At 38.7% G+C, this 144,179-nt stretch overlaps 3 protein-coding genes across 9 annotated transcripts in view; 1 reads left to right on the top strand and 2 right to left on the bottom strand.

The window, feature by feature from the left end:
• The first annotated feature begins 27,971 nt into the window (after nucleotides 1–27,971).
• Nucleotides 27,972–111,855, top strand: ap3d1 (adaptor related protein complex 3 subunit delta 1). 5 transcript variants are annotated; one of them, XM_048251676.1, is made up of 34 exons: nucleotides 27,972–28,353; nucleotides 49,842–49,937; nucleotides 50,169–50,249; nucleotides 53,921–54,001; nucleotides 54,382–54,489; nucleotides 56,093–56,222; nucleotides 61,521–61,660; nucleotides 63,932–64,005; nucleotides 64,108–64,157; nucleotides 76,933–76,982; nucleotides 77,357–77,429; nucleotides 88,108–88,253; nucleotides 88,371–88,519; nucleotides 91,212–91,442; nucleotides 93,274–93,505; nucleotides 93,648–93,793; nucleotides 93,900–94,041; nucleotides 94,150–94,221; nucleotides 94,420–94,495; nucleotides 97,352–97,548; nucleotides 98,598–98,671; nucleotides 99,144–99,167; nucleotides 99,522–99,687; nucleotides 100,170–100,313; nucleotides 100,824–100,877; nucleotides 101,416–101,493; nucleotides 102,007–102,162; nucleotides 102,384–102,431; nucleotides 104,542–104,731; nucleotides 104,846–104,934; nucleotides 105,079–105,164; nucleotides 110,621–110,742; nucleotides 110,876–110,955; nucleotides 111,260–111,855. In XM_048251676.1, the coding sequence occupies exons 1-34, from the start codon at nucleotides 28,258–28,260 to the stop codon at nucleotides 111,353–111,355; spliced, it is 3,777 nt and encodes a 1,258-aa protein (XP_048107633.1). In that variant the 5' UTR covers nucleotides 27,972–28,257; the 3' UTR covers nucleotides 111,356–111,855. The 5 variants fall into 5 exon arrangements, with proteins under 5 accessions (XP_048107633.1, XP_048107632.1, XP_048107634.1 ...); XM_048251675.1 differs by having other exon boundaries at nucleotides 101,413–101,493; XM_048251677.1 differs by having other exon boundaries at nucleotides 27,973–28,353; nucleotides 77,357–77,405; nucleotides 101,413–101,493.
• Nucleotides 111,856–116,863: 5,008 nt separating this feature from the next.
• si:ch73-100l22.3 lies at nucleotides 116,864–135,967 on the bottom strand. 2 transcript variants are annotated; one of them, XM_048253618.1, is made up of 5 exons: nucleotides 135,788–135,967; nucleotides 122,111–122,282; nucleotides 121,919–122,017; nucleotides 120,108–121,821; nucleotides 116,864–116,920 (listed from the first exon to the last, which is right to left on the bottom strand). In XM_048253618.1, the coding sequence occupies exons 2-5, from the start codon at nucleotides 122,264–122,266 to the stop codon at nucleotides 116,889–116,891; spliced, it is 2,001 nt and encodes a 666-aa protein (XP_048109575.1). In that variant the 5' UTR covers nucleotides 122,267–122,282; nucleotides 135,788–135,967; the 3' UTR covers nucleotides 116,864–116,888. The 2 variants fall into 2 exon arrangements, with proteins under 2 accessions (XP_048109575.1, XP_048109576.1); XM_048253619.1 differs by lacking the exon at nucleotides 122,111–122,282.
• A 4,399-nt stretch (nucleotides 135,968–140,366) lies between these two features.
• mafgb (v-maf avian musculoaponeurotic fibrosarcoma oncogene homolog Gb) overlaps nucleotides 140,367–144,179 on the bottom strand; it is a 23,619-nt gene continuing 19,806 nt past the window's right edge. For both annotated transcript variants that reach the window (XM_048252384.1, XM_048252385.1), the window contains exon 3: nucleotides 140,367–144,179. This exon is cut by the window's right edge and continues 922 nt beyond it. The gene's annotated coding sequence lies outside the window, so the exon portion shown is untranslated.

Genomic DNA, 144,179 nt, shown 5'->3' with positions numbered 1-144,179 from the left:
TACAGAACTCTGCTGCTAGACTTTTTTACTAAGACCAAGAAGAGAGAACACATCACTAGCTGAACTGCATTGACTCCCTGTTTCCTATTGAATTGATTTTAAGGTTATGTTAATTACTGACAAAGCTCTGAATGTCATAGCACCTTTATATATCTCTGAGCTTTTAATATCTTATCAACCACAAAGGAAACTTAGATCTTCTAATGCTAATCTTTTAATTGTACCCAAAGTGCTCCACAAGCAAAGTGGAAAAACTATTTTGTAAGATAGGATTCAGACCAGGAGAGAGCAGAGCCCGAGCCGAGTTTGTCCACGTCCATGTTTGAGAGTACAGAGAGACGAATGCGGTGATGAACCATGTCTAAGGCAGCCGATAAGTCAAACAGAATGAGTACTGATGACCGTGCGGTTGTCCTGGCTTCCTTTAAGCCTTCTGTCATGGACAACAGAGCTGTTTTGATTGAGTGGCCACTCTTGAACCCAGATTGGGATGGGATAGATAGATAGATAGATAGATAGATAGATAGATAGATAGATAGATTCAATTCATTTCAAGTTTATTTATATAGCACATTTCATACATGGCATACACAGACTCAATGCACATTTAGGAAAATATAAGAAAACACTACCAACCATGTGAAGGTGGTTTAAATAGACATCAATATCGGAGTGCAGGGCAGTGTTCACCAGTGGTTCACCTCCTATCTCTCTGGAAGGACACAGTATGTACAAGTGCTGAGTTGCATGTCTGAGAGTAGTGCTATGACAAGAGGTGTGCCCCAAGGGTCTGTGTTAGGCCCTCTGTTGTTTATTATCTACCTTCTCCCTTGACACTATCCTCAGGCAACATGGTGTTCAGTTTCACTGCTATGCTCACGACACCCAGCTCTACTTATCTACAAAACCCACTGCCACTCTTCCGTCAGCTGCAATTACTGCCTGCCTCCATGACATAAACTTGTGGATGATGCAAAACTACCTGAAGCTCAATAGCAGTAAGACTGAGCTGCTAGTGGTTGGCTCCAAATCAGCGCTTGCTAAGATGGAACCTTTCACCCTTTGTGTAGATGGCAGCACCATCCCTTGCTCCAACCAGGTCAAGAGCCTAGGTGTCATCCTGGACAATACACTTTCATTTAGTGGCACATAAACAATGTCTCGAAGTGCCTTTTTCCATCTAAGGAACATTGCACGACTTTGCCCAGTGCTTACTCAGCAAAGTGCAGTAGTCCTTGTAAATGAGTATGTGACATCCCGCCTTGACTACTGTAATTCCATCTTGTCTGGAATCCCTAATAAGCTACTCCATCGGCTCCAACTGATTCAGAATTCTGCAGCTAGGATTATAAGTATAAGTATATATACTTTTTTGATCCCGTGAAGGAAATTTGGTCTTTGCATTTAACCCAATCGTGAATTAGTGAAACACAAACAGCACACAGTGAACACACAGTGAGGTGAAGCACACACTAATCCCAGCGCAGTGAGCTGCCTGCTACAATGGCGGCGCTCGGGGAGCAGTGAGGGGTTAGGTGCCTTGCTCAAGGGCACTTCAGCCGCGGCCCACTGGTCGGGGCTCGAACCGGCAACCCTCCGGTTGCAAGTCCAGAGTGCTAACCACTGGGCCACGGCTGCTCTCTGGTTATAATAGAGTGTCCCAGTGACTTCCGTTTTACTTCCGCTACAAGGGACCTATCTTTCAAAAAAATATGAACGGGAGTTAATGGAGAGATAATTATTTTTTGGTCCAGTTTGAATTGTGCCACGAATTTCACATATGATGTGTGTGAATTTAAAAGATAATTTTTCACGTCAAGAAAGTACTGTTGTTCGATAGACTTCAAAAGTTATGTTGGTTTTGTACAAATCCGCTCAGTGGACTACATCTCTCGTCTCGAACGATGTACGTCACCAACGTAATGAAACGATAAGATTAGAAGCTAGCTGCTATGCTAGTTAACGGTTGCATCTTGCTGCCTGCTATGTCACTTAACAGTATCTAATGTACAGTCTATGGACGAATACAACTTACCTGATGTGTTTAATCCTCTGACTCATTCATTGGCAAGGAAAGCCCAATTAAGACCTGTTGCTGGTATGCTTGCACAATCTAGTGTGGCTGTAAATGAGCTAACATCACTAGCGCAACTGATGGGTTTGTAGTTTGTAGGTTTGTAGTTTGTATGTTTGTAGGAATTACGATCTTTCACAATGTTGTAATTCAATAGTTACAAAACAAACTGCAAATTTCTTTACATGAAAAATTGTCTTTAAAATTGACAAACATCATATGGGTAATTCAAGGCAAAAGTCAACCGGGACCAGAAAATAACTTTTTCGCCATAGACTGGCGTTCAAAATGTTTTGAAAGATAGGTCCCCTGGAGGCAAGTGGAAGTGGCGTCACTGGGACACTCTATAGGCTCCAAATCCACCAGCCATGTAACGCCATTGCTTATGCAACTGCACTGGCTTCCAGTTGCCTACAGAATATGTTTCAAAGTCCTGCTCCTGGCATTCAAGGCCCTACACAATTATACCCCCACCTACCTCACTGATCTCCTGGAAGTTTACACCCCTGCCCACTCACTGAGATTCTCCTCCTGCATGTCCCTAGTGTGAACCTCAGCACCCTGGGAGAGAGGGCTTTAAGCTACCTCGCCCCCAAGCTGTGGAATTCACTGCCAGACTACATCAGACACTGCGACTCAATTACTGACTTTAAAAAATCTCTTCAAGATGGCTTATGGACTGGACTGACTGACTGACTTTTACTTTTATTTTTTATTTTTCATGTTATGAGATGACTATAATTTTAACAACCTTTTGGTTTGTGAAGTGACTTTAGGTGTCATGAAAGGCACTTTAAATAAAATATATTATTAATATTAAAAGTAAACAACTAATGGACAACTAATGGACATGGAACTTTGCTATGCGGATATCCCTGAGGGCCCTCCTACTTATCGAGAGGGAGGCTTTTTACTCAAATCCACCTATTATCATCTGGTGTAGGGTCACAAGTGAGACCAATATCGTGGAGGACGTCTTTATGTTTTTATTTCTCTACTTTGTTAAATGTTCACAATTTGTTTACAGTTGTTCTACTGTATGCTATAAAGGGGAAGTTTTTCACTTAGATGCAGGACATGACAATTAATGTAAGCCTTAATGCAAAGCATAAGATTAGCCACATATAATGTTAATGGGATAAATAACCCAGTCTAAAGAAGGAACATTTTGTCAAAACTAAAGAAAGACAAGTTAAATAGCCTGTAATAAATGTGGGTTTTCTTTGTCTTGCAATTAAATACCAATTAAATTGGCATTTACTGCAATTTAATGTGTAAGCAAATATAACAATCTTTATTAATTCATATAAACATCAATTCTGACTTAAAATATGCAGGGGGTTTACGGAAGCAGAGGCAGTAAGTAGTAGCAGAGTAACCAGCTTCATTAAATTCTCTCACTCATTAAAGGTGCCATGTGTAAGAATTGAGATAAAAATATCCAAAAAATGAACTACACGCATCAAAAGAATGAGAAAAAATAAGGGCGATGATGTCAAAATGACAAGGTATAGTGCTGCAGAGATATCAACCTGAATTAGCATGCTAAATTACTAGCCACAGCCCGACAGGTGTCATAATACCAGTTTCGGCCATGGGAGGCGGTATGTGGGCAATATAACCGCCAGCCAAACTGCAATACACGTGTCTCGGTTGTTACTCTAGGGTAGACCAACTCACTTTCTGGAGGTACTGCCCCCATCTTTTATGGAATGTGGAGTATGAATTGATTTTTTGGCGGACATTACACATGGCACCTTTAAAGGTGGCCGATAAATCACACACTGAGTTCCACACCGCCACTGGTACACACATCACCCTATGAAGTCACTGCAGACTATTTGATCACTCCACACTGAAAATTACACACGCACTCGCAACCGCTTAAGAGAAGTTACGATCAATCTGCATACACAACTACCCCACTAACCCTGTTATCATCCCCCTCAATGCACTCCTAAGAAAACATACACACACACAGATTTAAAATATTCACTCAACTCGCCGACCGGCAACACCCCCTCCAGGGGTCTGAGTTTGTGGCTCTGATTTTCGAGTCCCAATGGAGCTGGACAGCGCAGACGTGGAGGGGGGAGGTATCAGCTCACCCCAAGCCACGGAACACCAGACAGCAAACAGACACTTCTCCCCACTCTACTAAGGCCCCGGCCCTGACTACATACAGGAGGCAGCAAACCTCCCCTCTTAACACAGGAAGCGAATAACCCGGCTAGGCTACCTGTCTTCGTCGCCGGCAATCCTATATGACTGCGAACGACACCCTCCAGCACCCAAGAGTGTCGAACCGCAGCCGTCAGGTGATCTCCCCTCTCACTTCCCCCCATTCCCCTTTTGTCAGTTCCGTTTCAGGTAACCACAATCAGCCACACCTGTTGCAGTCCATTCAATTAGTCCAAATTCATGATTAATAATCCCAACAGTCCCACAATTCACTCACATCACAAGCCTATCTTCAAGAAACACATTTCAATGCCACTTAACATGCACAATGTCACAAACATAACACAAACTAAACAGAATGGGTATTAAAAATGTATTTTCATCATCTGATAAATCTGGACATAAAAGAGGAGTAGCTATATTGCTAACAAGAGGAGTGAATCATGAACACTTACAGAAGGCAGATACGTGATGATAATGGGTAATCTAGAAGGGACCATTGTAAGTCTCCTTAATGTTTACGCACCTCCATGGCAGTGGATGGACGTTCTATAGGCAACAAAAACACAAGGGGTTGTAATCTGCAGTGGGGATTTCAATATCAGTGTTGGGGAAGTTACTTTTAAAAAGTAGTGTTTGCTTGTTACTCGTTACTTCTCAAAAAAGTAACCCCTTTACTCTACTTAGTTAACCTCTATGGAAAGTAACTTTTTACGTTACTTGTATGTTGCTTGACTTTGGGCAGAACCCAATATGCCCAAATGTGTAGGCCTACATAAAGTTCTACTATGGAGGACATAACAGGTATTTCTTTTGTGCTCTTTATTATAAAAAATGCCACAAACAGAGCAGTTGACAAGAAAACATTGGGCTTATAGGCTTCAACACCACACCACTAAAGCCCTATGAAACAATATCAAATAACATAGCCTCGATACATCTTGGGCATATAGGTGAACACAAAATATATGAGGGCTTATTTATAGCCTTATACTCTTTCATTAAACAGGCGCTCCTCCGAAATTTGGTGCGAAGCTAGTGCAAATCGTATCAGTAGGCTGGCAGTTGAGTTAACGGCAGTGGACAAAATCAGGGCACAGTGTAGGCTACAACTAACACTCACATTCATCCCCTTAGTTTCAACGAGTTCGAAGTAATGTGAATACCTCCATCCCTCAGAAGTTAGCGTTGGCTGCGTCTTGCTTGCTATGATTGCTCTTCATTGCCACCAGCCTCTGTCACGTACCGTGTGGAGCTATGATTGCACTTCATGCTACCAGCCTCTGTCATGCATAGACAGTAAACTGTCACGTAGGCTGCCGTGTGGAGCTCGTGCCTATTGAGCAAGCGCACAGCTGAGAAAGCAGCGTCGCTGTCAAATCTGTTCGTAACGTTGCGCCGATATGAAAAAGGAACTACGTTACGTTACCAAATTTTTAGTAGTTTAGGGGTATACTACGAAGCACGTTAGACATATCGAGGCTTCACAAAGCCTTGACTCGGGGGTATATTTTAAGTGATACTACGATAGCAGTTATGTGATATATTTGTCAAACTAGGCCTTCAGCTCAGATCTGTGCGCGTGGAGACGCACAAGACCGCCTATATTAAAAAAACAATTACTTCCACATTTATGAGCGATAGTGTAATCTACACTGCGGCCATTTTTAGTGTCTAGCCTATAACATCAAATAAATCGTCATCAGATGTTGTATGGTATGCACGTCCATAGTGGCATATTTGCACGCACAACACTACTAAAGCGCATTCGAGATCAAAAATGTTTGTAGAGGCGGAGCTCCACCTGTAAGATATATGACAGAATCCTACACGTGAGACAATTGATTGGTCAGTGGGCGGTAGATTAAACGATTTGAGCTATAACTTAGCACATAACCTCCTCCCGACCAGGTTTAGTTGCGAGCATAAGATACCATGGTGATATAGCGACGCTAAAACAGATCCACCTTCGTGTCACAGCATACCCTGGCTTTGAGCGCAACATACCTCACTAACCCACTTATCAAGATTCGTAGTATACCCCACAGATAAGTCAGAGACAAAGCTTATAAGTAGGAGGATGATTACTATGGAATCAAAACAACAGCATAAAGATTGTGTGCCCGTGAGAAGATATTCACATGTGTAATAGAGTTTTGTCTTCGAGGATATGATAACGTTTGCTACTTACCTAACTTGTAGGTTAACCTTTAAACACTGTTCGTTGCTACCCCCCTTAATTTACTGTTTGCAGTCAAATTTGACCAGACAGTTTTAACTGCTCTTAAAAGATGCATTAGAAGAATGCTTCGTTGATCTGATTGGTTGATTTGGCCTGTCTATCACCAACATAGGTTGTGATAAACAGATGGTTTATCCAATCAACTAACCAATATTTTCGCCCCTTCCCAAACGTTCTCCAACGGAAAGTTCCCAGATGGATATGCGGAGCAAATACGAAGCAATCCATCTGGCGGAGTCAGGTTAGGGAAAGACAAACTTGATAGCGGTAGTTTTTGGTAGTTAACCAGCGAGCATTGCAGGACAAAGTGACCGAAATGGAAGGCCACTCAAGACGGAATAGCATCTAAATAATGGAATTCCAGAGGAGGCAGAGGGTAGCCTGGCGGGCCATCCTATATCATTGAAATGTATAGTCTGGAATCGAACCATTCACCTCGCTTAATCCAAGGGGCGGGCAGAGAATTGTCTTTCAAACTGCCTAGGCATGCAATAGGCCAGCGCCTACGACCATATCCATTATCCGGGTCGGCAAAACGGCAAATACATCCTTCTTCGAAAGTAATGACTTAAGTGCATTGTGTTGCTCAACTTTCAAAGAAAAGCACAAGTCCAACTCCTCCAAAGTTGACGCCAACGCCGATTCAAACAACCGCTCTTCGTTCGCCATAGCCACCTTTCTTGTTGTTCACAGTCGCAGGACTGTCGTTATCCCGTTAAGCCCGCCTTAAGACTCTCTAACAAAATAGAGCGCTGTGATTGGATGAAGTCCACGGCGTCAGCCAATAGAAATCCCTATGGTTTGATACTAGACGTACAGGCTGAGCAAATTAATTTGCCGCCGCTAGGGTGCGTCTAGATTTCTAGGCTAGGCAGAGGGTACTTCTGCAACGGAATTTGTGGTGAACATGATTAAGACGTAGTTAAGGTAGTTTTTGCCCTATTAGTGTACTAAACATTGACTATAAATTATTTACATCAATACTGGCCCATAGAATAGACAAGATTCTACCTAAATTAATTCACACGGACCAGACTGGTTTTATAAGGCAGAAGAAGGATATAAGAAGCATGAAATTTGGTAGATATGTTCCTTGGGTGATCCTAAGGCATCCTAGAAGGGGTGCCCAAAAATATCTGAAACAAGAAGTGAAATTTTGAAGAAATTCAAAATGGCCGCCCATACAAATGACAGCTGATTCAAAAGCCACCTACACAACCTCCTAAAAGCTTGAAATGTTGTATACATGTTCCTTGGATGATCCTAAGACATCCTAGAAGGGGTGCCCAAAAATATCTCAAACAGGAAGTGAGTTTTTAAAGAAATTGGAAAATGCTGCGCTCCCCGCCACAAAATTGCCAGCTGATTCAAACACCACCGAAACAACCTCTTACAAGCTTGAAATTTGGTATATGTTCCTTGGGTGATTCTAAGACATCCTAGAAGGGGTGCCCCAAATTATCTCAAACAGGAAGTGAGTTTTTAAAGAAATTGAAAAATGTCACACTTCCCATCACAAAATTGGCAGCTAATTCTAATTTCTAAAATTCAGTGCATTGTCAGATGCAGAAAATTCAATGCTAACGAGTTATCTTCTTTTTATGAATGCCTCTTGGATCCACGAGCCCTATATACCTTGTTATGAATACTTTCATGTGATGGAAACACACATGGTCATCTTCATCAAGTGAAATACCTGATCTCAACTGAAGTAGCGCTTCAATCTGACAATGCATTGAATTTTAGAAACCCCTTTTCTCTTGAATATGTTTCTTTATGACATTCATTTTCCAACTTCTTTTCCAGATCACATGGAGACAAAGCACTGATCTCCATCTTGATGTTCTTTGTCTGGGACTGCATACATGCATATATAGACTTTGCCTAACCAGCTGGCTAGTCATTATTAAAGTACTCACATAGGCATTGATAGGTTGAAGCTGGTGTAGAAAACTTGTTACAAAGATGGCACTATGCTAAATTCTGCTAAATTCTCTTGCTCCATGTATATTGACCAGTCATTTATGTGTGTATAATTTACTTGATCAGTTTATTTCTGTACACAATATTTAATTATGTGTAGTATGTTATGTTGTTCATGTTCCAATATTTGGAGCAATTCAACTATGAACCATAAACTGTGTGTTTAGATTGGATATTTGCAGCAAACAAGTGACTATCTTACTCTTACTGTACATTGACTTCCATTGTATTAAAAGAGCACCACATGTGGTGCAAAGTGGTACTGCAGATCCAGTACAAATTCAGTGGATTTATAGACAATATTTCTCAAAAATCTTATCTCAGTGAAGAAAATCAGATGACAGGTGATCCTCACATACAGAATGATATATAGTCAAATTTAAAAAAAAATCCTGTTAACTGTCCACATGTTGAAATGAGAAGATGAAAACGGGCTTTTTAAAAATCAAGCCCAATTTTAAAAAAATGCTCTGAAAATATGATAATGATACCAACCAAAGTTAATGCATAGACATGACCTCATAATCCATATATGAGTGGGGAAAAAATCTGATGAATTTGTGTGACATACCTTTTGAATGAGTAGCCCTGAAAGGTGATGATGTCTTTTCATATAATGAATTTATGGCCATTTTCAGAGCTTTGCAGAGGGGAAAGTACACAAAATACGTCTGATCTGATTGGATTTTTTAATTCAACAGGAAAATGTACTTCTATTCACATAGTTTCGCTAATGTGTGTGAAATACCAAAAGAGCCAATAATGTTGGAAGTTGAACAAAAAGGATTGTTCACTATGATGCTTAAAATGAATTGAAGTTTCGGACTTCCGGTGGCGCGAGAGTTGACATGACAGCATAATTTCTGAGCTCCGGTATCAGCTTAACTTTTCCCACTCAATATTATATTATTCATATATTTTGTTACAAATACGTAAGAATGAGTGCAGACAATCTTAAGAAAGCAAGGACGACTATGAGAGGGCGAGAAACTGAGGTAAAGTCGGGAGAAAGAGATGGAGAAAAGCAAGGTGGAGCACATGGTGAAAACGAAACCTTGGACACAATTCGGGAAGCAGTGAGCGAAGTCTTAGCTAAAGGAATGGAAACCCTCAGAGCCGAGCTGAAACGTGACCTTCAGGAATTTAGTAAGTGCTTTAGAGATGATATTAAAAAACAAATGGACGAATTCACTTCAGAAATACACAGAAAACTTCAAGATATGTCATGCCAGATTGAAGAGGTAGCCAAGCGGGTTGGAGAGATAGAACATAATATGGCAGATGCAGAGCTGTGGGACATTGGGGTTAAGGGTACGCTCACCCAGTTGCTAACTAACCAGCGAGCATTGCAGGACAAAGTGACCGAAATTGAAGGCCACTCAAGACGGAATAGCATCTGAATAATGGAATTCAAGAGGAGGCAGAGGGTACTTCTGCAACAGAATTTGTGGTGAACATGATTAAGACGCAACTAAGTGAGGATATTGACCCGAACTGGAGCAGTGATCTGGGGATAGAACGAGCACACCGTGCCCTTGCAGCGAAACCATCCGCAAATGCTCCACCACGCTCAATGGTGGTTCGTTTCCTCCAGTTCACTATCAAAAAAAGATTTCTCTACGCTGCTTGAAAGAAAGGGCTTAGCCACAATAACCAGCGAGTTTACTTCAACCACGACTATGCTGAGGCGGTCCAGAAGAAGTTACTCTTCACAGCTTCCGCCTGCAATGCAAGGTCTGGTTACACTGCAAAAAATGAATTCTAACCAAGTGTTATTGATCTTATATTAAGATTAAAAAATCTATTTGGTATTGTTTTTAGTATGAAAAGACTTACCTAGCGCCCTCTCAAAAGATCATTTTGACTTAATTTAAGAAGACTTATTTTAAGGAGTCTTATCAAGACAAATTTGCTTGTTTTTAGGACAAATTTGCTTAACGCACTGGCAGACAAATTTGCTTGTTTTCAAGATGAGATGTCTTAAAATAAGTCAAATTTCTTTTAAATTAAGTCAAATGATTTCATAAAAAAAGCGCTAGGTAAGTCTCTTTATACTGAAAACAATACCAACTAGTTTTTTTTATCTTGATATAAGATTAATAACACTTGGTTAGATTTTGTTAGATAAGCAGATTTTGCAGTGTGTTTACCTGAAGCTCCTACATACTATCTCGTAATATGTCTTACAGGCAGCTGGAAAACAATTAAATGAGAGTGGAGATTTCCGGGCGTTCACGGGTACGGAAATCCCACTTTTCATGCAGTGTGGAGGACTGAAGGCTTTCTTAACTGTAAGCTATTTAAGACGCAGACCAAGAACACACTGACACACACACTACACTGCAAAAAATGAAATCTAACCAAGTGTTGATAATCTTATATTAAGATCAAAAAATCTATTTGGTATTGTTTTTAGTATGAAAAGACTTACCTAGCGCTCTCTCGAAAGATCATTTTGACTTAATTTAAGAAGACTTTGACTTAGTTTAAGGAGTCTTATCAAGACAAATTTGCTCAACGCACTGGCAGACAAATTTGCTTGTTTTCAGGACAAATTTGCTTAACGCACTGGCAGACAAATTTGCTTGTTTTCAGGATGAGATGTCTTAATTTAAGAAAAGTTTGACTTATTTTAAGTCAAATGGTTTCATGAGAAAGTGCTAGGTAAGTGTCTTTATACTAAAAACAATACCAACTAGTTTTTTTTATTTTGATATAAGATTAATAACACTTGGTTAGATTTTGTTAGATAAGCAGTTTTTGCAGTGTAACACACACATGCTCGCAAACTCACACAGAGAGCACAGCACAGTTCTATGCAAAGTGGGGAATGACAGTGAGAACCACTGATGTGGATTGACACTGGGTTAGCTCTGTTATTTTGACTTGGGTTAAGATGAGTTGCTGCTAGGGATGGGCGATATGGTCCAAAAATAATATCTTGATATTTTTTGTGATTTTGACAATAATGATAATAAGTTGATATCCTTTAAAAAACAAGTCACTTTATTAAAAGTCACTTTACAGCAAGTTATGTTAGGCTACAGCTCATTATTTATGAATAACATCATTACAATAATGACCAAATAATATATTCAACCCTGGTGTCTATTATCAGTTGTTCTCAATATTTATACGTTCCTCACACTATTCTCAACCAAATGTCTTTTTTAATTTTTTTTTTTGCAAAATGCCCTGACTTTTCAGAATTGTCTTTAGGCTATTTACAATTAATCGAAGATAGACTTTTGTAGTGTCTTATTCTTCCCCCTGTTGCTTTATTTCTTTTGTTCAGGTGCTGTGTTAAGAAATCCAGTCCATCCAAATTCCACTGAGACTGAAATTGAGATGACAGTGAGAAACAGGCTCTTGTGAGCAGGGCAGGAATGGGGGCAAATCGGGCGTGCAAGAGTCGTAAAAGTAAACTAATTGATCTGACTGATTTTTCTTTTAATTTTTTTTGACTGACTATTTTCTTTTAAACTGACTGACTTTTTTGGGGGTAATTTATTTTTTTTGTTGTTGTTTTCTGTGTGATTCACAATCCTTGTGGAGTGTTAAAATTCACTTGAAGAGCCTAACCTAACTCTGATTTCTAGTGTTTAAATATCATTAATACTATATCACTATACAGGTTATTGTGAAGCGCAAAATAGTTTAGGCTACAGCACAAATATTTCCATCCATATATAACAATAATCAGGTCTAACCTCTGAATTTACTTTTAAAGTGCACCAGATTGATACATTTAAACGTTAAAATATACAAAATTTTATTCCATAGGACCATGTCCACGGACCCAATCACCCCCAGCCTTCATACTGACTTTTGGTGATAATTTGCAAATGTAGCCTAATCAGATTATTATAGGCTACATTTGCAAATACAGCAAACTTATTTAAGTTTGCCATTAAACCATTGATCAAATCACAGCACATGTTAATGTTACCGTAAATGTGGGCAATTATCATACCTCCGTCGTCCTCCTCATCTCTCCTCACTGTTCCTCTCCCTCTGCTCAGGAAAATGTTTTGGATGTCCATCTCTGAATAGTTTATCAGAAGGTTATGTTTAGTTTTACAGTAGGGCAGCTTCACAAACAGTATAGGCTACTTTTACAGGACTCTCTCTACATATATACGTATAAATCATTATTAACTGTCCGCATGTGTGCATGCAGCCTACGGCGGTGTGAGTGTGTGTGTGAGGGAGAGAGCACAAGCTGGTAAACTTGCTAAATTTACGCTACAATGATGCTAAGCATTGAAAAACAGATGCTAATTATGTGGGCAACATTCTCTAACAGCGATCAACTTGTCATTTTTTCTGTCAAACAAGTTGTGAATTTGTTGTCACATTAAAATAGGGGACGACTTACTCTGTGCTCAAAGTGATGTGATGAGCTCCAGCGGTTTCCACTGTAGGCTACTGTGTGTGTACAACGAAACACTTGGAAGAATCATGTGAACGATTTTCATTGGTTGTTGCCTTCAATCTTACCCAGCTACAGAGGTGCTATTTCCTGATTGGCTATTATGGCCCCTTTCTTTTTTTCCTTGTTTTTTTTTTAATGGCTGGTAAGTGACAGGCTCGAGTCATGATTAAAGCAGGCACGGAAATGCACTCATGAATGCCGTTTCCAGTGATAGCAGCGCTACAATTTTACTGGGGCACTGGAGACTTTTACTATGGCACGTGCCCCAGTGAATAAGGTCTAGTGACGCCCCTGCAAATTCCCAAGTTCACATTAAAATTGTTGGACATGAAAGTCCACATGGACTAGGATGAACTACAACGTGACAAGCCCACAACTGGGCAACTCCGTCAGCAAAATCTTCCCAGAGTTTCCCACCTTATTCCCACATGAGGTGACGTGAACGATAATGTTTTCAATGGGGAAAATGTTGTCCCATGCGCATGACACCGTAAGATCTGCTTCATTAGACCCATGTTTCACGCAGGGTTTCTGATTCTCCAACAAGCCTGCGGTGAGTATAGCTGCGTGTAATTTCGCTGTCAGCTGACTTGGACGCCATTTTGTTCAAGCTTCCTTAGGTATGGAGGGGCGGGCTGATATAGGACAGGACTATAACTCCGCCTGTAACGTTTTCATGACACTGACACAAGACCGCACTAACACTGCCATCGAGAAGAGTGCTGCACAATGTTAATGTGCGCCGTCCGTCGGGCGCTCGGAAAGAATGTGCACCAGCCCGTCGGCAAGGGCAGCAGAGGTGGACAGTAGCTAAGGTTGCCAACTGTCCCGAATTGTCCGGGGCATCCCGTAGGCTATTATGGGTGATTTTGACAGCTCCAGTCCCGAATTTCAATCACAGCCTCGTTGGCCTTGTCAAATTGTCAATGGCCAATAGGCTACTGTAAACGCACCTGGAACAAGTGGCCAGTGCCGCCGCTACCACCACGCGCATCTCGCACTGTGCGTAATGCACCAAGGGACAGAGGGGCACCACAATTTAGCCAGATAGCTGTACTGCCAAATGCTTTTCACTCTTCTTAGAGAACGTTTTCAATGTCAAAATGCACCAACAGCATCTTATTTAAGGATGAGGACTGAGAGGTCCTCTCTCAGTCTCCATTATGGAGCACATCTCACTTGAACGTTATAACGCTACTTATTTTAATTAGGAACGCGTCTGAGCGCGCATAAGAGGAAGACAGGCTCTAGCATTGTTGCCTAATCGATATCTTCTTTTTTAATATAAGAAACTTTAAAAAGTAAATCACGATGACAACAAAAACAACGCTAGAGGAGATTGCGGAGTTATTCGGTTCCCACTGACCATTTATAAAATGTGAGAGGGCACTTAGGCTGCACACACTGTGATTTGGAATGTCATAGAATAATCTTTGCCTTTGTGTAATGGAATTGGTGAGCCTTGAGGGCCTAAATAATTTACATGAAGCACATGATATGCCAACTGAAGCACATTCCACTCAGATAGTTAGGTGGCTACCAGGTTCATTAAAGCACATTCTACTCAGATAGCTAGGTGGCTACCAGGTTCATAATTCACTTTTAATTGCAAACAGAAAATATCTATCATCATCATCATTACATGCTTTTATTTCCAAAGAAATGAAGGTTGTTTATAATGATGCTTGTTGTTGAATGTTGGTTAAATGATGCTTATCATTTTTAATATTGTGCTATAAATGTGGCACAAACAATGTTAAGAGGGTAAGAATGGAGATGGCAAAGTATTATACCGTGAAGACAATCAAATCGGTAGTATTTCTTAAGAAATTAATATTTTAAAACAAAATTACTTTGTCATTAATATCATTTGAATAATATAAAACAGTCTTGTCTTGAATAATATAAAACAGTCTTGAAGTCTGAAGTCTGCAAGGGTCCCTCATTTGGGGTTGAGGAAGGTGGCAACCCTACTTGTAGTACTAAAGTACTATTAAAAGAAATCTACTTTTATACTTCAACTAAAGTAACATTTGTGACTTTCACTTGTATTGGAGTAATATTTGAGAATGTGTTGTCTGTACTTTGACTTAAAGGAGATTTATCATAGAGCTTGGTTTCTCAAGTAGCCTACTGTCACCACATACTGTCGTTATCCCGTAAATCCCGAAAACAATCAGTTCTAGCTCAAGTTGCTGCAATCAATGGCTAGAGCTGCAGGTGTAACCTGCGTTGTGTTGAACCTGCGTGATTCAGCCCTGCACACGCCCGGACTCGAACCCGCGAACAGCAGCACCTCGGATCGGGAGGCGAGCGCACTAACAATTGAGCCAATAGCCCAGGCTACTGGCTCGCATGCCAGCAGCACTCTTGAGGCGTCGGGGAGTGAGGTTTACCAACGTTCCATAAGCACAGCTAAGCTAGCTGGCATCCGTTACACTCACCCCCCTAAACCTCACTCCCGATCCGGGTCACTGCACCAATGTAACCTGCGTTGTGTTGAACCTGCGCGATTCAGCCTTGAACACGCCCGGACTCGAACCCGCGAACAGCAGCACCTCGGATCGGGAGGCGAGCGCGCTAACAATTGAGCCAATAGCCCAGGCTACTGGCTCGCGTGCCAGCAGCACTCTTGAGGCGTCGGGGAGTGAAGTTTGAACGTTCCACAGGCACAGCTAAGCTAGCTGGCATCCGTTACACAGGCATCTATAGTTCTACACTCTGGGGGTATGTTCATGACTGTTCAAACCGACAGTATTTGGTGACCTCAAGAAACAGATCTCTGTGAAAAGTTGCTGGAATTCTCCTATACATAAAGAAATTGTGTAGGCTTACTTGTCCACCCCTGCAGTAGGCTATTTGCAACCTGTGTGTCTTTTTTATGACAATGTGAAAGCAGACATTCCACCTACCAATAGCCTAGAGCAGGAATAACAGTTGTCCATGTGTAGGCCTACGTACATAATTTTAACATTTAATTCAGGGCATTCCATGCAAAACTGTCACGTCCATAACACCAACTAAATGCCATGGTATTTGTATGATGCAAATGATTATGTGAAAAGTAATTTATGTAAGTACAACCAAGAAGAGTGAATGCTCAAATTTCAAGTAATCATCATTTACATCATACCATACCATGGCATTTTGTTGGCATTATGGACGTGACAGTTTTGCTTGGAATTGCCCCTCACACATTCAAATAAATTGTAGGAAATGAATAGCATACAAGCTTGCCAATTATGTAGAGGGGATAATATTGGTGTAATTCTGGGGTAAAACCGCTCTGATCTTTCCTTAAACTTTATCTGTGTCAAGACTAAGCTACGCACATACAGGTCCCCTCTAGTGGCTGATACAAAAACCTTTGAAGACACAGCAACTGAGATCAAGTTAAAACGCAGAAGCAGATTAAACCAGAGGTGCTTATGACACAGCACTGGGGAGTAAGAAGTCACATGACATATTCGTCTTAACGCAAGTTTAAAACCGCGTTTATGATTTTGCAGATTGAGCATGGGGTTAAGGTGTTTGAGTGAAAGGTTTCAAAAATTGTATGGCAATGATTTTGCAGAACCTTGAAAAAAACTGTATTTACTCCCTCATAGACCTCTGAAGTTCGCTTACAAAAAAGCTGCCATCTTTGACATCCAGTATCTGGCAATTTTTCCTATGGGAAAATAACATGAGGATTTTGAATTATCGCACCTGTTAAAGTCTCGCGGGGATGAAAAAGTCTGAAATGCAGACGTTTTCCTGAACACACTTTTGCCCTCTGCCTTCGAGTGGATACTGTGATCTCCGGTACATGAAGGCGGCACACTTAGATTTTGCCATAGGTAGTTAGCTTCAATTAACAACCGGATCTCCTTATATTGGCAAAGATGGCCGTTTTGATTATTTTTTGTAGGCAAACTTCAGAGGTCTATTCTCCACCTTAAGCTGGTGTGTGGTGAGCGTTTTGCTGCATAATGGCTGCCATGCATTAAAAAAAATGCAGTCAGAAGAATGTAAATGTATGTAGCCTACAGCAAAGGTAGGCCTGATAGTGACAGTGTCAGTTTGTAAAGTAGCCTGACGTAGCCATACTCAAAATTCTATTCAGAATTTCAGTCTGGAAAAGGAGCATTGGGACGTGATTATGGGGCGTGTTTCAACCGATACAGGGGGAAAGTTCTAGTTAGAACGGCCAACACATCCTTCTTCTCGACAAATGCTGTTTTCTGTTCGTTTTTAAAGTTATTGGGCTGTTAATAGGCTAGGCTATCTTGTGCAACAGCCACGATAGCGACATAGACGTCTAGTGACAAGCTTTTTGCTGTAAACAAAATCAACCGTTGCTCATCTGTCCATCATTGTAGAAAGCACGCCCGGTTGATTGGATTGGTCCGCACAATTCTCAAGTTTTCATGGAGGAAGTCCAGGCCATGGAGGTATTATAAGTCCCGCCCCCATTCATTTCAATGGCCCATGCTAGGCTAGCTACTTCAGCCATTCAATTTATGAAAATGCCATTTCATGGGTTCTTTTATGACCACCTACACCTAGACAATAATTTGGAGTGAACCCTTTTGATCTAAGAATGTAGGCTACAGCCTATCACAGTGTTTCCGCTAGTGGCGGCTGTTACAGACAGACAGGCCCATCTTCTGTCTGACTCACGTCACATTAACCCATGCATTAAACCACATGTCACTTGAACGCTTGAACATACCGGTAGTTCATGTTGACAATGGAGAAACACTTAGCTTACTTCGTTTATGACAGAAATTAAGTTCTGTGCCAACATGTAGAAACACAACCCACAACACTGCCTTTATTTGGTGCAAATCTCCTTTACTTTATAGTCCGCGATTCACATTAGGCCTTTAATCTAATTTACCTTTGTTACTACCAAGGAGGCTAAATAGTAGACCAGTTCCACCTAGCCATCCCATTGAACCCCAATTTGGCGCCACTTTGACATCAAATAACGTTACTGCTGAAGCGTTTTAAGCCTTTATATGAACTTTTTTTTATTTTCGGAGTAATACAACACTGTGTAATTGGCGTCATAACCTCGTAACTGACTTACTGGCTGAGTAATAAACTTTTATCCGAAATCAATGCTAACGTGACGTAATTTACGTAATGAGCATGCGACCAGAGCGGGTGAAAGCGTCGCACAGAAGCAAAATAACCGTATTCTCTGGATAAGAACGAAAACATCGGACCACAACATTTCAGCGAAGTTTTGATGGATTGACAGTAGGCTATGAATGTGGCGAGTGCTGTTTATATGAAATCACATTTATCTACAAACAATTAGACATTTAAGAAAAGTAAATGCAGACGTGGTGGTAACAAAGTAAGGGGCTACATACCCAATCTCTCGGTGCAGCTTTCACAATAGTTACAGACTATGTTACATCTACATCCCCTGAGCCTGCGCAGAAAGCCTCGTCGACCAATAGGACCAATACCAGTCGTTGCTTTCGCGATTGAGACATCCACTCTCCAGTTTCATTTTTGCTGTTGTTGCGAGCGAGCTAATAGGCTACGATATGGGAAATACTTTCAATACGATCAGCTTCAGAAATGAATGGGTTTTTCTTAGTCTGTGCTAGGCTACACCTTCCCACCAAGTTGTGCGAAAATTGTAGTTTTTGCGATGTTGACAAACATGCATAGCATATGGAAGCTCTTGATAGCCCATGGCACTAACGTCTATAAAAACAATTTATGGAATAAAACTAGACATGTACCTCGAATTAGCATTGCTGTTTATTGTTAAACTGCAATGTTCAGCAGCCAGCTGAGGGCATTTAGTCTACTACGCTTCAGGACAATATTTTGCATCGCCCCTAATTCTGAAGCAGTGGCACCGCTAAATGAAGAGGAAACACTGTGAAGAAAGTTAATGTTTTAAATAGGCTACATCAATACAATATACAGTATAATATGTGAATTAAAACTGGACGGGCCATAATAACCTCTGACTAGTTTTAGTCAAGTCAAGTCAAGTCATATTTATTTATATAGCTCACTTAAACGCAATGTAATTGACCCAAGGTGCTCAGAAAATAATAATAATAATAATAATAATAATAATAAGATTATGATTGTAGATAAAAAAACATATGGTTACTGAAACTACTACTACTGTACTGTAAGCCTAGAGAAAGATGTACTACAGTAAAGTTAAAGATGCCAGTTAATATAATGCAGAAAAGAAATAGAAATAAGATAAAAAAAAATAAAATAAAAAAACAAACAAGGGGAGAAATTAATGGACATTATAGGCCAAAGAAAATAGATGGGTCTTTAAGTTTGATTTAAAACTACTGATGGTGTGACAGGACATCATTTCTATAGGGAGATTAGATTAGATATCTAGGGGCAGCAACGGAAAAAGCCCTATCACCTTTAGTTTTTAGGGTTGCATTTCGGACTGATAGAAGAAGTTGTGAGGAAGACCTCAGTGGCCTAGAAGGACAGTAGGGACTTAAAAGGCCACAGATATACTGTGGTGCCATTCCATTTAGGGCTTTGAAAACAAAAAGTAAAACTTTAAAATGAATTCTGTATTTGACAGGTAACCAATGGAGTTGGGCCAGCACAGAACTTATTTGCATATGTTTCTTTTCCAGTAAGAAGCCTAGCTGCTGCATTTTGGACTAATTGAAGTCTAGCAAGGGTAGATTGTTTCAGACCTAAATACAGAGAGTTACAATAGTCCAGCCTAGATGTAACAAAAGCATGGATTACAGTTTCTAAGTCAGTATATGAGATAAGACACCACATTTGATAGGAGCAATGGACGAAGAGCAATTACCTAATCTTACAGAGAATGTTCTATCATTCAGATATGATATGAACCATTTCAACACCACCCCTTGCAGACCAACTTCAACCTCCAGACGTTTTAACAGGATGCTATGGTCAATGGTATCAAAAGCAGCACTAAGGTCAAGAAGTGCTAAGAGGGCACAAGACCCATTATCTACTGAGCAAAGAATATCATTTTGCACCTTAAGTAGAACATATTCGGTGCTATGAAGTTTTCTAAAACCTGACTGAAATTTATTTAGGATGTTGAAAGCATTCAAATAAGAAGTTTAGGCTACTTATTGTTAAATTGCAATGTGAGCGGCAGCAAGCAGGGGAGGATACGTCGGCAGGATTATTTAAAAAGCAACTGCAACTACATTGTGCGTCTGCTCTGATTCTGATACCGTAGGGGTATTAATTAAACCGTGGCAGGCCGCCATGCTGAAATAAACGTAGAGGAAACACTGCTATCATTTTGAATTATTATTTTGAGTTTATAGGCTACTATTTATTCATTCACTCGTTTTGTTGAAGAGTGAAGACAATCAAACTTTTTTGTTAAAAAATAACTTGAATGAAATCATTCTTGGATCATAGAAGACGTAAATGTCTTGCAATGTTATTCATTTATATGATTTTGGTAGCACTACACAAACTAAGCCCACAAGCTAGCAAACATGACACGAGCTAAAAGGACATTTCCAGATGTAAACGTTTGCCAATGGGTTGCATAGCCTACTCAAATGTCAGTAAACCAAGTCTGCCTTAATTAACTTACTTTCATAGCCTCGGTAGGTTAGCAACACTAGGTCGAGAGATGCAAGTAAGCAGATCATTAACGTTAGCCTTCTATTTATTGTCATCAAAACTGCAGAGGAACAAACAAGGGCAGTTTCTGGGGTAAGCAGAAGTGAGTGCGGCATCTGGCTTAATATTCTGCGCGAGTGACTGTTGTAGTAGGTGAAATTTCACAGGGAAACTATGATGTTTGGTGAAATTTGCAAAAAAGTTGCGGTGTTTGGACAAAATTGCGAGGTCTCCCAGAATTTGTGGGGATTTGCTGAATTTGCGTTAATTGTTGCGATCGCAACATCGCGAATTCCTGGACTGACACTGAGAGGCTCTGATGTCTTAATTCTCTTAATTCCACAGTTGTGAATGTAATTGCCCGGATTCAACGACTGGCAAAGTCGTTGAATCCGGGCAATTACATTCACAACTGTGGACCATTTTGAGAACCGTGACAATTGTTTTTGAAAATCCTCTTGTATCGTGACCTCAGTTGTCAATGCATCGACCACCTTGACCTCATACAATACAATAATACATTTTTAGTGAAGATATGCTGCTTGATGCCTTAACAATGGCAAAACTCTGTCATTTATAAACATTTATCTAAAAATGGAACAAAATCAATCGGGTATTCTTATAGACTTTCATTAGCCTGGCTAGCGCCACCACTTCTCAATGAGACGTGGTCTGGGAACCAAACTTTCATTTTCTCGTATTTGAAAAAAATGCCCAGATCCGTTTATTGGGTGCCACGGATGTCTATCAAATGCGTCTGTGCATAGCTCATCATCGTCTTGCTTTCCCCCCTGTTCTGTGATTGGTTCCCTATCTCAGGCGAAAATTTGCTCCATGGTCTCCAGGCTGCCTTAGCGTGAATCAAATCGCGCGCAAGGCAGCATGGGAACACCCAGGCTAGACTTTCATGTCAATCAATACTGCATTGCTGCACACCAAAACCTAACCTTTGCACAGTGCTGCTTATATTTGTCAAAGTATATGTTAATTACTTTTTGTAAAATCTGACTGACTATTTTGAATATGATACTTTCACTGGCATTTAATATTGTGAGACTGTATCATGATAGACACCTAATGTGTGTGTGAGTGTGAATGGTAGTGTGCCTTTTTAGAAGAAAGCCCAGGGTCTTTTTTAGTCCCAGTCTGTCCCTGTGCACACATACACACACACACACACACACACACACACACACACACACACACACACAGCCTATTAGAGTAAGGGCAAGTGAAACCAAGGCAGAATGCAGTAAAGGCAAGTGAAATCAAGGCAGTAAGGGCAGATACTGCACTCTGCCTTGGTTTCACTCTACTTTTCTATACAAACTGCAAACTAAAAATGTAAATTTAGCTAAGAAGTTTATTAGGTAGCCATATGAAATTGACGAGACAGATTGAAGAGCAGATCATGTACTTCTTATTTGTGCAAATGTTTTTTTTGTAAAAGTGCAGATACTGCTATTAGCCTTTGTAGGGCAGAAATAAGGAAAGGTCACGTGAAACACACCTTCCCGCCCAAGAACAAAATTAAACATGATCAATTTACATGAATTGCATAATCCAAATACAATGACTCAATTTTTACAATACAATATACAATATTACATTCACATAAAATATCTTATTTCCTCCTATGCTTCAACTGACCTTCCAGCGTCAGCTACAGTCATATTCTAATTAAGAAAGTGAGAAATAAACAATATGGCACAATTATAGCACTGCTGAAACAAAACATGCCTGAGACTTTTGCAGAGTACAGTACTGTATAATATATAAGGGATAATGTAACGCCGGCAGGGCGACCCAGACCCCGACGCGCAGCGGAGGGGTCTTGTTCCACCCTGAAGGAACTTATTTTCCCAATAATGACCGGCGTTCTATACATTATCCCGCTTATTACACGGCTCCTTGCCAAAATGAAATAATAAACTCCCCACGATATGACTTTAGCCTACATAGCCTAGCCTATTTGTTACCATTCATCGTGGCATTTGCTGAGAAACAAATAGTTCGCAACAGCACACGCTGAACTTGAATCAAACATTCTTTAGAACACAGCTGATCAACCGTCTGCTTTCACTTTTGAATGAAGTTCCAGTCCTTGCGTAGTGATATGAAATACCTGAATTAGAAGCACAAACTCCGTTGCCATTGACAGTGGTCATTATTTTTTTCAGAGGTCCTTTCCTCAGAAATAATGACCACTAGAACTTGGGAAATCCCATTCAAGTCAATGGAGCGTTCTACTTGCCTTGTGAAGAGCCGTGTAATGTGTAATATATATATATATATATATATATATGGGTCATTCTATAATTTAGGGTACATTTCCCGTCTCCATGATAAAGATTTAGTTATTTTAAAAAAATAAATCTTTATGGAATCAATTTTGAACAATTATGCTAATAAAACTGTCAAGCTTGGGACAAGGAGGACCCAAATGCAGAAAAGTGAAGTTCCAGAGATTTATTAGAGTGGCAACCAGCACAAGCACACAAGTTCAAGTCCATCCCAAAATAAGGCAGTATTAAAAACATCCAAAAGAGAGTGTCAAAAACCAGAGTTCAGTCCAGTTGAGTAATCCAAAAAATAAAAGGTAAACATTAAAAACTGAGATTCAAGGAGAAAGTTCAAAAACTGCAAAAAATTCAATAATCACGAGCTATCAAAGTCAGGGCTCAGTAAATGTCCATAAACTGAAAAAAAAAAAACAACCTCAAAGGTTTACAGTAGTAGAGTTCAGAAAAAGGTCCAGACACAAAAAATCCAAAATCAAGAGTTCCAGAATCAGAGTTCAGTTAAATGTCCAAAAAACAAGAATCTCAGAATCAAACTTACAGAGTCAAAGTGCAGGCCCAGGACAACCAGATGAAGAAACACAAAATGAGTAAGGTATAAGTAGGGGAGGTAAATCAGAAGAATACAATGAGCAGCACGGTAAACAATAATTGAATCAAACAGAACAGGTGGCAAGAATGGGGCGGGGAGAGCCGTCAAGGCAAGAGCACATGGCACATTCAAACAAACACAGAGTAAAGCACGATCAGGCCAGCAGGGGGGGGTAACGTAAACAATGAGTCCAGAGGCAGTCCTGACTAAAACACCCTTTCACCAATAACAATGCTTTATATTTATTTTAGACCCAATTTATCCACAAAATATTAACTAAATTACTTCTACACCAAATATTATTGACTACAGAGTCATGCATTCAACTTGACTAATGATGTTATCAAGTCTAATGATCTATTTTTTGGAGATTCATTTACTAACTGTTATAAGTAAGGGATAACGGCCGCCGAGGTGTCCTGTTATACGGAATTAATGGACGAGGGTGAGAGGCAAAGAACTCCCCATCGTGCAGAGGATTTAATTCTGTATAACAGGATACTTCAAAGGCTGTTATCCCGCTTATCACCCGGTTGCCACTATAGGCAATAGTCATGCCTTTAACACGCAAAGGAAACAAGCGGTTCCGTTTAAAAAGAAGCCGACTTGTACAACTCTCTTTGGCCGTATAACAGCGATAGCATGGACAGTTACCTTTCTTACAGTTGTTTCCATTGTTGCGAAGCCTGCTTTCAGACTCAACCATCGTCTTACTATGGTTGTTATAGTTATCTTAAGCATTGATATGGAACGGTGATTAAACTTTTTTTTACCAGATCTACTTCATAGGTGTCCTGTTATTCAGAATTAATAGCCACCCCACCAGCCAATCAGAAAACAGTATTTCTTCTCTCCGGGTGATAACATCAGTTATAGGCTATATAATGCCTATTTTCTGTATTATGCAAGATTTAAGTTTTAAAAAATATAATTTTGGTCTGTCTCAAAGTTCTTGTCAAACTTCTTAAAATCTACACAGACTTTGAATATGAAGCATGATGCCTACACAGAGATATGTCAATTCCTCTGACAGGAAACTTTGGAAAGGCAGTGAGATATGTTAAACTTCTTCTCTCATTAATTTGAACAAAATGTTGATGATACACCAACAGTATTAATTATCTGTCAACTCTGTTATTGTGTTATTGGAGTGAAACTCTCACTCAATTTTTTAAAAAACAATAATATGATTAAAAGTCATTAAATTCTGGTTTTATACATATCATTTAGTAACTAGTTTGAGGTTAGGATGTGGAGCCAAGCCACAAAATGATGGGAAATGTCACTCTGTTAATTCTGTGTTAATTCTGCATAGATTAATGATAACAGAGTTGACAATGATGTGCTGTCAACTCTGTTTTCAATAGCATTTAATGAGTGTTAACTCTGTTAATTTAAGATTTTGCTCTTAAAATGATGGCTAAATAGGGTTTTTTTGTTTCAAATGTATATCAGATAGATAGATAGATAATACTTTATTGATCCCCAAGGGGAAATTCAAGGGTCTCAGTAGCATACAGACATCACACACAACATGCACTTACAGCAGAAATGGTAAACATAAGTATAAGTATTTATATAACTAAACTCCACTGTACAATAAAGACAGTAGAAGATAAGAAAACTAACAAAACTAAATACTAAATACACTATATAAATTAAATTTAAAAAGTCCAATGTGCTTGAGGGTGATCAAGCATAAGACGCTTGTAGTGACAGGGACGGGACTGGTAAGGTGCTCAAGGGAGTGAGTGTCATGGTGAAGGTGCAAAAAGTAGTCCAACCATAGTCCTTTAGTTATGTGTGCATGGCAAGGTGCTCAAGAGAGTGAGTGTCATGGTGAAGGTGCAAAAAGTAGTCCAACATTAGTCCAACAGTGCAACAGTGCAAGAATAAGGTCTAGAGACCAGCATAATTAATATGGACAAATTAGAGAGTAAAGTATAATGTAGACAAGGTAATATAAAAAACTATGTCAGTGCAAGAAGAGATTGAGGTAATAGGGTTATAGCCATTCATTCATTCAGTATTGTAGCAGAAGCCTGACCGCAGCTATTGATCATGTGTGCTAATATAGCATAAAAAACAGTGTAGCAGTAAAACAGTAGTGAAAACATTAGGCTGTGGACATTAGTAAAACAGTAGTAAAACAGTAGTAAAGCAGTAGTGGGCAGTCAGTACTCAAACATGGAGAGGGTGGAGAGGCAGACAGACTAAGCAGAGAAGTCTATCTCTCCTTTTCCCTTTAGTGAGCAGTGTTTCCCACAGAATTGGATTCAATTTGTGACGGTAGCTGATAGTTAAAATAAAGGTTCACATACTTCTCCTTGGGACAAGCACTTTTGAATTTTGGAAAACACTTTTCCATTTACATCGGGATTTTGCAAACATTCAGTGTCAGAGTCAATAAAATGCCCTTCAACGAAATTGACAAGCAGCTGTAAGTAGGCTAAGCATGCTAAATTCGACATCCAAACAGTATTCTAACGTTAGCTTTGAGATACTGCTTGATTTCATAACTTAACTTAGTTTAGTCTCTTCAATGTAGCCTACTATGTTGTGATAAGACCTTAGCAGAGTTCACTTCAATGCAACAGTTTTGAACAAATTTGCGCAGCATGGTCACGATGCTAAGCGGATTTAATAGCAATTTAGCCAGACGTCTTCTATGCAATGCTTATGTGGCAACAACAATCTTTCAACAATCGTGAATATTTTGTTAAATGCACGCAGTGGAGTGTCAGCGGGCTACGAGAGAGCGGGGCGGGGCAAGGAAAGGCTGCGTGCGTAAAAAGCGCAGCTCAATGGCAATGCAAGGATTTGACCTTATATTTAATTTAACAGAATATTAATCTGTGGCGGCCGATTTTTATTTTGTGGCGCCCCGCCACAGATTAGTCAATGTATGGGAAACACTGGTGAGGCATTGAACAGTTCAATGGCCCTGGGGACAAATGACTTCCTCAGCCTTTCAGTTGTGCATGGCAGTGAGCGAAGTCTCCAGCTGATCAAGCTCTTTTCCTTTTTAATAGTGCTGTAGAGTGGATGACATTCATTGTCCAAGATGTTGATCAGTTTGTTCAGGGTCCTTTTGTCAGATATTGAAGTGATGCACTCCAGTTCAGCTCCCACTACAGAGCCAGCCTTCCTTACCAGCCTGTCAAGTCGCCCAGCATCCTTCTTCTTTGTGCTTCCTCCCCAGCATACCACTGCATAGAAGAGGACACTGGCCACAACAGACTGGTAGAACATCCTGAGGAGCTTGCTGCACACATTGAAGGACCGCAGCCTCCTCAGGAAGTACAGCCTGCTCTGTCCTTTCTTGTAGAGTGCATCAGTGTTGGCTGACCAGTCCAGTTTATTGTCCAGGTGGAGACCCAGATATAGGTGCTTACCACCTCCACATTGACCCCCTCAATGGAGACTGGTAGCAGAGCAGGCTTAGACCTGCGTAAATCCACCACCATCTCCTTGGTTTTTGAAGCGTTGAGTTGAAGGTGATTGAGTTTGCACCAATGCACAAAGTCCTCCACCAGGCTCCTGTACTCCTCCTCTTGCTCGTCCCTGATACACCCCACAATTGCAGTATCGTCAGAAAACTTATGCATGTGGCATGACTCGGTGTTGTAGCAGAAGTCAGATGTGTACAGGGTGAACAGGACTGGAGAGAGCACAATTCCCTGTGGCGCTCCGGTGCTGCTGATCACAGTGTCAGAGAGACAGTTCTTCAGTCTGACGAACTGTGGTCGCTCGGTCAGGTAATCTGTAATCCAGGTTACCAGGTGAGTGTCCACACCCATCTGCAAGAGCTTGTCTCCCAGTCTGAGGGGTTGGATGGTGTTAAAAGCACTTGAGAAATCAAAGAACATGATTCTTACAGCACTTTTCCCCTTGTCTAGGTGAGAATGTGTCCTGTGTAAAAGATAAGTGATGGCATCGTCCACGCCCACTTTCTCATGCAAACTGTAACAGGTCTAGTGCATAGAAGATGTGTTACAACTAATATTTTTACCACATGATTTTTTTTTTTTTTTAATTATATATGTAAAAGCTACCTTTTTTTAGAAAATATACACCTCTTGGAAATTTGCCAGTAGAATGTGTTTTACAGGTTTAAGCTCAGCAAATACTTGTCATGTTAACTTTGTGTGTTAAGTGTGTTCTATGACTATAAAAAAGTTTAATGATAAAAAAAATATTTTCTTTTGGTTTCTCTCTACACTTGGTTTCTCTCTACACACATGTAGACCTACCCTTAAATATAATGACCCATAATGTTGCAAAGGCAATATAACCCTTTTGCAATTATGTAGGCCTAAGCACATAATGTAATCTGAAAACTGCTGCCCTGATTAAAAATCAATGCAACTGATCTCAGCTGGTATTCTGTCTATAATGGAGGAGTGAAATGGAAATTTCTAAGTGACCCCAAACTTTTGACCGGTTGTGTGTCTTTATTTGTGTTTCCTGCATTCACTGGCGGACCTGCATACATGGGCCGGACTGCATGTGTCGCCCCACCCAAGATGTATCCCCGCCCTTCCCTTCTTACCGCAGTGATGTGTTCTCGTTTTGTCAGCCATTTCCTATCGGACCGCTGGCTATTGCTCCACTAGAACGGCTTATTCGTTCTCTCATATATTGGGCTTGTAATACCGAGCAAAGGCAAGCCATCAAGGACGCTGATCGGTTTATGAAACGCGGTCCTGTGGGTCGTTTAGTACCCCACCCACGCATTTCGGAGTTCCTTTGGACAGAGCTGACAAAAACAAAAACAAAACAAACAAAAATAACAAAGTTACAGGCCAACGTTAATGTGGGAAATCCGCAGTAATGGCTCTGAAGATTGTTAAAGGGAGCATCGATCGGATGTTTGACAAAAACCTTCAGGATCTAGTGCGTGGCATTAGAAATCACAAGGAGGACGAGGTAAGTTCTTATTAATGCAATAGCTTGCATTTGTTTTCCCCCTGAATATTTAGTTAGCGATATCCTGTTCTCATTCAGTTGGCTGGCGTCAGGTAACGGTAACATTAACGTTAGGCTGCGTGACAAAGCAACTAACGTTAGCAAACTAACCTTTGCCGAAAACCACATTCTCGTTATGAAGCTTAACGTCAGCGACCAGGCAAGCTTACCAGCACATTGACCGATATACTGAACGTGAACATTTGCTTTGCTCGGCTGGTTAGCTAAGTCCTAACGTTACCTGAACAGTTAGCTGGGGTCACAAATGCTAACGTTAGCGCTACGCGAAATATTCCACCTTATGACACCTCGTCGGTCTCTGTACCGATGGACAGCAAGTGAATGCTTGCTCTGACAGTCACTACTTGTTGGTGTTGGAATTGTTTTGATTGGACTGATTAAATGAAATGAGAGGGATAAATATCTAGCAAAATGTAAAAACATTTTAGAACAATCATGGTTCATCAACCGTCTCTAGTAAAGATAATGTCAAGGGGCCACGTCATCTTGGAGCCGGAAGTAAATAATCCATATGTCAGGCCTGGAGATTTGCAGTAAACTGGATTCACATGATGTAGCCTATGACCAGAGAATGTCTAATAAGGGCTCTGCTATGACGGGCTCTGCTATGACCCACACAGTACTTTGCAGATTGCGAACAAATGATGCATGGCACAGCTGTTGTATTGACTGTTTTATCGAAACTGTTTCTGGTGATGGGTGCTTTTATTATTATTTTATAACTCACTTTCAGAACAGTTCAGAACAGTACATGCTATGCAGTGTACCGTGTACCGTGTACAGTGTCTCCTGCCACTAAAATAATTCTTGTTGGATTGTGACCAGCATTTTGCATCCATAGCATTGTGGTTAACTGTGGTATGTTATTGTGATATTCTGTTTTTTTTTTTTTGTTTTTTCAATTATCAGCTTGCTAATGAGTTTTGTACTGTCCAGGTTAAGATACAGTGATATTATTGGTCAGTTATGCTGTTGCAGCAAATGGGGATTCTATTAAAATATCCTGTGGAGACTTAAGACATATGTTTAATATAGTATTTTAGTCCTTTTGCTACATTGCTACCTAGATCATTTGTCTTAGGTCCTCTGGAGCCCTGCCGATAGGGTTTCAGGAGTTTTTGTGCAACCTGAAGCTGACTGCTTGGATAAAGTGTCTGTTGTTCAGTCCACTATGCACAGGTCACTAAATTATAAATGTTATTTGAATGAGTTGTGTGGATGTGGTTACCCCCCCCTTTGACTGCAACACAGATGGGTAGCACCCAATTCTACCAATGTGTAGTGTGTGTTAGTGTGTTATGATGGCATATAGTCAGAGATGTTACAGGTTGGTCATTCCGTATCACATCGGCTAAGGTTGTTGCTGCACCATCTCAGATTTTGTTCAAACCTTGTCTAGCCTGTATCATGTGTCCCAAACCCAAGGCCTGTAAAATATTTCTTTTTAAATCCTATGTCTTCATATTTTTACAGCCCTTCATATTAGTCTATTTCAGTTTTATAGCCTGAAAAACATGTTTTCTGGGAAGCAATGTTTAAGCATTAATATCATGAAAAGTATTATTCATAGCCAGCCCTAAACTTTCTAGGATGGAAGACAAACATGCTCTCAGTATGACCTGAATCATTAAAGGATTGTACGGCATGCTCATTGGTGTTCCACAAGGCCCTAGATTTGGAAGTGCAAAAAGAGTGACATTAAGGGTAGTATAAACTTGTTTTTGTACACATTTGGTATCGACAATTATTTTTTTCTTTAAATGCAACAGGCTAGTAAGCCAATGGAAGTATGTCAATGTGGCCCTTTAGTGGGTAATGTTGAAGTAGGTCAATGTATAGATCTTTAGTGATCAAAGTGGCAATGTTATACCATAGATTACTAGATGGCCTAGAGTAGTAATGGGAGAGAGAAATGTGAAAATTGGCCTATGATAGTGCAATAGAATTAGAATCTCTATCACGATTATGCATGTTGATGACACAATCGTGAAATTTAGAGCTACGAGTTGCAACCGGCTGCAACGCATCATCCTCATCTTGAGTGAACATGGCTGGAAGTGAAATGGAGGAGCTGGTGAAAAAGGCCGGTGCAACATCCATTATTTGGACTTGGTTCAGATTTAAGCCGTCCGATGAGCAGCATCAAACTATACCCTATAGAGCAGAGGTGGGCAAACTACGGCCTGCCACGCACTTTAATCTGGCCCGCCGATAATTTAATTAGGTTATCATAGGCTGCTCACTATTTTTTTTTCTGCAATTGTCAACGTTGTGCTTAGTTTTACTGCTAACTGCTTTTCACACTTCTTAGAGAACGTTTACAATGTTACAATGTATGTTACATAGAGATGATGCTCTAGTAATCTCCATTGCAGCAGATCTAACTTGAACACTATGCTACTCCATTAAATTGGGAACGCGTTTGAGCGCGCACAAGAGGGAAATAGTGGCAGATTCCAGCTGGCTTGTCATTGTTAATAATTGCTATCTCCTTTTGTATAAGAAACTTAGCAAAGATCATATGTTAAAGTTTCTGCATCTAGTGTACTTGAATTTCATTTATACAACATTAAGTTGTACTATAGTTTTGCACAATAAATCAAAACTACATGCTACATACTACAAAATCAATTGACAAAAATGCACCATGCACATAGCCTACAAAACCATGTTTATATTTACAGTGTAACGATAGTGCAGACAAACTGTCATTGGTATGCAAAACTATAAACTGACAATCAAGGTAGGCTAGTCTGCTGTTGTGGGAGACTTTGCTGGCTATCGTTAGTCAGCCAACATTAGGTAATGTAAAATGAACATGCAGCTAGCATATTTTGACAGTTTTAGATTAGGCAGCATATGCCTGCTGTATTATAACACAGACAGAAACCGCTTTCTTTTTGTAGGCCTACTTTATAGTTATTTGCTGTTGTGATAGAAACATCTTCACCAGCATTGATTAGCCTACTCACCAAGACTATGCCTACTCCGTTCATCATCATCATCATCATCATCATCATCATCAACCGTTTTTTATTCAGGGAGAAATTGACTGAGCATCAAGCTCTTTTACAGCAACAGGGCTTAAAATTCATTTTTCAAAATGGGGGGGAATTCCCCCCTTAGGTTATTCATGTAGGGGGGATTTACACAATTTGGGGGGGAGGGGGGTCGATTCTGATACCAAATCAAGAATTGCGATTTCGATACTTCTTCGAAACTTTTTTTAAAAATGTGTTTGATTTTGGGGCCCCACCACCCTGATGCCATCAGTAATATATATATATAAATATATATAATATATAATAAATATATATGTTTCTATTTCATATATTTTTAAATTCATATAGAGTGTATTTAGGTAATAATGTATTTTTTAATGTATCTTTCTGGGATCAAGTGTTGACGTGATTTGAGCTAGCAGGATAGTTACCAAGGAGCTCTTTCCAGATGTAAAAGTTTGCCATGGTTGCGTAGCCTATTTGCTTAAGTGCAAAGTGGTTCTCTCTCTCTCTCTCTCTCTCTCTCTCTCTCTCTCTCTCTCTCTCTCTCTCTCTCTCTGTGTGTGTCTGCGTCTGCATATTAACGTCATCAGACAGGCTGTAAAAGTGTATGCGGGAATTTCTCGCATTATGATGGCTAGAGTTGCGGGACTTTAACAAATTATGCGCAATACCTGCAATCCCGCAGTGAAATTTAAGCCCTGAGCAATGCCCTGAGTTACAAAATATACAACAACAATAATCAAAACAACAAAACACAAACAATATAAAGATACAAAAGGCCAATAATAATAATATTAAAATATTATTTTCCTTCAATGATAAATTAATTTCTTGCTGGGTGTTATTTCTCCAAATTCTCGAGAGTTTCATAATTAGGCTATAAGGCTGTTGTATGCATATGCCTATGCATTTACATTTTCAACCTGGCCAGTGTCAAAACTGTGGTATGATCCATTATTCTCTATGGATATTATTCACTGAACTCCCCCTTGCTATGTCAAATTCTATTTTGGAATGTTATTTAGTAATAAAAACAACTGTAGACTGTCTTAAATGTTAATGTTAGCGCATTTAAAGATGAACTATTTTTAGAATCAGGTGTGTTGTGGGAAATTTCATGTAATTGGTCCAAAAAAATGATTTTGTTGCAGCAAATAATAATATGCCATTGCTGAGCATTTGTGGCTGCAATGTAGTAGCTTGCTAAGTAATTAGTCTAAATACTCTTCCATGTGTTAATGTAAATTACATTTTAAAACAATAAAATTAAGTGATACGTGCAATAAGTGGTGGTGAAAAGAAGTAGGCTAGGCTACAACCAGCAATGGATAATTTCCTAAAAAGGAAAAATGCTGAACTGGGCCCTGGACAACATTCTAACCCAGAAGATGAAGGGCCTAGTATGAATAGTGGTCAAAGGAAAGCAAAAACAGTGAACTCGAGGCAATACAGCGAAAGTTATCTTTCATTTGGATTTGCTTTCAACGGGGATCAGACTGCACAGACACTGTAATGTTTGGTCTGTGGGGAAAAGCTATCCAACAGTGCCATGGTCCCAAGCAAGTTTAAACGTCATCTCCAAACTAAACACCCATCACTTCAAAACAATTTGACAAAACAACTTTAATGAGAAAAACCACAAAGATGTCTGAGAGAGCTCTCAAAGTTAGCTACTTGAAAGCTGAACTTGTAGCCAAATCAAAAAAGCAGCACACTATGGCAGAGACTTTAATACTACCTGCCTGCAAAGCCAAATCAAAAGCCACACCCTATGGTTAAAGAAGTCCCTCTCTCAGATAACACAATTGCCAAACGTATTGATAACATGTCTGAAGACATCGAAAGTCTTTTGAAAAAGATACACATTTGTGAGAAATTTGCATTGCAACTTGATGAGTCTAGACATTAGTGGACATGCTCAACTCTGCCAATGTGCGTTTTGTGGATGGAGACGGCATCAGAGAAAACTTCCTATTTTGCAAGGCATTGCCAGAAAAAACAACAGGAAAGGAAATTTTCGGGTCACATCAGAATATCTTGAACAAAGGACTTCTGTGGGAAAACTGCTCCAGGGTCTGTACCAACACAGCAGCAGCTATGGTTGGGTGCACCAAAGGCTTCATTAACAAAGTGAAAGAGAGACACCCAGATGTGATTGTTATGCACCACTTTCTGCACCGCGAGGCGCTCGTTGGCAAGACTTTACCAGCAGACCTAGCTCCATTGTCGGATGATGTTGTGCACATGGTAAACTTTGTAGAGACAAGACCTCTGAAAAGCTGCATATTTTCATCTTTATTTGAGGAAATGGGAGCGGAGCATAACGACTTATTGTTCCATATGGATGTCTGATGGTTGTCGCGCAGGGCAAAGTGCTGGCCCGTGTGTATGAGCTCCGGGGGGAACTAAAAGTGTTTCTGATTGATGAGAGTTGCTATAATGCAGAGCTGCTGGCAAGTGATGAGTGGTGTGCAAGGCTGGCATACTTGACAGATATATTACAGCATCTAAATGAACTGAACACACAAATGCAAGGCTGAATAGAAAACCTGCTCACAAGCACAGACAAAATAAATGGATTCTGTTCAAAGGTGCACCTCTGGCAACAACATCTGGAAAGTGCCAACCTTGACTGTTCCCCCTCACTCAGAAATGGCAAGGAGATGTCAACACTGCTGCACTGTGAGACATTAGGTAAAATTTGAAAACTTTTGAGGAGAAGTTTTCATTTCCCCTCAACCTCCACTGAATGCCTTGACTGGGTTAGGGAGGGACCCATATAGCTCAGCAGTTTTTGAAAAGGCCATGACTTTGCAGGAGCAGGAGGAACTAACTGGACTGAGGGGCCATACACACGACGCCGGTTTTTGTGAAACCGGTGAGGTTTTGTTAACGGTTACGCCTTGCATGTACACGACGCCGGCAGTTTAGGAGACTGAAACCGATAGCTTTTGAAACCGGCTTCCGAAGTGGGAACTTTTGAAATCGCCGGCTAACTTTCGCCGTGTAGACGCCTGTAGGTGCGAAGCCGGCAACTTTATGACGACATAGCCCCACCTCTCAACTCAGCCACGGCACTCGACCTGACATGTTGCTTGTCAAAACAAACCAAACCATTTATTTATCATATTAAAATGTTTTTCTTTCCCCTGTCATGATTTATGTGCACAATGTAGCCTATCAGCCTTTAGTGGTTAAGTTAGAAGCACACGTTAGCTTAACTTAGTTAAACATTAGCTTACTGCATGTTAGTGTTTTCTCCAGTGGTGCTCAGACCTAATGCAATGCGTAGGCTAAGTATTTGAAATTTCACATAGCAGTCACATACCTTGAAAATGAACTTTATTAGTTTAACAGTTGAATTGAAAACCGAATTGTCTGTAGTCTCCTTATTTCATGCGACGGCTTAACCAGAGCACTTATTAGACATTCTCTGGCTTAACAAACTGTTTCAACAATGTTTTCTTCTACGCGATTCACGCAAAATTGTCGTGAAGCTTCTGCACAGCGGCGCCATCGACTGGTCTGGCATATGCACTACAGCACATTTAGCTGGTTACACCTCTGTGTGTACATGCAAGGTACATGCAAGACTGTGTTTTTAAAGCTAAGCTTTTCTGATCTCCCTTTGGACAGTTTTTGGTTGACTGCTGTCAATTGACATTGTTTCCATTTTCCACAATCTATTTGAGCTGAGCTTTTCAAGGATGACTGCAAGAGCTGAGAGCTGTTGAGGAAGAGCTTTGTGTGTCTTTTTTCAGTCCCTTCCAGGATATCAGCGTTGTGTTCATCTAAACAGGCCCAGGTTTCACATTGAGTAAATAAAAACAAATTGAAAGACTAAATTGTTATTATTGTAATCGTAATTGTAATATGATCCAACGCAATTACCTAATCGCTAAAGCTACAAATTGTGCACAGTTAATTTTGTCATATTTCTGACTTTTATTTTCATTTCATCCTCCTTGTGCTTCTTGTGCACCATGCGTGCTCACCAATCAGGGGTTGCATAAATTAAAGACACTTTTAGAATATTGAACTGAATCAATGAATTGACATTCAAAAATCATATTGCAAATCGCAATTGCAATATCTGTCAGAAAAATCGCAATTAGATATTTTCCCCAAATCGTGCAGTTGGAGGTTTGCCATGGGATTTTCTTAATGTGAAAAATGTGCTGTGGCTCAAAGGTTGAAAAAACACTGTGCTAGCTGCCCATCCCATGAGTACACTGAAAAATCCAATCTCTGTAGGCAGCCCATGCTCCAAAAATGGGAAGCAAACTAAGTGGGGGCAGCCTGTTTACCCGGCTACCTCTCAGGTGTGTTTTGTTTTGTCCATTCAACATTGCATCAAACTGTAAAAAAAATTGTGAACTCCAGCCTTGTTTCCATAGCTTACAGGACCTATAGGACCTAACCATTCAGCCTTATATTTGCTGCACTATCGCAACACTATTTAGATGAACTAAAATGGCACAGCAGCTGCAGCACATACTCTCCCCACACTGATACACCATTGCTAAATCCTTTATTATAATTTTGCTTCCATGCAGTTACAGTAACCTAAACATTCTTATTACCTAAATGAGTCAATCCACCTTGGAGGCGAAAAATATCAGTGCAGGTTTTAAATATCAACATTTTTGCATCAGCTTAGTAGGGTTGGGCACCGAAACACGGTTCTGATATGGCACCGGTGCCGACGCAAACGGTAGTAACTACATCGAATAACAATGTGGATTTCGGTGCCACTTAAATCTCACGTTTTTTTTTTTTGTTTGTTTGTTTTTTTTTAAAATACGAGCTATCACTACACGTCATGCACCATCTCTAACGTCTTGCTCTGATAGCAACACATCCAGATACAGTTAGCTAACATAAACACTAGATGTATAAGCTGAAAGCAGAGGGGTGCACCAGGCTAGTGGACAGTGTTTGACAGCTTGCATGACCCCATGCCAAGTAGGCTAATCAATATTACGAGCTCCTGTCAAAATCTAGCAGTAAGCCTAACTACACACAAGCAAAAGGCTATGAAACAACATCAACAGTATACTTTACACAATAATCTTGCTAATGTGCTAACTGACATTTATTTGAAATTTTATCAGTAAAGTTGTAATGTGAACTTTATTTCACGGTGTGTTCCGAACAACATAATGACATGACATTCTTTCATGTATGTCATATGAAGATCATGCTAAAAGTTAGCTTGCAAAAACACAAATACCGTATGTAGGTTACATAGCTCTGCATTGATATCCCTAAGCTGTCAAAGAGGCTACAGAATCATCTCCGTACGTTATCGCTAATTAAGCTCCTCTGATGGGGTAGCCTGTTAGCGCAGTTGCTGTTAAAATGCCTAGCGCTGGGAATCTGAACAGTTCAACACCGGCATATTATGTAACATGTTTAAAATGATTGCGTGTTATTGGGGAAAACATCATTAAATGTCTTGAAGAATTTGGGAACACACTGAATGAACTAACCCTTGACGTTAGATTAGGTTGCTTGCAAATGCCGTTGTCAATGACCGGGCAGTTCCATGGCAAGCGGTTTTAACATACCTTATGGCAAGTCGCCTACACTGTATAAACTTGAAAGCAGAGCTTACCATTGTGTGTGCATCCATGGCAAGCTGCTTTAACATTTAAATGTATTGTAGAAGCAATGAGATATTGATAGTAAACTAGAAATGCAATTCCAAGGAATTACCAGTGCATGAAAATGCTAAAGTTGTGATGTAAAATATCATGTATAGTTAAAACAGATAATACAGAGATGGTTACTACGGTGATGCTAGGATAGACATGGTGGTTGCATAGCTTAATAAAAGTTGATAGTTTAAAAGTAGACTGTTTAAAAGCTGAACGTAGAGAGTTTAAAAGTTGTTGATAGACAGTAGATAGTTTTAAAGTTGTTGATAGACAGCTAGTTTAATAGATAGTTTAATGATAGTTTAAAAGTAGACCGTTTAAAAGTTTAAGGTAAATAGTTTAAAAGTTGTTGACAGACTGGAAGTTTAATGAATGTTGATATTCAAATAGTTTAATGGCTGTGTATAGGTAGATATTTGACGATAACTGAAAGTTGGAATGGCTCTAATGTTTGCTAGCAGTTATGCTAAGATTTTTAAATATGCTAACCATGCTACTTAGCTAACGTTTTCTAGCAGTTTTGCTAAACATGCTAACTATGTTAGCAAAGCTAACTATGCTAACCATGCTACTTAGTTAACTTAACTAACATTTTTTAGCAGTTTTGCTAAACATGTTAACTATGTTACCAATGTTAACATGCTAACTATGTTAACCATGTGACTTATCTAACCTAGCTTATCATTTTTAGTAGTTATGTTAACTATGTTAATTAACATGATAACAATGCTAACCATGTGACTTAGCTAACCTAGCTAATCATTTTTAGCAGTTTTACTAAAAATGCTAACAATGTTAGCAATGCTAACATGCTAACTATGCTAACCATGTTAACTAGCTCTTATCATTTTTAGTAGTTATGTTAACTATGTTAATTAACATGATAACAATGCTAACCATGTGACTTATCTAACCTAGCTTATCATTTTTAGTAGTTATGTTAACTATGTTAATTAACATGATAACAATGCTAACCATGTGACTTATCTAACCTAGCTTATCATTTTTAGTAGTTATGTTAACTATGTTAATTAACATGATAACAATGCTAACCATGTGACTTATCTAACCTAGCTTATCATTTTTAGTAGTTATGTTAACTATGTTAATTAACATGATAACAATGCTAACCATGTGACTTATCTAACCTAGCTTATCATTTTTAGTAGTTATGTTAACTATGTTAATTAACATGATAACAATGCTAACCATGTGACTTATCTAACCTAGCTTATCATTTTAGCAGTTTTGCTAAACATGTTAACTATGTTAGCAAAGCTAACTATGCTAACCATGCTACTTAGTTAACTTAACTAACATTTTTAGCAGTTTTGCTAAACATGTTAACTATGTTAATTAACATGATAACAATGCTAACCATGTGACTTATCTAACCTAGCTTATCATTTTTAGTAGTTATGTTAACTATGTTAATTAACATGATAACAATGCTAACCATGTGACTTATCTAACCTAGCTTATCATTTTTAGTAGTTATGTTAACTATGTTAATTAACATGATAACAATGCTAACCATGTGACTTATCTAACCTAGCTTATCATTTTTAGTAGTTATGTTAACTATGTTAATTAACATGATAACAATGCTAACCATGTGACTTATCTAACCTAGCTTATCATTTTTAGTAGTTATGTTAACTATGTTAATTAACATGATAACAATGCTAACCATGTGACTTATCTAACCTAGCTTATCATTTTTAGTAGTTATGTTAACTATGTTAATTAACATGATAACAATGCTAACCATGTGACTTATCTAACCTAGCTTATCATTTTTAGTAGTTATGTTAACTATGTTAATTAACATGATAACAATGCTAACCATGTGACTTATCTAACCTAGCTTATCATTTTTAGTAGTTATGTTAACTATGTTAATTAACATGATAACAATGCTAACCATGTGACTTATCTAACCTAGCTTATCATTTTTAGTAGTTATGTTAACTATGTTAATTAACATGATAACAATGCTAACCATGTGACTTATCTAACCTAGCTTATCATTTTTAGTAGTTATGTTAACTATGTTAATTAACATGATAACAATGCTAACCATGTGACTTATCTAACCTAGCTTATCATTTTTAGTAGTTATGTTAACTATGTTAATTAACATGATAACAATGCTAACCATGTGACTTATCTAACCTAGCTTATCATTTTTAGTAGTTATGTTAACTATGTTAATTAACATGATAACAATGCTAACCATGTGACTTATCTAACCTAGCTTATCATTTTTAGTAGTTATGTTAACTATGTTAATTAACATGATAACAATGCTAACCATGTGACTTATCTAACCTAGCTTATCATTTTAGCAGTTATGCTAAGATTTTTAAATATGCTAACCATGCTACTTAGCTAATGTTTTCTAGCAGTTTTGCTAAACATGTTAACTATGTTAGCAAAGCTAACTATGCTAACCATGCTACTTAGTTAACTTAACTAACATTTTTAGCAGTTTTGCTAAACATGTTAACTATGTTAATTAACATGATAACAATGCTAACCATGTGACTTATCTAACCTAGCTTATCATTTTTAGTAGTTATGTTAACTATGTTAATTAACATGATAACAATGCTAACCATGTGACTTATCTAACCTAGCTTATCATTTTTAGTAGTTATGTTAACTATGTTAATTAACATGATAACAATGCTAACCATGTGACTTATCTAACCTAGCTTATCATTTTTAGTAGTTATGTTAACTATGTTAATTAACATGATAACAATGCTAACCATGTGACTTATCTAACCTAGCTTATCATTTTTAGTAGTTATGTTAACTATGTTAATTAACATGATAACAATGCTAACCATGTGACTTATCTAACCTAGCTTATCATTTTTAGTAGTTATGTTAACTATGTTAATTAACATGATAACAATGCTAACCATGTGACTTATCTAACCTAGCTTATCATTTTTAGTAGTTATGTTAACTATGTTAATTAACATGATAACAATGCTAACCATGTGACTTATCTAACCTAGCTTATCATTTTTAGTAGTTATGTTAACTATGTTAATTAACATGATAACAATGCTAACCATGTGACTTATCTAACCTAGCTTATCATTTTTAGTAGTTATGTTAACTATGTTAATTAACATGATAACAATGCTAACCATGTGACTTATCTAACCTAGCTTATCATTTTTAGTAGTTATGTTAACTATGTTAATTAACATGATAACAATGCTAACCATGTGACTTATCTAACCTAGCTTATCATTTTTAGTAGTTATGTTAACTATGTTAATTAACATGATAACAATGCTAACCATGTGACTTATCTAACCTAGCTTATCATTTTTAGTAGTTATGTTAACTATGTTAATTAACATGATAACAATGCTAACCATGTGACTTATCTAACCTAGCTTATCATTTTTAGTAGTTATGTTAACTATGTTAATTAACATGATAACAATGCTAACCATGTGACTTATCTAACCTAGCTTATCATTTTTAGTAGTTATGTTAACTATGTTAATTAACATGATAACAATGCTAACCATGTGACTTATCTAACCTAGCTTATCATTTTTAGTAGTTATGTTAACTATGTTAATTAACATGATAACAATGCTAACCATGTGACTTATCTAACCTAGCTTATCATTTTTAGTAGTTATGTTAACTATGTTAATTAACATGATAACAATGCTAACCATGTGACTTATCTAACCTAGCTTATCATTTTTAGTAGTTATGTTAACTATGTTAATTAACATGATAACAATGCTAACCATGTGACTTATCTAACCTAGCTTATCATTTTTAGTAGTTATGTTAACTATGTTAATTAACATGATAACAATGCTAACCATGTGACTTATCTAACCTAGCTTATCATTTTTAGTAGTTATGTTAACTATGTTAATTAACATGATAACAATGCTAACCATGTGACTTATCTAACCTAGCTTATCATTTTTAGTAGTTATGTTAACTATGTTAATTAACATGATAACAATGCTAACCATGTGACTTATCTAACCTAGCTTATCATTTTTAGTAGTTATGTTAACTATGTTAATTAACATGATAACAATGCTAACCATGTGACTTATCTAACCTAGCTTATCATTTTTAGTAGTTATGTTAACTATGTTAATTAACATGATAACAATGCTAACCATGTGACTTATCTAACCTAGCTTATCATTTTTAGTAGTTATGTTAACTATGTTAATTAACATGATAACAATGCTAACCATGTGACTTATCTAACCTAGCTTATCATTTTAGCAGTTTTGCTAAACATGTTAACTATGTTAATTAACATGATAACAATGCTAACCATGTGACTTATCTAACCTAGCTTATCATTTTTAGTAGTTATGTTAACTATGTTAATTAACATGATAACAATGCTAACCATGTGACTTATCTAACCTAGCTTATCATTTTTAGTAGTTATGTTAACTATGTTAATTAACATGATAACAATGCTAACCATGTGACTTATCTAACCTAGCTTATCATTTTTAGTAGTTATGTTAACTATGTTAATTAACATGATAACAATGCTAACCATGTGACTTATCTAACCTAGCTTATCATTTTTAGTAGTTATGTTAACTATGTTAATTAACATGATAACAATGCTAACCATGTGACTTATCTAACCTAGCTTATCATTTTTAGTAGTTATGTTAACTATGTTAATTAACATGATAACAATGCTAACCATGTGACTTATCTAACCTAGCTTATCATTTTTAGTAGTTATGTTAACTATGTTAATTAACATGATAACAATGCTAACCATGTGACTTATCTAACCTAGCTTATCATTTTTAGTAGTTATGTTAACTATGTTAATTAACATGATAACAATGCTAACCATGTGACTTATCTAACCTAGCTTATCATTTTTAGTAGTTATGTTAACTATGTTAATTAACATGATAACAATGCTAACCATGTGACTTATCTAACCTAGCTTATCATTTTTAGTAGTTATGTTAACTATGTTAATTAACATGATAACAATGCTAACCATGTGACTTATCTAACCTAGCTTATCATTTTTAGTAGTTATGTTAACTATGTTAATTAACATGATAACAATGCTAACCATGTGACTTATCTAACCTAGCTTATCATTTTTAGTAGTTATGTTAACTATGTTAATTAACATGATAACAATGCTAACCATGTGACTTATCTAACCTAGCTTATCATTTTTAGTAGTTATGTTAACTATGTTAATTAACATGATAACAATGCTAACCATGTGACTTATCTAACCTAGCTTATCATTTTTAGTAGTTATGTTAACTATGTTAATTAACATGATAACAATGCTAACCATGTGACTTATCTAACCTAGCTTATCATTTTTAGTAGTTATGTTAACTATGTTAATTAACATGATAACAATGCTAACCATGTGACTTATCTAACCTAGCTTATCATTTTTAGTAGTTATGTTAACTATGTTAATTAACATGATAACAATGCTAACCATGTGACTTATCTAACCTAGCTTATCATTTTTAGTAGTTATGTTAACTATGTTAATTAACATGATAACAATGCTAACCATGTGACTTATCTAACCTAGCTTATCATTTTTAGTAGTTATGTTAACTATGTTAATTAACATGATAACAATGCTAACCATGTGACTTATCTAACCTAGCTTATCATTTTTAGTAGTTATGTTAACTATGTTAATTAACATGATAACAATGCTAACCATGTGACTTATCTAACCTAGCTTATCATTTTTAGTAGTTATGTTAACTATGTTAATTAACATGATAACAATGCTAACCATGTGACTTATCTAACCTAGCTTATCATTTTTAGTAGTTATGTTAACTATGTTAATTAACATGATAACAATGCTAACCATGTGACTTATCTAACCTAGCTTATCATTTTTAGTAGTTATGTTAACTATGTTAATTAACATGATAACAATGCTAACCATGTGACTTATCTAACCTAGCTTATCATTTTTAGTAGTTATGTTAACTATGTTAATTAACATGATAACAATGCTAACCATGTGACTTATCTAACCTAGCTTATCATTTTTAGTAGTTATGTTAACTATGTTAATTAACATGATAACAATGCTAACCATGTGACTTATCTAACCTAGCTTATCATTTTTAGTAGTTATGTTAACTATGTTAATTAACATGATAACAATGCTAACCATGTGACTTATCTAACCTAGCTTATCATTTTTAGTAGTTATGTTAACTATGTTAATTAACATGATAACAATGCTAACCATGTGACTTATCTAACCTAGCTTATCATTTTTAGTAGTTATGTTAACTTAACTATGTTAACCATGCTAACCAAAGTTCAGTAGATTAAAGGGTTAAATTGTTTAACAGTGAAATGTTGTAGTGAGGACTTTTATTTTGAAACAGTTTTTGGCAGAGGAAGCAGTTGAACAGGATGTGTAGTCTTAATAGGGCCAGTTTGTATGCTTACAGTCTGAGACTGGCAGTTGATCCAGGTGGCCTGAACACCTGCCATAGGATTCTAATTGCTTAACGGCCGTATTATGATGTCACAATCGGCAATGTTAAGTCTACGGGGATTTTTAAAACGTTTTTCTTTAATAGTTTAAAAAGTATAAAAGTTTCAAAGTTGAAAAGACATAGCAGCTTCGTCCGTTTGAATACCTACATTACAAAGTTTGAATGAAGTTTCTAAGTTAAACTGTTCAAGAGAAATAGCGTGGTAAGCAGAATAATAATAAGTTGTTGTTGCCTAGGAAGAACAGTACAGTGCATTTTCATGCACTGTAATTAAATATAACAGTTCAATTCCATGTTCCAATTTGTCTTATCAATAAAAAGCAATTCATGCTTTAGACCATTTTATTTTAAAGACAAAGTACCGGTTCAGGCACCGTTTTGGCACCGGCACCATTTTAAAAGTATCGATTTAGCACCGGTATCGGATAAAACCCAAACGATACCCAACCCTACAGCTAAGCCTATTTTACGCTTGTATGGAAAGAACAGAAGTCAATAGACCATAGACTACCTTTGGATAGCTTTTTTCAAAATAGTTTCTAAACGAGGCCTGAACAAAGTGTGAGTGGAAGACGACAGGCACATTTTTTAAAAATCTAGCTAGACAGATGTCTGTTACATCTAAATTAATTACAGGTTAGGGTATTAGCTAAGTTGAGAGCCTACACTGAATGAACAAATGTCTGCTAACAATAGACTTAAACTGATTAGGATTTTGATGTATATTCACTGATCAAGTAATTACAAATGAAACCTAGCCTACATAATGCAACATTTAATTAGTATGTGGAGTTAAAGTGGATTGTAATGAGAAAAAACAAAGCACAATGTCTTGCACATTCACAATCTCACATGAAATCACCTGAAATACCATAGATTTGTGTGCAGTGAATCCCATGTCTGCAGGGGGGAATTCAAAGCTACAAACTCTAACGCTTGCATGAAGATCTTATCAATCTGGTTGCCTATTTTGCTGTTTGTCGTTTTAATTTAGCTTTAAAAAGTGTTGTGCTACGTAGCCTACAAGGAAAGCTGTAGTGAAAATGGTATCCAATAATGTATTTAATTGTATATGCCATGAAAATGACATGTCCTCTACAGCTTATTTTTTCTCCCTCATCCCCTGCACTCTCCCTCTCCCCTGCATTTCACGGCAGTCTCATGACTGACCCATGACCAGCAAGATTGCATTTATACTGCTCTGTGTGTTGGAGAGAGGGGAGAAGTGAGAGAATGACACTGTTGAAAAAACAAGTAGGAGGAATTTTCATTACTGCTGTGAATTGATTGGAAACACACCCCAGCCATTTTGCTCCCTTAGTTCTCTGATTTTGTTTCACACACATCACATAACTTCCCATCCCAACCAATACTAGTTTGCCTCCTGTATATGCAGCTGTAACATTATAGAATGCAGAAACAGCTGTATAGGTAGTCATGGATACTTACACTGCTGATTTTTAAAATTGTTTTATCATTGTCTTATTGTCTTTGAGTCACTTGATAAGAGCATGGTGAATCGGAGAACTAAACAGGAAGAGAATGTGTGTATCATGTTAAAATGTTTGTAGTTCTGCGTGTCCACATTAAAATGCAAAATCGGAGTACATGTAGGCACACAAACTGACATATTGTTCTTCAATTTTGGTTCATTAATTGCTGATTGGCACCAAAGAATCTAGTGAGAGTGTAACTCTGTCACCGTGTGACTTTCCCCACAAGTATTAACCAAGGGTGTACTAGAAAATGAACTACACACTAATTTGTTACTGTAACTGTCCGTTTCTGCATCTGCAACTGATTTTGACACTGGCCAAACAAAGTGGGGATATCCATGTTACCTTGTCTTATGACTGCTACACCCCTACAGTATGTGTCTTTGTTTGCTAAATTCCTGACATTCCTTTGTTTGCTAAATTCCTTTTTTGTTCTATAAAGTTTTGTTTTCCTTTCCTGTTGGTCTTAACTCTGTCACTATGTAGTCATTCATTCTGTGTCCCGTGGTGATATCAGGCCAGAAAATCTTGGGGTTGCAAACAGTGGTTAAAGTGAGATTTGGCAGGTGGGGTAAATCCAGTGTCAGTGCAATGGGACAACATAGACCGTGGGACAACATAGAGTATCGTGGTGTAGCAGTACTTTTTGGGACAAGATAATGTCACTATGGCACACTTATTTACTTAATATTTGTTTTATTTTGGTCCTACTCTGATATGATGACAATACTATGGTAAAATTTCTGAAGACCACAATATGAAACACAACCTTGTTTTTCTTGTGTTATAACACTAAAAACCAAACTTATTTTAAAACACTTTAATATTTATTGTCCAATTCATTATCAAAACATCACATTATAATAACAATGCTTGGTCGATTACATAGGCTATCCATGGCCTGATTTTAAAAGAAAATCTAAAATGAATGACTTGGACTTCCTTCCTGTTCTGTTTAGGCTACATTTCCATAGGATGCATTTTGTATCCTCTCTTATTTTCATCCTCCTCTATCTTCAAGAATGAAGTTATGAACACTACATTACCAACGTGTTTTCCAATTAGGAAAGTATTCATAGACAATATTTTTTTTCTGTTAATATTGACAAGCTGGAGTGCTAGCCAGCTACCTTGCAGTTAACCTAATGTTCGTTACTGACCAGCAGATGAACATCTAGAGCCATACTACCCTGCATATAGTCTAAACTCAGAGCCTTGTTTCTTTTAGTTGTATTTGTTGTCCTGTTTAAATTGTGGAATTATAACATTACTTCACTTTCAACTTTAACTCCACTCCAACATCCACTTGCTCTGGCTAGAACAGCAACTACAAACACAGTGACTTTATCTGCATGCGAGAACTGGGATAGATGCACTCAAATCAGCCAGGAGAATCAGGAGATCATAACGTTGGGAATGGACAAGAGGGGGATAACGCTTGTTTGTGAAGGTGGGGTCAGGGGATATCACATTTTGATTTGTTGAACACTGTGAATGATCCTGAAAAAGAGCCAGTCTGCAATTTGACGGTGCACGTGAAAATTAATTCCCCATTTGTTTTTAACAATACCATCGCACTATCGTTGGTATGAATGAATCTATTTATTTATTTATTTATTAATTATTTCTGAGCTGCCAGAAAGCAGTTAACCCCTGGTTGCAAATATCTAACATGCTTAATGGAAACGGTGGCTTTTGTTTTCATTTGCAATTATTTTAGCCTATTTTCTACTTAATGCTGCTAATGAAAATGTAGTGGAGTGAAAGTATACATTTTAATTCTAAAAATGTATTGAAGTAAAAGTAGGAGGAAAAATAAAAACTCAATAAAATAAATAAAAAGTACAGATACTCCCCATTCATACTTATGTACTGTACTTAAGTATTTCTACTTACCGGTAGTTACTTTACATCTTTGAATGGAAATAAGGCAAGATGTGCAACAGAGCGATGTTTTTTTTGTGTGTGTGTGTATTGAATCTAGGCTGTAGTCTAGACAAATACCAAATGACACTATTAGATGTAAACCACATTATTGCATTCCAAAAATGCTTACGCTGTACCTACAGTCAGAGAACTAAAAAAGAAAAAGAAATATGAATGCACTTTCCAACACAGAGCTTCTTCTACAATTATTATCTAACAATGGGCAATTGCATGTTTTCTGAGGGCTATAAGTTAATACCAAATATAAAGCTTGGTTGGGTACAGATCCCTAATGGCAAAATGTGTGCAGCCATTTTCTTATTTATTAAATACATAAAATACATTAAATACAAACATTTAGAGCCCTAATTTGAATGATGGACAAAGGAGCAAGGTGTCTCATGCAAGATCTATATAGCTATTGTGTGGTGTGTGGGAGCGTTGAGCTGATTCACTGATGTTTGTGCTTAGGATCTTACTCATAGTATTAAATTAGCAAATAGATTTTGCCTCATCAGAAAATTTGCTTTGGTTAGACTTTGCACTATGTCTGAAATTTAAGAGTGCCCCGAAGGTTTTATTTATTTTTGTTCTGGTGTCAAATATAGTCAGTAAAATCTAATCAGATTGAATCAGTATTTTGTCTGCAAATTCAATACTTTATTAATGTTGTGTCATTTCATTTAGGCATTTAGCCGACACTTTTAACTAGGGCTGTCAAACGATTAATTTTTTTTTTAAATCTCTGAATGTCTATAGTTAATAGCGATTCTCACCAGTGTATCTTGATTAGGTATCAAATGGAAACAAAGAAAGTTACTTTATGAACTTACTTTTAGGACATATATGATTATTTCAAATCAAATTTCAAATGATGTGCAGCAGGCTCTAGATAACACACTGTATTCAGAAATATAGCCGATATAAACTGAAATAAATGCTACAGCAGAAGTGCATGCACAAAATTGCAAAACATGACAAAAGGCATAACAAACAAAAAATACTTAATATATCCTATATTCATTATCTTTGAGTTCAGTTGAAAATAAGGACTTTTCATATTGAGAAATATGCACATATGTAGCCTAGGCCTACAGCATTTTTCAATAAAGTGCATAACAAACAGAAATAGCCTATGTTCAGTTCACGTGTAACTGTGTAGGAGTGTAAACAATGCTTAAACTTGAAGTGCTTCGGCGATTGAGCCGACACAAGTGCCGACATAAGTGCACACTGTCACTTGCCACGCAAATCAGCGCCGAAGTTTTTAACTGGCAAACACTGGATGAACAATGGATTTTATGGAGCGACGCCGACAAAATAGTACTGAATCATACTTTACACGGTGGTGGCAGCAAAGTGCGATACTGGTGTGCAGAGTTGTATTGAGAACAATGGAATCTAATTTAACTGAATGTCGAAAGTGGAGTGCGCTGCACTCATGTCTGCACCGGTGTCCGCAGCGCTTTAAAGCGTCATTCAGCCGACTGGCAATTCAGAACTGCATTGGTGTTTATTATCTTCATGACTACATGACTACTGACTAGGCAGAAGCCTACTAGGAAGTGTTTGTGGCAGTTTGAGGACAAGAAACGGTGCAATAAAGGGTCAAAATAGTAGCATCCAAAGAGGGTCGTTGATAACAGAATAAGTGACAGTGTAAAATAAATCTTTTGGCGCCACGTGATTAATGCAATTAAAAAAAAATAATATGTTATGCTTGGTCCTTAATCTCATTGCGATTAATGTACTTAATAATACTTTTAACCAAAGCGACTTACAACAATCAAGTTACAGTAAAGGTGCAATAAAGAGACAGTGCCACTAGGATGTTGTTAGTGCAGCAACAAGTACTGTTCCCATAGAATAGAATAACAGTTCAAGGGAGGGAGAATAGGGATAGTCAGAATAGAAAAGAGGGTAGTGGTAAGTGCTAGATTAAGCATACCGGCTGTAGTAGTGCTAAGAGAGGAGGTACTGTGGGAAGAGTTTGGTCTTCAGGAGGTTTTTGAAGTTGTGTTGTGCCAATATTTGAGGCATCCACAGCATGTATGGAGAAATTAAGCATAAAACTAGGTGACACAAAACTCTTTCAGCCATTTGAATTATACACAAATTACATGTGGGGTAGCTAGTAGGAACCTGACAATCTATATGGGAATAGTTCAATGTTTAATCATTAAGTGTTCAAAGGCAAGGCAAGTTTATTTATATAGCGCCATTTCATACACAGGGGTAATTAATGTCAGTCCATTTAAAGTGTATCATGGTGAAGAATTAATGGTTGAACTTAATTATGAACTACTGTATCATGAAAACAACAAAAAAGTATTGCTCTGGCTAATTTGAATGACAACGTCCACACATAAACTGTAGCGATAACGACACAAAGAACAATATCATTGGGGATCACTTTCAGAGCGAGTTTGAGAACGAGTAAAAGCTGACAGCCAATCAGAATCTATCAAATTTTAAACATCACATTCTTTAATACAAGGAGAGACTTTCCCTATCGTTGGTCAGTATGGACACTAATGTCATAGTTATCATTATAGTTCTCATTCTTTTACTATCGTTCAAGATGCTGGAGAAGTTTGTTGCCATGGCGCCACAGTGTTCAAACTGTACCAAATAGTACACATACTGAGTATTGAATTGCATGATACAATTGGTATGGTTTTTGTACCCCTTGTGTTCTGTCATTGGTGGGTGCATTTGTGTTACCACTGATACTGTTGATTGTCTTTCAGTGCCTATTTATTTTTACAGACTTCTTTCCTCTTTTGGCAGGCTAAGTACATCTCTACTTGTATCGATGAGATCAAACAGGAGCTGAAACAAGACAACATTGCAGTGAAAGCCAATGCTGTCTGCAAACTTACCTACGTAAGACCATTTTCACACTTTCACACTAAATTAAGTATGTTAGACTGACGCCTGCAGACCAAATATTATATGATGTCTGTTATCAGAAGATGCACTTATAATAAACAAGTCACATAATTATCAAAAGGAGATGCCATTTTAGATGCACATTCTTAATTTACTTATGATGGCCTTGTATTCATAGATTCAATGTAATGTTTGCCATATTTACCCCCTGTTTTCTGTGAGCAGTTACAGATGTTAGGCTATGATGTCAGCTGGGCTGCCTTTAACATAGTTGAGGTGATGAGCTCCTCTAAATTCACATTTAAGGTAAGAACTTTGCATTCTTGACATGTGTTCTATGTTAGGCAAGATTGAACTCAATTTTACAACCTCTAGCAAAAATTACAGAATCACCACTCAGGATATTTATTCAGCTGTTTTATTTAGAAAAAGACAAATTACAGATGTGCCATAAATTAGCTTGCCATAGAGCAAAGAACGTTAAAACATTTCTTCAGGAAAGACATCAAGTCAATGACATGGTCAGCAAACAGTCTGGATCTCAATCCTATTGAAAATTTGTGGTGGAAACTGAAGAAAATTGTGCATGACAAGGCACCATCCTGTAAAGCTGATCTGTCAACTGCAAGTTGAAACCTGATTGACGAAAAGTACTGTTCTACATTAGTGAACTCTATACCTTAGAGGCATAAAAGCCTGAGGAGGTGCATCAAAGTACTAATTATGACCGCCGCGCAGCGAAGCGGCGGTCATATAGGTTTAGTCAGATTTTTTTTTTTTTTTTTTTTTTTTTTTTTTTTTTTTTTTTTTTTTTTAGCATGTCCAAATTTCCGTCAATGATTCCGGGACACTGAAAGACCGGGGTAGACAAAACTTGGTGGGCATGTAACCCCATATGGATAGCATGGAACCATCGTTTTCGCTTTGATCTGTAGCCCCCCGCTGGACTGCACCCCGAAAGGAGGGTAGGGCAGACACAGTTTTCTGTGAATATCTCGAGAACCGTAAGGTTTAGGAGGACCATTATTTTTTGTATGTTGATCTCAAGGGGCCATGTCAACGCATTCCATAACCACTCATTTCATGTATAGCGCCACCTAGTTAAACACAAAAAAGTAAAAATGAGGTGGTGTAATTGAAGGTATCTGTGACCTAACATAGTCAAAACTGCACAAAATTGGAAGTGTAGGATCATTATGACACCCTCTGTATGCACGCCAAGTTTTGTGGAATTCCGTTCATGGGGGGCCACACAATAAATTAATTTATGTTACTATACACCAACTGGCCTGTAGGTGGCCGGAGACAGTTTTCTGTGAATATCTCGAGAACCGTAGGGCCTAGGAGGTCCACTTTTTTTTTGTATGTTGGTCTTAAGGGGGCATGTCAACCCATCCCATTACCACTTATTTCATGTATAAGCCACCTAGTTAAAAATGAAAAAGCATAAAATTAGGTGTTTTCATCTCAATATCTCTGACTGACAAGGTCAAAACTGCACAAAATTAAAAGTGTAGGATCATTATGACACCCTCTGAATGCATGCCAAGTTTTGTGTACTTTCGTTCATGGGGGCCTTACAATAAAATAATTTATGTGTACATTTAGTGGATTACACCAACAAGGATTCCGGGACACTGAAAGACCGGGGTACACAAAACTTGGTGAGCATGTACCCCCATATGGATAGCATGGAACCGTCATTTTTCGTTTTCATCTGCAGCCCCCGGCTGGACTGGACCCCGAAAGGAGGGTAGGGCAGACACAGTTCTCTGTGAATCTTTTATGGTATGTTGGTCTCAAGGGCCCACATAAACCTGGCTCATAATCACTCATTTGTGATTCCCCTCCCCGGTAAAAATGAAAATCAGTAGGATTAAAAAGAAAGCCAAAATAAATATTCATCATCATCATCATGGCTGCATTTTCAGTATTGAAGTAGTCGTTTGTCCACTAGATGGCGCATCGTTGCAGTGAGGCGTAATTTTGTTGGAAGTTAAAAGGGTTGGAAAAACAATGGGACGCTTCATACAAGGACTGTAATTTACATAGCGAACATCTAATAAGGATGGGGCGATGTTCACATGAAGTGTAATTCCCATTTCTTCTTGAAGCGAAATAAATCTGAGGATGTTTATCGGACATGCTTGGTTTTACTGCGAATGCGTTAATCTTGTAATATCAATAAGGACCTAGGTAATGTTACGTTAAGCGTTGGTTGAGTGATGGAGGCATTTGATTTATTGCATTTGTAGAAAACTATAAATGCGGTTATACCAAGCAAATGTATAGCAGCACTGTTTGTATCTTTCGACTGTCATTTATTGCACGTGCTACAAAATCATTCTGTGCAATGGAAGATTTACCAACGTTACACGGTCTGATGCAGTTTTGCCTATACATCGTGAGACTGAGGCGCCTGTTTATTTTGTTTTAAGATGCGTGCAGGGTGTGAGAGGGGAATCGATGTGCTTTGATTACAGCTTGGTAGTTGTAGTCTGTGAAATTAAAAACGTATGTGTGAAGTATCCAAACAATGACACCTTCATTTCATTATGGCTGTTTTAGCAAAACACCTTAAGCTACTGTGTAGTAGGTCCCATTTAGAAGTGGCTACTTCATTTGCTTTCATTGACTCATGGAGCTCGCGTGAATGTTATTACAACTTTTAGCCCGCGATATGACAGTTTAAGTCCGCTTTGATACTGTAAGGTAAGCCATTGGTTTCAAAGGAGATTTTATTTGTGTGTAGCATAGCCTATTGACAATTTATGTTGTCAATAGGCCTACCTTATAATCCTACCTGTAGCTTAGGAAGCTAACAACTTTCTATTAGGATCTAGTTTGTTAGTTACCGTTTTGTCATAACTCCCTGATGCATTTTTGCATTTAGAATAGCCAGGCGTGTATATCTCAATCGGAAAATTAAACAATATCGGGTGCCTATGGACTAGGCTGGAGTGAACCCAGCCTGATCTACCAGCTATTTATTTTTGATTTCTTAAAAGATTGAGCTTGGTCTGATGAAAGCCAGACTAGCCATGGACCTCAGTTAAACAATGCAAGGGAACATGAATCAGCCTATATTTGCACTAACAATAACGGACAAAAGCTCTTCAACGTTGGCCCGTTAAAATGTGTATGAACAGTCTAGCGGCGCATTTCATCAAGGCCCATTTGGACATGTCAGTTATTTGCACCACTGGTTAGATGTAAAACAGCGCCGTTTCAGACTAGGCTACTGTTACTTAATTTGTGCATTAACAATAGCGTTTCAGACTACTGTTACTTAATTTGTGCATTGACAATAAAGTATTACATGAACTAAAGATGACTAAAATCTTATGTAGAAGAAGAAACATTCACAAAAATCCATCCATCCAAAATGACCTTTGTTTTGATAGCTGTTGAAAGCGGCATGGAACTGACAGAGATGTTTTTGTTTATAAATACATAAAAATAAATAAATAAATAACATTATGCTGATACCTTTTGCTTTTCCCAAATACAATGTAGCCTACAGGTGTAAGTGACCTTTCATCAATCCAGTTGCAATGGATGAACTGTGATGAACTGCCCTACTTGTGATTGTTTAGAGATTTTAAAGGTTTTATAACAATTCTACATCTTCTTTGGCTATTCTACAATCTATTCACCTTTTCAGCACCAGTAGGGTACTTTCTGTGCAGCCAGACACACACACTCAGGCATGCCAAACAAGCATACACAAAAGTTTCAAGAGTGGGGGATGGAGTAAAATATGGAGACAAATTGAAGTGTGATTTATTTTCGCGGAACGGATGTACAGGACTGAGCGGCGGTCATATTTTGTACCGCTATGCGGTACATCTAGTTATGATTGTTTTAGGTTTGTGATTCCATCATTTTTTCCTTAGGATTAAGTGATTCCATATTTTTTCCTCTACATGCAGAATTGATCACACTGACAACCCTGTAATATTTTTTTTCTTCCGCAGAGGATTGGTTATTTGGCAGCCTCCCAGTGTTTTCATGAGGGTACTGATGTCATCATGTTGACAACCAATCAGATTCGTAAGGTAAATAGTTCTCATTTGTTTGTTTCTCAGTTGTTTTGTGATGAAGACTTTTGCAGCCTTCTCAAGGCTTTTCAGGACTGGCTAGCCATAAACGTGATAGACCATTCAGCTTGAGGACCCTGGTCATATTTCAGTGTAGTTATTTTATTTGTACAATTAAAACTTTGTATATATAGAATATTTGTTATTTTCATTATGAGCTTTGTCAGTGGAAAATTATTTAAAAATACAATTAGACGATCCCTATATTGTATTGTCATCTCCAATGTTTTTTCAGTGTGACCTCTTGTAACACTAAAGGAGCAGAAAATGCTATGGGCTGTTTGACAAAATCTCATGATTTCTTTTCTTTTTCTCTCTTTGTCTCCTCTCTGACCCAGGATCTCAGTAGTCCTAATCAGTATGACACTGGTGTTGCCCTGACTGGCTTGTCCTGTTTTGTGACCCCAGATCTTGCTCGTGACTTGGCTAATGACATCATGACACTAGTGAGCACTTACTCATATATATATATTCATAATCTTACTTTGTATGTGTGTGATGTCCATAGTTTTGAGTAGTACTCCAGACTATGGGCATATCTCTCTCATATTCTTTGCTTTTTGTAGATGCTTTTCTACATTATAGATTAATGTAGACAAATGCCATGCTGAATATTTGTTTAATTTTAGATTCTCTAATATATGGGGGCAGCCGTGGCCTACTGTTTAGCGCTTCGGACTTGTAACCGGTTTGTTCACTGTGTGCTGAGTGTGTTTCCCTAATTCACGGATTGGGATAAATGCAGACCAAATTTCCCTCACGGGATCAAAAGAGTATACTTGTACTTATGTGTGATATATATACTTCATTGTTTCCCACAGAATTGGATTCAATTTGTGGCGGTAGCTGACTTGGACAACGGGCGGGAAGTCATTGTCACTTTAAGATTGTATTGGTAGTGTATAGGTCTAATTGAGTGCCTGTCACTTTAAGACGTTTGTGAGGGAACCCTTGCAATTTTAACACAGTTAAAAGTTAAAAGGCTGCTGATGTGTGGATGCAATTCATAATGTTTTCTACGTAGTTAAAATAAAGGTTCGTACTTCTCCTTGATAAAAGCACTTTTGAGTCTTGGAAAACACTTTTCTATTTACATCGGGATTTTGCAAATATCCATAAGACCTTTGCAGAGTTAACTTGGATGCAGCAGTTTTTAACAAATTTGTGCAGCACGGTCACGATGCTTAGCGGATTTAATAGCAATTTAGCCCGTCATCTTCTATGCAATGCATCTATGTGGCAACAACAATCGTTAATGTTTTGTTAAATGCACATGCAGAGGAGGGGCAGCGGGTTTGTTACGAGAGAGAGCGGGGCGGGGCAAGGAAAGGCTGTGTGCATAAAAAGCGCAGCTCAATGAAATGATTTTATCTTATCTTTAATTTAAATAGTACAGCATCCCAGATAGCAAGAGGCTGGCGGACCACTGTCGGTCCATTGGGGACATAGCTGGCGGTCTACTGGCATTTTGCTCATCGGTTCTCTGGCGGTCCGCTGGCGGGTTGCAGACAAATTGCCCAATATGTTGCCACTATTGGTCTAAAATCTTTTTCATTTGTTCAGTTATACTCCATATATCATTTTATTAACTTTTCTTAATATTCATGACAAGTTAAATTTAAAGAGATGGTGGTCCAACGGCGGACCACAAGTGGCACGCCACTGGTAGCATAGCACCAGCGGTCCGCTATCTGCCAATCTGATTTTGCTATCTGGGATAGGCCATTAATGTGTGGTGGCCACAATCATGGCGCACCGCCACAGATTAGTCAACGTATGGAAAACACTGTACTTATATAATATAGCCATCTTTTCAGCTTTGGATATTGCATTCTGCTAACCAAGCAGCATGCTATGTCATTTTTCCATCAGTCTTCCCACACTTCCAACCATGTGTGTGTGTGTGTGTGCGTGTGTGTGCGTGTGTGTGTGCGTGTGTGTGTGCGTGTGTTTGTCTGTCCTGATTCTTATCTGTTGTTTATATTGTTACTATTATGAGCAGTTTTTGAGTGAATATTTTTTTTTTTTGTTGCAATTTTTCCCAACAAGATGTCCCACACTAAGCCTTACATCCGGAAGAAAGCTGTGCTAATCATGTACAAGGTGTTCTTGAAGTACCCAGAGTCTTTGCGTCCAGCATTCCCCAGGCTCAAAGAAAAACTGGAGGACCCTGACCCTGGTAAATGAAGAAATATATGTTTCTGAGGCTGTATGTTAAAAATGATTTACTCCACTCACTTGATTTTCGCCCTGTTTTCTCCATTTGCACCATCACTTCACTATACTCTGGGACCTCTCTTAGACCCTAGTTTGACTACAAAAAAGCTGCCATGTTTGTGATATAAGGGGATCCGGTATCTTGCTATTTTTCCCATGAGAAAATAACATGGGGATTTTGAATAACTGCACCTGTTACACTCTCACAGGGACAAAGAACTCTAAAATTCAGAGGTTTTGCCCTAAATACTTTTGTCCTCTGCCTTCGAGTGGGTTCTGTGATCTATGTTAAGACGGCAAACTTAGCTCTAGAGTAGCAAAAATCAACCTTGCAGTGCAACTTGCAATAGGTAGTTAGCTCTGATTAGCACCTGAATCTCCTTATATGGGCAAAGATGGCAGCTTTGGGTCCTTTTTGTAGGCCAGTTTCAGAGGTCTGTTATCAACACCATAAGGTCATTTACCCGCTGTCTTTTGAAACCCTATGCAAGTGTTATTCTATCAGGTGAAGCCAGTGAGACAACCACAATGGTGTGATGTTGCCCAATGAACAAACCACAATCTTGAAATTTTAGTTGATGATTAAATGTCATACAAATGATTGGGATTAATAGTTTATTGAATTAATTTGTCTTGTTCCGTTCATTTTATGCCAATATTATAATACATGTTTAATCATAGTTTATAATACACATGGGTCTAGAATGCCTGGCTAACGTCAGACCTCATCTCATTGAGATGGGGTCTGGGAACTACACGTTTATTTTCTCGTATTTGAAACGTGGTTTACGAATGCCCAGAGCCGTTTATTGGGCACTACGAATGTCTATCAAATGCGTCTGTACGTAGCTCATAACCGCTTCGGTGTGTCGTCATCGTCTTGCTGTCCCCCCTTCCGTTCTGTGATTGGATCCTTCGTTGAGGTGAAAACGAAGTCCATGGAATCCAGGCTGCCTAGCAGCGTGAATAAAATTGCGCGCAAGGCAGCATGGGAAAACCCAGGCTAGGGTCATTCTATTATTCGGGGTACATTTCAAGTGTAGAGAAACCAAAAAAACTGAATGAGTTATTATCATTAAACTTTTTTATAGTCATAGAACCCACTTCAAAGTTAGCATGACAAGTATTTGCTGAGCTTAAACCTGTAAGACTTCAAGTATTTATTTGAAGAAATTATGTAATAACAGAAAAATGTTAGAGACAAACTCGGTAAATTATATATAGCAAATGTGATACATTTTTAAATTATGCCTTCCATAAGAGAACTTTTGTCTCTACAGTCACTGAACCAACTTTACATTTGATAAGATTGCTACTTTTTGTCATGAAATTAAAAAAACAACACATTACAGTAAGTTTTCGAGAGGTGCATTTTTTTTTAAAGAGAGCTTTAACATATATAATTTCTAAAAAGAAATCCTGTGGTAAAAATATTAGTTGTAACACATCTTCTGATATACATTTGAGACAAAAAAAAACATATTTAATCATCATTTTTAGAGAAACAAACAGAGTTGACACTCATTAAATGCTATTGAACACAGAGTTGACAGCACATCATTGTCAACTCTGTTCTCATTAATCTATGCAGAATTAACACTGAATTAACACAGAATTAACAGAATTGACAATAAGAGCTGACATTTTCCATCAGTTTATGGTTTAGCTCTAGCCTGGCAGGCCATCCTATATCATTGCTTATATCCAAGGGGCGGGCAGAGAATTGTCTTTCAAACTGCCTAGGCATGCAATAGGCCAGCGCTATGACCATATCCGTATCCGGTCGGCAAAACGGCAAATACATCCTTCTTCGAAAGGAATGACTTAAATGCATTGTGTTGCTCAACTTTCAAAGAAAAGCACAAGTCCAACTCCTCCAAAGTTGGCCTAACGCGCCGATTCAAACAACCGCTCTTCGTTCGCCATAGCCACCTTCCTTGTTGTTCACCATCGCAGGACTGTCGTCATCCTGTTAAGCCCGCCTTAAGACTCTCTAACAAAATAGAGCGCTGTGATTGGATGACGTCCACGGTGTCAGCCAATAGAAATCCCTATGGTTTGCTACTAGACGTACAGGCTGAGCAAATTAATTTGCCGCCGCTAGGGTGCGTCTAGATTTCTAGGCTAGTTCAGCTCCACATCCTAACCTCAAACTAGTTACCGCATGTTATGTATAAAACCAGAATTTCATAGATTTTAATCATATTATTGTTTTTTAAAAATTGAGCGAGAGTTTTACTCCAGTAAGGCAATAACAGAGTTGACGAATAATTAATCTACTGTTGGTGTATCCTCAACATTTTTTTAAAATTAATGAGAGCAGAAGCTTAACATATCTCACTGCCTTTCCAAAGTTTCCTGTCAGAGGAATTAACATCTGTGTAGGCGTCATGCTTCATATTCAAAGTCTTTTGTGGAAAAAGTGTATTATAAGCAGTTTTATAACAGAGTTGACAAGAACTTTGAGACGGACAAAAATGATATTTTTTTTTAAACTTAAATCTCACATAATACAGAAAATAGACATTGTATGTAACTGCTGTTATAACTGTTAGTAAATTAATCTCCAAAAATAGATTGTTAAACTTGACAACTTTATGTTTTGTCAAGTTGAATGCATGAATCTGTAGTCGGAGACAGTCAATAATATGGGGTTAGAAGTCATGTAGTTAATATTTTGTGGATAAATTGGGTCTAAAATAAATATTAAGCATTGTTATTGGTGAAAGGTTGTTTTATAAGCATAATTGTTCAAAATTGATTCCATAAAGATTTATTTATTTTTTGATAATAACTAAATCTTTATCATGGAGACGCAAAATCTATCCCGAATTATAGAATGACCAGTGTTGGGAATAATGTGTTAAAGTAACGCGTTACTGTAATTCCACTACTTTTAGTGGTAATGAGCATGTAACGAAGTATTTTTGTAAATTAAGAAACGCAATTACAATTACTGAAATTTCAAAGAGCTTGTTACTTGCGTTCTCTGTTGATCTTGAATGAACGACTGCAGACAAGATGACATATGCACATTTGCTGCTTCTGATCTAACGTCTCCCGACCTTAGCTGTGTTTCCAGCGATTGTGTTTCATGTTTAGATTGCAGATGCATTCTTTACAGTAAATAGGAGCCTCCTCACATTCCTCCTTATTTCGGATTTATGCTAAAACACACAAGAGTGCATTAGGCTACAATTTAAATGGGCATCTTAAAAGCCTTTTCCCTTTCGTTTCCATCTCGTAAGCTCCACTACAGTAAAAGCGCATTGTTGTTTATTTTATCTCTGCTCTTTTTCGCCTATTGCGCAAAAGCATCAAAAGCATCGTAATTTCTCATTATTACAACATAGCCACGCCACAACACCAATAGGCCTACATACAGTAGCCTATATATAGCCTTGGCACAAGCAAGCACACGTTTAACTCGAGAGGAAAATGCAGATTTCACTTACCAGATAAAGAAACCTCCAAATAGCCTTGAGTTATTTGCACAGTATGTTTACATCGGAATTGGCGTCCATGGTGTTATGGATTCATTTGTCTGTGACGGAACATGCAACTTCTCTCTGGAAAACCGTATTAGCTGAAGAGTAACCTTCTGCATAGTGCGCGACAACCCCAAATCCTCGGATGTGCATTAGAACTTATTTCGGTAGGTCAGCACTTGTGCAGCGCAGGCTTTTCCCAAACTGATGGTGCTTAAAATGCTATATAATACAACTGTGTTCAAAGCAGGAAGGTTGTATGTGTGTGTGTGAGCAGACAATAACCGCTTTGAAAATAGGCCATTTAACATTGTTTCACATTACATCCCATTGAACTCATTCCATGTAGCCTACAGAAGGATTGCAATAATAATAATGATAATAATAACTCATTATTATATTGCAGAATTCAGTGTCAGTGCACCACCATGCATACTACTACTAGTAGTAGTAGTAGAAGGCAAGCAGTTGGCAGTGTACTGTACATATCTATCAAACCACCTAGATGGTGAGGGTGGTGCAAAACAAGGTCAGGGAAGCCTTCATGCATTGTAGAATGTTTTGGGGTTGGAAAAAGTTTGAGAACTCATGCACAAGGCTATTGATTTGAAGGCCCGTTGAAACTACAATAAATAGGTCTAAAAATTAGATTTATTGTGTGTGTGACTGTTCAGTACTGTTCATATTGACATTTTAAAAGCAGACTTTAAAGTTACTTTCTCTAGTAACTAATTACTTTTGATATACAGTAATTGGTAAGGTAATTCAATTACTTTTGAAAGAAGTAACTGTAACTAATTACTAATTTTCAGTAACTTGCCCAACACTGAGAATGACCCACATACATCTTTATAAAGACAAATCAGTTATGGGCATTGAACTTTGGAATAGTTATTGTGAAGTATCAAGATACGGTGGACAAATTACATTTTTGTCTGTTCCTGCCAGGCCAAATAATTGAGATCAGGTGATAATGTTAATAATTGTGACAAACAATTTGTCGATTTATGTTTATGTATAGTTATTGTTGAATGTTCAGAGTAATCAAATGCATGACACATTTTTTTTTTTTACTCGAACAAAGAGTTTGTTACTTTACTTTCACATCTAGGGTGTAGGGCCATGCATAAATTGATAAATATAAAGTCTTTGTATTGGTAATCTCTGTTAACATTTGTTTGAAATAGATTAACATGAAAGTTTGTACTGTATTGAACCTGTATTGAATTAACACATGGAAGTAACAGGCAAATCATTTGTTACAAATATCAGTCACATCACCTTGTCTGGCTTATAGTCCAGTTGACAAGTGTCACTCAACAAGAAAATGTTCCCTCACCTGTGACACAATGTTGAATAGAACATTATCTAGTTTCTATGACTATGTGACAATGTGGCTAACATCTGTTTACATTTTCTAACATCTTTGTCTGAATTTTTTTAATGTAATAAGAAAAACAGACACATATCAATCGCGGCAACACTTCAGGATGTAGACATTTGAGTTACTATCCAATCAGTGCATGCAACAATGTGTGCAGCTTTTTTTTAAAAAAGGTCTGCGACACCTAAACAAACACCAATTTTGGTGCTTTTGCGTCAAGTGACTTGTTACCTGGACTATAAGTTGGTATGTACTGCTTTATGTTTTGGACGGTATCTGCCAGCTGTATATGAAGTGCAAAGTGCTTTGGCTTTTAGGTCTGGTATGATTACTGGATGATTACATTTGTGAGTTCAATCAAAGCGCTCAGTGCCTCTCTTGTTGCCAGGGGTCCAGTCAGCAGCAGTGAATGTCATCTGTGAGCTGGCCAGAAGAAATCCTAAGAATTACTTGTCTCTGGCTCCCCTCTTTTTCAAGCTGATGACCTCTTCCACCAATAACTGGGTACTGATTAAAATCATTAAACTGGTAAGTCCTGACTGAAGTGCATGTGATTTTTTTTATTCTGTGTTCATTCAGGCATTTTCATTCATGCTTCTCACCTGAAAGCACCTGACCTTGGTGCAATAATTTGACTTTGGCTGTCACACCCTTTTAGTCAGCATAATAAAAATGGGTTACACTTTACTTGACAGTATCGACATGAGTGACATGACACTGTCATGAACGTGTCATAAACAAGTCATAAACGTTTATGACATAACACTTCTGTTATTAAGTGACATTCGGTTTTTGTCATAACAAGTTAGGGTTAGGATTAGGGTTAGTGTTGGGATTAGGGTTACAGGTTAGGATTAGGGTTAGAGTCATGTGTTCATGACAGTCACTCACTTGCAAACTGATTATCATTGACAAAAAGGTATCATTAACCAAACAACGTTATTAAAAGAGGCACACTCAATATACACCCAGCTTCACGGCTTGGAGATAACCATTATAACTAGCCTGCTATCATTATTGTTAACTCGGGGGTGGGCAAACTACAGCCTGTGGGCCGGATCCGGTCCGCCACACACATTTAATTAGGTTATCATAGGCTGCTCGCTCTTTTTTTCTTGCGATAGGCGATGTTGTGGTTAGCTTTACTGCAAACTGCTTTTCACTCTTGTTAGAGAAAGTTTTGCAATGTCAGTGTGAAAACAGAATGCTACATAGAGAAGATACTCATTGCAGCAGATATAACTTGAACGTTCTGCTACTCCATTTAATTGGGAACGCGTTTGAGCGCGCACAAGAGGGAGAGAGAGAGCGGCAGGTTACAGCTGGCTTGTTATTGTTGATTATTGATATCTCATTTAAATCATCATTATTGTCATTTAAATGATAGAAAACATTGTTTTTCAAAACCAAATGTGGCCCTTGAGCCCATCCCTGTGTTAACTACCAGTCATTATGGGTTAACGTTAGCTATTTTCCAACAGAAGCAAACTACAATCGTGTCAGTAAACCTGTGACCTTAATATTGCCTTAAAGCCTTGGGAATTGGACAAGATTCCATCTGTAATTCAATGACTTTATTGAACAGCGCAAGACTACGATTCTCCCATAATGTTAAGTTAGTTGTGTTTTAGAACTAGTAGATGGGATTTCACAGGAAGTGTGCACTCTACCAGTTCAGTTGAAGTTGTTACAATAACCCCATTTGCTATGCCTGGTTTAATTTTAGAATGAACATATATTTCACAGAGTAGCATTGATTTCCTCAGGTAATCTACAACTTTTAGGGTGTTCTACATATTCTGATTCTGCAATGTTTGACAGACATACATGTATCAACAGTAACTAAGAGAGGCAGGATTTATGAACTGAAAGATCTGCCCTCCACAATTAGCATTTTCTTAAAAACTGGGCTCTAGTTGTCAAAGTCAAAGTCAAAGTCAAAGTCAGCTTTATTGTCAATTTCTTCACATGTTCCAGACATACAAAGAGATCGAAATTACGTTTCTCACTATCCCACGGTGAAGACAAGACATATTTTACCAATTTAAGTCCACAGACAAACATAACATTCAAGTAAACAAAAAAGTAAGTAAATAAGTCAATAAGAGGGCACATATAATAATGAAAAAATAAGAGCAGCAAAATTTGGTTGAAATTGTGCATAGACAGTCAATAAAATACTAGTGCAAAGTCAGGCCAATAAAAGGCTTGGGTAGTTCTGTTTGACCTAAGTAAGAAAGAAAGTGGCATAGTGGTGCAAGTTATGTAAGAGCAGCAGAAGTGTTGTGTTTTCAGGACAACAACACCAAGTTGTAAAGTGTACAAGTGTGCAAGTGTGCAAGTGGAGTAGTGCAGGCGGCCATTGTGGGTCCAATGTCCAGGATGTTATGTAGCTGAGGGTGGAGGGGGGAGAGGAGGGAGAGAGTTCAGCATCCTTACAGCTTGGTGTATGAAGCTGTTGGTGAGTCTGGTAGTGCGGGAGCGCAGGCTTCTGTACCTCTTCCCAGAGGGCAGTAGATCAAACAGATTGTGGCGGGGTGACTTGCATCACTCACAATTTTGGTGCCTTCTGCGGGTGAGGTGGGTGGTGTAAATGTCCTTCAGGGAGGGGAGTGAAGCACCAATGATCCTTCCAGCTGTGTTCACTATGCGCTGCAGGGCTTTCCTGTTGTATTCAGTGCAGCTTCCGCCCCACACAGTTGTTCTTTAAAGATGTGCTGAACATAATTTGTAGTTTTATAGCGTAAATAAGCAGACATACATTGACAAGATAATTATGAGAGGATATTTGTCTTTCAGTTCGGTGCCCTCACACCACTGGAACCACGGCTGGGGAAGAAGCTGATTGAGCCGCTCACCAACCTTATTCACAGGTACCTCAATTGACAGTGACATCCTATAGCCCATTTAACTATGAAAATGCCTTATGGATATGTAACACTACCTCTTTTTCTGATGTTTTTATGTTGTCACAGCACTTCTGCCATGTCCCTTTTATATGAATGTGTGAACACCGTTATTGCAGGTCAGTATGTGCAGAATTTTGGGGTGTAAAAATGGTTATGGCTATTATATTCAAGGGGCATAACTACAGCCTATAAAACATATAGTTAGCTCACCAAACTGCAACTTTCTGTGTCATCACACAACAACCCTTTACCAGTTGAAATGGTAACTACTTTATTTATAAAATAAACTAACAATAAAAACATGCAAATAATGAGCCAGTATGAGTAGACCCAATGCAACTGCTAGACTATTAGAAAGCACCTGATATGAGCTGGACATTGAGGTCAGTGATTTAATGTTAGGCCTATCTCTTGTCTCGTCACTAGACCCTTTTTACTGGGGCACGTGCCCCTGTATTGAACTGTTGTGTCCCAGACTGTCCTGAAAAAGGAAGATATAGCATGTATACTGTAGATGGCCAAGATAAATATATCTTATCTTAGATTAACTAGCTGAACAACACAAGTGACCACTACTGCATAATTTCATGGATTGTTGAAATGAACACTATTTTTGACCATTTCTGAACTGTGAAAGTCAGCAAATATGTTTGTGGTTGTAAAGTTATTGCAATCATCATAACTATTCCACCTGTGTCTGCATGGTTACAAATCTTAAGTGCAAAATAGTTTAGGATGCAGCACAAATATTTCTATCCATAAATAAAAATAATCAAGTCTAACCTCTGAATTTCTTTTCAAAGTGCACCAGATGATGCATTTAAATTAGGGCTGTCAAACGATTATTTTTTTTTAAAATCAAGATTAATCGCAGAATTACTATAGTTAATCGTGATTAATCACATATTTTATCACATGATTATAATTCTATTATTTTGCATTTCTAAACATTCCAGAAGTCCATCAATGTAAAGCCATTTTTAGCAGTGTATCTTGATTGGGAATCAAATGAAGGCAAACAAAGTTACTTCATGAACTTAACTTTAAGACATATTTGATTATTTCAAATATGATAACACCTATAGAGTAGCCTGTCATCTGTCATCAAGATCCAAAGCTCCAAAATTCGGAGGTATAATTTTTACAGACCTTATGTTGAGATGTTTGGGCACGATTCTGATTGGGTCAAATGGGAGGCACTGGTTGAAGTGACATGGAATAACCCAATAGCAGTTCAACTCATTGTCAGTTTTCACCAGTACTAAGTTGACAAATCATTGAAATACATACGTGCCATTTTTGAGGAAAATTTAGTGAAAGTGTAAAATTCTAGGATTGTGTGTACACATAGTCCCATTACAAGTTGTATGTAAAGACTAGGGGTGTCACGATTTAGATTTTGTAGTCGAAATCGATCAAAATTACATCTAGTTCTTGAACTTCGAACTCAAAGGTAGAATCGACGATGTAGCCAAACCCCCAATGTCACGTCCAGCATACATGCCAAGATGCAAAAACACACACGTGTTGAACTGCGGCGTAGGGGTGGGCGATATGGACAAAAAATAATATCTCTATTTTTTGTGATTTTGACGATAACGATAATCAGTCGATATCCTTTAAAACATTGTTTTTGTTTAAGTCTGAGTTACTTTACAGCTCATTATTTATGAATAGAATCATTACAATAATAACCAATAACCTAACCTGTGACTTTTTAACCAAATCAACCAATGCATTGTCACTCTGACACATTTCCAATTCTGCCCCCGCTTGTGTGTGTGGCAATGACATGGTCTCAGCTACATTAGAGAAGATGAATAGGCCTAACAGTTTCCCAAGAGAAAGTCTGAAGCTGATGTTCCTTTCAAACCTTTACATAGGATTCACTGTAAAACTAAGCAGACCAACAGAGTACATCTCAGTTATTTCCTTCTATGTTTTGTTTAAGAGCAATCATGTAGGCTAGCATTCCAAGTTACAGAATAGAAACTAATGCGTTAGCTTATGGCTAATGTATATGAGAAATCCCATAGAGAACTTCAGTCCATTTACAAAAGAGTTACATTAGAATAGTTCTTTGTTTACAACTGACTCAAAGGCTAATGTTTTCTCTCCATATAATACCGTGTAGGAAAAAACGTGACTGTCTCATCAATGCTACTTGAACAGAAGTAGCCACATAAAACCTCAAGTAGGCTAATCTCACTGCACAAAATAAACATTAGGCGTGCGTGTGACAACGTTGTGATCACGTGACACTTGCTCTGCTGCAGCCAGGGGCTTCTCCCGCATACACCTCCTGGGAATGTATGAGTCTTCAATGCGTGATTTCGAGTGTTTTTCCCCATAAATACTCGATAATGTCAATTTGCACATTGTTAAAACAACAATCACGATATTCTCGCAGACGATATATATCGCCCACCCCTACTGCGGCGTCAACACTTTAGGCTGCTCGCCAGTGACTGACTGGGCGGTCTTGCATTTGGGCAGATGCCAGAAGGGCCGCGGCCCCTTGTGGGCCGTTTGGGCCGGCCAATCACTAAGCGGCATGCTTGTCGGGTTTGCGCCGCCCATTTATCGTAAAGACGGGTTTACAATATCTCTTGGCCCACTATCAAGCATCAATAGTGTTACATGGCTTCGACTAAGCCATTTATCTCTAACTCCCTTTTCCTCCTTCATAGTAGGAAACTGATCAGTATTTATACCAGACATGAGTCTCTACACTACAGTCATGGTGACCCTCAATATTTACATCAGTCTACATTCTTTTGTAACCTTATTCAATCAAATGATTTAAAAGTGCATTGTTTGAAATTGGAATACAATAAATATGCTGCCTGTATCTTTTATTTTATTATTGGTTTACAAAAGTTAGGCTACATGAAGCAATGACTTCTGGGAATTTCAAAACCGAATGCGTCTACCTTCAGCACGGGGAATTGCCGATCTAGCATGCCTTGATCCTCGGAATTTTCCCTTTATAAAAGCTAATAAACTGCCCCCAAATGCACTTCAAAACATAAGAGAATGTCTGCTTAAATTCAGTGAAGGTGCTACGGTTGAAAATCTATAGTCGGAATTGACACATCTCGCCACGCACTGGGACAGCCTGAAAAAGTCTCCTCTATACAGTCAAAGCGTCGGACTTTGATGATGCCGCGGAGATATAGGAAGATACAGAAATAAACCTGGTGAGCAAGAAATGTGCTACCTGCAAGAATTGTGCAATCTGTTGCTATGTCCTTCTCCAGCAGTTAAACCTCTTTACCTGTGCCTAACTATATATGGTTAGCAAATGAATTCCTACTAACACTGTCATGTACTCAAGTGGCATGCAAACAGAGTTTTTCCACTCTTAAAGCAACACTAAAGAACTTTTCCTCTGTCAAACGCACTATTTGTTTATCCAGCACCGGCATTGCAAATAACAATGTCCACAGACAAGGTAGAATATGTTGCATGATTTTATGAAAGTACGATGTATTGCGACTTCAAATGCAAGTCAAATTTGTAGTTTCTTATGTCTCATTCCATCGAACTACAGATCCGCTACCCGATCTGGCAAACTTACGCAAACTTACATAGTGCGGTTATAGCCGATAGAGGGCCACGCTGGGTTTAATGCAGAAGTGCCGTTCACCCTGTTACGAGTTGATGAACCACTGAAACGATTTTGGAAACATTATTTTAAGGTGCAAAAAACTCTTTGGTGTTACTTTAAATTCATCAAGAATCGCCTAAGGACACGATTGTCACAGGATAATTTGGAGGCCTTTATGCTGATGGCGACAGTGAAAGAGGTCCTATAATGAACTTGGATGCTGATGACGTGATAGACAGGGTTGCGGAGAAGAGCAAGCTCCTTCGCACCTTGTTAACTGCATGACGTTAATTAAGACACGTTTGTGGAGCAGCTGCTCTGATGGGTTTCCTGTTTATCAACAAAACTACATTCGCGCGCAGCCGCGCTGCTGTAAGCTACAATCGTAATTTTTTATATACCCCTGGTCCCCTGTTGTCTCAATGATAATAACATCTCATTTCAGGCTATATTTCAGAGTTTGACGTTCATTTGCATTAACATCATATTTTGTAATTTTTCCCGAAGACATGCATTCCTTTAGGGATATTGAACATATTGAACATTCTCTAACCATCGTGATTTCGAATTGGTGCAGTTTTCAGCACAAAAAGCTCATTTTGTTCTTTTCATGGAGAGCACTGCTCTATGCTGTTCTATGGTGCTTTCTGCCTCTTGCGCGCGTATGTTTTCGTGACGTTACACAGAAATCCATGTATTCTAGGCTATTCTTTTTTCATTTTCATATTTCATATTGCATTCATTTTTTTGGAGTTGTGCATTGATATATCCATGATATATCCAAGGAAGTCAAAAATGAGACTGGAGTTGAAACTGGGTGTGAAAGTGTTTTGGGTGGACATGCGTCTCTGCACTTGTATGTGTGTGTGCGCGCGTGTGCGTGTTTGCATGAGAATGTGTGCGGGTGGGGTATGTGTATGAGCGTTGTCAGGGACGTTGTTAAGTTTACAGTATTTTGGGGGTGCTGAAACCACCCTAAGTTAATCAAAAGCCCCCCTAAAAAATATAGTAATAATATGGTTCAAATTTACATCCATTATTCTCTGTTGAATTGCTCACGGAGTACTTTTCTCACATAAATCACACAGATGTCGAAACCGGAGCTTTCAACTGATATTAGCGGCTACAGTGGGCATCGCTTTCAAATGACCACTTCATTCGCGCATTACGCGGCATGAAGCTGCGTGAAGCTTTAGTACCACTTTCAGCCAGAAAAGCGTCGGCTCTGCCACTGTACATCGCTCTGCCTGCCGCCCCCTTACATAATTGTTGCCGAGTAATCCCAGCCTACTTAATTCAATAACAAAATAAATCATGCATAATTAAACATTACCTCGATTTAGGCTACTTGGGTATGGCTTAAGGCTTGACTACGAAAATCGAAATTTGCTGTCTACATTATTGTCAGTGTTGGGGTTAACGTAACTCATAAAATCAAAACAGTGGTGTGATAATTGAGCCAGTAGAGAAATAACTGTTCAGAATTAATCTGTAGCCTTGGGTAGGCTTCTGCAGAAAACAATGTTGTTGCCGATTTAATACTATCTGGCAACATTTTTAACAGGCTACGCAATAGAGGCTTAGGCGACTGAGACCCACGTTTTGGTTTCAGTAAATTAATTTGCCCTACTTCTTGACTGCAATGTAGTCAATTGACTGTTTGACATGTCATTTTTATTTTCTGTAACGATAAACAATTACATCTGCTTTATGCCGCAGAATTACATTCATATTTGGCTGACTGCAGGCGCCACTTCCTCCCCCATATTCCAAGATTAAGATAGTATGAAGTGCTTTTTGTATAGGCTACTATCATAAAAAAAAAATAGTTAAAACGAATAGCTATTTGCAATTTGACAAAACACTGGTCCTCATTTTGCTAATGCGAGGACGATATGAGCCTGTTGCATTTAGTTAGATGTCGAGTCCGCGATAATGTTTGAAAACCACTGGCTCGTAATCACAATAATTTAACACACGACAGTTGGATAACCTACTTCATCATGTCCCCATGTCTAAATTTTTGTGAGTAGCATAGAGATCGTTAAAAACAATAAAGTAAGGCTCTCCGTTTGGGACATCGAAAACTTAAATTTTTAATAGACTACCGTCGAAGATGCCGACTTGCAAAAGCCTCGGGATAACACGTTATCTCCACTATCATCAGTCATGCCCCTTGATCAAAGTGGGGAATGAAATAAAAGTTTGATAACCACTGGTTTAACAAGTTACCTGCAGTCCAGAACACAGAATCTGTTGCAATATTCTGATGATCGGCGATGATATCGGCAAATGTTTGTTTTCCAAAGTAAGAATTTCACTTCACCATGCACCTTCGACAATACCTGGCCTACCTGGTATCATTACAAACATTATTCTGTGTCCTAAAACTGGCATATTTTATGGCATTGTGTCATGTAAGTTCGTTGCAAAATCTAGAGAAATGTGTGAGGTGGTCGGGGGGACAATTGAGACACACATTGGATTGTGTTATTACTTGAACATTCCACACTATCCACAGCTGTGGTAGGCCTATCAGGGGCAGGAGGATTACTGTCAGCGCAGGCTTTATATACAATTCTTCAACAGAAGGCCTCGAATGTTGTCTTGTTTGTGGAGCGCTTTGCTTCGCTTCTGTAATTTCGGCTTCATTGAAAATGAGGGCTTCCCTCAATGACCCTCGAGAATAAAGGTTGAATGAATGAATGAATGCAGGCTTGCCCAAAATAAAAGGCATGTGGTTTCGCGAGCCTACAGTAAATAACAGACCCGCCAGAATATGCGTTATGATGCTTTTTTTACGAGCAAGATGTTTTGGTACCTACGCTACACTGCATGTTCTTAAATAACAATGATCATCAGTAATTTTCGACCATTAATTTCGTAAATGGGCAAGCGTGACCACCTTGATTGGATGATTGGCTGATGATTGTAACGCTGGCATGATTCCAAACACCTCCCTTACGATGATGAGTGACAGGTCTCAGAATGCGTCGCTACACAAAAACGGAAGATGATGAATAACTGGGGCCGTAGGCTATTCACAAAGGCTTTTATCTTACTACTAGGAGTAGGCTACTCCTAAATCGCACTTAAAGATTTTAGATTGAGTTTTTCTCTAAAAAAGTTATTCACAAAGCCTTTCAGACAACTCCTAAACTAGGAGTGAGTCTTCCGTGGCTCCTGTTAGCATAGGCTATTTCAAAACATCGCATAGCGTAAAATGCCACAAAAAAAGCTGTTTATGAATAGGTCTTAGTGAGTTAGGAGTCCTCTCGACTTAAGCTGTCCCAGACTTAGGTGCTACTTTTAGGTCTAAAATGCTTCATTGAATGACTTTTTGTGAAAAAATTAGGAGTCCTAAAGTTAGGAGTGACACGCCCATTATTTTTAGGAGTTGCTCCTAAATTAAGCCAGTTAGGAGCTACTTTTAGCCTTAAAATTCTTTGTGAATATGGCCCTGAATAAAAAAGGCCTAGCCTAAATGAATCAAGGCAAAACAAATAGCCTAGTAGCCCAATGAAGCATAATGGATTGATGTAGTATCTTGTAACATTATTAAATTATTCTGTTACTATGCCTCACGTTTGCAAAAAGAGAACATTTTAATTTGATTCACAATAATGTTACATTTAATTTACATGTTGACAATGATTAGCCTAGTTTTGGTTGTTGTTGGCGCAAGGTCATTGCATGTTAGTTATGCCTACAATGCAAAATTGCTTCCTCGCGATTGGAAGCTCCTGTAGCTGCATAGGATTTCAAAACCGCAGGTTTGTGAATAGGTCTGTGAGTAAGGAGTCCTCTTGACTTCTTTTAAGCTGTCAGAGGTGGGAAGGTGTGATTTTTGGGGGGAAGGGCCGGATTAACTGGGCACAATTGTCTGATGGTCCCCCTTCCCCCCAGCCAACGTGAATCGGGTGGTTAGTTAATAGGCCTATCGTGAAGATTTTTCCTGCCATCTAAGGCACGAGCGCATCTGTGAGGCCAAGCCTCACCAAGTAGCTCGTTTGTTTACAACTAACATTCCATTGAATTAAACTGCTTTATAGGCTATGCCGAAATAGTTTTCAACATTTTGAATATTAGTGTCGGGTGAATTGGAATGTTCTCAAAGTAGCCTTATGACTGAAAGCTGCTTGGGACACCCCCCCCCCCAAGCAATATAACCATACAAACGCGCTTCCTGTACTCATTGTTTCAAAGGAGTAATTTTGGCTTTGTCAGAACTGAAGAGCTGTGGACTGCACGCGCACGGTATGCCCAATGAAAATAAATTAACGCCAACACAACACAACACAACCCCCTTCTCTCGCGTCAGTCACTGACATGAGCGAAACACAGAACCAGCTTCTCTCGGCATTCACTGACAGTAACCTAGAATAAATGCATGGGGAAAAACACTTCCCCATGACAAAGACATCGTAAAAAACTGAAAGTTAATATTTTGTCACTAGCAACATTCATCTGTCCTTTGTCAAATGTATTATGTTCCAAGTACCCTATCGTAATTCTGCTTCATAAAGTTGAACAAATACATTTGCTTATTTCACAGAAAAATATAAATAGCCAGTCTACAGTGCAGAGTTGGTAAGTTATGGTAGGCCAACTTGCAGTGAACATACAAACAGGGGAAATTATTTCTCTTGCAGCTGAGTAGCCTCAGGTGCGCGACGAGATTATAAGGCCGAACATGCAAGCGCCAATGAATCGTGCTCTCACGACACAATCGCGCCGTTAAACTTAAATAGGTTAACATCACTGTAAGTTAAGCCTTCAAGCAAGAAAAACGATGATTTGAAGACATCTGTTTCGTTGGAAGGGCAAGGGGTAGCAACAGGGCAACACAGAGACAGGCCCGATGGCAGGGCTGTTATGAGAGTATTAAAATATGGGATATTCACGGGAAAACATTAAAGCGGCAAGACAGCGGGGAAAGTTAAAATCGTGATAAACACGGAAACAGTTGGCATGCATTGTTTGGGTCCCCCCGTGCACAGGGATTATTTGTCATACTATTAATCACATATGATTATTTGTGAAATTGTGCAAACAGGCAAACACATTTGAAAAGGAAGGACTGGTAGCATGCAAGCTCACGGGAAAGATTGATTTAAGAATGTTATCACAAAGTGTGTGGCTGTGGCGCGGGCGGAAGACAATTGGCAGGGGAGGGTCATGTCTTTTTTAACAATTCTGTCGGAGGGTCATTGAACAATTTCTAGCAGGCAAGAGAGGGTCATGCAACTTCCAACTGAAGCACTCAAAATTCCTCCGGTGGCCCCTTGAATAAATAACGATCAGTCCCTAGATTGCTGCTGGGCTATATGTCTTGGTTCTGTTAACAACTCATTGTCAAACGCATAGCCTATCTCGCGGTTGCATCCATTTCAAACAAACATGCAATGTGAACGTCTGGGATTGGGGAGAGCACTAAATGCTCTACTGAATGAGCACGAAGTCAAACCTTTAAATTAAAAACACTCTTTAATAATCCAAAAAATAAACCGCTAATGAAGTAAACTTGTGACCATCAAAAATCGTTTATAGTTCGTAACTCCGTGATACCAGGACGTAACAGGAAGGCATTTGGCTGAGCAACGGAGGTTAATATGCTTCATGTTTTGTCCAAATGATGACTGTCTATCATCGTTGCACTCGGAGAAAACCGGAATGTTTCATTCGTCCCGTTTTCAATCGTCCCGGTTGTACCTACTCAAAATGCAGATAGAACCTTATTATTCTAAGGTAGCGAAATAGCGTTCAGCATGATTCATGCCCAATTAATTCCCCCTGTTAAAGTGTTAGCCTTTGTAGTTTGGTTTCGTGGATAGCCTATGATAAGCGGCTTATGGCCAAATATGTGAAAAACGTTAAAAATACAGTAGGCGATAAACCCGGAAAAAGTTGACAGTGATTTTTTCATAATCACTTTGGAGGGTCATAGAAAAATGTATTGCTGGCGAGGGAGGGTCACGTCTTTTTGGACTAATGCTCCCAAAACTCCTCCGGTAATAAATAACGAACAGTCCCTAATGAAGTAAACTTGTGACCATCAAAAATTGTTTATCGCCTGTAACTCCGTGATAACAGGACGTAACAGGAAGGCATTTGGCTGAGCAACGGAGGTTAATACTCTATATTTTGTCCAAATGATATTTGTCTATCATCGTTGCTTTTCGGAGAAAACCAGAATGTTTAATTTGTCCCTGCGTCTCTATGGCTGCAAACGGGATTCACTGCGCCCAGTTAACCAAATATTTCTTTATTAGGGCAGGGCAGGCATATTTCTGGCTATTACATTATTTCTAAACCAGTCTGCTAAAGTCTGCAGTGAAGTCTGTGTAGGGTTTTCCAGGCTCCATTTCTTTTTACGAGACACCCTGCTCACTTGAGCCATCTACCGGTTGTTTGGGTTGTTGCAGCGTCTCACTGGAAAAATACAAATTAAAGTCGCGTGATACCGCGTGATCCCACGCGCGGACCGCGAGTGAAGCTGGCCAAGTCGAAGCACTGCCCACTGTAGGTTCTGTGATAAACGGCTCACATTTTGCGACTAGCTTATGTTTCTCTGATCTGGCTTGTGACTCCAGCGCCTTCACACCCAGAGTCCCTTATTATGACCGCCGCGCAGCGAATGTCCAAAATGTCCATGCGAATGTCGCATGTCCAAATTTCCGTCAAGGATTCCCGGGACACTGAAAGACCGGGGTAGATGAAACTTGGTGGGCATGTAACCCCATATGGATAGCATGGAACCATCGTTTTTCATTTTGATCTGTAGCCCCCCCGCTGGACTGCACCCCCCGAAAGGAGGGTAGGGCAGACACAGTTTTCTGTGAATATCTCGAGAACCGAGATTACGAGGACCATTTTCTTTTGTATGTTGATCTCAAGGGGCCATGTCAACCCATTCCATAACCACTCATTTCATGTATAGTGCCACCTAGTTAAACACAAAAAAGTAAAAATGAGGTGTTGTAATCGCCGGTATCTGTGACCTAACATAGTCAAAACTGCACGAAATTGGAAGTGTAGGATCATTAGGACACCCTCTGAATGCACGCCAAGTTGGGTGGAATTCCGTTCATGAGGGGCCACACAATAAATTAATTTATGTTACTATACACCAACTGGCCTGTAGGTGGCCGGAGACAGTTTTCTGTGAATATCTCGAGAACCGTATGGCCTAGGAGGTCCACCTTTTTTTTGTATGTTGGTCTTAAGGGGGCATGTCAACCCATCCCATTACCACTTATTTCATGTATAAGCCACCTAGTTAAAAAATTAAAAAAGCAAAAAATGAGGTGTTTTCATCACAATATCTCTGGCTGACATGGTCAAAACTGCATGAAATTGAAAGTGTAGGATCATTATGACACCCTCTGAATGCATGCCAATTTTTGTGAACTTTCGTTCATGGGGGGCCTTACAATAAAATAATTTATGTGTACATTTAGTGACCGTACACCAACAAGGATTCCTGGGACACTGAAAGACCGGGGTACACGAAACTTGGTGGGCATGTAACCCCAGATAGATAGCATGGAACAATCATTTTTCATTTTGATCTGTAGCCGCTGTACTGGACCCCCTGAAAGGAGGGTAGGGCAGACACAGTTTTCTGTGAATATCTTGAGAACCGTAGGGCCTAGGATGACCAATTTTTTCCGTATATTTTTCTTCCAGGTGTCATGTTAACCCATTCCATGTGCACACATGTGCATAAACAGATACACACGCACACACATACATTCACAGTAATCATACGTATGACACATACTCACACAGTAGACATATGTACGCGATGCATGCACATGCACAAACACACATATCGCCGCAAACACACAAAGACGACACACACACACACACACCCACACACATAAACATAAACATAAACGTGTATCGCACACATGCACACAATTCAAGAATTTCTCAGAATTATGAACAGGCAAGATGGGGTGGGGTTGTATAAAATGAATTTTACATGTAAAATCTATGAACTAATCATGTTTTTGGTACTTGTTGTCTAGCAGATACCAGTGAGAATTGAGTGTGGATAATGCAATTTAGTGAGACAGTTAGAATCATATAGGCCTTTCAGCGTGATTTATTTTTGTGGAAAAAATGTGCTGGACTGGGCGGCGGTCATATTTTGTACCGCTCTGCGGTACATCTAGTTGAATAGTTTTTTTGCAAAGTTTGCAGCGAGCCTCATACCTGGAGCTGGGTAGGCTACCGCTTGTAACCGACAGTGGAAATCGCTGTGATCTAGCCATGTCTCGTTGAAAGTACACTTTCCCATTTTCCAAACTCTGAGGAGACGCAGACGTAATTTGCGGGCAGGCATTTATCACAGGATTTGTAGATTTATCATTGCGTATGTACCAACATCAATATCCCCCAGAAAGAACACACCGAACCAACGTTCTGAGGGCAACATTCTGCTGGTTTTGTTTTGTAGTAGCAAAGACGCTAGAGCTCCGCCTTGCAGGCTATGACTCTACTTTTACTAATACTTTTTTGCTACTTTGTAATAACTTTCTGCGGCCAGTGTTTCTCTAAAGGAACGATGGTAAAATACTGTTTAGACCTGACTAAATGAAATGTAAGTCCTCGGATGAAAATCTGGCCGTTTTTAAGACGTTTTAAGGCCTTAAATTTAAAGTTCAGAATTTTAGACTTTTTAAGACTCCACGGGAACCCTGTGTCTTCTGTTTACAACCTCGCGGTAGGAATGGTTTCAAAATAAAATCCCCCCAAAACAGAATAGGAAAAGGCCAAAAAAGTAAACAACATAAGGAATGCATTAATAGTAATATTTAAAAACGATCGAAAATTGAATCGAATCCTGTCTTTAAAATCAGAAATTAAATCGAATCAATGATTTGGAGAATCGTGACACCCCTAGTAAAGACTGATACTATTTGGCCCTTAGTTACATGTGTCAGGGTATTGTTGCCTGTTAAACTCAAAGGGGTCATAATCTGAGTGGTGAATGTTCGTGGCGAATATGTTTTATCTACACAAAATCGTTCAAATTTAACTGTTCAAACATTCCATTGTAACGGTAACACTTTGTCCAGCTCACTTCCAGCTCTATTGTATGTTCACGGAGAACTACCTCCTCAGACTGTTTGCAAGTTCGCCGAGAGCTCAAAACAAACAGAAACCTGTTCTGTTAGTAAATGTTCACCTACGTTTGTGAATTTGAATGCACCTCTGATCTGTTCTTTAATGTAATTATGCAATTTCACAACTAATATTTCCTGTTTTTGCAGTTTTGATATCCCTGTCATCCGGAATGCCCAACCACAGTGCTAGTATTCAGGTATGCTCCAGCCTTCCTGTGTCGTTTTACTGTCACACGTTAATCCTTTCCACTCCAGTTTATTGCAGTTATGTCCAGATATTTTAGTGTTATGCTTTCATTTTTCTGATATAATATTGTCAATGTTTTTGAACCGAAGTCTAGTGAGCACTGTGCATTAGTGACCATGACCAATATCCCAGATTGCTTATTAGGCCTACTCTGCATGTGATAAAATAGTATTGATAGATCTGTGTTATAATAAAACATTGAGTCTGGTGTGGAAAGGTTTACGGTGAATTGTAATTGATTTCCTTCCCTTGTCTCTATCTCTGTCTCTGTTATATTCTTTCCTCTCCCCCTCCTCTCCCCTCCCCTCCACCCTGCTCTCTCAGCTCTGTGTGCAGAAGCTGCGAATCCTCATTGAAGACTCGGACCAGAACTGTGAGCCCTCTGTCAATGCCTGCAGTGTGTCATTCTCTCATTGTCTGTGTGTTTGCAGTAGTGGATAGTCACCAAGTCAAGTAGATGAGTGTTGCCTCAATGTTATGTGATCACTCTTCCTACTCCATTTACTCAATCTGGGCTTCAGATTTTGTCTGAATATTCACACACACATAAAGCGTTTTACATTTACATTTATTCATTTAGCAGAGATATTTAATCCAAAATGATTTACATACACTACCCCTAGTTTGGGGTCACTTAGACATTTCCATTCCACTCCATTATAGACAGAATACCAGCTGAGATCAGTTGCATTGTTTTTTTAATCAGGGCAGCAGGTTTCAGATTACATGATATGCCTACATAATTGCAGTTATTGCATATAACAAATGTAATGTTTGTTGGTATTCTAAATAAGGTCAAATTGTTACAAACGGAATGTCCTTTAGGCCAAGGTCTATAGCAAATAGCATGTGGCTAGCTAAATCTTATTTGGTGCAATAGCAAATAAAAGCAACAAGTAGGCCTAACATATAGCCTAAGCTACGTGGGCATGAAATCAGCCAAACTATTGCCCACTGAGAACCAAATCATTGGCTATAACCAATATTGACTGAAATTAAATGAGACGGCTGCAGGTGAAAGAGACTAGGCCTACTGAATAACAGGCTGTCGGACCAATGGGCATTTTTTTTAACTATTGAGATGTCAGAATAAAGGGATGTCGGAAAAATGGGCAGTTCCCTATGTGATTGGTCTGTTGGACTGTTTTCTAACTGGTAGGCCTAGGCTAGCAAAACAGTTATGTTGTCTATGCCTCTGTAGCAAATCCTATGTTGTTGTAGTGTTCTGTTTTGAGTTTAAAATAGTGTTTTTTTCTCTGGCACAGTGCCACTGTTAGCTTTTAACATGATACCCTTGTGAGCCCAATATCCATAGGCGTCGTTGAAGATGTCAAGCTTATGAATATTCATAAGCAAATGCTATCTGATTGGATATAGAACCTTTCAAAGCAAAGCCCATAAGTCTGTCTCAACTATGGCTGCATTTAGTTTAATCTTAACTTAATAAAAAGAAGATCATCCACAATGACAAGCCAGCTAGAACCTGCCACTCGTTTTCTCTCCCTCTCGTGCGCGCTCAGACGCGTTCTCAATTAAATGGAGTAGCATAGATCCTACGTTCAAGTTGGATCTTTATAGAGAGGACCCGAAAAGTAGGCTATCATCTTTATGTAACATGCTGTTGGTGCATGTTGACATTGTATACTTTCTCTAACAAGAGTGAAAAACAGTTTGCAGTACAGCTATAATTATTGGCTAAATAATGGTCCCGCCTCTGTCTCTTGGTGCCCTATCACAGTGCACAATGCGTTAATTGCGTTAATATTTCGTAACGCGTAACTCCCTCTTTCAGTCTATGCTCCCTGCTCTGGCTCTGTTTGTTCTTCTAATTCCATGTGTTTTCTGGTAGACACTCCGTTCGTTTCCATGGTCTCTCGCGCTGGTTTCACTGCAAACTGCGCGCAGCCAATGGGCGTATGAAATGTCATCACGTGGCATTACGGCACAGTGGTCATGGGAAATGTAGGAAGTACTGCCAGGTGGATATATGACCGAGAACAGAGCCTTATGTATCATGCATGTAATGCCTCATGCATCACTGGCCAAACTGGCTAGTAAGTTTTTATTAACCTGCATTTGGCGTGTTGGTGGGTGTTAATTTAGAACCCTGAACGCAGAATGCCGCTTCTGGCATAATTTGCTTCTGAACCGTACCGTGGCCGCAGCTGGTGGAATAGCCTACATTGCTACCCCTCTAGTCATTTGTGGTGACTTTGTCACAGCCATATCTCTACGGAGACAGATCTGGTGGAAAGGTGATGGGATTTTTCTTTATTTTGACTATAATATTGTACAAGAAAACTGAAGGTCAAAACTATGAAATAATATGCATAGGATTATCTGGTAAATAAGAAAAAAAAGCCAGTTTTTGCTTTGATGAGAGCTTTTCACCTTCTTGGCATTCTCTTAACCACTTGTGTTAGACACCTGGAATGGCTTTCCAACAGTCTTTTAGGAGTTCACAACACATTTTGAGTACTTGTCAGTTGCTATGCTTTCACTCATGATAATCTAAATGCATTATAGGTGACACTGACACTGGTTATGATGATGCCAATAGTGTGCAAAGCCATCATTAGGCTACATTGAGGATTCTCTGGTTTCCTTGTGATAAAAACCCTAAATATGTTTCCTACTTTCTTCAAAGTAGCCTAGGACAATTAAGCAGCAATGTATAATCAGATAGCATATATTAATTGTAGACATTACATAATACACATACGTCAAGGTTACAGTTTTTAGCCAAAGGAATTACAAATTAAATCTAGATTTTTAGGGTAACAAATGTAGGACATGACTCCTTTTTGATATAGTCTAAGCAAAATCAGATTATTTAAAAAAAGCCAATTGGGGTATCATTTTGAGACATCTGCTATTGTTGCTATACTCAATTCCCGTACACTTTGTCTGAGGTCCACACGGAAACATGGAAACAGTTGTGAAAATGCAAAAGTTTTGTGTCATTTCGGCCTTTTGTGCGCACAGCGCTTTTTTGAAAATGGGTTCTGGAGTAGGGGTTGCCGTGTGGACAGGCAAAACTCAACTTCTTGAAAATGCTGATGTCACAGTCCTGACGAACCCCACTGCTTATATGGCAGGACATCCCAAACAGGCAGTGTCAAAGCATTTTAACATGCATAGCCATCACAAACCTTGATCTTTCAAATTTACTTTATTAGTTTTGCAGTTGAATTGCAAACTTTTAACAGGCATGTACCCCCTGAGACATTATGATCTTCCGGAGTACCCCCAACACCACCAATTGATAACTCATTGAATGCCAAGCTGTTTTCGGGAGCTTTGTTCTAGAGTGCCAGCAATCTAGACCATTGTTGATGATTTTTATACAGCCACAGCATATTCTCTGTTATAGCTATGAACACATACAATAGCTCGATTAAAAGGTGAGACTTTAAGCTCTCGGTAGGTGCAAACCGTGTATTTCTACACGCCTCTGTTCCTGAGAAATCCCAAGCTAAACAGTGGCTAGTTTTCATCAAAATCGCTGTTTTTTTCTAGAAATGGAGATATGTGTTAAGTGTTGCCTGTTACTTACTTGTGTAAACTTTCCGTGATCAGCGAGACTGCCACCTAGTGATAGACCCACGGAAATGGCCTGGTTTTGACCTGACGTGCATGCGTCACTGATTCGACCCAAAGCGGCAACTGAGTTATGATAAAATGTCCAGATAAAATGTCCAGATTGTGCGTTTTCATGAGTTTCACGATTGTCATATATTTCATTTCCATTCATCACAGAGTTCCCAAAATCACATATAAGGTGTGTTAGAGTGTCTAGTTTCGTAATTTAAAAAAAAAAGCTAAAAACGTAATATTACATTTTTGGCACTCAACGCATGGGAAGGAAAAGGCACTCAATGAGTTAACAAGTTTTTTTTAAATTGTTTTATTAATATTTATTTTTATCAATTTTGTCGAATAGTGCATAGGATCATAAACATATGATACAAATCTCATCAATAGTCAACATATGATAGGCCTACAAATGTGCTGAATATAATGATTTTAAATAGATCTGCACCTAATCTCACACACAATCGTCTTGTTGAATGCAATGATCTTATCTGCTAGGTGCTTGTCTTTGCCTTGTAACTGGAAATTTAACTCATTGAGCTTTCCAAATATATCGCTAAAATAGGCCAGCTTCGTCAAGAAATGTTCATTAGTGAGCGTGCTTGCAGATTTAAACATCGCTTCTTCCTCCAAGAAGAGGTGACTCGAGCTCAAACACGCCGACAGAACTGTACCTCGGGGAAAGCCTTGCCTCGCTGTGAAACAGTACAGCCTTTTGTCAGCTCCCATCTCCTCTCAAAGTGCGGAGAATAGACACGCTTTTAAGTAGTGTTAATTTCGTCAGACAAGACGAGAGGAAATATGTTAAATCAACGACCTTTTTTCATGACTAAGACGAGAGACGATGACTAGACGGGCAGTAATGTCCTGGAAACACTGACTAAGACAATCTTAAGATGCATTATTGTTGACTAAAAAAAAGCAGAGACTAAAATGTTTTGCATGAAATAAAAACTAAGATAAAATCTCTTCATTTTCGCCTACAAAATCAGAAGACAGAATATCTAGCTGTTATGTTTTCAAAATATTCGAATGAGTTCATAATGCTAAACAGCTTTCCTGTAGGCTAGTCACTTGCTGTTGCTGCAACCCTGTGGCTGCAACACCTAAACTACATGGAACAAGAACACTGGAGATTTCTGCCAGAGTTAGCAAGCTAACTACCTAAGCTTTATGCCACAATGCTACATACCCAGAAATTGAAGCTTCTCATACAAATTAGCATCCCCCAGAATGTCCATACGAAAATGTTCAGCATGTAATGTCAACTATTTAACTAGTTAGACTGATGCAAAGTTTGCTAGCAAGTAAGCTAATATGGAAAGTTCGCTAGCAAGTTAGCAATGGCTAAGATGGAGAGTCTGTTTGGGGAATGTGTTGTGTTTGGGCGCATATCGCCATCTAGCTAGGCGGAGTAAAACATTAATACTTTGGCCTATGATAGTGTTTCTCAAACTTTTTCAGTTTCAGGACCACTTAACTAACCCTAGCTAAAAAAAAAAAAAAAAAAGATTAGACCTACTTCAACAGTAGCCTATAATTAGTCTACACAATAGGCCTACTCACTGAACCATCTTGCTTATTGTCTTTGCACTTTGCTTATTGTGTGGATTCATACTGTATGATTTAAACTGGCATATCTTACATAGACAGTGTTGCAGAACTGTTTTTACATACAAGTTGGTTCAATATTGCAAACAACTCATCTATATTATATTTTGCCACGTCTGCTCGCGTACCACTTGGGATAGCTTGCGGACCACCAGTGATCCCCGGACCACACTTTGAGAAACACTGGTCTACGAATATGACAGTGGTCCAGTCAAATCTTTTACTGTCTATGGTCAAATCCCAGCCGAAGCTATAACTGTAGCTCGACTTACCTGTGCATGTAAACATACTGACTGACAAAAAATCAGAGTGAGTAATTATAACAGACCCAGTAGCCCTGTGGACACACAATATTGTTGGAAAATTGAGATGTGTGAAACACTTTTTTGACTCAAATGGTAATCAGAAATAATTTGTTATAAAAAAGACTAAAATGTGTTGACTAAAACTGACTAAGACTAAGATACCTTTAGTTTTCTTTTGACTAAAACTAGACTAAAATGACGAGACTTTTAGTCGACTAAAACTTGACTAACAAAAATTATATTTGAATGACTAAATATGACAAAGACTAAAAAGGACATTTTCACAAGACCTTTCACAAGACGTCACAAGACCTTTCACCAATCTCACAACCTCGTTCAAAATCTCATTCAGGTCGGGACTAACTAAGCTGCCTTGACATGAGCGCTTCCCTATGAATAACACAGTGCGCCCATTGCGCATCGGGTGCTACATGGGCCTAGGCTACAGATAAAAAAATAAATAAAAAAACTCCTGTTTTTCACGTCAGTTTGCGCCCCACCTGGCATTTCTCCCCGGCCCACAGTTTGAGAAACGCTGTTTTACCCTCTCTGTCTCTACTCTCGAATATTTTGTTAATGCGGAGAAAATAAGTTTTTAATGTGCAGTGCAAATGCGGAAGTTAAGTTACCAACGTGGGATAGAGAAAACGTTTGAAAAGGCACGTACCCCTGGGGGTACGCGTACCCCAGTTTGACAACCGTGGCTCTACACCGGCAAGGCGCCACCTGCTGGCCAGACTACAGCGTTTCTACTCATCTACAGCGTTTCTACTCATTTTTGTGTTTTCGTCTGGAAAAGATTATTTCTGAAAACGATGTGGATGTGAAACTTTTTGAAAGCACAAAGGAAAAATATGTTTTCAAAACCTTTCAGTCTCTTGTGGATGAAGCCTGAATTGGCAACTGTGACTAAGGGGGATGGGCTTGAATAGTAATTAGCAATATTCCAAGTAAGGAGAATGGACACAAAGATAATGGCCATTACAAAGACATGGACACAGTCAGTTCAAACAACGTATATGAAGTATTTCAGAACATGCGTCTTTCCAAGAACACATGTGGGTAACCTCCAGAGTCATCCCTGAAGGCCCACACAAGCCAGTGAAGGAAAGAATCAAGTTGCCCAAAGTGACGGTCCAGATCTTTCACTGAGGGAAACAAGGAATAACTAAACTGTTACTACACATTATAATGACCTGCTTCAATTTCCAGTTAGTTACTACCAAATGCCTGCTCCCCTGTTGCACACATGCCAAGTAATGTGAAGTAGCATGCTGCTTGAATGTTATGCAAAAGATCCAAACATGGACTTTTGCTCAATGATATATTATTTTCAAGGGTGTTCATGCATGATCAAAATGACGGATAAATATCCGGGCTACTTTTTTATTACTCGATGCCACTACCATTCACTTATGCAAAATAATAGGGGAAGATGTTCTTACTGTTGAAGATCCCAGCGGAAAACCATACAATTATACAAGAAATGCCATAAACAACTTGGTTTGGAGTCTTAAAGACAAAGAATCTTTAAGAATATCTTTAGGATTTTTAGACAAAGATGTTCCTCACTGTTCCAGCAACATGACAGAAAGAGCAGAAAAGTGCATCATCCCTAAAGAATTATGTTTCACACGGATCAGCCAGTTTTGTTGCTTTCTTTGCTCAGTATGGAGGGAAAGATCTATTCTATACTTGTCAGAGGGATCAGCACACACATGACCCAGAACAGATGTTGACACATCTATTCAAAAAGGCCCCTCTGTTCACAGTGGAGGTGTGATGTCTGAGATTCACAGCCCAATCTGTATGGAATCTGCTGACTAAAGTAGGAGTCCGGGGCCACGAGAGGAAAAGATCTGCCAGAAGGTGTGAAGAGAAAGCAGTGGGAAGAGCCTCCTGTTAGCTCTGGCACATATAGGAGGACACCAGCAGTAAGCCTGGGACAAGGAACAGCCAAATGTTGTAGTGTTGATAGGGGTCGAAACACTCTTGGACACTTGGATACTACCTGATTTGTTTTCTTCCATCCAAGGCTACATCCACTTTAAAATGTTTTGTTTTGTACATGTGCATATGTTGTTATTAACTTTAATAGGGCTGAAATGATTCATCGAGTTACTCGAATAACTCGATTACAAAAATTACTCGAGGCAAAAACCCTGCCTCGAAGCCTCGTTAAATTCCTATGACGCGCAATATTCGCGCAGGGATCTGATTGTTCCACACGGACCGTTGTTCAGGAAGCACACCACTAGCGCGTGAATCGTGATACCAGAGAATGTCTAATAAGGGGAGAACCTTCACTCTCGGAACTCTTCCGGTGTGGTACTGCATCTAGGGGCGCTCGCGGGCGAGTCCAGAATGAATGGAGGTCTATGGAGCTGTACCCCTCAAAATCCACTTTTCTCGGGATATAATTTTTTTTTCAAGTAATTTGAATATTGTATTGAAAAGGGGAGGCAAAGACAATACACTTGGTTGAGTATTATATTTTTTAAAGTCACTTAATTGTTCTAAAAAAGCCTTTCAAAGCGTGTCAATGACGCCATTCATTAGCATGATCATAGCATAGCATAGCATCAATGCTAGCATGTTATGGGCAACAACGACCCAACCTGTAAGAAAACGAAAGGACATGACTCCCGGATTATTTCACTTTTGATTGATAATCCATATTCATTTTGCGAAAAATAAAATAAAATCTGAGGGTTTCAGTTGTAAAATAGGTAAAAACAATAAATGTAGCCATGTAGCTCCATAGGACCCCATGTATTTTGGACTCGCCCGCGATCGCCATCTAGATGAAGTCTGGTGAACTGCAGCCAAATTCGGTTTGTATGGGATTAATAGAGAGTGGGGAGGCTCTCCGTAGACGGGCTCTGGTGATGCATTGTGAATTTAGCTGGCGCGATGGCGGAGTCAAGATGTCCATAAATGGCAGAGAATGTCTAAAGTTTTCAAGTAAAGTTTTGGGATCATTACATACTCAAAAAGGAAAAGAACAAGCATCTGAACCGAAAACATCCACTCCATGCTGTTTCACCAAGCGTCAATAAAGTAGGCCATCTATCAATCTATCTAGCCTATCTATCATCTACGTAGCCTATAGCCTACATTGATGTTGGCTGATTTTAATCACATACTGTATTTGTAGAGATGTCGTGATATAATGTTTAGCTTTGATGTTTTTAAGTAGTAAACTTATTCACGTTCAATTGCAAGACAGTATGCCTAAAAAAGAACCCCTTATACACACATGCATGCACCCTCATCTTCCCTCACGCACCGCACGCGTGCACACATACATACACACACACACAAGTTGCCAGGTTACCATAGCAAATAGGCTCACCCCAGAAATTATTTTTTAGTAGCCTAATAGTAAAATTATTTGTTAGTAGCCTAATGGTAGGCTATTTTTTAGTAGCCTAATTGTACAATTATTTGTTAGTAGCCTAATGGTAAATGCTGCAGTATAGAAATCTACATAAAACAGATATTTACTTTGATGTCAGGTCTAGATTACAGCATGAAACTTGTTGTGCATATTAACCCTTAGAACCCGATTGACGCAAAGTGCGTCAAAAAACACACCCTTTCTTCTCTGTTACATTGCTCCGCGACTGTTCATCGCAACGAGATGAAACCTTTATTGCATGACCGAGAAGAAGTGGGGCTTTCCAAAGACACTACGCACTTGTCTGTACGATCAAGTATGAAAATTAAAAAAATCATGAAATTAAATCAAATTGCATCATATTTACAGTCTATACTTCTCTGCGTTCACCTGCGCACCCATTACTCTCGTTTGAATTACTCGCGAACCCATGATCGCATAAATATGGCAAGCATATCAGATGAAAGAGGAGAAACGGGGCTATCCATTGGTATCATGGATATCGATCTTTCTGGCTTATAAAAACAGACGAAGTGACTGCAAAATATTAACGTCATGTACACAAACCAACGCTGCACACCCATTACTCTTGTTTGAATTACTCTCGGACCTGTGATCGGATAGATATGCCACTTATGTCAGATGAAAGAGGAGACACAGAGCTATCATTTGATGCCAAATACATCCTTCTGGGTTATAAAACAGACGAAGTGACAGCAAAATAATAACTTCATATAGCTGACTTACCCCACGTTTTTGTCTGTTTTTGTGGCAAAGCATGTTTATAATCCAACGCTATCGTGTGTTTCTCTATGGCAAAACATGTTCATAATCCGGTTTTGAGATCCTAGCAAATTCCTCCATGGCATCCAACTCAAGGCTCACATTGCATCCCAATTTGTTCAACAAAGAAACACCTTTTTTGCCTTTACTTTGTTCATGGCAATGCAGTAAATTTGAGAATCCTCATGAGTGCATACACCATAGTCACACATGCTAACAGGCAAACTTGGGTCAAGTCAGGTCAGATCAGTTCGTGTCACAGCTAAATAAAAAATGGCATTTATTTCCGTAAATCACACACCACATATTTCTGTAAATTGCTCAGCCCCAGAGTATCCCTCCAACATGGCAATTATATTGCCCGTTTCAGGACAGTCTGCCCTACACACACATAAAATGCATGTAGAGCTATGAGCTTGCTGTGGTGAGATACAGGTCAAAATATAATAATTTGTATAATATGATTTTTATATTTTAATTCTTTAAAAATCCAAATAAAATCAATGCTAGTACTAATACATGAAATGATTCGGCAGATCTGGATAGCCTAGACTCTGCTGAAAAAAACAATATATAATATGTGTGTGTGGCACTTACAATGACCAGAATAAATCCTTATGAATAAAGGTAGTGAAAATGCCCTAAAAACAGCTTAGGGTTCTAAGGGTTAATACATTAAATTGCTTTCCCTCTTCTCCCTCCGAGCACTTCACAACATAGTATGGACAGCTTTCATGCACAAGAGAGCATTTTGAACATTATTTAATTGTTGGCACTGGCACTTATAAACACTAAATGGGTAAATTGCAATAAATGGGCTTAGTTTTGTAGCCTTATGTTGGAGTTAGAATAAATACCTCTGTGCCAATTGCTTGATCATTTTACAGCCATGTCATTTTCGTTATGCATTATTTGTTTTGGTTGTTTAAAAATGCAAAAAAAAAAAAATATCCGATTAATCGATCGATAAAGTGCTAGATTAATCGATTACAAAAAGAATCGATAGCTGCAGCCCTAAACTTTAACTTTACTGGATTCTATGTGTGCACATGAGTATGTAGGTCAGAATTGTAAACTAAAGAAGACTGAATGTGTAAAATCTTCTCTGCACTGACTAAAACTGAAATGAATGTTATCAGCTTAAACCATATGTTGTAACTACAACACTCCAGTACTGATTCAAATATCTTAAATTCATGATAATAAAAATTAATTTAAAAAGTGAAAAGCACATGGTCCACATTGCTGTATGTAGCTGTACTTAATAAATGTGCACAGTGCACCTCAATAATATTACTGCTTATAAATAAATAATCTGTAATCTAAATGTATGTTTGTCTGTCTTGCCTGCACCAAATCTGAATTTACATCATATGTTTCAGTGAAGTACCTAGGTTTGCTGGCCATGTCGAAGATCTTGAAAACTCATCCCAAATCTGTGCAGTCCCATAAAGACCTCATTCTGCAATGTCTAGATGACAAAGATGAGTCAATTCGCCTCAGGGCCCTGGATCTGCTCTATGGAATGGTATGTTATGTAGATCATAATCAATTATGTTACCTGTTACTTTTTTATCACCCAATACTATTTATATCAGGTCATGTATGTATACATATACTGTATTCTTTTTCTTATTTCAATCAGGTGTCTAAGAAAAACTTAATGGAGATTGTGAAGAAGCTCATGCTACATGTGGACAAGGCCGAAGGCACAACCTACAGAGATGAGCTACTCACAAAAATCATTGATATCTGCAGCCAGAGCAACTACCAATACATCACAAATTTTGAGTGGTTAGTGATGACAAACTTTATTTGTATAGCACCTTTTATAATTAAGGTTTACAAAGTGCTTGACAGGAATTTGCTGAAACTAAACAAAATGGGGGGCGCTGTGGGGCAACTGACTACAGTGCCCATACCACATTTGGTGTGGTATGAGTGCCCATGGGGACCCGAGTTTGACCCGGGTCATTTCCCTGTCCCCCATCTCTCTGTCCCACTTACTTCCTGTCACTGTCTTATCCGATTAAAGGCATAAGAAAGCCCTAAAACTAACAAAAAAAGAACCAAAACAACCTACATTTTAAAAAAGAAAATTGTCACAAACAAAACAGTGAGCAAGAGAGAAGGAGAAAAAGTTGTAATGCAGTCTAGTTAAAAGCAGTAGTAAAAAGATGATTGTTAAACTTTTCTTTATTCACTGATATAATATTTTGTGCCTATACATCTGAAGTGAAGGTCTGCAAAGTTAATCTTCCAAATTTTGAGTATTTCTGTGAAAATTTTACTTTACATTGTGCCTACCCCAATTTCAGAAAAGTGGCCATTTTGGCAACTTCAGACTAGCTTATCTCAGTAACACCTTCAGCCTGATTTGTGGTGTGCAGACAGTCCACATACTACAGTGTCATTCATGTGTCAGACACCTGACATATGTCATACCTGTCAAATGGCGATGGCCTGAACAAAGATCTTTGACTACTAACCAAGATAGAGCAACATAATTCATTTCTATGGAATCAAAAGGGGAACAGTTTTGGTCTGCATAAGTGGGAGTGTCACCTCACGTTACAAAATAAACTTTTTCTCTTGACAAGCAATAAGAGCAGATCAACATAATTGTGTGTACAGTATTACTGTCTTTAATCATGAATGATACCTATAGACCTCGACAGTCACGCCCACAGCCGATTCCGGAAGTAAGAATCCAATACAATTTCTCCATTGACAATTGGGGTATAAGCCATAAAAACGTACGGCTACGGCTTTACTAAGCGATTGTATATGCTCATATAGACGCCAAAAGTTCATGGGGCACCAACCTTGTTTTGAGATGAATGTCTTTTTTTTTCGCGATGTCTTGGATAAGTACTTAATTACCCATAATCCTGAACAATCCCACAGTGATGCCTCTGATTGGTGGAAAGTCCGTCATGGTAAAGTTTGAAAGTTTCTCAGCGAAAATCGTTGACCAAGATGGCAATCGTTGACCAAGATGTTGTCATAATGGCCAATACAAAGTGTACGGGGAAATGTAATTGTTAATATCTCAAAGTATTAAATTCACCAAAATGCAAATGTGTCCTTTTCAATACCTTAAAACGGTGTTTGAATGAAGTTGGTACGGTTCACGTTCAAATCTGGTCAGAAGAACAATGGAGGATAATAATTATAAGAAGCCTAGGCAGAACAGTATGGTGCATTTTAGGGGTGTAAAGATTAACCGATACGTATCGGTATCCGTTTTTAACGTGTAAGATACGGCTACATCGATACGTGAAGCGGTCGTTATATCGATTTACTTGTTACGAATCGGTTCACAACCTTTTCTGCTCGCTCAGACTCTCATTTACGTTCCAAGCAGCGCGTTCATCCCACGTCCGGTTTTGAAACTATACGAAATTTGTCAAATGACCTCATTACCCATACATCTACTGCAACTTAAGCACGTGACAACTCGCACTCGGTCGTTTGTTTTACAGTTTTTACTCTTTTTGTTTTTCAAAATCCAGCGCGAAATTAAACACTAAACAGCAACGATAGTCTGTAGAGTATAGCCTTTTGTTTGAAGAAGGGATTTCCTTAATGTTAAATAATAATTTGGCCCTTGCTAAAACGATGCACAAATTATTAGCCAATTATTTTGTTCATATTCACTCAGACTTGTGGCATTATAGGTTTCTGCATTAGGTCTACCGTTGGAACAAAATAAACCCAGAGAGTTTATTGATATGTAGGCCTATTTTATTCTTGTAGGCTATATGAGAAAAGGCCAAGAGTGTCTTAAGCACTGTTTTATTTTATTTCGGTATTGTCTTACCTCAACAAGGCTACAGCTCCATGAAAACAATCAGATATAACTCTATAAAATCTATAAAGTCTATAAAAAATGTTGTATTTGGCTGCTGTGTTTGACTGAAATTCTGACTATTCTTTTTAATTTGAATACAGTATATGAAACAAACCTCAGTTTAGATAATCATATTCACACATTTTTTTGCCTAATTGACAACCACGACCATGATAACTGATCATATAAAATTAATGTGCACCTAGAGCAAATGATAAAAAAATCTTTCAGAATGCTTTCCATTCTTGAACTGCATCGAATTGCATCGAATCGCATTGCATCGAATCGTACTGAATCGTTAAAATGCCCATGTATCTAGATGCAAATTGTATCGTCTTTTACATGAGCGATTCACACCCCTAGTGCATTTGCATGACGTAATACTTTTAATAATAATAATAATAATAATATGTTGTTACAATGTTTTGTTAAGTGTTATTCTGATGTTTTAGTATGCTTTAGATAAAAGTGTCTATTAAATACCATATCCATATCCATTTTTGTACTGCAATGAACATAATTTTACTGCTTTGAAAACTTGGATTGAATTTCACTAGTATTGTTTTTTCTCACTGCAAAGTATATCTTCATCCAGTATACTACTATGACTCACAACCAGATGTTATGTTGCAGGTACATCAGCATTTTGGTGGAGCTCACAAGACTTGAGGGTACTCGGCATGGGCACCTTATCGCCTCACAAATGCTTGATGTGGCAATTAGAGTTAAAGCCATCAGAGGCTTTGCTGTGGCACAGATGGCCACTCTTCTCGACAATGCCCACCTGCTGACGGGAAACACGCAGCGCAACGGAATCTGTGAGGTGTTGTACGCAGCAGCATGGATCTGTGGAGAATTTTCGGAGTATGTATAGCCTTAACACACATTAAATATAGGGGTGCAAACTATCACGTTTTGGTAAAATTCACCTCAAAATAGATCACTTGTGTGCACCCAAGCAGTGGTGTAGTCTAGTTTGCTGTAGTGGGTATGTGTATAGTGGGTGATTTCCCCACCACCGCCTCCACACACATCGGCGCGACACCCGGCAATCCCTTACCACCACCACTATCAGCAATGAATACTGTAGTCTACTGTGGGCCAGATGTACGTACATTTGGGAACGTAGCATTATCAGCGCCATGGCCAACCCACAGAAAGCGAACGCTGTGATTCTTCAGTTTACGTGGTATTTATCAAACCAGCATCTCATCGCGTAACCAACCTTTCTACGCCCTCTACCGCAATTTACGAGCGCCCACAACTGAACGGCATACTTCAATCACAAGTGCAGTTGAATGAAGTTCACTGATGACAACATTAAAACGAATCAAACATTTAGCGATCATGAAATAATACAATAGTGATAAGATATCAACAAGCAGGGAGATAATGAAGAGCAGTGGTTCTACTCAAACTACTTGTGGTAAGCTATGGAAGATTGGTAAAATCTAGCAAGTAGGCAAGTTTAAGTGGATAACTTCAAAGTGAAAGTAAGACATTCGAAAGCCCAACGAAAGTTAAGGTTGCTTTTGATATAGTACAAATTGGTGCTCTGAATATCGATTTTGTTGTCTTTGAAAGTTTCTCTTATTGACACATTTAACTACAATTTTGATCAAGACCAGCTTTTACAAGGCGAAAATATTTCACCGCAAAATAGATGTGCGCTTTCATGGGCAGTTTTCATACATACAGGGGAATACCTACGTAATTAGGCACATTTTATGCTTCCCCTCCCATCTTTTTACACGAAACTCCCACTTTCCCCTGACCCTCCTATGACTGCGTGTGCATGACACGGAAAAGCGCAATTTGCCATTCTCAGCTCTCGAGACCGGCAGTCTGCGCTTTTACCTCAGTGCGGCCTGTTTGTACATACCTGGCCATGTTTTTACATGCACGTTGAGAAACAAATACACCTGAAGTGGGCGCAAAAGTGTTAGTACATCTGAGACTTTATGAAAGGACTTTGACTGTATGCATTCACATGCACCTGCAATTCATGAAGAAAATCCTAACAGTAGACACATGAATGGGAAGGTGAAGCGGGCTGTCTTATTTTTTTCATATCCAGCGCTCAAATGATTATCTTGTTCGCGAAAAATATCTAAATTCTAGCACATAAGTGTGTTGATGCGTATCGTAATACGTATATGATACATAAGTGGCTATACAGTAATCTGGGTGCTGTTTGAGCGGGTATAGGGCATGTAGACCTGCCTATCACGTAGACTACACCACTGTATCCAAGTCTGTGGCAGAGGTGGAGGTGAGGTAATCTAATCTGACCTACTGGCACACTTCCTTTGGGCTGGTATAGATAGATAGATCGATTGATTGATTGTATATGATGCTAGTGTTGAAACATTTCCCAATCGTGAGTCCCAGACTTTATTCACAAAGTAAATGAGTCTGGTTTTTCCCAGGCTACCACTTTATTATCTAAGTGATGTATTTGCAAAAAAATTGACAGTAGATCTGCATATTCAATGGGGCAGTGAGGATGGCTTACTGGGGTGGGCCAAACCAGGTGTGGGCCAAAAATTCTTTGGACAATTTTTTGAGGGAGAGGGGTCTTTGTCACCTTTTTCACCCCTGATGAGTTTGCACCCCTGTAAATAAATCTTAAATGTCAATAGCTTCTTTTTTTTTTTTGAAATAAGGGCATTTGCTGAATCTCTGACTTTTTCAGACATCTAGAAGACCCTAAACAAACTCTGGAAGCAATGCTCCGGCCAAAAGTGGCAACCCTGCCAGGGCACATCCAAGCTGTGTATGTACAGAATGCAGCAAAGCTGTTTGCCACTGTGCTTAGAAGCCAAGAAAGTACACCAGACACCACAGCAGCCCAGGAGACAAGCCAACTCATGATCGACAGGCTTCCACTCTTTGTGCAAAGTGCAAACCTAGAGGTGCAGGAGAGGGTAAGTCAGTCAGAATTGATGATTCCTGCAAAACATGGATTAATCCCTTGATTGATCTGAACATATACATGTCATGTATCTATAGTATCTTTTGTGTTTTCTATTTGTTACCTTAATCCTCATCAATATCATTTTTTGGCAGGCTTCGTGTATTTTACAGTTGGTGAAGTACATACAGAAGTTGCAGCAGAAGGAGGTTGAAGTTGCTGAAGAGGTCACTGCTTTATTTGCAGGGGAGCTCAACCCAGTTGCCCCAAAAGCTCAGAAGAAAGTGCCTATTCCTGATGGGTGAGAAGGAGAAGAACAACCTCACATTGTTTAGAACAAACAACAAACATACTACACTCTAGCTACAGACTATCTGGTTATCTCCATGTCTTGTTGTTCTTCACAGCCTGGACCTCGATGCCTGGATAAATGAACCTCCTTCAGAGAGCGAATCTGAAGATGAGAAGCCCAAAGCTGTTTTTGCAAAGGAAGAGCCAAAGCACACACGATCACGCCACAGCGAAGTGGATGAGAAAGAGCTGGCTCGGGTCTGTGGTTATCAGTCAGACATTTTTTTTTAAATTTTGTTGATATGGGATATATTTTATGAAGTAGTATTTTTGTCTAATCCCAAAAATGATATTTTGTCCAAACAGCGGAGGGAAGCCAGAAAACAAGAGCAGGCCAATAATCCTTTCTATATTAAGGCCTCACCTTCATCACAGAAGGTATGAAGAAGACATGACACAAATGAATAAACATGCGTATGGGTTTTGTCATTTGTTTGCTGTGATTTTAAGAAGATATGTTTATCCAGCTAGTTACATCTTTGGAAAATATAGCTCCCCACCACCACACACACAAATATACGCAGAAACTACAGGTGCCTTTTGTTTATTTTCCTGTTTTTTTTTTTCTGTTCCTAGGTATATCAGGACACACCAGGTGTGGAACACATTCCAGTGGTACAGATTGACCTCAGTGTGCCTCTTAAAGTTCCAGGTGAGTGATATCAGTGTTTCCCATTAATAGACTAGAAAGTGATGGCCTGCCATAATCTAATTGGCTCTGCCATTTTCATCATGGAACGAAAATATTTAAGCCAATCACAGAACACAGACGTTTAATTACTTTGTTTTCAACTCGTCGTCGCCAGTTCAGGTCTATTTTGTGTACAAAACAATGGAAACAAAGTTGTAATTGAACATTACATTACATTACATTACATTACATTACATGTAGCAGACACTTTTTGGCCGAAGTGACTTACATATGTCAGCTATATTACAAGGGATTACATTGTCACCGGTTAAGTGCCTTGCTAAAGGGAACAACAGTGGAAGCCGGGAATTGAGCCAACAACTTTCAGGCTACTGCACGCTAACCCAGCTCCTTAACCACTACACTACCACTGCCCGTTAGTAGCAGAGTGCAAGTGTGAGGCTGTTGGCTCTGCACTTGACAAAGATTTCACTGCTAGTCAGCCCTACTCTCTCCCCTCTCCCTGCTTGACAGTGTGTGTGTGTGCCTGCCACTCCAAAGCTCCTTGTAGAATGCTATTTATACAGACAGCAAGGATACTGGTATAACATGAAAAGATAATTTCACTGAAGAGTTCTCTTATTTTGAAAGTATCTCTTATAAATGAAATTGTATTTCAATATATGGCAATACTGCCAATACATTTACCAATATCTTAATTAAAATATTTTAACGTCATATGATTGATAGGAATCTATCCTAAACACGAAACACTGACTTAAATGAAGCATCAAAAAGGGTCTTTATTTAATTGCATGTGGGAATGTCCTGTGGTTCCCATGTTGGAGGAAAGTGTTTGACGTGGCCAGTCAAATCTTTGGTGAAGAGGTATCTCTTAATCCCAAATTGTGTTAATATCTGTTTTTTAGAAGGCAAACAATGTATAGCCTGCTCATGGAAAAAGAAACATCCTGTGTCATGGCACAATTGTTGAAGGGAATGACTTTACTTTGCTTTATAAGTTTTATAATAACTTTCCATTCTGCTTGATCAGCACAGGAGTTACTTGAGCCAGTTAGAGAGCAGCGGGAAAGGTGGCAATAGACTGGAAAAGACAGTTTGGAGATAACCATGGCCTGTACAATAAGTTGTGTGGAGTCTTGAGTCAAATAAGGTTTGATCTTCATAATGTAAAGGACAAACTGACACGAAAATGGTCGTCATGTGGACACGACCTGAAGTCTAGTAGAATTAGTACGAATGACTGAGCAGAGGACTTAGGGTTTCCACACAGCTAAAAATGTTGAGTGTTTAAACTAACATACATAGTGATCTATTTAGTGGTGTATATATAAGTGTATATATATATACTCTTTTTGATCCCGTGAGGGAAATTTGGTCTCTGCATTTATCCCAATCCGTGAATTAGTGAAACACACACAGCACACGGTGTACACACAGTGAGGTGAAGCACACACTAATCCCGGTGCAGTGAGCTGCCTGCATCAACAGCGGCGCTCGGAGAGCAGTGAGGTGTTAGGTGCCTTGCTCAAGGGCACTTCAGCCGTGCCTACTGGTCGGGTTTCGAACCGGCAACCCTCCGGTTACAGGTCCGAAGTGCTAACCAGTAGGCCACGGCTGCCTATATATATATATATATATATATGCATATGCTCTGGCTAAGTTCGTGTGGCATATAAACCACAATTTGTGTTGAGACAAGTGCAAATGTTTGTGTAGAAACATTTTAATCACATACAAATTTTCGTGTTACAGCTCAGGTAGTCTCCGCCATCTTGGTCAGACTTTTTTGTAACTCCCGCCTCCAAACACAAAGACGCGGACCTGATTGATTCCCGAATGGTCCTCATTTAAATAAAGTTAAAGTTTCGACAACTTTGTTTCGCCTGCCTCGGCGATTCACTCTCATTTCACCAGGGTGAATTTCGTGTCCATTCAACCTCAATGAAAGCGACGCAAAATGTTGGTGTGTGGAAACACAACATGACTGTACGTACACAACGCGGTGGTGTGTACGTACAGTTAGACCATGTCCACACGAAGGAAACTGTAAAGTTTTTTTTTAATGATTTTACAGTGTCTGCTCGCGACACACGATCAGGGTTCCCACTCTAAGTCAAATATACAATTCCACAACTTTTCCCTGACTTTTCCTGACAACTTGAATTTCCATGACTTACTATATAATGAACGATACAATATACTGACCAGAGCAGCCACTTAGTGTTCAAGAATCTTTTTTAGAGCGGGAGGTAAAAAATGTGATTGAATAAACAAAGTTCAGCTACTCAAGCAAGCAGTTAAGCTAATAACCAGATATACACCAGTTTTGCATGGAAATATTTGTATCATTATTTTATGGCAAGTACATTTTAAACTGCTACAAAATTCCCTGATATTCCATGACTTTGCCCCCAAAATTATCAAATTCCCTGACTTTCCATGTCTGGAATAGACTTTCCAAAATTCCATGATATTCCAGGCCATTGCTGAGAATTGAGTTAAGTTCTACTTTATTGTCGTGTAGGAAACTCCTGTAGGAAATTTGTCTCCTGCATTTGTACACACACACACACACACACACACACACACACACACACACATATATATATATACACATACAAACATACACACTTATAGCAGTGAGCTCACTAGGAGTACACAAGCACTAGGAGCACACATACACACCTGAGCAGTGGGAATACTAGGAGCATACATACACACCCAGAGCAGTAGGCAGCCCTTGATCCGGCGCCCGGGGAGCAGTTGGGGGTAAAGTGCCTTGCTGAGAGGATTGCTGTCCCCATGGGAGTTAATTCAGATTACTCACACTCTCATTTTCTCTCTTTTTGTCAGGGATGCCCTTATCAGACCAGTACCTGAAAATGGAAGAGGATCGTCGACAGAAGGAAAAAGATGAAAAGAAGAAAAAAGAGAAAAAAAGAAAGCGGGAGAAGCGTGCACGGGGCAGGCATGTGGACTCAGGCCCTGAGAGTGAGGAGGACATCACCCCTGCCCACCACGTGGACATCGTCACTGAGGAAATGCCAGAGGTAAGCAGTAAACACATTGGGCTCCAGCTGGCTAATGGCTAATTATATATTTATTTTACATGTGCTCTAAATCGGTTACCATCGAAACATACGTTTCCATGCACACCATATTCTGGTTTTATTCGGAATAAAGACAATATTCTGATTACGCATGAGTTATGTAAACACCTTATTCCGGCTGCCATAACCTGAATAAGGTTATATTATGAATACTAAAAACAGAAATAACGCCCCTAGCACATGCCTCTTTTAACCGGAATATTGTGGCATGGAAACATTCCGACATTAGTCGGAAAATACCCCTTTCGGAATATTAAATTCCATCTGTGCATGTTCATGCAAGGAATTTTGGTAGCTTGCTTTAATAAATGTTAAAATGTTTAAATGTTGCTTCAAACATAGCAAAAAGTAAACTTCTACAGTGAAGAAGTCAATTTATGTATTACAACCTGAAAGTTTAAATGTCAAGATGGAATTTATCGATGGGTGAAAGCATCGTAATGCTCAAAGACACAGGTTTTGCACGCACTGCTGACGGATGAAGAATCGGTGAAAAACCCTCAAAGCAGCTTATTATACAGCTAAAATGCACAACAATAGTGACTCTAATCATGCCAAATACACGTAATTTGCAGTCCCCATTAAATTCAGGGACAGAGACAGTGGAGACGTTATGACGCAGATACTACTTCTACTGCACATCGCTGCTTTCTTCATCATCTGATGAGTAACATGTAATCGGGAATATTTAGTTTCTGCTACACATGGAAACATCTTATTCTGAATATTGCCATAACCAGAATATGGTCCTTATTCGGAATATGGTGTGCATGGAAACGGAGTCATTGATTGAACTTGGAATTATTCTATATCATACCAGTAAATTCTGCACTTAAATACCAGTGTTTGAACTGAAGCTCAATAAAGGATGGCCTGGCAGCAAAACATGACTGTAATCCTAATCTTACAAGTTTGTCTGAATCATTAATTGCTGTGTGAATTGTTGTACCACCTGTTTTCTCCTTCTCTGTTGTATTACTGTTTCCTAGAATGCCTTACCCAGTGATGAGGATGAGAAAGATCCCAATGATCCTCACAAAGCTTTGGATATAGACCTGGACAAGTAGGTTTTCAGTATGCTTTCTCCAGTCCTTTTTGAATTTGGAATCCATTATTGGTCATAATGGAAAAGGAGAACATGAAAGCAGGATGTAGGAACCAAGACTCGTAGATAGAATTACAGATGCTTCAAATAAAGGAAAATAAGTTATAATAACATTAGCCTTCTTTTATTTGACATTACACACAAAGAGAGGGGTTAAAACATTCTCTATTTGTCCAAAATGAAGGCGGGCAATAAAAGCTTAAAACAGAGAAATTAGATTTGAATGCAAGTCAGTCACCATCGGTGTTTCTCTCTTTCTGCAGTTCTTTTTATCTTTGAGTTGATGGAATGCACTAGTCAGAGTACCTTATATCTACAGAATTATCCCCTCTAATCGCATAGTTCAGCACTGTAATGTCTATCCTATGTTGCTGTGTGATTCTTTTCTCTCATGCAAACACACACTTCCCTGCACATCATGTTTTGGCAGTCTGGTGTCTGGAGTAGGCACCCGGTAAGTAGGTGATATCCCTATGAGTGTGGGCTAACTGCTAGCTGTTGTGCTATTTCAATGAACACCTAGACCTCCCTATTTTTGCCTTCAATAGAATAGCCACCAAGCTCCCATCATATTAGCCAGAACTATTAAATGAAAGTGAGGATCCACAAAAGCTGTTTGGAATAAAATCCAGCTAGGTTTACTGCTGAAAGTTAGTACATGGGTGTGGTTGGAGAGGTACTATATCTGTAGTGCTTCAGTCATACTGAAGCATATTTTGTAGATATTAGTGCTTGATATTTAACGGGTCATATTGTTTTATCGATGAGTTGTTTTCACCAGCAGAATTGTGTATTATCTTGGTCTCAGGCCTTTAACAGATAGTGAGAAGCTACCTACCAGAACACACCGCTCTGCTGATGTCTTGAAAAGCCCTGGAGGGGATGGAGATGGAGTGAGCATCACAGGAGAACCTAAGAAGAAAACAAGGAAGGAAAAAAAAGAAAAGAAGAAGGCTAAAGACAAGGAGAGAATGGCAAGTTGTGTGTCATAGAAATGAGAACCCTACATTTTTAAGCTATTATTATAGGCTATTTTTAGTCCTAACTGGCTTATTTTGTATCAACACTAGGCAGCAAAAATTAGAGAAACATGATATTGATTAGATAAGACATACAGATTCCAAATTGATGTTGATTTTTAAAGTGGCCCTATTACCAGTATGCCAATTTGGTTAATAGCACCTTATTGTTTAGAACTAAGTGAACATGCCACATGTTCCATACATACAGTACATGGCACAGGTATAGAAGCTATGAACTTGTCTTAATTGCACTTTAATTATGGGTCTTTTTGGAAAATATTTTGGTTAAAACAACTGCTGACATAGAATAATTAAATTGGTTCTATCAAGCAATCAATTTTTTTTCTTAATCTCTGTCTTGTATGTGATAATGTTATTATCTACCTAGAAATCCATATGGTAACTGAATTATGTCTTTGTATTATTTTCTGTAGAGGTCTGCAGAAGATAAGAAGACTAAAAAGAAACACAAGCATGATCCTGAGGAAGAAGAGGCTAACATTCATGAAGTTGTCACATTGGTGAAAGCTGATGAGACACAGTCTACTGAGCCTTTGCCTCCTTCAGTCTCTGCTGGGGTAAACATTTCAACAGTAGATTAAACTGATGGTGGTCATTGGTGATTGGTCATTACAGTTGTTGTCCTGTGTGCACAGTTTGTCTAAGTAGAAGTGACTGTTGATTTTAAACTTTATAAAAAGGATAGTTCTGAGCTTTGATTATGATTGGCTTAGCCATGTTCAAAGCCATTGTACCACCGTCTGAAATCTTAAGCCAAATTCGAAGCCACTTAAGCCACTTCAAAGATTTGCAAGGAGACGACCACAACTATCTTCAGAAAAACATTCATATGTGGTGGAAAGAAGAAGATCGCCAAATGAGTCCGCTTTAGAGCTCAAAGTGTGGAAATGATATAAGCTAATGAACAATGTGAATGTGGTCAAACCTGGTACAAGCATAATAATACTCGGGCCGTACCAAATGCTGTGTTGTCTTAGCCAGGGTGAACCTATACGAACATGTTAGCAAATTTGAATTTGCTCTGCTGGTCTGTCTGGAAAGGATCCAATTCTGCTTCCTCCTTTTAGGCCTCTGATTTGGATTTCTGGCTCACAAGTGATGCGGCTCCCTCTGGTATACAGGTGAAGTTCTCCATTTATGTCCGTGGTATCACATACAGTACAGTCTTGGTAACATTCATGTGCCCTTTCTCATAAACATTCATCTCACTATACACATTCCATTTTATTGCAAACTCATGTCACATTCTCCCCTGAGAATGAAAATGAAGAGCAGGTTTTCGCTCACATGCAATGTGTTGGTCTGGAGTACTTATGTAAATAAGGGGAGAACTCTGGACTCAAAAATGACCCATTCACTTATGCTTGCTGTTAGATGATGCTGTTTGTTCTGAGTTAAGACAAAAAAAAAATGTTTTTCACTGGATCACAACAAGCCAATTGTGCTTGATAATCAGATAATCAATCAGAAAAGAACACATTACATTTCCTGTTTTCAAGTTATGTTATTCACAACTGTTTGTTTCATGCCTTGTGCAATGTAGTTATTGAGTACCATGTTTTCTCATTTTGTGTAACTAATGACATTTTATTTATAGATGCTTTTCAGCTGTTATTAAGAGTGTTGTGATGATTGAGGGTGCACGTCTTTTCCTAGGAGGCTGTAGCAGCAACCAACACTGAGATGCCTACGGATGCAGATCTTGGTGAGGTCAAAGACATGGAGCCAGAAGAGATGGTAAGCGTTGATGTTACCATGAAAAAAGTGCAGTTGAATCATCAATTCAGTCAGCATTTATTCCTTTTCATGGTCTAGCATACAGATACAAATATTTATCTGCCTGTACTTTAGCAACCCATCCTTTCAAATGAAAATTGGTTGATTCCCAAAATAATCCTTTGAGGCTGCGAAATAGTGAGGGGATTTAGTAACCACATCTTTAACAGGGTAACCGTTCATACTTTAAATTGTGTACAAAGAAGTTCCTCAACACTGTGGACATTGTTTGGATGTTTTTTTTTAAAATTATTTTAAATAAGGGCTTTTTTCAAGTGTCTGGACCTTTTTTTTTTATTCTGGCATTCACTACCGTTTCTCACTACAGTAATTTATAGACATCTCATTGGTCTTTCTTTAGGATGGATGATTTCCAGTTTTATATGATATATTCACAGATTTTTTAAATATGCTTTCAAACAGTTGGATCCACTGTATTTCTATGTATGTAAGCATTTATATGCATTTTCATAGAAATCCAAGCATAAGAAAAAGAAGCTGAAAAAGGAAAAGGAAGAAATGGAGAAAAAGAAAAAGAAAAAGAGACATCACCACCACCGTAGTGATAGAGGGGAAGCTGAGTCTGTTCAGAATGGCACCATGGAGGAGGATGACGAGGAACCCCTTCCGGTCAGAATTTGTCTAGATCATTTATTTAAAACATTAAAGACATTGTTCTCGCCATGGACTAGGAACAGAAAGCACAGTATAATAGACTAGTTCAGCTCCCCAAAGTCCTGAGAACCTGATAAATAACAGTATGTAGACTGGAACATGAGGTGAACATACTGCTATAGTAAGAAATGTATGCACAAAAGGAATTGAAAGTTGATCTTCAATTGTTTTTACAGCCTATGTCAAATTATTGTCTGCTTGCTGAGAACGCCTACGTTAAAATGGTAAGTGTACTGCAAATGAGTTTCATCCAGTTTTGTTTTGCTCTGCTTAACTCTGATTATGAAGAATGAAGATGTATCCGTCATTCTGTGTCAACTCAACCAGGGGTTCCCACCAATCTTTCCACATTTTATTTATTTTTTATTTTCTTGGTGGAGGAAGAATCAATATGGTGGATAATCCCAAATACAAGAGCAATTTGAGCGTTTTTTATTGAGTTACTGTACAGAAGCTTTTACAGAGGGAGGAGGGTCATTTAATACATTAAAGAGCAAATCTTGAAGTTAGTGTTTGTAGTCTCACCCCTTGACAGATAAGGGACTTCCTGCTTTCAATGACACAAAATGACCATTTTTACATCATTGAAAGCACGAACTGCAACACTGAAATCCATATTTCTACCGTCTCAGGGGAAAATGAGGGAATGATGCATGACCATTAAAAAACATGACTGGGTTTCTAACGATATAAAGCTTAATGCAAATGGGTGAAGTGTCCCTTTAAACATTTTGGTAAAAAAAAAAAAACTCAGATCACATTGTGATCACAATGTGAGTGGCTGTACACGACAACATCTCTGAAATGTAATGAATGTATGAAATGGACCAAACTGATCCTCGAAGATCCAGATCTCCATAAGCAAAATTATAGATATACAACATTCTTAAGTAGTTCTATGTAAATAGTTCTTTAAATAGTAGTTTTTAAATCAGACATTACTTACAACACCACCAGCCTTTGTAAAAGTGGCTCTAACTTAATAAAAAATTCCCCTATAGTTTCCTTCTGAGGAAATTTTCAGAAATAGGTGAAGTTGGTATGGAAGAGCCCTCATGACCACAACAAGTAAAAACCTATGACATATAAGTTATGTAAGGGATAATGTATAGAACGCCGGTCATTATCCAAAAATAAGTCCCGACAGGATGAACAGGACCCTGACGCGCAGCTGCCCCCCACTTATTACACGGCTACTTGTCAAAAAAATAAAATAAATAAACTCCACATGATATGACTCTTTAGATTACATTTATTTGTTACCGTTTCATCGTTGCTTTTGCTGAGAAACAAATAGTTTGCAACTCATACTGATTTTGAATCAAACACAGCTCATCAACCCTCTGCTTTCATTTTTGAATAAAGTTCCAATGCAAGATGCGAACGGACTTCTTGTGGAGTGATATGAAAGATATTAATTAGAAGCACAAAACCCGTTGCCATTGACAGCGGTGATTTATATACTTTTAACAGATAACAGACCACCGAACGTTGGGAAGGCCTATTCATGTGAATGGAACTTTCTGCAGCACTCAGAAGAGCTGTGTTATATATATATATATATATATATATATATATATATATATATATATATATATATATATGTGGTAACACTTTATTTTAAGGTTCACATGTTAGCCACTAATAGATACCTAATTAATGCCTGTATTAGTGACTTGTAAGGCATGTGGGTTATACATATTCTCTTTTGGTACTACTAATTCGTAAGTAGAGATCAAGGCTTACCAGGTCATTATTAATATTATGTCAAGAATAAAGGCCTAATTCATCATGAACAAGAAATTTGTGAATACACGCCTAACAAATGATTAATGTTGCCTAACACATATGCAGTATGTACTAGTCATGAATTGGTTCCATATTCTAAAGTCAGGCATTACTCTCCCTCTGATAAAAATTACATGGTGGGAACAGTCTAGAAACTATAACCCCTGGTCAATACAGACATTCTTTACCCTTAATATGTATGAATACTGCATTATCTTTTTGAAGAAGGTTTTCGTTTTCTAGTGTGTAAAGGTCCACATTCTATGTTACCTACCTCCCAAATGTGTCTTTCAAAGATGAAGCAGGATACTGATAAGGTAATGGCACTGCAATTAGAAAGTTATTTTCCTGGTGTGTTTGTTTGGATCTTTCCGAAGAGACTTCCATTTTACTTGATATGCATGTGACATTTATATTCTTTGGGATAAAAAAAAGTCCGTCTTCCTTTCCATTGTGTACTTGCTTGCTCGTGCTGTGATGCAGTGATGTATTGATACTGTGTGTGTGTGTTTAGATTGTTTATTTTACATGAATTCTCACACATAGGTGTATGACATCCAAGGCAATCTGCAAGATGGCAGTCAGGTAGTGGTCTCAATCATCTTTCAAAACATGAGCAGCAGCTTCCTCAAATCAATGGAGTTCAATGTCTTAGATTCTCTCAACTCTAAACTGCAAAGACCAGAGGGTGCAACTCCACATGATGGTCTTACTGTCCCATTTCAACTCCCACCAGGTAAAGTTAACATGGAGAGGAAATGCAAAAATGTTGGCATGTCATGCTGGCAAATGTGAATGTGAAGTGACCGTTGAAGAACATTTTAACAGCTGTTATTCTCACCTTATACAGGGGTTTCAAATGAGGCTCGCTTTGTTTTTTCTGTACAAAGCATAGTGATGCCTCAGAAACTGAAAGGAACCCTTACCTTCATAGTAAAGGTGACATTTTTCATTTTTCAGTGTTGAATACTTCTCTGTTTCTGATTATTACTAATCTGTTTCTGATTATTATATCACCTTACCTGACTTATTAGATTAGATTTATTAAATGTATTATGGCTCCTTCCACATATCCGCTCGCAGTCAGATGACTCCTCCACTCATGAAAAACTGGACTTCAAACTGCACTTTACCTGCACATCATATCTGATCACTACACCATGCTACAGGTAAGATGAGTGTTACCTCCGTCTCTTCTTTCTTTCCTTCATCCTTATTCCTTCATCTTTTCTATGTGTGCATATGTTTTTGGAATCTCTTATAAATCTGTTGTAAATTTGGAATTCCATTTTTCGGAATCTTTAGAGTGTTGGTAGGGGTAGGTTATTATGACCACCACGCAGCGAAGTGGCGGTCATATAGGTTTACTCAGAGGGTTTTTTCTTCCGGATTTTTTTCTTCTTCAGTAATTTTGTGTCAACGATTCCCGGGACACTGAAAGACGGGAGTGCACGAAACTTGTTGGGCATGTAGCCCCACAAGGATGACTCGGAACCATTGTTTTTTGTTTTTTTATCCGTCACCACCCCGCCGGACTGGACCTCCGAAAGGAGGGTAGGGCGGACAGAGTTTTATGTGAATATCTCAAGAACCGTAGCGGCTAGGAGGACCACATTTTTTTTGTATGTTGGTCTTAATGGGCCATGTCCATAGCCTAGTTACAAATGAAAAAGCAAAAATGAGTTGTTCGCAAGTATCTCTGACATGGTCAAAACTGCACGAAATTGGAGGTGTAGGATCATTATGACACCCTGTGATTGCATGCCAAGTTTAATGGAATTCCATTCATGGGGGGCCACACAATAAATCAATTATTTAAATTAATCTATGTTACTGTACACCAACTGGCCTGTAGATGGCCAGACCCAGTTTTCTGTGAATATCTCAAGAACAGAAAACATAGGACAGGGCTGGGCAAACTACGCAATTTGATCTGGCCCACCGAGCATTTAATTAGGTTATCAGGCTGCTCGCTATTTTTTTCCTGCGCTAGTTGTGGTTGGCTTTACTTCAAACTGCATTTCACTCTTCTTAGAGAATGTTTACAATGTCAATGTCAAAACATCATGTTACATAGAGATGATGCTAGTGTTGCACGGTGTATCGATACTAAAAAGGTATCACGATGCCTTCACGCAAAAAACGATACGATTTCCGACGTTTTTAGAATCGATACTTAAAATAATAACGTTCTGTGTCTGTGTGAACTGCTGCTCTCACTGCTCCTTGCACGCATCTAGGCAAGTGGGCGTGTCAAGCGGGCAGCTCTGAGTGAGTGAGTGCGCAGCAACGTCAACATAGTTCTTTGCCGACAGTCCTCGGCCTTGTGGATAAAACAAAAGGTGATGTGAAATCTGGAACTATTTTGGATACATCGCGAATAGTGAAGGCAAGCCATCAGGTACACAGAGGCCCTTTTGTAAAATATGTTTCAAAGTCATTTAAAAGCAGTATGCTACGCATGGAACTTGGCTAAATACCTCGCAGACATATCCCAACATTTTTAAAGAGTTCAAAGAACGACGGGTTAACGAATATGCTATAGAAAACACAACTACATGGTTAGTGCCAAGTTTTTCTCCTCTGTGTTCTTCTCTGAAAGTGAAACGAGTATGGTTCTCTGGGATAAAGCGAACATTCCTTCATCAATGAATTTTGACGAGACATAACGAGCTGTAATCATAGGGTGCTAACGTGATGAAGGCGCAATGTTCACGCCAGAATAACATTACCAACACTACCAAACAATCTATTTCATGTTCGGTCAGTACTACTGGTAATATTTGTCATGGCATGTAGACTGCAATTTGTTCAATAATTATTGCCCAGATGTAGGATAGGCCGATAGGCTACCCGAAATGCGCTAATTAAAGCCCACAGCAAATTACCATCATAATAGCGGCTTATTGTTACGTGGTAGCAAATCATGTTATCAAAGAAATAGACGTAATGTAATGCACACAGATATATTGTTCTTAGTAATCTGGGGAACTTGGCGCACCAGGTCAAACCAAAAGTAACAAGCCTCGGTGTCATCTTAGATGCAGAGCTAAGTTTTAAGCCCCATATCAGTAAAGTTACTCAGACAGCCTATTTCCACTTGAGAAACATTGCCAAAGTGCGGCCCTTTCTAACTCAACAAGATGCAGAAAAACTAATTCACGCCTTTATCACTAGCAGGTTAGACTACTGCAATGCACTTTTCACTGGTCTTCCCAAAAAACATCTAAAGAAATTGGCAATCATACAGAACTCTGCGGCTAGACTTTTAACTAAGACTAAGAAGAGAGAACACATCACCCCTGTGTTGGCTGAACTGCACTGGCTCCCTATTTCCTATAGAATTGATTTTAAGGTTAAGTTAATTACTTACAAAGCTCTGAATGGCTTAGCACCTTCATATATCTCTGAGCTTTTAATATCTTATCAACCACAAAGGAAACGTAGATCATCCAATTCTAATCTTTTAATCGTACCCAAAGTGCTCCACAAACAAAGTGGAGAAGCTGCTTTTATCCATTATGCCCCCAAACTATGGAACACCCTGCCTCTGTACATCAAGCAGGCGAGTTCAGTAAATATTTTTAAAAAAGATCTGAAAACATACCTGTACAGGAAAGCTTTTAGTTAACTCATCTTATCCCTGTAGACTACTTTTTCAGATTATTCTACATCTGCTGCTATTGGAGGGCGCAGCCAGCCAGAAGCAGATGGGCTCCCCCTATTAAGTCAGGTTCTGCTCAAGGTTTCTTCCTGGAATATGGGAGTTTTTCCTTGCCACAGTTGCCATATGGCGTGCTTGTGGGGGGTAAGAGGGTTAGGGCTGCCAGTCTTATGACATGTCATTTTCTATATTTTTGATATGTTGCTGAGAGAATCATAAACGGCCCCAGCAATGAAGAAAAGTGATTGATAATGACTGACTGACTATTATTGTGTTACATGCTTCAAATGTAAAGCACTTTGAGCTGCATTCTTTGTATGAAAGGTGCTATACAAATAAAGCTTATTATTATTATTATTATTATTATTATTATTATTATTATTATTATTATTATATTGCAACAGGTAATGGTGTAGGCCTATCTGACGAAGACCTGAGTGGTTGGAATGTCGTACTTGTACACTGGGCGCAAAGAAGACTATCCACACATTTATCCCTTTGCAACTGTCAAAGAAATCCAATGAACACGGGAAGGCCTAGGGTAGCCTGTACTGTACATCAGATGGCCTAAAGATTAGGCATAGCATTCAGTGATTTGCATGCAGTTTTTTCAACACTGACCTTGATCTAGCCTAGTTTGGCTATTTAAAGCTACTTTATTGCCAAAACACAACACAACAAATGAACTATAACAAACAATAAAGGACTTAATCACACAAAGTAGGCCTACTATTTTACTGACTATAAAAAATAATAATTATGTAGGAAGTTTAGAAGTTTAGAACCCAGAATTGACCTGCACACTACAAAAGTGCACCGAATTCAACACAAATGACTCAATACACTTGGAGGAGGTATGAGTCCTTTCTTTTCCAGATATCTTAGGATTTCGCCGTAGTATCGCTTCAGTATCGAGCATCGTGATATTTATGGCAGGTATCGTATCGAAGTCATAATTTTGGTATTGTGACAACACTAGATGATACTCTTTGTAATCTCCATTGCAGCAGATCTAACTTGAACATTATGCTACTCCATTTAATTAGACACGTCTGAGCGCGCACAAGAGGGACAGTACGTGTCCATTATTGTGGCAAAACCCACCGCGCTGCATATAGCCCATTGATTTCCTATGGAGAGCGGCAAGGCGTAGTTAACGCTTCCGCAATGCACCTCAGGAAGGCGTCGCAGCCATTTCAGCAGAGGCGGTGCGTCAAGAAGTTGGGCCTTGCTGGACTTTATGCAAATGAAAGCGGTGAACGCGAGGCCACTAGCCAATGAAAGTACATTTTCGGTAAACAAGTTTTCTACTTTGCTCTAGTCTACTGGTCCGTAACAATAGCCTGCCAGAAATATTTGTTCCGCCTGATTATCGTCTTGGTTTAATGAAAATAAGCTATATAGTGGCAAAGCCATTAAGTTTAGAACAAGTTTGCCACTACACCCTCAAAAAGACCTTGCTGGCGACTTCAACCAAGACAAAAAGGTGCTTTGGAGGAACATGTCAGTGATATTAGTGTTTCAATAAAATATGTTAAAATTCCTTGCATTGGTTAAAGGAACCGTATGTTAGAAATGTATTTCAATTAATCATAAAATGGCCCTAATGTTCATTTCAAATACTTATATCACTGACAACAGTAAAGTTGCAGCCCTCAACTGATGTTGATGTCATGTCATGTTGTGTTTTGGCCTGATGCGCCACCCTCAACCTATCTACTAATCACGAAGTCAGTAGTGTTTTGGCATCCGGGTTAGCAACCTCGAGTCAGGGGGGAGGGGATACACCGCTCTACAGTAATTTAAAAGTGATTGCAGTACCAGTTTTGGCCACAATCTTACATATGGTTCCTTTAACAGTATTAGGTGTTAAGTTGGCTACCTCCACTTTAGTAACCTACGTTTGCTGGCATTGAGTATTTTGATTAAATAAAATGCTTCACCATATACTTTGGCCACGACCACAAGCGGCGACGAGGAGATGGGCTAGGCGTCTGCAAGCGTATTCACGCCGCAATAATGGACGCGTAACGGGGGGGTCGGGGGGAAGGGGGTTGCGACCTGCCGGCCAATTTTCAAACCCAATGTGGCCCTTGAGCCAAAAAAGTTTGCCCACCCCTGGCCTAGAATGACCTTTTTTTTTTTTTGTATGTTGGCCTCCAGGGGCCATTTCAACCCATCCCATATCCACTCATTTGATGTATAGCACCACCTAGTTATAAATGAAAAAGCAAAAACAAGGCATTGTAATCGCAGTTTGGCTGACAGGTTCAAAACTGCACAGAAGTGTACGATCATTATGACACCCTCTAAATGCATGCCAAGTAACGTGGAATTCTGTTCATGGGGTACCATACAATAAACGAATATATGTGTACATTTAGTGACTGTACACTACGCATCCACACACAGCACTCATGAACACGTGCAAACACACACATAAAGATACATGCACACATGCAGGCACAGACACACACACATAAACACACACACCCCCATTAGCCCACACAGACACGAAAGCACACACACAGAGAAGTACACATATACACAAAAGCAAATGCACACACTCAATTACATACACAAAAGTTTCAAGAGTAGGGGATGGAGTAGATGGAGACAAATTGACAAGCGTGATTTATTTATTTATAGAATGTGCAGGACTGAGCCGCTTTACAGTACATCTAGTTATTGTTGTTACCATTGTTATTTTGTTTAATAGGCTGTTTTGATCAACCTATATTTCATTAGCGAAATGTGTATGGCCCTATACAGTAAGACCGCTGTATCTGCAGGCCATTTGTTCCAAGACGCACATATCCAATACTGCGAACAGTAGAAAACACCATATATTTTTTTTTTGGACATTATAACATTTGAATGGTAGTGTGTGTGTATATGTGTAGATGTATTATGTTGACATGCATATAAACATATTAAACATTTCTTTTTTGCTGATCTCAGTGATGCATATGCAAAACTTCTGGAGTCAGGCGAACTGAAAAGCAGTTCTCTGAAGTTGGAGGGGGTGACTATGCCCTTTCACCATTTGCTGGCACGGATCTGCTTTCATCACCACTTTTCTGGTAAATCTGAGCAAAATGTCATGGCAAAAGCTTATCTGTTTGGGGGTATAAAAGTTGATATTGAGAATTGCTAGATGTTTGTGTCAATGCATTTAACATGTTTATTTTTTTGCCTTTCTCTCACTTTCAAAAGTTGTGGAGAGGATCGATTCCTGTGCTTCCATGTACAGCAGGTCAATTCAGGGTCACCATGTCTGTCTGCTGGTTAAAACTGTAAGTTTGGGGTTTGGTGTCATAACTACATTAAAGATTAATTAGAAACAAGAGGGGCGTAAGGAGCATAATGAAAAGTTGTTTTTAAATAATTGTTCTTACATTTTTGCCATTTCTATATAGATTATCTATACACATAATCTATTTTACACACACACACATACAGGGAGAGGGAGACAGAGAAAGATAAATGATAGATAGATGATATTTAAAAGTAATATTGAACTGAATATGAACTACACTGCCGTTTACAGTACTAAGGACCTTAGGACCTAACTGACTAACTCTCGCCCTTTTCTGCCAGGCTGCTGAGACGGTGTCAATTGATGCCAAATGTGATGAGCTGATGCTGCTGGAAAATGTGTTGGAAGAGATCAAGCAGACCTTCAGCCAGAGCTGATTGAATTGAAGGTTACTGATGCCCTATCCCCCTCGTTCTATCTGTCAGATAATTTCAAGTTGTCTATAGCACATACATACACACACACACACTTATCCTCAACCCATGAATCTGTTTTCATTATTTCTTCAGTTGTGATTTGTGATTAATTGTTAATGTCACTTCCTTCTTTCACAAATTGTAGTTGGCAGATCTTATCAACATTTGCAAGGCTATAAAGCAGTCAACCTGTCATGTCAAAAACATTCCTGTCTTTTGCTCTAAAACCAATTTATTTCCATCACTTTAATATCAGATTGTGTTCATGGGCATTGTGCATACAGTATGTTATTTGTTCTCTGTATGATGCCATCTTACCAGTGGCTCTTGTATGATGAACTGTTGTTGTTTGCATTTATTTTATATTGCGTTTGTGTTTGCCACTTACTTTGTTGTTTTCCTCCAGTCTTTTTGAGCCTTTCTCTCTTTACATTAAACATTAGCATGCACAGCCCTCCTCATCTCTTTTGTCCTGAGTGGTTCATTCACATGCTAGCGCACAGATACAACAAATGAGATGGTATGTATGTATAAATCAAGCAAGCCACAAGCTGCAAATATGGGCTTCAAGAAGTTTGTTCAAATGGAGACTTTAATAGTTGTAATGCAATGTTATGGATAGCCAATTCATGTTGTTTGTTTTAAATATTAGAAAGATTGCTACATTTGGGAATCCTCCATCTGATAAATGGGAAGTGCATTCGCTCAGGTAGCAGAAAGCATGTTTTGTAAATTTATAAAAAAATAAATGACTGAAATATTACATTTTAGGGCTGATTAACAGCATTTCATAGTGACATTTTGACCCTGTGCAATCTGGCTATCGTGACTGAAGGCAGACGAAAAAGCACTGCTTTCAATGAAACATTTAGCCTAGGCCTACGTTTTTAAAAAGAACACCTAGACCAATAGCCTACTGTTGACAGGAGCATCAATCTACTATTTTAGTCCAGTCATTTTAAGCCAAAATAGGGGTCGACGTTGAACAAATTGCAACAGAAGAAAACTTAACTGATTTTGTATCCTCAATATGTCCTGAGTAAGGGAAAAAAAGCCCCGAAAAATCCCAATAGGGGAAAAAATATACCCTATTCATTATTATTATTAACTTTATTTGTTATAGAGGGACAGTGTACACTAATTGACATTTTACAAAGAAAATGTAAATGCACCCAATTAAAGCCAAAAGGCTAGTTTCCATCGGTAGTCCCCCTGCCAGAAGGAGCATGGCAACATTACCTATTCATTAAAAGAATAAATTACAGCAAATAAGCAAACAAAACAAAAATAGAACAATTACAATATATATAAAAATCACACCAGAGATACACACGTGCCCACACACTCCAACAATCATACTCTTCTAATCTCATCCACTAATGCTAACAGACTTGGTTGTCTATCAGCCATTTCTTTAATTTTAATTTGAATGAACTATAAGAACTGGACTCTCTTATGTTTTGTGGGATTGTATTCCACTCACCAGCTGCTTTATAAGTGAAAACTGATTGACCAAAAGTTGATTTCTTGTAAGGCACTGCACAATCACCTCTAGCAGCCCCTCTAGTAACACTGGTTACAAATTATCTAAATTGCAGTAGGCTGCAGAGTGGTGGTGGAGCTAAACTGTGTCGGATTTTATATACAATTCTATTCTACAATACTATTCATGCGCCTATACAGTATTTTTCTCATGCAAATAGGGGAAAAAAATTAACCTTCACATATCACCATGAAAATTACTGAGTTGATTACTTACATCAAGACAAACAAAAAATGTATTTACGTTTTTTGAAATTGTTTGTTTACATGGGCAAACAGGGCATAATGTAAGTATAGTGACCCAAAACTAGTTGCAACATTTGACAAACAAATTGTCCAAGGCATGGAGGAAGATAATACATGTCTTAACTGGTATTATATCTCATCTAGAGGGTATATGCTTATAGAAAATATATAGTTTATGGTGTTGAATTTGTTTTCCCTGGACAGTATACAGTTGTGCTCATAAGTTTACATACCCTGTACATACACATGCTAAAGTTGACTAAAAAGAGGAATAAAAAAATTCTTCTTTTGGAAATTGATCTAATGCCCTAATTAAGACAAATAGGAAATAGCCAACCTTTAATGACACCAATTTTCTTTGTGAATGAATAATGTATTGTATAATGTAATGTATATAATGCTGAATAATGCTTAATATGTGTTTGTACAGATTGAACATTGTGGAACACTTACATGCAAAAACACGCTGGCTCTATTTAAAGAGTCAACAACCATTTCCATTGATTCAAAGGGCCAAAATGTAAAAATAGACACCAACTTTGTAACAAAGCAGTCTGAAATAAGCCAAAATTAATAAAAGAATGCAAGATTCTAAAATTCCATGTTAAGTTAGATGGGGTCAGATATTCTTTATAATGTGTATTCTACAACATTCTAATTACAGTTTTGTCAGTATTTGCTAAAGAATAATGCATAAAACAACACTCATTTTAACATATTTCCACCAACTGGATTTTCATGTTTTTTTTACTGTGGTGTTTAGATCACCAATTGAAATATAAACATGTGAAAATAAATTCTGTTGCAATTAGTTTTGGGTCAGACCTTTGCCTGGACTATTAGCTCCGTTGTGGTATTTATACAAATTAGCTATCCGTAATTACATTATGCCCTGTTTGCCCATGTTAAACAATTTAAAAAAATGTATAATACATTTTTTGTTTGTCTTGATGTAAGTAATCAACTCAGTAATTTTCATGGTGATATGTGAAGGTTAATTTTTTCCCCCTATTTGCGTGAGAAAAATACTGAATAGGTAGCCTGACGAGCCAGACCCACATTAAAATGTAGGGTCTGGGCACTCACCGTTCGCAGTGCTCAGTCCGAGGGGTGGGATAGTCTTTCAAATTCCCTCTGCACGCAAAAGGACAGCACTGAGTCCCATGCGTTTCCCACCAGCGGGGCTAGTTCAAACTTTTGCCAACTTAATAAAAGCTTAACTCGTGTAACAGTGTTCGCCAACAGCAACATTATCTTATTTGTTTTCAAGTAGTAGGGAATTCAAGCCAAACCGTTGCAACTCTGCCATCAATCATTATGTTAAGCCCGCCTAACGACTCTCTACACGATTTGATTGGCCTGATAGAAGTTAAATTTTTCGAGCTCACAAGCCAACGGAGAGTTGCTAGACTAGCCCTGGCAGCAAAATGTAGATTTCTAGGCTACTGTATAGGCGCATGAATAGGGTATATTTAGGTCTTTTTCTAAACTTTCCCCATTGGGATTCTTCGGGGCTTTTTTCCCTTTACTCAGGACATATTGAGGATACAAAATCAGTTAAGTTTTCTTCTGTTGCAATTTGTTCAACCTTTTTTCATAAAATGACTACTATTTCTGCAGTAAGGAATTTTCTGTTGTCTACCATAGCAGTTCGTCAAGTCTTTAGTAGCACCTCAATGCACTTTTTGATAATAATGCTAGCCGCCAGCCTTGTCAAAGTTAATTTTGCTAACGTTTTGCTGAGCCTACCCTATTTGGGGGCAGCCGTGGCCTACTGGTTAGCGCTTCGGCCAATAGGCACGGCTGAAGTGCCCTTGAGCAAGGCACCTAACCCCTCACTGCTCCTCGAGCGCCGTTGTTGCAGGCAGCTCACTGCGCCGGGATTAGTGTGTGCTTCATCTCACTGTGTTTCACTAATTCATGGATTGGGATAAATGCAGAGACCAAATTTCCCTCACGGGATCAAAAGAGTTTATATACTTATACCGACTTACTAACCGACAAACTCCCTTAATAAATTGACTACATTTGTTGCACACTTGAAACAAAATGTCTTCAAAAGTATGTAGAAGGTGGTTACATTTATTTCCATTCCAATAACTTCACACAGTACATTTCCGTTTGCACTTGTAGGCTATGCTGCTTTAATTTCTTTGTTCCTACTATTTAGTTTATTTTCTTGAACTGCTATTTCTTATCCTAGACTGCCACCTACTGGATAGAAAAGGCAACAACCTTGTAATTATGTGAATAAAAATCTACATGCTTGAATGGCCAAAAAAGGATAAATCATAGGTGGTATTCCACACATTACCTTGGTGTTAGGGTAGCCTACTCTGCACATGTCGTTGACAGAGTGGTAACTTCAGTCATTTGCATTTATCATGCTAAAAATCTGACACCAGGCACTATGCTGATGCCTGACCCAAGGGGAAAATTATAGTAAGAGAGAGACACGTTGAACTTAAAAGTCTATAATCTTGGTTTGGCCGTTCATTGATTTACTCATCTGCCAAACTTGTTTTTAAGATCTGTTCATAGCAAAAATGGATGCATGCGATTCATTTAGATTAATTAATCAGAGTACATTTTTTTTAATCGATTGACACCCCTATTCCTTTACATAAGTATTCAGACCCTTTGTTATGACGCTTGCAATTGAGCTCTGGTGTATACTACTTCCATCAATGGTCCTTGAGATGCTTCTACAACTTGATTGGAGTCCACCTGTGCCTAAATTAATTCACTGGACATTATAAGGAGAGGCACACATCTCTTTATATAAGGTCTCTCAGTTGATGGTGTATGTCAGAGTGAAAACCAAGCCACAAGGTCAAGAGAATTGTCCGTAGACCTGTGAGACAAGGTTGTGTGAAGACACAGATCTGGGGAAGGATACAAGAATATTTCTGCAGCATTGAAAGTGTCCAAGAGCACAGTAGCCTTCATCATTCTCAAATGATAAAATTTGGATCAACCAACAGTCTTCTAGATCTGGCCACTCAGCCCAAACTGAGTAATCCGGGACGAAGGGCAGACAGGTAACCAAGGACCCAATGGTCACTATGAATGAGATCTAGAGTTCCTTTGAGAAGATGAGAGAAGCGTAAAGGACAATCCTCAGTGCAGCACTCCACCAATCAGGCCTTTATGGCAGAGTGGCTAGATGGAAGCCATTTCCCCCCCCAAAAAGCACCTGAACGACTCTCAGACCATGAGAAGTAAAATCATATGGTCTGATGAAACAAAGACTGAACTATTTGGCCACAATTCCCAATGGCGTGTGTGGAAGAAACCAGGCACTGAGCTGCACTGATGGTTGTCCTTTACGCTTCTCACGTCTTCCTTTACCTTATATTTAGCTGTAACGGCTCCCACACACAGTTGCGTGCGGTGCAGTGCTGGAGACGCATCCCATCCACTTTACATGGGCTTACATCATCCGTTGCTGAAGTGAATTGTGGGTCTGTTGAGTCTCGTTGCTCCCATCGCTTGCGTCAAAAAGCTCAACTTTTCAACAACAACAGAAGGCACCAGCCAATCAAGTTAGGGTTATACTTCAAGTAATTTGCGTAGCTACCGTCGGGAACACCCACTGGCATGCTTTGACGGAACACAACTGTGTCTGGGAGCCGTAAGTCTTGCCATAACGATAACTCTGAAACAAACAAGACACATATCGAAGGTTTCCATGCTCACAATTTATTCACTTTCTGCTTGCCTTGCTGCAGACTGCACCTAAAGTCATCAGAAAGAAGAAGATAGAAACATATAAGTTAATGTAGATATAAAGAACATAACAAAACTAATTTATACTTGCTGCACTTCAAAAAATTAAATCTAACCAAGTGTTATTAATCTTACATTAAGATCAAAAAGTCTATTTGGTATTGTTTTTAGTATGAAGAGACTTACCTAGTGTTATCTAAAAAGATCATTTTGTCTTAATTTTAGAAGACTTTGATTTATTTTAAGGAGTCTTATCAAGACATATTTGGTCAATGCACTGGCAGGCAAATGTGCTTGTTTTTAGGTCAAATTTGCTTAGAGAGAGGAGTTTTATCGGAGACTCAGGCTTGCCATCTCCAAAAGTAGAATGTTTTGTCTGTAGAGCCTATATACCAACATTCCACATGAAGGTGGGATTGAGGCACTGACACATTTTTTTTCTCTCCGCTCACCCATGTCCAAACCCAGCAGGGAGTGTATACTGGATCTGGCAGATATTGTTCTGTCCAATATTTTTTTCCGCTTTCAACACGAGTACTTCATACAAAAGAAGGGAACGGCTATGGGAAGCAAATCTCTGAGATCTGAGAAACTACAAAGGGGTTACAAAGAGGAATGGGTAGACGCGGCCAAAAAATGTTTTGACAGGTTCTCAGGAAGATTGTCTAAAGCCTAAGAATAAAAATAAGAAATCCCATAAAAATTCCCCTGTTATGTAAAGTACTCTCCACTGGCATTAACAATTTATAAACACTGGCACATCATTGAGTCTGACTTTGCGCTCAAGAAAGTTTTTCCAAATAAACCCCAATTGGTGTTTAAACGTGCAGCTAACTTGAGGGAAAGTTTGGTAAAAAGTGATATATGCGCCCTCAGCGCCAACCCATCCTTCCACTTTTGCAAGACGGCAATTACAAATGCGGTAACTGCGCCCAATGTACACACATATGTAAGCGCTTGTAATCCACACACGGGCAGGGACATCTCTATACGTGGTGCGATTACTTGTAGCACCACGCACGTTGTATATCTTATTCGTTGTTCCTGTGGTTTAGCATTCGTTGGAAAAACAACCCGACCTTTACGCACTAGAATTATTGAACACAGGAGCAGCATCAGGACTGGAGATGAGCGCAGTCCTGTTGCTGCGCATTTTAAGCGAGCTGGTCACACAGGTATTGGTGTTGAAAAGGTGAACCAATCACCTAGAGGGGGCGACCATAATAAGAAACTCCTTCAACGTGAAACATTTTGGATTCACTTTTTGAACACATTAGCTCCTCATGGTTTAAATGAGGAATTTGATATTAAACCTTTTTTGTAATGTCTTGTTTGTGTATGTAGTCCTCCCACAGAGCTGAAGCACTTCTCTGTTTACTGTATATCTTATGTATTTTGTTTGTCATTGGTTTTGTTGTTTTTCTTTAGGCTTGGAGTGGGGTTTTGGCTAGGATGAAAATGCCTTTTGTATGCTATATGCCCCTGCAGAGACAAAAGTGTATTCTAATTTATATGATCATGTATCCAGGGTTCCTACACATTTTCCATTTCAAAATTCCATACTTTTTCCATACTCAAATTTCCAAACTTCTCGGTAGATTTTTCTGACCGTATTCTCGACATTGCGGCCACATCTGGTTTGGGATAACTCGGTGAAAACAAAAGGTATGGACAACTGAAGTGAACTAAAAAATTACACTTAATATTCGTCCATTTAGCTGGTTAATTTTTAGTTGTATCTTAGTTGTATCATAGTTTTATTTTGACGATGGGGACTGACAGTTAAGCTACACAACAGTAGGAATGGTTCATTATGACCCGAGTGAAGTGATTAGTACTGCAAATGCAATAGTCTGGAAACAAAAATATTTCTCCATACTTATCCAAACCTGGAAATTACTAAAAATCAAATTCCATACTTTTCCAGGTTTTCCATACTGCGTAGGAACCCTGTGTATCATGTAAAACTGTATAGAAGTCCACACCTAATTAATTGATTAGTACTGTATATCCTGTGGTGATTATATACCATACTCATGCCTGATGAAGACCCTGGTGGGTCGAAACGTTGCATTATGTTTTTAACTCAATAAATGTAGTTCTTCTGGGAGATTGTAGTTTGCGCACAACTACTCTTCTTTCCTTGATAAGCCTTTTTTGTCCTGCACCTGACCTCAGTAAGTTGGGATGTGCATTCATTCATTTTTAAAAGAACTTCAGACATTACCACAAAGTAATGAAATATGTATGGCAGGGCACCTTTAACATCTAAAGACCGTCATTGTACTTCTCCAGAGTTAATAACAATACAGTGAACCGTTTGAGACGGGAGACCAAAAATAAATCGATGGTCAATAGTAAAATGACTCATCGACTAAAAAAACAAACTGCCGTCGACCAATTTTCATGGTCGATTACGTCGACTAATCACAGCAGCACTAGGTTTTACTAGTAGTAAAACCATACGATTTACTTATAGTCATAGTCAAGTTTATTTATATACAATTTAAAACAACCTGTGGTTGACCAAAGTGCTAAAAAAAAAAAGATAATAGAAGACTAAATGAATAAAGACACAAAAAAGCACAACAGGAAAATAAAACTAAAATAATATGCACATATATAGCCTATATAATTACATTCCACACTTCATTTAAAAGCCATTGATAGCATATATTCTTTTAACTTGGCTTTAAAAGCACCAATAGTTGGTGTGGATCTAATGTGTAGCGGCAGGTTGTTCCACAACTTGGGCCCAGCTACTGAAAAAGCACAGTCACCTTTATTTTTTAAACGACTCTGAGGTACTGAGAGCAGTAGTTTATCTGAGGACCTCAGAGTTCTGGGAGGGCAGTGAAAGTGTACAAGCTCACTTAGGTATTTGGGAGCTTGTCCATTTAAAGCTAATTGTAATTGAAGGCCCAGCCACAAAACCAACGGTCCGCCACTGCTGAAGTCACTCTAGAGACAGTACAAAGGACTAGAGAAGTCAAAAAGGCTGGCCCAGGAGATCTTTGGGCTTTCAGGAGGGAGCTTCTGACGATATAGAGAGCAGAGAGCCACAGGTGGAGGGGGCAACTATACCTGGCCAATCCCTTCAAGTTGACAAGGTAGGTCTTTGGCCAGAAAAGCACCAGCTACTTGACTGCTAGGGTGCAAAAAAAAAGTCTTAAAAGTTAAAGTTTAGGGTTCTCACCTTTGATAGTGCTGGATGAGGACTTTTCTATAATGCCAGATCTTTGATCAGCTGATGCTGAAGAGTTACTGTCCACTGCTTTCATGATGAGCCTTCGTTTGGTATGAAAAAACACACCATGACTGTCAGGACACTGAGTGAATTGCTTTCCTCCACTTATCTGAGCCTGCAGCAACAGTCCAGATGGTGACTCCACATCATACGACTGGTTCATTGACACATCCAATTTTGGCCCCGCCATTTTCAGTATATTCTTCTCTTGCTCTGACTTGCTGCTGACATCACCCAGTAGTGGCTTCTGGCATTCTCCTATGGCAACTTGAAAAGCATTTTGAGGGATTGCCTGATGTAACTGTAGCAGTTCATGGTCACTTTCTGGTATTGCCTCATATCCTGACACGATAACTGGTTGTTTGAGGAAACTGTGGGTTGTGTGATTAGCGTTTCTATTGACTCTGCTTTTCTTAATTACAACAGGAGAACTATGATCATGGCATGAATAAGTAAATGCCTCTGTGGACTCTTCGGAGTCTGTCTGGGTCTCTGATAAAGAAGATTCCAGGTCTGAGATCAAGGTTTTGAGGCTAGACAGATTAAGTTCCAACTGAGCAATCTGTTGTGTCTGATTGAAGCTTCTACCTAGAGTTATGTCTCTTGTGACCACAGACTTGTTGCCACTGCCCCAACAAACAGAGTCATTCCAACTTAACAGACCCTTGCTTTCATTGTGTAAAGACTTATTTATCTCTTGTTTTCTTGAAGGATTAACTCCATCACCTTTCTTAGAATTAACAGGACTTAAACTGAACTGGGGTACAGGAACATTTTTATATGTCTCTGTTGTGAAGCTAAGCCTTTGCGTTCCTCTGCCTGAAGACTTTTTCCTAAAAAAACAGGAGGATTTTCTGGGGGAACAGCTGAAAGCTGGAGTGAAGTCTTTTTTATTACCAACCAGTTTCAATCTGCTTGACATTTTCATTTTTGCTTTCACATTCTCGCACTCAAAGGACCCTTCTACCTGCTCATCATTAATCAAATTAACTTGGAATGACCCATAGCCTCTGGATTCACACAGATTTTCAGATGAAATTATTTGCTGTGTGCAATCAAATTGTCCTTTTTCTGGCTCAGGGGTTGGGACCCTCCCCTGCTCTTGCCTCTTCCTATTGGCTCTCAGGTGTTCCCCCCTTCCCATAAAATCTTCCTTTGAGACCTCTTCATTCTCTTTATCAGAAAGACTATCATCATCATCATCATCATCTGCTGAAGAGACCACATGTAACTCAGTGCTTCTGCTCTGCATAAGTGTCTGTTGCTTCCATGGACCCTCTGATGGACATACTATAGACAGACAACTAGTTTGGTCAGTGTGAGCTTGTTGTGAGCCATCCACATATTCCTCCAAGGTATCTCTATCCATTTGAACATGGTTCATGATACTAGGTCCCTGACTGATTGTGTGAACAGGTTTACCTTCATGAGAAGCCACTATTACAGAAACATCACAGGCAGTCCAGATAAAGGGATAACGGAGATCTTCGACTTCCCAATCATCAGTAAGTCCAGTGGGTGATAGGATTGGAGAGCATGTATATTTCTTAACCTCTTGTTTATTCCCTGAATTTTCAGTGATGTTGCTGATTCTGCTAGTGTTTCCATTTAGACTGACTTCTTGGCCCAATATAAATTCCTTTAATGTTGGAGATGGATTGATCTGAGGGATAAAATAAAAATCCTGGCTTAAAATGTATTGCACCACATATTACACTACATCAAGAGTAACTATTGCATTACAATAAAGCTTATATTACCTGAACACTGGTGCGAATAGTGTGGCTATTCATCGTCTTCTCACTCATCAAGCATTTTGCTCTGTATCTGCACATCTCTTCTCTTTGCTCCAAACTCAGCTAATGTAATACGAGATGCAACTGATTAAACATTTGGTCAAAAAAAAAAAAAAGAGTACAATGTAATTTTCACAGCAGTGTTCATAGTCTCACCAGTGGAGAAAGAATTGCACATCCATAGAAGGTGATTTCCGATCTGCACTTATCGTTAGTTTTGCACAGGTACTTTTGATGTTGCACAGGGGATTTGATGTTGTGTTGTCGAAGTTGGGAAATGTGTCTTTGAATGAACACCTCATAACTCTCCATATTTAGACAGTAAACTCTGCAGGAAAAATGAGTGTACAGCTTACTTGGGCAAGTTCTGGTTGAGGTTTGCCAAACTTGAATTACTCACTTCTTAAAGGAGCATTTCACCGCTGGGAAGATGAATGTGTATTTAAAAGACATTTATGTAGTAGAAATGTGGAGTCATCATGTTCATCAAGTCCAATGTTATTTGTGGCGGCCTACCACAATAGCAACACTGACCACCACACAATGATTTTCCATGTTGTACCGTGTACATGAATTCCAATACAAATTTCAAGTTTTTGCCTGAAATTGCACTGTGCCTACTTACGAGGGCATTGTCCCCACCTCTTTTGGGGCCTACCATCAAATGTTTGACCTCTATAGAAAGCTGAGAACCTGTAGTCTTTGTAGGAAACAGTCAAAATAACTGTCATGTACTGACACAAAGTTACAGACAGGGCTGTTTCAAGGAATTTGGGGGCCCCAAGCAAAATGGACATGGAGCCCCAATACAAAAGCCTACAGGAACCACCCAAGATAGCCATACAGTTTAAGTTCACCCACAGTTTATATAAATACAAAATTTTGACAGTGCAATACTGCAGTTGCATATATATACTGTGCATTAGTTTTGAACATTTGACAAAACACCACCGTACCATAAAATCCAATATAAATGTAAAAAAGTGCACAATAACTAAATCCAACATACTTAAACACACACACACACACTTAACATTTTTCAGTTCTCACAAAGTGAGAAAATAAAACACTGCCATCTTATGCAGAAAAAGGATGCATTGTTCAAACTATAAAGAGTGCAGGTTGTATAGCAATTTAAAAATCCAACATAAATACAAGTACACACACACACACACACACACACACACATAAGATTAACCTTTCAGGCCATCTTCATCAGTGGAGGTATCCTTAGGAAGAGCCTGAGGGCTGAGAAATTTAAGCAAAGCACCTTGAGGGAGAAAGAAAAGATATGTTAGCATTTCCATATTTTGATATTTAGAAGGGATGCAGCTGCTTTCACAACTACCAATGCTTACTGTAAAAACATCCCAAGCTAATGTTATACATTGACCTAGGCCTACTTGTAGCTTAACATAGCATTTAAGCATTCTGCTGTTTGAGAATTAGACAGACGCACCTGATGCTTTAAAGACAGTAAACAGCTGGCGTGCATGAATACTACTAGACATGAATGTTCCAGTCTGCTTTGATGCACGGAATTTATCGTGTGGTTTTCCTAACCCCCATTTGGTAAATAGATTATCACGGTTGAATAGTTAGTATAGCAAAGAAGCTATGCCACTTTCATCAAAACCTATTACAAAGCTATAGCAATGTTATGTCATTAAATACGATAAACAGTGATTCTGGAACAGATCTGCGTCTTCCTTATCCCGTTAATAAACATATTACAATATGTAACCATATTCCGTCCGTTCGAAGAAAAAAAAGTTGCGCTAACTGTTCTAGTTTGTTACAAGCAGCATGGGCCGTCAGGCAGGTAGTTAACATAAACATTTTTTGCTAGGCTAGCCTTCCTGCTGCGACATTACACCATTTGTACAAGACAAGTAGAGCTATTTTATCCAGTGTAATTTATCACTTACCACGATCTTGTTTTTTCTTGTCATTCTCTTCCTTTCTCTTCTGGCCTCCAGACGCATAACTCCGCTTCATTATGACTGCCGAGGTTTTATATTTTCGCGGCAGCAGCAGAGACCACAAACCTGGCTGGCTGGCTGCTGTCAGCAACTACTGAGAGGGGCCCCCTTGAGGGGGATCCCGGTATTGCCGGTAACAGTGTCGTTGCACTTTACTGCATTGACTATCAAAGGGGCGCTCACAGTTTGTCGTTGCATTTTATTTTTAACCAGTCGTTGTCTTGGGGCCCATGGCCAGCTCGGGGCCTCAAGCAATTGCTTGGTTTGCTTGCCTTCTAGCGACGGGCCTGGTTACAGAGTCTAGAATATATTTTTTTCTTTCTGCCGGATTACAAGCATCTTTGAACTGACCACATTATTTACACAAAATTTAATTGAGACATAGGGTGTGTTCGAAACGGGAGACAGCTGCCTACTGCCTCCCTCCCTACATAGAGAGCTGTCTCACTAGACATGACTTTGGATTAAATGCATCTTTTAAAAATGAGCGTAGCACTCTAGAATCTTTGGTTAACACTACGGTATGACGTTAGCAAAGGCCTGACGTTAAACTAAATTAGCTTACGTAAGCTAGCAGGCTAACGGTATAAATTAGTAGTGGCATAATCAGATAGTAAATTGTTTATTTCTGTAATCTACAAATCTAAGCAAAATAAGGTCACACAAATGACATTTTAAACAGATTCAGCAGCCATTACCGATGTCATCCACCATGTTTGTTTACCTTTCACAGCTGTTTCAGACGTTGCCGCAAGGGATTATGGGTAGGAGGGAGCATGAAGTGTGCATCGATGCTGCCTTCAAAAATGACCGTTACTAAAACTTTCAAATGGTGTATAACATTACTATGCTACATAGCAACATGATGCATACAATTGATTTCGAATGTTGGGGGGAGGTGGGTAACCGTCCCGCCGGCGGGACACTAAACTGGTTTTAAATTGGATGGAATTTGTTCATTGTAGAGCTATGTACACCTTTGCGCAGCCTCTCCTTGTCTCTCAACAAACCTACATGCACGTTTAAAGAAAACATTAACAATCCTGCAATTGTTGGCATAAAAGTCGACCGGGGGGGGGGTAAGATTGTCTTGGTAGTGTATTGTCACTTGAAGACGTTTGTGAGGGAACCCAGTTAAAAAGGCTGCTGATGCGTGGATGCAATTCATAACATTTTTGACAAAAGAAATTGACAAGCAACTGTAAGTAAGCATGCTAAACTCGACATCCAAACAGTATTCTAACGTTATCTTTGAGATACTGCTTGATTGCATAACAATCCTCAATGTATGTTGTGGTGACACTTAGCAGAGTTAACTTGAATGCAGCAGTTTTGAACAAATTTGTGCAGCATGGTCACGCTGCTAAGCGTATTTAATAGCAATTTAGCCCGCCGTCTTCTATGCAATGCTTCTATGTGACAATAACAATCCTTCAACATCGTTAATGTTTTGTTAAATGCACATGCAGAGGATGGGCAGCGCCGCGGGCTCGTTACGAGAGAGAGCGGGGCAAGGAAAGGCTGCGTGCGTAAAAAGTGCAGCTCAATGAAAGTATTTTATCTCATCTTTAATTTAAATAGTACAACATAGAACATTAATCTGTGGCGGCCGGTTTTGATTTTGTGGCGCCCCGCCACAAATTAGTCAATGAATGGGAAACACTGGCTTAAATCTGCATCATAACCACGCTGTGCTAATTTGTTAAAAACTGTTGCATTCAAGTTAATTCTGCAAACTTACCACCACAAATAGAATTCACTTCTGTGGGAAACACTGAAGTCAGTACCTTCTTAACCGAGAAAAAGGCAAAAATGTATTTGGGTTCATGTGGATGAAAGCCAACAACTCCCAGAATTCCCTGCCTTTCACGGCTCTTCGCTGCTCTACCAAGCCACTCCCCCAGGAAGTAGCCAAGGCATAAGCTATGAGTACACAGAGGGACTCATTAATGTAACATTTTGGCATTAATAAGGATTTTAAAATTAAAATGATCATTGTTTTATGTCGCACTTAATCTTGTGGCCATATATCGAAGGTCCTGCTCTTCATATGGAAGTTTTCAAAAATCGCTATTTTGCAAACGTTACCAGCACATCACTAGGCTAACCTACTTGTTTGCACAACAATCACGCATTTTACATATTTCCATGTCAGATTTGACAGCATAGGCTAGCATATCCGACATTTAAAGGTGCTCTAAGCGATGCCACGCATTTTTAGGCTAAAATATTTTATGTCACTTACTGCAAACATCACCTAACCAACCGCTAGCTGTCTGTGTCCTGAATACACAGTAAAAAAACGTGATCTCTGTGGACAGCCCAGGCTCCAAAAACGGCAACAAAAACAACCTGGGCAAACCTAGCTCATAACAACATAACAAACTGTTCCAGCAAATCACAGAAGAGATGCACGTTTAGGAGAGTTTCAATTGCACGGGAGCGGCACGTGAGGAAGTAGCGAGCTAGCTCTCTTTTGTTTGAAAGTCAACAGAAGTGACGTTACCCAATGCTTAGAGCACCTTTAACTCACGTCCAGCAGCAGCAAAATGTGCTACTAATTGTGTTAGTTGTGCGATATTCCCCCGCTCCAGGGAGAAAGTGATCCCCGGTCGCCCCATCTCCTTCCCCTTCTCATCTTGTGCGTGCGTGAGACCTCAGCACAGACGTCTGCAAAGTAGGCATATTTAGGGTAGCCTACCCACTCCCCATACAGTGATATGATTGACTTGATGAGCGATAGAAAACCGATTAATGCAAATGAAAGCAAAAAAAAAAAAAAAAAAAAAAAAAATCGACTTCTTTGTTGTTTTTTTGCGAATGATCGTGCCGCCTTTGTAGGCTGATAGGCTACTGCCCGTAAGAAAAACTTACCCTGATTTAGGATCTTGTAAAATATCGAAGCTGTTGGACGTCTACATAGGTTAAACTAGGGCTGGGCAATATGGCTGAAAAGTCTATCACGGTATAAGTGTTTCATCAGTCTTGGCTATATCGATAATTATTTGAAATAAGGACCAGGTGAAAAACGTTCAATTTAAACACTTTTATTTTAAACCTTAACCTTCCTCTGATTTGAATCATCTCAGTTATCAATCAAAGTAAACAGGGAAAAGAAATGTCAACACAACCATGAAAAACACTCAAATAAATAAATGTAGGCCTACACATAAGCCTGAATGAAAATTAAAATTACAATGAACACTGAACAATTAGGCTCTCTCTTCATATTGCAGTGTTTCCCCGCAAGAAATGTGTTAGTTAAAGCTGCAGTTGGCAAGTCTGACAGATTGAGGGGACTTAGCCAAAATTTTGAATGTTTACAACTCTCATGCCCCTCCCCCACTACCACCGAGCACCCTCTCATCGAGTTTGTGCTCATCAGTGCGCACTAGACTGCACCAGACTGTGATTGACAGTCAGATCTCACACAGCCCTGCTGTGATTGGACCAGAAGAACCGGGAGCTGTAGATTTTTGCAAAACAAATAACAGGCTCTAAGTGCAGGTAGAAGTGCGGGTTTTTTTTCTAAAACTGGCTGATTTATGTTGTTCTGTCGGAGCATAGTGTCGGTTGGCATGTAACAGAACATGAACTGGCAGCAACAGCTAGAGGCCTCAGTTAATGGTATTAGGTCAAATTTGATGGTGATATATACACTGAAGAATAAAAGAGTCAGCCCTTCAGATGATCAGTTTTAGACAGAACTTAGGTTACGGCTCCTACACACAGCTGCGTGCGTTGCGTTGCTGGAGACGCATCCCATTCACTTTACATGGGCTCACGTCATCCGTTGCCGAACTGAATTGTGGGTCCGTTGCGTCGCGTTTCTCCAGTAGCTCGCGTTGAGAAGTTCAGCTGGTGCTGCACCGACAGACGGCACCGGCCAATCAAGCCAATCGACGGACGGCACCAACCAATCAAATTACAGTTATACTTCAAATCATTTGCATAGCTACCGTCGGGAACACCCACTGGCATGCGTTGACGGAACGCAACTGTGTGTAGGAGCCGTTAGAATCTTATTTTTCACACAGCACAGCTCCGGTCTAAAAAGAGAGGTCTAACAGCACAGCTATGTTTCACAGATGTTACAGCACAGGAATGATTCAAAGGTATGAATGGTTGACAATATGATTCACAGGTATACATGTTCCATATAGTTAGTGAGTATAGTCCTCACACAACAATATAGTTCTCAGAATGTCTCAGTGTAGATCTCAGATAAGTCTCAGTATGGTTAAATGGTATGTGCGCAGATATGGTTACATGTTTGTAAGAATGTATGTTAGTATGTTGCTAGCAACATTGTCAGAGATGTATGGTTGACAGGTGTGCACACAGACAGGCACACACGTAATGTCATACATGGTCATCACCACTGGTCAAACGTCATAATGCTAAAAGTTGCCGCCACGGTGGTCAATGTTAACTCTATGAGAATTTCTTGCTCTTTTATCATAAATATCTAAAAAAGTATAAAGTTCACAAATGTGAAAAAACATAGAACAAATCTCCGTTACAAGACCTTTGTAGGAGTGGTTGAATGACGTCGAACGGTTCAGTGGTTTTAGAGCCTTTGAACGTCAAATTTGGTCGGAAGAAGAATAATAATAACTAGAAAAGCATTTCCTGAAGGAAATACAGTGCATGAAAATGCAAAAATATGATGTAAAATATCATACAGAGTAAAAACAAACTATATTGGTTGCTAGGTAGATGAGGTTTAATATAGTTGGAATGACTGAACAGTTAAATAGGTGGATAGTTTATATAGTTAAATGATTTACTTGGTAGATAAGGTTTAATATAGTTGGAATGATTGAACAGTTAAATAGGTGGATAATTTAAATGGTTAAATTATTTAGGTAGATAATTGACGATAACTGACAGTTGGAATGGCTCTAATGTTTGCTAGCAGTTATGCTAATAATAATTTTAACCAAGTTACTTAACTTAGCTAATGTTTTCATTTTTAGTAATTATGCTAACTAGCATGTTAGCAATGCTAACATGTTAACTATGTTAACCATGTGACTTAGCTAACCTAGCTAATCATTTTTAATAGGTATTCTAACTATGCTAACATGTTAAGTATGCTAACCATGTGACTTAGCTAACTTAGCTAATCATTTTTATCAGTTTTGCTAACTATGCTAACTAGCATGCTAACTATGCTAACCATATTACTTAGCTAACGTAGCCAATCATTTTTAACAGTTTTGCTAAAAATGCTAACTAACATGCTAGCATGCTAACCATGTTACTTAGCTAACTTAGTTAATCATTTTTAACAGTTATGCTAACTATGCTAACTAGCATGCTAATATGTTAACATGCTAACTATGCTAACTATGTTACTTAGCTAATCATTTTTAGCCGTTTTGTTAAAAATGCTAACAATGTTAGCAATGCTATCATGCTAACTATGTTAACCATGCTAACTAGCTACAGTGGGTAGGAGTCATAGTTGATGACAAGTAACAGTTACAATGGCTGAACAGTTAAAAAGTTCAGTAGTTTAAAGGGTCAAATTGTTTAACAGTGAAATATTGTAGTGAGGACTTTTATTTTGAAACAGTTTTTGGCAGAGGAAGCAGTTGAACAGGATGTGTAGTCTTAACCCTCTAGGCGCCACGGTCGAGTTTACTCGACAAGATGCGGTACTGAATAAAACGGCCGATTTAGTCAAATAGGGTGTCATATTTCGTTCGACCTCCACTCCACTAGATAGCAGACAAGTCATCCGTCCATCCCCGAAGTTTAAAAAAACGACATGCTTTAAAACAAAACTTTCTAGCTACAGCGATTGAATCAGTGCGTGAAATACCGGAGCTAGTGTGCGTGTGAGCCACTTTGTCAGAGCGATATTGTCAACGTCAGTAGTATTTGCATTAGATTATCGTCTAATGGCATCAAAAAAGTTTACCTGAAATGAAGTGTTGGGTCTTCTATTCGCGGACCCTGATTCTGAAGGGGAATATCTGCCTTCAGAAAATGACGGTGATTCATTTAGTGAGGCTTCAGATGCGTCCCTGCCTTGCAATGATGCAGCTGGACAAAGTGAGTTTACTCCATAGTTTAGCTTTTACACCAAGCACAAACGTTGAATCGTTTGCCCAATGTCACTGGTGGGAATAATGTTTCACGGGTTCGGAGTGTTCATCAGGAAGTTAGCAGGGTGTTAGTGGTGTGGCTTAACGAGGCTGGAGGTAGCCTAATATCCATAGCTAGCTTCTGTCTTCTGAATGTGTGCCTCTCCGCGCAATCGCGCGACAGTAACGTGGTGGAGCCTTTGTCTAATGCCACTGGGTATGTTAGACGAGGTCGAAGTGCTCATAGGACAGTTAGGGGGGAACGTAGAGGCAGTGTGGGGAGTCGCAATGAGAATGACAGTAGGCCTAGTCCGAGCTGCGCAAATTCTCTCCACTCGACGCGAGCGGGAGGCAGATGGATAGGATATGGATATGGATAGTCATTATCTCTACAGCAAAAGGCCTGCTACATAAAAAAAAAAAAAAAATTGTCAGCCATTTATTAGTAATGATTTACACTGTTGATTATCTATTTCCCTGACCATTTAGGACATGTGTTCTTTTTTGTGTGTTCATGTCCTTGAAAAAGAACAAAACAAAAAAAAACATCAACAAAAACAACAAAAAGAAAACAAATACTAACATTGTCTCGTCTTGTCTTGTCATCTCACTCCTGATCTGTGCCTTGCCATGGCAAGTGAGCTTTTGAACTAAACAGGTCTTGTCTACTTGTGTTTGTGTGTCATCTGAATAATATATATGTGCCCCATACATGGAATCAGAGTGCCTACTGTATGTAGTAAATGGAAAATCTCTACAGCAAAAGGCCAGCCTACCGCTACATGCATTTGGTTTGTTTCTGCCATTTATTAGTAATGATTTATACAGTTTGTTTACTACTTACTATTTACCTGAGCATTCAGTATTGTCCAATATAGCATACAGAAGGTGAGGGACATTTTGGGGGAAAAGAAGTGGTGCATTTTATCATTCAAACATGCAACTTTTCATGAAAATTCTATAATCCAAGATGGCCGCCACCATATGACGTCATAATATGCAAATTAGATATAAACATTTAATCTCTACATACACTTTGGGTCATCCTTAATATTTCTCTAATTTACAGAAAGTCTCTATCTCTCATCACTTTTAAGATATAGCCTTTTGAAATGAAGATGTCAAAATCGAACGTTTCGAAAAAAAAAAACCTCTGGCGCCTAAAGGGTTAAGGGGTAGGGCCAGTTTGTATGCTTAAAGCCTGAGACTGGCAGTTGATCCAGGTGGCCTGAACACCTGCCATAGGATTCTAATTGCTGTGATGTCATAAAGGCCCAATGTTAAGTCAATGGGGAAATTTTGAGTAGTTTTTAATTAATAGTTTAAAAAGTATAAAAGTTACAAAGCTGAAAAATACATAGCACTCTTGTCCTAAGTAAGACCTACGTAACATAGTTTGAATGAAGTTTCTACGTTAAACGGTTGAAGCTGCATTAAATGCGTTAGAAGAAGAAGAAGAAGAAGAAGAAGAAGCCTAGGAAGAACAGCACAGTGCATTTTCATGCACTGTAATAATAAAATGCCTTGGAATAACATACAGTGCATTTTCATGCACTGTAATAATAATAACTAGAAAAGCATTTCCTGAAGGAAATACAGTGCATGAAAATGCAAAAACATGATGTAAAATATCATACAGAGTAAAAACAAACTATATTGGTTGCTAGGTAGATGAGGTTTAATATAGTTGGAATGACTGAACAGTTAAATAAGTGGATAGTTTAAATGGTTAAATTATTTAGGTAGATAGTTGACGATAACTGACAGTTGGAATGGCTCTAATGTTTGCTAGCAGTTATGCTAACTATGTTACCAAAGATAATAATATTAACAAAGTTACTATGCTAACTAGCATGCTAACACGCTAGCATGCAAACTATGCTAACCACGTTACTTAGCTAACTTAGCTAATCATTTTTAGCAGTTTTGCTAAAAATGTTAACTAGCATGCTAACATGCTAACTATGTTAACCACATTACTTAGCTAACATAGCTAATCATTTTTAATAGTTATGCTAACTAGCATGCTAACATGCTAACTATGCTAACCATGTGACTTAGCTAATTGTTTTTAGCAGTTATGCTAACTATGCTAACTAACATGCTAGCATGCTAACTATGCTAACCATGTGACTTAGGTAACTTAGCTAATCATTTTAAGCAGTTTTGCTAAAATGCTAACTAGCATGCTAACTATGCTAACCATGTGACTTAGTTAACTTAGCTAACTAGCTACAGTGGGTAGGAGTCATAGTTGATGACAAGTAACAGTTACAATGGCTGAACAGTTAAAAAGTTCAGTAGTTTAAAGGGTTAAATTGTTTAACAGTAAAATATTGTAGTGAGGACTTTTATTTTTAAACAGTTTTTGGCAGAGGAAGCAGTTGAACAGGATGTGTAGTCTTAATAGGGCCAGTTTGTATGCTTAAAGCCTGAGACTGGCAGTTGATCCAGGTGGCCCGAACACCTGCCATAGGATTCTAATTGCTTAACGGCCGTATTGTGATGTCATAATCATAATGTTAAGTCAATGGGAAATTTTGATTAGTTTTTAATTAATAGTTTAAAAAGTATAAAAGTTACAAAGCTGAAAAATACATAGCACCCATGTCCTAAGTAAGACCTACGTAACATAGTTTGAATGAAGTTTCTACGTTAAACGGTTGAAGCTGCATTAAGTGCGTTAGAAGAAGAATAAGAATAAGCATAACTAGAAAAGCATTTCCTGAAGGAAATACAGTGCATGAAAATGCAAAAATATGATGTAAAATATCATACAGAGTAAAAACAAACTATATTGGTTGCTAAGTAGATGAGGTTTGATATAGTTGGAATGACTGAACAGTTAAATAGGTGGATAGTTTAAATGGTTAAATTATTTAGGTAGATAGTTGACGATAACTAACAGTTGGAATGGCTCTAATGTTTGCTAGCAGTTATGCTAACTATATTAACAAAGATAATAATGTTAACCAAGTTACTATGCTAACTAGCGTGCTAACATACTAACTATGCTAACCACGTTACTTAGCTAATCATTTTTAGCAGTTTTGTTAAAAATGCTAACTAACATGCTAACATGCTAACCATAATACTTAGCTAACATAGCTAATCATTTTTAACAGTTTTGCTAAAAATGCTAACTAGCATGTTAACTATGCTAACCATGTTACTTAGCTAACTTAGCTAATCATTTTTAGCAGTTTTGCTAAAAATGCTAACTAGCATGATAGCATGCTAACTATAGCTAAGTAACATGGTTAACAATCATTTTTAGCAGTTTTGCTAACAATGCTAACAATGTTAGCAATGCTAACATGTGAACTATGCTAACCATGCTAACTAGCTACAGTGGGTAGGAGTCATAGTTGATAAGTAACAGTTACAATGGCTGAACAGTTAAAAAGTTCAGTAGTTTAAAGGGTTAAATTGTTTAACAGTGAAATATTGTAGTGAGGACTTTTATTTTGAAACAGTTTTTGGCAGAGGAAGCAGTTGAACAGGATGTGTAGTCTTAATAGGGCCAGTTTGTATGCTTAAAGCCTGAGAATGGCAGTTGGGACAGGTGGCCTGAACACCTGCCATAGGATTCTAATTGCTTAACGGCTCTATTGTGATGTCATCAGCCCATGTTAAGTCTATGGGGAAATTTTGAACAGTTTTTAATTAATAGTTTAAAAAGTTTAAAAGTTACAAAGCTGAAAAAATACATAGCACCCATGTCCTAAGTAAGACCCACGTAACATAGTTTGAATGAAGTTTTCTCGTTAAGCGGTTGAAGCTGCATTAAACGCGTTAGAAGAAGAAGAATAAGAAGAAGCCTAGGAAGAACAGTACAGTGCATTTTCATGCACTGTAATAATAAGAAGCCTTGGAATAACAGTACAGTGCATTTTCATGCATTCTTATTTCATGCACTGTAATAATATTAAGAAGAACAGCGATAATAGTCCATTGCATTTACATGATTCTTCGGCTATCAGTTGTGGAAAAGACATAACGAGAAAGACTACATGTCGCCTGTGACGTGAGCCCATCGCTAACATTAGCTGAGATGCTAGTTTTCGTAACGGTGTTGCACCAAATTCTGTGACCTGTCGAATTTTGTGACTCTAGAGGGCGCTGTTTTATTAGAGTCTATGAATGTACTGAGCTGTACTGACACACTGATGAGGCAATTCTGTTATGTGTATAACTCTTCTAATAAACTTTGTACATTTTTGAAACATGGAACATTGACTGGGTGTGGGTGTATTATTCTAGAGTAGAGCTAAAGCCTACCCCTCACCACTCCTGTGAACAGATGGACTTCAGCAGGACAGGTCACATAGTTTGATAGGCTACTGTCAAATTATGTCACTGTAACTGCAGAAAAAAATGCCGTGGAGGTCACTAACTGCCTCCTTAAGTTTGTATATCAGTTTGAGGTGCCATAAAGTAAATTAACGGACAATGACAAGGAGTTTGTCAATAATGTAAATAAAGTGTTTGCTGATGTCAATGACAATGTACAACATCAGTCCATTTCTGCAGAGTTATAGTGGGGTAATAGTAAATATAGTGGGCTACTGTCAAACATAATTTGACAGTAGGCTTATCATCATATGTGACCTGTCCAGCTGAAGTCCACCTCGGGCTGGAGTGGTGGGGTAGGCTTTAGCTGTACTCTATAGAGATAGTATAGAGAGGAAGATACACATGCAGGCCTGTGGAGTAATACACTCACACCCAGACAATGTTCCATGTTTCAAAAATGTACAAAGTTTATTAGAAGAATTATACACATTACAGAATTGCCTCATCAGTGTGTCAGTACAGCTCAGTACATTCATAGACTCCAATAAAACAGCGCCCTCTAGAGTCACAAAATTCGACAGGTCACAGAATTTGGTGCAACACCGGCAGGAATAAACACACATGGTAACAAAAATATTTGAAACATGTCTAGCTTCACTCAACACATTAACACTATGACACAGTGTGATTGTAAAGTTTTATGGTTCACTGTGTTCAAAGTCGATCTTAATAACCCTCTACACCTCGACCAACTGATGGTTGTTATGGGAAACTAGTGATCTGTCGTCTAGCGGAAAGTTGTAGTCCACAAAGTGCTCTCACACAAAGTTTAACCGCATCAAACTTCTACCCGTAGCATTCTTTACACGAAAATTTATATTAAAAATTCACAGACAACATATGTTCACATTCATGGCAAAATTCAAACGGGACAAGAAAATAATTATTTTCTCACATTCACTTGCATTAACAATTTTTCAATCTAGAGGTCCAGCGGGGATAGCGGAAAGGGCGGGACTTACCAGCTCTGGTAGTGTCACTGGCAATGTGAGTCGGTAGATTTGAGTTGTGCATGCACAAACACTTAAGCTTCATATTGTCTACGATCACATTTTTAATTTTGGAAAATTAAAAAGTAAGAGCATGTGTGTTAGCTCTTACTAAAATGTGACCGAAATACGACCGATTATTTCAAATACGGTCGACTCACATTGGCAGCAATGCTACCACGGAAGATGCATCTTAGTTAACGTTAGTAGCCTAACTATGCTTTTGGGAAACGGACCCCTCAAAAAGTTAAAGTCAGTTTCTAACACGAGAGAAGAAAATGGCGTTGTACATATACAAGTTTAGTTAGCTGCTACCAATGTTATCTTTGCATTTAAATAATTAGGAGAGAAGTACATGAGATTTACTGATCCATGTAACCGATTGTTACACTAAAGCATGAGGCTACTTACCAAATTCGGAGTTTCTCCGTTTTAGTTAAGTCAGAGCCGTTGAGAGTTGGGTTCCACCGCTTTGACCAAATAATGTCTAATAAGGGGATAAGAACCATAGACTTATGTCTATGGGGAGAACAGGGAATGTCTTCCACTCACAGGAGACACCAGAGAATGTCTAATAAGGGGAGAACCGCCACTCTCGGGAAGCTTCCGGTTTCTGAACTGGTTGCAGTTCCAATTCTGGTTCCACATGAGGGCGCTCACGAATAAGTGCAGAATGAATGGAGGCCTATGGAGCTGTACCCCTCAAATCCACTTTTCTCGGGATATAATTTTTTGGCCAGAAATTTGAATGTTGCATGCGAAAGAGAGGACAGAGAAAATACACACCGCTGAGTATTATATTTTTTGAGTCACTTATTTGTTCTAAAAAGCCTTTCAAATGTGTCAATGACGTCATTCATTAGCAGAAAGCTAGTGAGTTGTGGGCAACAACGACCCAACCTGTAAGAAATCGAAAGGACGTTAGTACTTGTTCATTCAACTTTTGACCTATAATCCATATTGATCTTGCAGAAACCACAATCCAATCTTCGATTTTTCAAGGACAACCAGGTTAAAGAGACACATTTAGCCGTCTAGCTCCATAGTCCCCCATTGTTTTTGCACTTATTCGGGATCGCCCCTAGCGGAACTGCAGCAGATTGCAGGTATAATGGAGTTAATAGGGAGTGATCCGGCTCTCCGTAAACGGGCTCTGGAGACACTCTCAGGGGACAACTTCCACTCACGGAAAACTTCCGGTTTCTGAACTGGTTGCAGTTCCGAGATCCATCCGGCACGAACATTCTATTTTCACTAGGTTCACGGTGCTACTGGTTGCAGTTCTTCTTCTGGTTCCACATGAGGGCGCTCGTGCACGAGTGCAGAATGAATGGAGGTCTATGGAGCTGTAGCCCTATCTTGGGATATAATTTTTTGTCCAGAAATGTGAATGTTGCATTCAAAAGGCAGCTACATCCAGCTTATATTTGAATAGATGGCTACAATAGATTTAATACATATATAGTACAAGAATGTATATACAGTATGCAAGTATATGTGAAACCCAGCAATGTAACATATATGTGGATATCTTACATGAACGTGTATGGTGAATATTAAATTAACTTATTTCAGGGGAGGACTGGGACCAAAAATCAGCCCTGGCCCAAGCGGCCCTCAAATCGGTCGGGCACACCTAATCAAATAGAAAATCTTTGCATTACCCTTAAATATACATATATGTTCAACTGTCATGGAGTACTGAATGTGATGTAGGCCTCATGGGCTATCACTCTGACTGATCAGAGGTAGCCATGGAGCACATGATCTCCATCAAGTAGGCTATACAAGCAATTATGAAAGAAGAGTTTCTGCTTGAATTCAAAGTATCATTTCAAATTATTCAATAGGCTACATTAAACTATTCAATGCTTAATTGACAGCAGCACCAAAAAAATACTGAAGCCTACAGTAGCCTATGTGTAAAGAGCTAAATTACCTAGATTGTCATAGACATTAACAGAGACGGATAGAGTACAGAGCTTCATTACTTGAGTAAAAGTACAGATACACTTTGCTAAATTTTACTCAAGTACAAGTAAAAGTACAACAGTCAGATGTCTACTTAAGTAAAAGTACTGAAGTACTTGTTTTTAAAAGTACTTGAGTATCAAGAGTACAGGAGTAGCCTACATTTTCTAAATATTGCATTACTACTGCCAGTCTGCCACAGTGCTTACATTTACAGTATGTACATAAATGTCCTACATGGAGTTATGAAAAATGTTAATGTTAATACCTTGGAGAATGTAAAAGGAATTGAAAGTAAAATCAATCTCAAATTCTAAAAAATGTGTTTAAAATACGTATTTCAAATACAAAATACTATTTTAAATACTGTTCAGAAAATTGAAATAGTCTGGCGAGGTGGGGCCACAGGTTGGCACATTCCCGGGATGGACCCGCTGCGTCTTCATCCATTGTTTCGTCCATGGTTTCGTCTCTTATCTAAATCTGACCATGGAGTTGACTTTGGCGGAAAGCTGAAGGTGATTACTGATAGGCTGTCCCAATCAGTGGCACCTGCAACGGGTAAGGGGTACGGTTATGGATAGAAATGTAGTGGAGTAAAGAGTACAATATTTGCCTCTCAAATGTAAAGTCATGAGTACCTCCCAAAAATGATACTCAAGTAAAGTACAGATCCCTCAAAATTGTACTCAAGTAGGCTACTGTACTCAAGTAAATTTACTCCGTTACTGTCCGGCTCTGGACATAAATGTAATTTATACCAGTTATCACCGTAGGACAACTTAAACAACACGAAATAAACAGGGAAATAATAATTGCTGGAAATATTTTATTCCTGTAGGCTATACTATACATTGCTGGTACATTTTGGAACAGTATAGCCTACATGAATGAACTATCTTTAATGTCTTCCAGTAGCCTATAGGTTATATATAGGCTAGCTTAGTTGGCTTGTGCATGAATATGACTTGACGTTTTGTAGCCTACATTTCCATCAGTCTACGTTTTGGCCCATATTTACCTTGATAACCATTCCAAGATAGAACCCTTTCGACGGCCTACTTTGATAGACCAACCACCACTCATGCCATCGATGTTGAATTTTGGGCGTCTGACGGAAACTGATCGATCTGACCAACAATAACGTTCATTTGACTCTTTTGCTGTCCGGGTTAGCAAATTATTCAATTAGAAAATTTAAGTTGCGCTATTTGTTATTATAATCATAGAACGACCTTACTATGTTATCATTAACATATCATTACATTATCGCAATTAATAAGTCATCATAATCATCATCGTCAGGGATGGATTACTGCACGGGCCTACCGGGCCCAGGCCCAGGGGCCCAAGGGGTCAGGGGGTCCTGAAGCCCAAGCCTTTGCATGGAATCATTACCTCAATATCAACAAATCAGGATGTAGACTATGAATCTGATTGCATTTAGTATTGGCCATCCCCAAAATGCACCAGAATACATTTTTCTGGGGAATTTCATTTTCATATTCTGAATTTGCACCCCCCCTGTAAATTCACAGCAAACTGCTGGCTACTGAGTTGCATTACTTATACAGTAAAAAATATATTTACTGTAATTTAGTGTGAAATAGTACTGGTAAATTACTGTGAAAGTAATGCAATTAGTAGTCAGCAATTTGCTGTGAATTCACAGTGAAACATTTTACAGTGTGGATTTGACTATCACTGCTATGCAGACGACACTCAACTTTTACCTGTCTTTCCCACCTGAGGACTCTCCTGTTTCCCATTGGATTTCTGCATGCCTTAAGGATATTTCAGTCTGGATGAAAGATCGCCACCTTCAGCTTAATCTCTCAAAAACTGAGCTTTTGGTGTTTTCAGCTAAAACAGCTATACGCTAACAGATTAATATCCAGCTGGACTCATCTTCACTGACCTTAACTAGATCGCCACGTAACTTGGGCGCTGTAATTGATGACCAACTTAACTTCCCTGAGCATAGCTTCTATTGCACAATCATGTTGGTTTATCTTTTACAACAAAAGGAAGATTATACCTTATCTGACACATGATTCCACACAACTTCTTGTACAGACCATAGCTATCTCCAAGCTGGATTATTGTAATACACTGTTAGCTGGCCTACCTGCTTGTGTAGTAAGATCGTCATGATTCAAAATGCTGCAGCATGCCTGGTCTTCAATCAGTCAAAGAGGAAACATGTAACTCCTCTCCAAGTTACTCTCCACTGGCTCCCTATAGTAAATCTCTCACTTTGGCGTATAGAACACTGACTGGATCTGCTCCCTGCTATCTTAATTTAATGATCAAGATGTACATCCCCAACCGCCCACTGCGGTCTTCTGATGAGCATCTGTTGTGTCGACCAGCCACAAACGCTAGATCAAATTCAAGACTCTTTTCCTTTGGTTCCAATGTGGTTCATTTATTACTGCGCTTCTCAAATGTAGGGGGACCCCAAGAGCAAATCTTTTTTAATGCTGCATTGAAACTTTTACACTCATCCTCTGGGAACAGTATGTAGTATTAATTGCTACCTAAGGTCTCCTCTGCATTATAGCTTGAATGTTCTCATTTTTGTAAGTCACTTTGGATAAAAGTGTCTGCTAAATGAATAAATGTAAATGTAAAGGACAAAATCATCTCCTTTCTTTTGAGCAGAGGTTTTTGCAACTACAGTCAGAGGTGCCGGGCAATAAATAAGCTTCCTGTGTCCCCATTAAGTGGCAAGTGCACCTAGACGTCCCTCTCGAGTCTGTCATGTTTTACTAATAGGCTGAAAATATGTCTGCGGAGAGATTGCTTAAAGTGGGTCATCCGTCGCCTCAACTTTTCTCCCTCTCTCGATGTCCAAGGTGATGAGTATAAAAATAAAACAGATGTCTCAAAGCAGACAAAATAGAATCTAAATAGGTTTTTATTTTTACACTTGAAAAACTGGATCAGCATGTAACAAATGCCTAGAATGTCAGTTATGTAGAGGGCATTTAAATAATTGAAAAATCAGATGGAAATGTTATTTTTTAAAATGTGTTTATTGGTCATGTACAAAATAAATTAAGCTGTATATCAACAAACATACAGTATGTACACATCAATAAATTAAAAGACGCCCAGACCAGTACAGTTAAATTGTTATATATCAATACATCATATTACTTGTCTACAAATAAAAAAGCACAATATTTTAGTTAATAAATACAATTAAATGGACTTCACTGGATGTTTCTCATACAAAGTACTGTGATACAATGTTACACCAGATACAGATAAAGAACAAAAACAATTATTCCAAAATTAACATTACCATATTCATTAAAGCACTATATCTTCAGCCTTAATTTTGATAAACACCTTTGAGAACACACACACACAAAGAAAGAAGAATAAACTAAAAATAATTTAAATCTCACTCTAGTGAGCAAGGTAATATGCATTCATAAGCTTTCCTGTGAATATGGATATATGATTTCATGGTGTAAAAAAAGGACGTCTGGTAAGTGTGATGCAGATACTGTATCTTCTCAAGTGCTAAATATACCAAATATCCAATCAGTTACCTCTTATTTAATGGAGCTCTAACCATGAAAGTTAAAAGTGGAAATTAACATGGTGTTATTCTGTGAAGTTATTCCTAGTTATCTGATTACTCAGAATAAGAAGCATGAGCAAATGATGTCACTTAGTGAAACCACACAAATGAAAACCATCCCTTCTTCTGTTCCACTCCACCTGTATTGGGCTGTATGGTGGGAAACTATGTTGAAATGATCACAATTGAATATGGTGTGGGGCGGGGGGACTAATTTCTTCCACAGAAGATCAAATTCTGGTAGTAGTAAGGAAGACACAGATGTGCATAATAACAGTGGCCATATCTGCCATTCCATACATTTGCAAATGTAGGAGCACTATATCAGTAAAACACACGCTGATATCCACCAGTCTGTTTTCATGGGAATGGGTGTCAAAATGGGTAAAAAACTGATCATATTATCAGAGCTGCAGTATGATAATGTTATAATCCAGTAGTATGAGGATAAGAGAGGGGAGAGGTGCTTGTACTGGAAGACCCTAGTAACATAGAAAATTTAACTGAAACTAAAAATGACAGACACTGGTAAACATTTAAAATCAAACAATAATATATACAACTTATAGCCTTAGCTTCTAAGTATACCAACAACAGGGATGACAACAATAATACTATTCCTACCTCCAAGATCTTTCTTTAACTTGCAGCCTCATTTGCATATACATTGTGTCAACTTCACACAGGTCACCACTAAGACGACAATGCACATAACATGCACCGCTTGTTCATTTCAACAAGAGGATAAAACAATAAAAGAAACAGAAGAGGGAATGAACTGGGGGATGATGCAACAGCTGTAACAGAACCACTTCATTAAATTTCTCATTTTTCTTTGACCTATCAAGTAGCATTTCTTTGTTATTTAATACCTTTAAACACATTGCTCACAGAATGTGACACGCCACAGAACTGCCACAGCCATTAAGAGAACTTTAACACTGTTTACAAAAGCAACGTCAAAACAGACCAAAATGGCTACAGAACAATTTTCACAGATAATAAAATTATTTTATTCTAAAAGGCAGAAAACACAATCATATTCATAATATTCCTTTTATGCCATATTCTACTAATGCCAGTTATGCGTCTATCCATGTTTAGTCTTCAGACAACAGTTCTAAAAAATAATTTGGCAATATATTTAATTGAGGACCAAAAAGGGCAGTGATATATTAACACACGCATAATTCATAAAATATTAAATGAATTGACAAAGTAAAGGCACACTATGCAAGTTTTTACGACCTAATTTTGGTGAAGCGGGGTAGGTTTGGGTTTTTATAATCTAGCAGGAAATATCATTTTACCTTATTAAGTGTTTCAGACTTTGCATCTTGGTAATCCTCTACGGTCACCAAAACTGAAACCACTTAGCATGTTCAGTATGATTTTGAAAAATAAATATGTATATGTATAATGTATAGGGCACCTGTGAGCATATTAGTCATTGGATTTGATCTTTTGCTAGAAGTTATCTCTATTTAGCATTCTTCAGCTACAAAAATGTAAAATTTCTGCAGATACTGCACAGCAGCAACTTTCCAAAGGATCATGCTCATATTTGAGATTAACTAATGCAGAGTTGAAAAATTGTTATGAAATCTCATTTTCCTGGTATTTGGGAACAAAGAAAATTAAATGCAGACATATACAAAACTCACAAAAATAAGTTATGACACACAAATGTGTTGCATCCACTGGTCCATCTTAATTCTCTTCTACATGGCACCGCAGTAGTTCTTCTATACTGTTTTATATTCTACACCCATTCTGCTTGGTCGGGAGAGCACAGAATGCCAAAGAGATGATGAGAATTGAATGCAAAAAGTTACAGCATTCTCATCATCTCTGTATTGTGGAGGACATTTGGTATTTGTCCAGGGACCTCAACTGCCCCACATACACCTTGTCAATACTGTTGTTCTACAACATTTACATGGAACTACTGGGGCCATAGAGGAAGACAGTAAGTGCCTTCATCACCTGCATTTAGATAAAAGTAAACCAGAAGAGCATCATATCCATATAGTACACACCACTCACATCCAAATAGTGAACAATACTGTCACCTTGTCACTTACACAGCACACCACGCGCTAGTCCACAGTTTTATGCGCCTATTACTAGAAAAAGCTATCAACTTCAATAGTTAAGCCACTTTTGGTACAATTGCAAAAAGAGATATCAAACAACTTTCTTTTTTTAAGTTTTATAAATAATTCAAGATACTCTATGTAGTTTTATAAAATTCAAGACTCAACCATATAGACAAAGATTCTTAGAATACGTTAAGTAACGTCACAGCAACAACTTTACAGTAAAGCTTGTGAGTCTGCCCATCTATATGACTAGATAGTCCCACTAGAAGTATCTTTTCTCCCCTCTCCGTGTACAGTATAACTCTTTTCTGTGTTCAGAATATTACAAATCCCATGATATCGACAGTTACTCATGGAGATATCAATGAGTACTGCTAGTAAAGGTAGAAAACAATGAGCACACCTTAGTCAAGGTAACAATACCCTTTACCCCGTTCGTAAAAACAGTAAGAGACCAATCCTAGATCACAAACAACACTTACAACAAATCAAAATAAAACTAAAGCTCAAAGCAGCTCCACAGAGAAAAGCATTTCAGCCCTCATTTCAGCTTTCTTTTGCTCTCTGCACAAATATGTTATTGCATCCAATGTAAACATAAAAAACACTATGCTAACCTTATGGTTCTTTACCCCTGCTGAAAAGGACTCTCTCTTCACATAAAACAGGCGTTTTGAAATCCTAACAGCTACAACAGCACTCTGAGAAAGGAAAACATAGATTAACGTTCTCTTAAAACTCTTCTGATTAATCACTGGTTGGTCAGTGCATAAGACTAGGCACAGGTAAAAATATTCAGTCTTTTACTCATCTGCTGTTATGTTTTGATAATCCGGTGCAGTAGGTTGTAATTTTGTCCCTGATCCACTTCCATAAAAGTCATTCTTTTTCAGTGTGGAGAAAGTCTTGATTCCTCTCTGTCCGCAATGATTTGCTAGCATAGTAGCACTGTCCGGAACTGCACGCCCATCTGGCACAATAGACTTTTCAGTTTGTGTTTTAACCTCACACAACATAGGACGGCAGCATGGCTAAACACAGCACATCAATTAAAACTATATGTCCACTGCAGTACATCACATATTTCATTAGCAGAAACATTAAACATCACACACAGAATTAACTTGAACCCCAT

Source organism: Alosa alosa, chromosome 9, assembly GCF_017589495.1.
Source record: "Alosa alosa isolate M-15738 ecotype Scorff River chromosome 9, AALO_Geno_1.1, whole genome shotgun sequence".
Lineage (NCBI taxonomy): Eukaryota > Metazoa > Chordata > Actinopteri > Clupeiformes > Clupeidae > Alosa > Alosa alosa.
This window is presented reverse-complemented; position numbering and strand designations above follow the sequence as displayed.

Coding starts and splice junctions, on each gene's coding strand:
- si:ch73-100l22.3 (XM_048253618.1), bottom strand. CDS start 122,266: ATGGAGAGTTATGAGGTGTTCATTCAAAGACACATTTCCCAACTTCGA. Junction 122,018..122,110: donor GTGCAATTCTTTCTCCACTG/GTGAGACTATGA, acceptor GTATTACATTAG/CTGAGTTTGGAGCAAAGAGA. Junction 116,921..120,107: donor CTCATCCAGCACTATCAAAG/GTGAGAACCCTA, acceptor TGATGACTTTAG/GTGCAGTCTGCAGCAAGGCA.
- ap3d1 (XM_048251675.1), top strand. CDS start 28,258: ATGGCTCTGAAGATTGTTAAAGGGAGCATCGATCGGATGTTTGACAAA. Junction 98,672..99,143: donor TTGGATATAGACCTGGACAA/GTAGGTTTTCAG, acceptor ATGTTTTGGCAG/TCTGGTGTCTGGAGTAGGCA. Junction 102,163..102,383: donor ATGACGAGGAACCCCTTCCG/GTCAGAATTTGT, acceptor TTGTTTTTACAG/CCTATGTCAAATTATTGTCT.